The sequence below is a fragment of the Anomaloglossus baeobatrachus genome, chromosome 4 (genome assembly GCF_048569485.1).
Source record: "Anomaloglossus baeobatrachus isolate aAnoBae1 chromosome 4, aAnoBae1.hap1, whole genome shotgun sequence".
NCBI classification, from domain to species: Eukaryota; Metazoa; Chordata; class Amphibia; order Anura; family Aromobatidae; genus Anomaloglossus; species Anomaloglossus baeobatrachus.
The window spans coordinates 663,691,413-663,835,591 of NC_134356.1; the positions used below are offsets into that span (position 1 = coordinate 663,691,413).

The 144,179-nt window shown below is 47.6% G+C and overlaps 3 protein-coding genes across 6 annotated transcripts; 2 read left to right on the plus strand and 1 right to left on the minus strand.

Annotated features, from left to right (window-relative positions):
• Positions 1-432: 432 nt before the first annotated feature.
• On the plus strand, positions 433-17,619 carry RTBDN (retbindin). 2 transcript variants are annotated; one of them, XM_075346595.1, is made up of 6 exons: positions 433-537; positions 4,244-4,392; positions 5,825-5,906; positions 5,981-6,109; positions 14,832-14,919; positions 16,992-17,619. In XM_075346595.1, the coding sequence occupies exons 2-6, from the start codon at positions 4,245-4,247 to the stop codon at positions 17,277-17,279; spliced, it is 735 nt and encodes a 244-aa protein (XP_075202710.1). In that variant the 5' UTR covers positions 433-537; position 4,244; the 3' UTR covers positions 17,280-17,619. The 2 variants fall into 2 exon arrangements, with proteins under 2 accessions (XP_075202710.1, XP_075202709.1); XM_075346594.1 differs by having other exon boundaries at positions 434-537; positions 4,239-4,392.
• A 4,813-nt stretch (positions 17,620-22,432) lies between these two features.
• On the minus strand, positions 22,433-104,114 carry RNASEH2A (ribonuclease H2 subunit A). 2 transcript variants are annotated; one of them, XM_075346597.1, is made up of 8 exons: positions 104,063-104,114; positions 64,530-64,601; positions 64,080-64,206; positions 51,157-51,244; positions 50,511-50,648; positions 49,795-49,882; positions 28,797-28,920; positions 22,433-22,934 (listed from the first exon to the last, which is right to left on the minus strand). In XM_075346597.1, the coding sequence occupies exons 2-8, from the start codon at positions 64,594-64,596 to the stop codon at positions 22,796-22,798; spliced, it is 771 nt and encodes a 256-aa protein (XP_075202712.1). In that variant the 5' UTR covers positions 64,597-64,601; positions 104,063-104,114; the 3' UTR covers positions 22,433-22,795. The 2 variants fall into 2 exon arrangements, with proteins under 2 accessions (XP_075202712.1, XP_075202711.1); XM_075346596.1 differs by lacking the exon at positions 104,063-104,114 and adding an exon at positions 86,668-86,842.
• Positions 95,565-105,160, plus strand: PRDX2 (peroxiredoxin 2). Of its 2 annotated transcripts, none has more exons than XM_075346599.1 (6): positions 95,565-95,684; positions 96,004-96,111; positions 99,419-99,572; positions 103,473-103,595; positions 103,812-103,942; positions 104,930-105,160. In XM_075346599.1, the coding sequence occupies exons 2-6, from the start codon at positions 96,009-96,011 to the stop codon at positions 105,013-105,015; spliced, it is 597 nt and encodes a 198-aa protein (XP_075202714.1). In that variant the 5' UTR covers positions 95,565-95,684; positions 96,004-96,008; the 3' UTR covers positions 105,016-105,160. The 2 variants fall into 2 exon arrangements, with proteins under 2 accessions (XP_075202714.1, XP_075202713.1); XM_075346598.1 differs by lacking the exon at positions 95,565-95,684 and adding an exon at positions 95,694-95,795.
• The last annotated feature ends 39,019 nt before the right edge of the window (positions 105,161-144,179 follow it).

Genomic DNA, 144,179 nt, shown 5'->3' on the forward strand with positions numbered 1-144,179 from the left:
TAACTACACACAACATCTATATATATATATATATAGATATATATAACAAAAATCATACATTAACTACACAATACGTAAATTCTAGAATACCCGATGCGTAGAATCGGGCCACCTTCTAGTATATATATATATATATATATATATATATATTATATATATATCAGAAAAAAAATTTGATTTTAATTATTTCTTCATCAAAATCCAGTATGATTAAAGTGTTCCCTTAGTTTTTTTTGAGCAATGTGTGTATATGTAAATATATATCTGTATATACACACACATTACTGTACATATAGAGAAAACGGAATATTTGGGCAATCCAGAGATGAGACATGGATACACCAGTCCCTGTAGAGCAGGTGACATCAAGTGGCCGGTCCAGTAGAGGAGGAGGAGGGAGGAGATAAGGGGATATGATGTAGGGAGGAGGGGGGGAGGTTGCAGGAAATCTTTAGATACAGGAGGCAGAATCACTGCATAGAAGAGACACAGAACAGTGACTGCGCCAGGTACCAGCCTGCAGCGACACAGAGCAAGGTGAGAGCCCGATACTGAACACTGGGGGGGGGATGGGGGGCTGGCAGAAAACGCAGGGTAAGGATCCCAGGAAGTAGTCAGTGGGAAAGATATGGGAATACCCTAAATATACAGACACGTCAGATGGAGGGGATCAGAGCAACAGGTGACTACCCAGCATAGAGCTATATACCATGATACCCAAAATCACCCCTTCACCGCCACAATGGGTGCAACTGAAGGACAGGTACTGAGCAGCGTGTATAAATAAATCCCAGGGTTAATCTGTAGGACAAAGTGTTTACAGCCTGAGGGGATGATATCGGCGGAGCGCGGCATTAGTGATGTCATATGTAACTCGCGGAATTACGCACAGTGACACTGTGTATGACCTCCCGGAGCAGGGTCACCATTATAGGAGGTTACAGGGGTAATAAGGGGCTGGGCTGTGGGTAACGATAGGGTAACAGGAGGTAGGGTACTGTAACCGAAATCACAGGTAACAGGAGGTAGGGTACTGTAACCGAAATCACAGGTAACAGGAGGTGGGGTACTGTAACCGAAATCACAGGTAACAGGAGGTGGGGTACTGTAACCGAAATCACAGGTAACAGGAGGTGGGGTACTGTAACCGAAATCACAGGTAACAGGAGGTGGGGTACTGTAACTGAAATCATAGGGTAACAGGAGGTGGGGTACTGTAACCTAAATCACAGGTAACAGGAGGTGGGGTACTGTAACCGAAATCACAGGTAACAGGAGGTGGGGTACTGTAACCGAAATCACAGGTAACAGGAGGTGGGGTACTGTAACTGAAATCATAGGGTAACAGGAGGTGGGGTACTGTAACCTAAATCACAGGTAACAGGAGGTGGGGTACTGTAACCGAAATCACAGGTAACAGGAGGTGGGGTACTGTAACCGAAATCACAGGTAACAGGAGGTGGGGTACTGTAACCGAAATCATAGCTAACAGGAGGTGGGGTACTGTAACCGAAATCACAGGTAACAGGAGGTGGGGTACTGTAACTTAAATCACAGCTAACAGGAGGTGGGGTACTGTAACTGAAATCACAGCTAACAGGAGGTGGGGTACTGTAACCGAAATCACAGCTAACAGGAGGTGGGGTACTGTAACCGAAATCATAGCTAACAGGAGGTGGGGTACAGTAACCGAAATCATAGCTAACAGGAGGTGGGGCACTGTAACTGAAATCATAGCTAACAGGAGGTGGGGTACTGTAACTGAAATCATAGCTAACAGGAGGTGGGGTACTGTAAAACAAACATGTTAGAAGTGCAATTATAGAATAAGGAGCTGAACTACTGTAAAATAAGGTTAAAAGGAGGTGGAAAATTGTAATAAGAGGATACATGAGAAGCTCAGATGCTAGGGCACTGTTATAAGACGTTAAAGGGGTACTAAGCAAGTCTTTGGGAATAACAGGCAGGATAATGCAGGGAACAAGATGATAAGAGGTTACAGGGGTAATAAGAGGATCAGGAGCCGGGTTACTGTAATAAGAGGTTACAGGGGTAATAAGAGGATCAGGAGCCAGGTTACTGTAATAAGAGGTTACAGGGGTAATAAGAGGATCAGGAGCCGGGTTACTGTAATAAGAGGATACAGGGGTAATAAGAGGATCAGGAGCCGGGTTACTGTAATAAGAGGTTACAGGGGTAATAAGAGGATCAGGAGCCGGGTTACTGTAATAAGAGGTTACAGGGGTAATAAGAGGATCAGGAGCCGGGTTACTGTAATAAGAGGTTACAGGGGTAATAAGAGGGTCAGGAGCCGGGTTACTGTAATAAGAGGTTACAGGGGTAATAAGAGGATCAGGAGCCGGGTTACTGTAATAAGAGGTTACAGGGGTAATAAGAGGATCAGGAGCCGGGTTACTGTAATAAGAGGTTACAGAGGTAATAAGAGGATCAGGAGCCGGGTTACTGTAATAAGAGGTTACAGAGGTAATAAGAGGATCAGGAGCCGGGTTACTGTAATAAGAGGTTACAGGGGTAATAAGAGGGTCAGGAGCCGGGTTACTGTAATAAGAGGTTACAGGGGTAATAAGAGGATCAGGAGCCGGGTTACTGTAATAACAGGTTACAAGGGTAATAAGAGGATCAGGAGCCAAGTTACTGTAATAAGATACATGGGTAATAAGAGGATCAGGAGCCGGGTTACTGTAATAAGAGGTTACAGGGGTCAGGAGCCGGGTTACTGTAATAAGAGGTTACAGGGTTAATAAGAGGATCAGGAGCCGGGTTACTGTAATAAGAGGTTACAGGGGTAATAAGAGAATCAGGAGCCGGGTTACTGTAATAAGAGGTTACAGGGGTAATAAGAGGATCAGGAGCCGGGTTACTGTAATAAGAGGATACAGGGGTAATAGGAGGATCAGGAGCCGGGTTACTGTAATAAGAGGATACAGGGCTAATAGGAGGATCAGGAGCCATTTGACTGTAATAAGAGGTTACAGGGGTAAAAAGAGGTTCAGGAGCCGGGTTACTGTAATAAGCGGTTACAGGGGTAATAAGAGGATCAGGAGCTGGGTTACTGTAATAAGAGGTTACAGGGTTAATAAGAGGATCAGGAGCCGAGTTACTGTAATAAGAGGATACAGGGGTAATAAGAGGATCAGGAGCCAGGTTACTGTAATAAGAGGATACATGGGTAATAAGAGCATCAGGAGCCGGGTTACTGTAATAGAGGTTACAGGGGTAATAAGAGGATCAGAAGCAGGGTTACTGTAATAAGAGGTTACAGGGGTAATAAGAGGATCAGGAGCCGGGTTACTGTAATAAGAGGTTACAGGGGTAATAAGAGGATCAGGAGCCATGTGACTAATAAGAGGTTACAGGGGTAAAAAGAGGTTCAGGAGCCGGGTTACTGTAATAAGCGGTTACAGGGGTAATAAGAGGATCAGGAGCTGGGTTACTGTAATAAGAGGTTACAGGGGTAATAAGAGGATCAGGAGCCAGGTTACTGTAATAAGAGGTTACAGGGGTAATAAGAGGATCAGGAGCCGGGTTACTGTAATAAGAGGATACAGGGGTAATAACAGGATCAGGAGCCGGGTTACTGTAATAAGAGGTTACAGGGGTAATAAGAGGATCAGGAGTCGGGTTACTGTAATAAGAGGTTACAGGGGTAATAAGAGGATCAGGAGCGGGTTACTGTAATAAGAGGTTACAGGGGTAATAAGAGGATCAGTAGCCGGGTTACTGTAATAAGAGGTTACAGGGGTAATAAGAGGATCAGGAGCGGGTTACTGTAATAAGAGGTTACAGGGGTAATAACAGGATCAGGAGCCGGGTTACTGTAATAAGAGGATACAGGGGTAATAAAAGGATCAGGAGCCGGGTGACTGTAATAAGAGGTTACAGGGGTAATAAGAGGATCAGGGGTCGGGTAATGTTAATATACAACAGTTGTAAGAGGGTTTTTTTTTTTATAGGATTTCTCAGGTTACTCACAGATGCTCAAGACCTAGATTATCCAAAAATATTTGTGAAGAACTGGTTTAGGAGTTAGAGATATTGGATGTTAGAGTGTAATATGGGGGTTCAGGAGTTTTTAGGGCAATAAGATAATAAAGACGTTCTAGAAGGGGCCAGTAACGGGCAGACTAGTTGGCTGTGATACATTACTGATTACATATTGTTACTCAGTATATTGTTTTAATGTCTCAGTTTGTGTTATTCGCTTTATCTTTCCTCAGGACAGAATGTCTCCTTTGTTCCTCGGCCTCGTCTCCTCCTTTCTTATATTCTCGCAGTCTACAGGATCTCCAGACACTTGCCTAGTAAATAAGAAGCAGAAGGTGACGGCGAGTCCTGAACCGGGACTGACCAAGTGCCAGCAGTATTCAAGCCGTGAGTATAACCGGGAACAGGATGGAAATTAACCACTTGGTTTCACCAAATTGGACAAGTCGTAATCTTAATCCACAAATTAACTGAATATGCTGCATTCAGTGGTAGATTACTTGGTGACCCCCTACAATGTTGTCTTATAATCTCCTAAATCTACACCGAAATGTCCACTGTATATAGCCCTCGAGCTGCTTTGAGCCGGGCTTAAGTGTCCCAAGGCCATTGAGTGATCTATCGATGACCGCCTTTGGATTACTGACAACATTGCTTCCCGTCATAAAGAGCATGGTGTGGAGCCATTAATCAATTGGTCAAGAAAGATAAAGTCCCATTACCGGTGACCCTGACTGCTCATCAACATCCCAAACAAATAGGTCCAGTGCTCAATATTTAGAGGGGATCTCCACTCAAGCATGGCCACCTCCCGACTAAAATCAATGGGTCTGCAGAAGCCTACAAGTCTCATCCAGAATGTTTTGGCCTTTAGGCTCCTCCATACGTCCCATCAGTCTTTCACCATTTAGGTCTTTTGGGAATTTATTTCTTGCTCATTGAGTAAGGTCATCCGTGTGCAAAATAATGGTCTTGACCAGCAGAAAGAAATTGTAACGCTCGCGGCCGGTATAGGGGCAGCAAGCGGGATTAGTGGACCCATTGGACCACAGGGGAGACCTGGGCTTACCCTTTAGTGGGAAGAGCTTAACTAAGCACCTACTAAAAGGCGGAATCCAGGTACCACTCTCAGGGCAGTGACTGGGACTGTAGCAGGACAGGAGGCGGACTTTGGTATGGGCACAGGTGTAGGCAGGTATAGGTGGGATAACCAGGGCAGGCAGGTACCAAGAGGTATGGTAAGGCAGACTCGGGTGCAGGTAACGGACACAGGGTAACCTGACCTGACAATTAGCTAGTAAACTGAGACATTGACTAACTAGGAGCGTTGCGCAGGCACCTCCCCAAATGGGAGGGTGCCTTAAATACATACTGCCTCTCAAAGGCTGAGGCATTTCCGGGAAATGGCGCGCACGTCCTTTAAGAGGAGGGCAGTTGTGCATGTACACGCCCTAAGCGCATTCCCAGGGAGCCTGTGCGGCGTGCACAGACCCCGGGGGGAGAGGGAGGCGGACGAGCACGTTGGCGGCCAGGAGAGTGCGGGGGGAGGACACGACCTGACCAGAACGGTAAGTCAGCGTCTCTCCAGGGACGTCGACACTACAGACGTTTTGCGCTCTTCTAACGTCTTAGAAGTTGTTTTGGAAATGCAGAAGAACCATCTTCCCGATATCTGTAGGATTTAGCTGGGGCTCTTGCATAGCTCCTTAGTTGCCCAAACTGGGTGACAACTGTAGATCTCCATTATCTTGTCATGTGCAGATGTCAGAGCTTTCCTCTGAAAAATGTTATAGTCTCCATTATCTATTCTTCCTCTTAGATTCATGCTGTTCTCAGGATCTAATAGATGCGGATTCCTCAATCCCCTTCCCATGGACAGGGTGTGGACCCCTCAGCCCCAGGTAATCACATATTCCTTCCATTTCTAATGACTCTTCACATCACTGTAAGTGACCTCACTGTTTATGTCTCACAGGTGTGAGGAATACGTCAGGCGAGTGCAATGTATGTATCTCTGCTCCCCGCACGTCTCAAAGTGGAGTCTCCCCGGCTCTATTGCTGGAATCCAAGTGCTGCCCCTCTGTGAGAAGTTCTGTGATGAATGGTAAGATTACACGGTCTATAGATATCTGATAAAAAAAAATAAATCTTGTAAAAAGATCCTGTCAATTACTTGTACATAGGGGGCGGTATTATAATAGTTATATTCTTGTACATAGGGGGCAGTATTATAATAGTTATATTCTTGTACATAGGGGGCAGTATTATAATAGTTATATTCTTGTACATAGGGGGCTGTTGTGAATGTAGTCTATGAGGGTGCTGTTTAGGAGCTCCTTCTGGTGGCCAGGAATGGTAGTGGAGCAGAGTCTGAGCCTGTGACTCAGACAGGTGTCGGCATTAATTGGGAATTAAGGAAGTTCTATTGCAGACAAGCCTGGTGTATATAGGAGAGCACTTTTTGCCGTGCTGGTGATAACTGAAGTTTCCTCAGTCTTTGGACCTGGCTTGGAGTTCTGTCATGCCCTGTTTCCCTGTGCAACACTTCTGCAGATACGTTTGCTAGTTTTTCCCTTGCTTCCTGGTTTACACCTTAGGGCGTTTTGTTTTTCTGTGTTTTGTTCTCCCATTATTTACAGGAGTACCTGATATAGTGGAGCTGAGGTCGTTCGACCTCCAAGGCCATTTTTACTATTAGGAGATTGGTATTTTTCTACAGGGATTTTGTACTGACCACAGTTTCCTTTCCTTTGTATCTAGTTAGTGGGGCCTCCACTTTGCTAAATCTATTTTTTCTGTGTATCGTTTTTCCTATATCACCGTAATCTTTATATGTCGGGGGTTGTCTACTCCTTTGGGGACCTCTCTGAGGCAAGGTAGATTTCCTCATTTCTATCTGTGAGGCGTAGCTAGTTTCTCAGGCTATGACAAGGTGTCTAGGTGTTTAGGAACTCTCCACGGCTACTTCTAGTGTGGTCTGAGAGTTAGGGGATTGCAGTCAGCACAGGTTCCAACTACTCTTGTTTTCTTGGTGTTTTTCCACCAATGGGAGTTTTTTGTAATCTTCCATGGTTACCGGATCATAACGGGGCAGTATTATAGTAGTTATATTCTTGTACATAGGGGCAGTATTATAGTAGTTATATTCTTGTACATAGGGGCAGTATTATAGTAGTTATATTCTTGTACATAGGGGCAGTATTATAGTAGTTATATTCTTGTACATAGGACAGTATTATAGTAGTTATATTCTTGTACATAGGGGCAGTATTATAGTAGATATATTCTTGTACCTAGGGGCAGTATTATAGTAGTTATATTCTTGTACATAGGGGGCAGTATTATAGTAGTTATATTCTTGTACATAGGGGGCAGTATTATAGTAGTTATATTCTTGTACATAGGGGCAGTATTATAGTAGTTATATTCTTGTACATAGTAGTATTAAAGTAGTTATATCCCTGTATATAATAATCTTCATTTCTATAGCGCCAACATATTCCGCAGCACTTTACAATTCAGAGGTTCATATACAAGCAATAGTTATAGAAAATACAATACTTAGAGCAAAAAAAGACAAGCCTGCTCGTGAGAGCTTACAATCTGCAATGAGGTGTGGGGGGGATGACAGGGTACAATTGCTTATTTACAATGACAGTACAGCCATCTCAAAGAAAGAAATGGGGGATAGATAAAGGCCACCTGAACCAGTCAGACAATCTTTGGAGTTGCTTTTGGGTGCAGTGGAGCTTGACAAAGTTATGTTGTGAGAAGTCATGGAGAGGGGCTATTTTGACTTAATTTGATTTCTCAGCGTGATAGGCCACCCAAAGAAGATGTGTTTTTAGGGAGTGTCTGAAGCTACGTAACTTGTGGTTGTCCTGGTTTCTTGGGGTAGAGCATTCCAGAGGATTGGTGCAGCTCGGGAGAAATCTCGGATGCGGGAGTGGGAGGTTCGAATTAGTGTGGCACTGTGGAGAGCTTTGTGGGTGAGAACAAGCAGTTTGAATTGGATCCGGTGATATATGGGCAGCAAATGACTGGCACAGAGCAGAAGCGTCTGAGTAATGATTAGCCAGATAGGTGACCCTGGCTGCTGCATTAAGGATGGACTGTAGAGGAGAGAGTCTAGTTTGGGGGAGACAGATTGAGAAATGCAGTAGTCAAGGTGAGAGTGGATCAGGGCCACGGTGAGGGTTTTTGTAGTTTCCATTGTGAGAGAGGGGCGGATTCTAGAGATGTTCTTGAGATGTAGGCAAGACATTGTATATAGGAGGTGAAGGAGAGATCAGTGTCAAGTATAACACCCAGACAGCGGGCCTGTGGCCTAGGAATTACCGTGGTACCGCATACAGAGAGGGAGATATCAGGATTAAGGAGGTTAGAAGATGGAGGAAATAGAAGAAGTTCAGTTTTAGAAAGCTTAAGTTTCAGATAGAGAGCAGACATGATGTTGGAAACTGCGGACAGACAGTCACTTGTGTTCTGTAGTACAGCGGGGGTGAGCTCAGGGGATGAGGTGTATAGCTGTGTGTCATCAGCATAAAGATGGTGCTTGAATTTGCTGATGGTCATTCCAATTGGGGCAGTGTATAGGGAGAAAAGAAGAGGGACAAAGACTGACCCCAATAGTGAGAGGAAGAGGAGAAGATGTGGAGCCAGCAAATGATACGCTGAATGAGCGGCCAGAAAGATAGGAACAGACCCAAGAGAGCGCAGTGTCCTTTAGGCCGATAGAATGGAGCATAGAGAGAAGGAGACTGTGGTCAACAGTGTCGAAGGCTGCAGAGAGGTCAAGAAGGATAAGAAGATAGTGGTCACAGTTACATTTTGCTGTCAGAAGGTCATTGGTCACTTTGACGAGGGCAGTTTTTGTTGAGTGAAGATGGCAGAAGCCAGACTGTAAGGGACCTAGAAGAGAGTGAGAGGAGAGGTAGCGGGTGGGGCGGGAATAGACCAGGCGCTCCAAGAGTTTGGAAAGGAAGGGGAAATTAGAGACTAGTCTGTGGTTGCTTGTGCAGGATGGGTCGAGAGAGGGTTTTTTTTATTAATGGAGTAATGATAGCGTGTTTAAGGGAGGAGGGGAAGATACCAGAGGGGAGAGAGAGAGAGATTAAAGATTTTAGTTAGGTGAGTAGTGTCGACCGGAGAGAGGGACTGAGTAGGTGTGAGGGGAACGGATCAGTAGTCCAAGTGGTAGGACGAGAAGAGGAGAGGAGCCTTGAAGACTTCTTCCACTGTGACTGGGTCAAATGTGGAGAGTGAGCTGGATGGGATGTGGGGAGGGATGGGATTCACAACGCTTGGTGGCTGGGAGCTGATCTCTCAGAGGATGTTTTCTATTTTCTCTGTGAAATACGAGGCCAGCTCATCAGCATGAAGGTCTGTGACAGGGGTCTGGATTTTGGGGTTGAGGAGGGAGTGAAAAGGAGTCAGAGCTTTTTTTGATTGTTGGAAAGGGAGATCAGGGTGGTGCAGTAGGTCTGTTTGGCAAGATGAAGGGCAGAGTTGTAGGTTCTTAACATGAACTTGTAGTGGATGAAGTTTTCTGGTGTGCGGGTTGTCCTCCAGAGGTGTTCAGCACTCCTAGAGCATCGCTGGAGAAATCGAGTTTGCAATGTGAGCCAGGGCTGTTTCACTCTGTGTTTGGAGGTTCTGAAGGTGAGAGGTGCTACTTTGTCTAGGGTACTTCTGAGTGTGGCATTGTAGTGGTTTACAGCCAGATCAGGACAGGAAAGTGAGGAGATAGGGGACAGTGATGAGTGGAGGGAGTCTGTAATTGTATGAGAATCAATGGCCTGTAGGTTTCTGAATGTTTGATAGGTGAGAGTGTGCTGGGGTGGGCGAGGGTTTGAGAGTGTGAAGGAGAGGATGTTGTGGTCAGAGAGGGGAAGAGGTGAGTTGTCAAAGTGAGAGATTGAGCAAAGGCGGAAGAGACTAGGTCAAGGGTGTTACCATCTTCATGTGTCTCAGAGGATGAGAGCTGTGAGAGGCCAAGGGAGGTGGTGAGAGATAGAAGCTTGGATGCAGATGGGGAGGAGGGGCTGGTCATGGGGATGTTGAAGTCTCCTAGGATGAGGGTTGGCAATTCAGAGGACATGAAGTGTGGCAGCCAGGCTGAGAAGTGGTTAAGGAATTGGGTGGGTGAGCCTGGTGGACGGTATATGACCACTACTCTGAGGGGAAAGGGATGGAAGAGCCTAATGGTGTGGACTTCAAAGGATGGGAATGATAGTGATGGAGCTGGGAGGGGTGGGTGGGGGAGACCTGGAAAGTGAATTGTGGGGACAGGAGTATGCCGACTCCACCATTTCTGTTCTCAAGCCTTGGTAAGTGGGAAAAGTGTAGGCCGCCGTGAGAAATTGCAGCAGGGGAAGCAGTGTCAGAGTCCTGAATCCAGGTTTCGGAGAGGGCCAGTAGATTAAGGGTACCTTCACACTTAGCGATGCAGCAGCGATCCGACCAGCGATCTGACCTGGTCAGGATCGCTGCTGCATCGCTACATGGTCGCTGGTGAGCTGTCAAACAGGCAGATCTCACCAGCGACCACTGAACAGGCCCCAGCCAGCAGCGACGTGCAAGCGCCGCTGCGCTTGCACGGAGCCGCCGACTGGAAGCTGCGGAGACTGGTAACTAAGGTAAACATCGGGTATGGTTACCCGATGTTTACATTAGTTACCAGCGCTGTGTGCAGAGAGCAGGGAGCCGCGCACACTGAGCGCTGGCTCCTTGCTCTCCTAGCTGCTGTACACATCGGGTTAATTAACCCGATGTGTAATGCAGCTACATGTGCAGAGAGCAAGGAGCCGCGCACACTGCTTAGCGCTGGCTCCTTGCTCTCCTAGCTGCTATACACATCGGGTTAATTAACCCGATGTGTACAGCAGCTACATGTGCAGAGAGCCGGAGCCGGCAGCACAGGCAGCGTGAGAGCTGCGGAGGCTGGTAACTAAGGTAAATATCGGGTAACCACCTTGGTTACCCGATGTTTATCTTGGATACAGCTTACCTCAGCTGTCAGACGCCGGCTCCTGCTCCCTGCTCGCTTCATTTGTCGCTCTCTTGCTGTCACACACAGCGATCTGTGTGTCACAGCAGGAGAGCGGCTTTGAAGAAAACGAACCAGGGCTGTGTGTAACGAGCAGCGATCTCGCAGCAGGGGCCAGATCGCTGCTCAGTGTCACACACAGCGAGATCGCTAATGAGGTCACTGCTGCGTCACAAAAAGCGTGACTCAGCAGCGATCTCGGCAGCGAGCTCGCTGTGTGTGAAGCACCCCTAAGAGAGTTATTGAGAAAGTAGTTGTGGATGTAAGGAAGCTTGTTACATACAGACCGTGGATTCCAGAGAGCACAATTAAAAGAGGGAGATGAAGATATATAGCAGGGTTTCTATGAGAGGTGATGGAGTAGGTAAAGTTGGCATGGGGTGGACCAAGAGATCGCCTGAGAGACATAGCAGTAAAAGGAGAAAGAGCAGATAGTTTTTGGAGTTGTAACATGGCTTATTCTGCAAGATCCTGGAGCATGATGGAGTGAGGTTATTAAGGAAGGTGAAAAGAACGTGGGAGCTGTACATAGGAGAGGGGAGGAAAGAGGGGCTGATGTGGATGAGTGAGGATAGAGAGGGGGGGCCGGTCGGTGAAAGTGGATGACAAAAACACTTAGGAAGATGGATATAGAAATAAAGGCCATGGTTGATAAAGAGGGTGACAAAGTAAGTTACCTGACTCCTGCCCTGACTAACTGCCACTGACAGAACTGCCCGACTTAGCAACGAGGGCACTTTGCAGAAGAGGGCACCCTCATGCAGGACCCCACACAAGTGCACCCCTTAAAGGGAACCTGTCATCAGAAATTTTGCTTTAAACCTAAATGTTTCCCCCTCTGCAGCTCCTGGGCTGCATTCTAGCAAGGTTCCTGTTGGTTTTTTGCTCCCTTTTAGACCAAATATAATACTTTATAAAGGTGTACCTTTTGGGATGCTAATTTTCTAAATCGTCCATGGGGGCGGGCTCTCTGGTGTCCGTTATGTCCATCTTGCCGATTTACACTGTCCCTCAACGCAGCATTTCATACTTCCAGGATGCCGCCCAGTGAGCCCGTGGTCCGGCGCATGCGCAGTGCCACTGTAGCGGGACTGTGCACTGCGTGCACAGTGTGACCGCTGATAACGTTTGCGCAGGCACGAGAATGGGCGGCGCTGTATTGTCATCGCAAGTGCCCGCACTTTCCCCTCTGCCTCCAGCGTTCTGCCAAGCGCTGGCCAGATGACCGCACGTCCCCTCTTTCCCATCTTTCCCTGTAGCAGGAAATAGATGGGAGGATCTGAGCAGGACACCACCGGTTACGGCCAGCGCTTGCGCAGAACGCTGGAGGCAGAAAGGAAAGCGTGTGCACTAGATTATGGGTGGGCACTTGCAATGATAATCACAGCGCCGCCCATAATCTCGTTGGGGGACGTCGTAAATCGGCAGGATGGACATAACGGACACCAGAGAGCCCGCCCCCATGGACGATTTAGAAAATTTGCATCCCAAAAGGTACACTTTTATAAAGTATTATATTTGATCTAAAAGGGAACAAAAAACCAACAGGAACCTTGCTAGAATGCAGCCCAGGAGCTGCAGAGGGGGAAACATTTAGGTTTAAAGCAAAATTTCTGATGACAGGTTCCCTTTAAGCTACATCCAAATATATAAAGCTGGCTAGAGGAGCAGGTAAGGGAGATTGTGGGAACTCAGCTTGTTAAGGAACTTAAGTGATGGACACACCAGGAGATGAGATAATCAAAGGCATTACAACAGATATAAAACCAGGTCTGACTCAAGTCTACACAAATCACACTTTCTACCATCAGATAAGGCGAGTACATAGGGGCAGTATTATAGTAGTTATATTCTTGTATATAGGGGCAGTATTATAGTAGTTATATTCTTGTATATAGGGGCAGTATTATAGTAGTTATATTCTTGTATATAGGGGCAGTATTATAGTAGTTATATTCTTGTATATAGGGGCAGTATTATAGTAGTTATATTCTTGTATATAGGGGCAGTATTATAGTAGTTATATTCTTGTATATAGGGGCAGTATTATTAGTAGTTATATTCTTGTATATAGGGGCAGTATTATTAGTAGTTATATTCTTGTATATAGGGGCAGTATTATTAGTAGTTATATTCTTGTACATAGGGGCAGTATTATAGTAGTTATATTCTTGTACATAGGGGCAGTATTATAGTAGTTACATTCTTGTACATAGGAGCAGTATTATAGTAGTTATATTCTTGTACATAGGGGGCAGTGTTATAGTAGTTATATTCTTGTACATAGGGGGCAGTGTTATAGTAGTTATATTCTTGTACATAGGGGGCAGTATTATAGTAGTTATATTCTTGTACATAGGAGCAGAATTATAGCAGTTATATTCTTGTACATAGGAGCAGTATTATAACAGTTATATTCTTGTACATAGGGGCAGTATTATAGTAGCTATATTCTTGTACATAGGGGCAGTATTATAGTAGTTATATTCTTGTACATAGGGGCAGTATTATAGTAGTTATATTCTTGTACATAGGAGCAGTATTATAGTAGTTATATTCCTGTACATAGGGGCAGTATTATAGTAGTTATATTCTTGTACATAGGGGCAGTATTATAGTAGTTATATTCTTGTACATAGGGGGCAGTATTATAGTAGTTATATTCCTGTACATAGGGGCAGCAGTATTATAGTAGTTATATTCCTGTACATAGGGGCAGTATTATAGTAGTTATATTCTTGTACATAGGGGGCAGTATTATAGTAGTTACATTCTTGTACATAGGAGCAGTATTATAGCAGTTATATTCTTGTACATAGGGGGCAGTATTATAGTAGTTATATTCTTGTACATAGGGGCAGTATTATAGTAGTTACATTCTTGTACATAGGAGCAGTATTATAATAATTATATTCCTGTACATAGGGGGCAGTATTATAGTAGTTATATTCTTGTACATAGGGGCAGTATTATAGTAGTTATATTCTTGTACATAGGGGCAGTATAGTAGTAATATTCCTGTACATAGGAGCAGTATTATAGCAGTTACATTCTTGTACATAGGGGCAGTATTATAGTAGTTATATTCTTTTACATAGGGGCAGTATTATAGCAGTTATATTCTTGTACATAGGAGCAGTATCATAGTAATTATATTCCTGTACATAGGGGGCAGTATTATAGTAGTTATATTCTTTTACATAGGGGCAGTATTATAGTAGTTATATTCCTTTACATAGGGGGAAGTATATAGTAGTTACATTCTTGTACATAGCGGCAGTATTATAGCAGTTATATTCTTGTATATAGGGGCAGTATTATAGTAGTTATATTCTTGTACATAGAGGGCAGTATTATAGTAGTTATATTCTTGTACATAGGGGCAGTATTATAGTAGTTATATTCTTGTACATAGGGACAGTATTATAGAAGTTATATTCTTGTACATAGGGGGCAGTATTATAGAAGTTATATTCTTGTACATAGGGGGCAGTATTATAGTAGTTATATTCCTGTACATCGGGGCAGTATTATATTAGTTGTATTCTTGTACATAGGGACCAGTATTATAGCAGTTGTATTCTTGTACATAGGGGCAGTATTATACAATAGTAGGTATATTCTTGCACATAGCAGTATTGTACAGTAGTTAACAGTGTGAAGTTTCTGAAGACTTAGACGTGGTTTGGAATAATGAGATTAATGTAAGCATATATTAGTGACGTGTAACCTTCCCATGTCGTCATCTTAAGTAGGATAACCTCTATCCTCATTTCAGGTTTGCCGCGTGCAGACAAGATGTAATTTGCTCGCACACTTCATATCTTAAAAGAAACTGCAGCAAAGGCTGTATAACGTACAAGCAGGTGAGTGTACGTACACCATATCGAGAGGCTATCCCATTCCACACACCCCTTAGTATTTTGTGGTGACGGCTCAGCTGCGGGTCGCTTGCTCATCACTTCCGTAGGAATTTTCACAATAATCCTGACCCCATTGAATCACAGGATTGAATTATCCCATTATCCTGGCTCAATCCTGTGAGTGCCACTTATCCCGGTGTGGGGGAAGGGCATGGTCTGGACCACTGATCCTCTTAATATGTTGGAATATTCTGCCCTTCCTATCCTATCACTGTGAGAGGTCACCACACACCTCTCCTCCTGGACTGATCCTATAGATTCCCTTATTTTAATATTAGTGAGCTATTCATGGGACCGGTAACTGATATCAGATCTATGTAGGTCCGAGCCCGATACCCCAACAGATCCACTAATTTCTGGAAACAACCCACCCTATCTAATGTGTATAATGGTGCCAAAAAGTAATCATATTGTCCGGTCCGGGTTACGGCTGCAATAACCAGCAGCATCATCAGGAGACCTACAAGCGAGTCAGGAATTGCAGCCGTAAGGCTGTGTGCGCACGTGTGCATTTTTCCTGCGTTTCATACTGCAGCGTCTCAATGTCAAAATGCATGCGTTGCGCTTCCCCAGCAAAGTCTATGTGAAGTCTGCAAATTCCATGCGCATATTGCTTTTTTAGGCAGCGTTTTAGATGCCAAATATTTGACAAAATCGATGCGTTTAAAAAAGCAGCGTCACTTATTTTGTGCATTTTGGTTGTGTTTTCCACCCACTCACTCTTTCGGTCTATCTCATACTCACCGATCACCGGCGGGGCGCTGCACGGCTGTCACACTGCGGCGGCTTCTCCTGCTTCTGAAAATGTCGGCCGCTCATTAGGCCATGATATTCCGCTTCCCCTGCCCACCGGCACCTATGATTAGTCGCAGTCAGACGAGCCCCCACGCTGAGTGACAGCTGTCTCACTGCAACCAATCACAGCCGCCGGTGGGCAGGTCTATTTCGTGCAGTAACACGTACGGTCCCGCCCAATTTTGATACCAGCCAAGGTAAAGCCACACGGCTGAGGGCTGGTATTCTCAGGATGGGTAGCCCCACATTATGGGAAGCACCCCCCCCCACACCCTAAAAATATCAGCCAGCAGCTGGACGGAATTGCTGCATCCATTAGATGCAACAGTTCCGGGACTCTACCAGGCTCATCCCAATTGCCCTGGTGTGGTGGCAATCGGGGTAATAAGGAGTTAATGGCAGCAACTAAATCCAAGGTTAATCATGGCAGGAGTCTATGAGACACCCCCCATTACTAATCTGTACGTTAAAGAAAATAAACACATACACACACATCCTTTATTTGGAAAAGACAAAAAAAAAAAACACCCTCTTTCACCACTATTAACCCCCAAACAACCCAGTTCCGACGTAATCCGCACAAGGTCCCACAACGTTTTCAGCTCTGCTACATCGTAAGCGGACAGTGAGTGGGCACAGAGCATGACCACTAGCTGTCAGATCCACGGAGCGACTGAAGTGAGCGCTATCAGTGATGACATCACTCAGGTTACCCGCGGTCATAGCTGGAGTCCACCTGTGACAGCAAGTCGCCCGAGTGACTGAAGTGAGCCGCGCGATCAGTGGTGCCCTAACTCAGTTGATTTGCGGTCTCGGGTTATGGACTTTAGCTGGCAGTGGGTAACCTGAGTGACAGCACCGCTGATCGCGCGGGTCACTCAGGGGATTTGCAGTCATCAATGAGTCCTTCACTGGTGACCGCAAATCAGGACGCAGCGCACATACAGAGAGCTGCGCGATAACAATGAAGTCAGGTGAAGTTCATCCGAGTTCATTCTCATCGAGCAGCTCTGTCTCGCAGCCAGCCATGCTCTATGGGGATGTAGCAGAGCCGAGTGGGATTGCACTGCCAAAAATGCATGCGTTTTCGGTGCATTTTTTTTGTTTACAGTTGTTAAAACGCTGCATTTTGTCAAGCTAGAACGCAGTGTGTGCACATAGCCTAATACAGACCAGAAAATCATGTGAATATGAACTAACAAGTTACAATTCTCTTCTAGAAATTTGGATCAGGAGAAAAGATGTGCGACACAATCTGGAAACATTCATTTGTAACAATGGCCGAGCAGTGCTTCTGCTTCACCCCACCAGAAGAGGGCGCTGATGCTGTACAGCAAGGCTCCGCCCATGCAGAGATAGACCACGCCCATGAGGAGTCATCAGGCTATCCAGAGGGGTGTTTCCAGGACCGCCAAGGTATTGAGAAGAGAATACGGATGAGAAGATCTTTGCGCAAGAGAAGTATCCAACTTGATGTTGATGGAAGTGGCAGTGGCAATGGCGTCTAATGGGAACCAAACTCTCTGATAGTCTCACCTACCTCCCCATGTCCCACCCTATATCGGCCCCTCTAAACTTGCTTCTCGTTACCCAAAAGTGTTACCAAAGTTGAAGACTAGATGGACTTGACCAGACCGCAGAACCGAGAGACATCTCTGCAAGCACAATCTGAGCCAAAGAGCTTTACCTCATCCGCATCGCTACACGCTGTGACCCCCGCCTACCCGAAAATCCGCATAGATCCTACATTGCACCAGCAAGCAGGGACGGCCTGTAAAAAGTTGTTTGGTGGGAAGTTAATACCTCCAACATGGCAGATAAGATTAATAAAGTATAAAACTGAAATTATTCATCTGTATCTCTTATCATTTATGTAAAGAAAAAACAGACACACTGATCCCACTAATTCTATAATGGGGGAGTTAAATGAGATAATTTGGGCCCCCGGAAGATGCCACTAGGGGGAGCTCTATGTATAAGCTGGATTCAGTAAGCTCTGAGGCTCCCCCTAGTGAAGGCTACTAGCAATGGGAATTTTATCATTTAGAGGGGCGACCAGTTAATAAACAAAAAGGCTGATAGGCAGCAGTACAGCTTAAAGAGAAAAAAAAATATATATATATATAAAATATAAAAAGGCCATCATGTCACTACTGCTTTTCTAGCATTGAGCCCCTGATTTTCCCCCTTTGGTTTCCAGTCTAAATTGGCTGCGAATGTTGTAGCCCATATACCCCACATGACCACTAAAGTCAATCAATGGCCACTACTGGGGTTTCTACCTGCAGCAATCACATTAGTTATACCAGTGCATCTCAATAAATTAGAATATCATCAACAAGTTAATTTCAGTAATTCAATACAAAAAGGGAAACGCATATATTATATACAGTCATTACACAGAGGGATCTATTCCTATATATTCTATAGAGTCATTACACACAGAGGGATCTATTCCTATATATTATATAGAATTATTACACACAGAGGGATCTATTTCACGTGTTTATTTCTGTTAATGTTGATGATTATGGCTTACAGCCAATGAAAACCCAAAAGTCTCTCAGAAAATTAGATTATATAAGACCAACTGAAACAATGATTTTACACTCAAATGTTGGCGCCTCCTGAAACGTCTGTACAGTAAATGCCTCAATACTTGGTCGGGTCCTATTGCATCAATGCGGCAATGTGGCTGGAGGCGATCAGCCTGTGGCACTGCTGAGGGGTTATGGAAGCCCAGGTTGCTTTGATAAACGCCTTCAGCTCGTCTGCATTGTTGGCTCTGGTGTCTCTCATATATTCTCTATGGGGTTTAGGTCAGGCGAGTTTGCTGCCAATCAAGCACAGTGATACTGTGGTTAGTAAACCAGGTATTGGTACTTTTGGCAGTGTGGACAGGGGCCAAGTCCTGCTGGACAATGACATTTCCATCTCCATAAAGCTTGTCAGCAGAGGGAAGCATGAAGTGCTGTAATATTCCCTGGTAGACGGCTGCGCTGACTTTGGTGTTGATAACACACAGTGGAGCTACACCAGCAGATGACATGGCTCCCCAAACCATCACTGATTGTGGAGACTTCACACTAGACCTCAGCAGCTTGGATTGTGGCCTCCACTCTTCCTCCAGACTCTGGGACCGCCATTTCCAAATGTACTTTACTTTCATCTGAAAACAACACCTTGGACACTGAGAACAGTCCAGTTCTTTTTCTCCTTGGCCCAGGTAAGACGCTTCTGGCGTTGTCTATTGGTCATGAGTGGCCTGACACCAGGAATGCTACAGTTGTAGCCCATGTCCCGGACACGTCTGTGTGTGGTGGCTCTTGAAGCACTGACCCCAGCAGCGTCCACTCCTTGTGAATCTCACCCAAAATTTTGAACGGCCTTTTCTTAACAATCCTATTAAGGCTGCGGTTATCCCGGTTGCTTGTGCACCTTTTTCTACCACACTTTTTCCTTCCACTCAACTCTCCACTAATATGCTTGGGCACCTCACTCTGTGAACAGCCAGCTTCTTTAGCAATGACCTTGTGTGGCTTACCCACCTTGTGGAGTGTGTCAATGACTGCCATCTGGACATTGTCTATATAATATATAGAAATAGATCCCTCTGTGTGTAATGACTATATAATATATAGGAATAGATCCCTCTGTGTGTAATGACTATAAAATATATAGGAATAGATCCCTCTGTGTGTAATGACTATAAAATATATAGGAATAGATCCCTCTGTGTGTAATGACTATAAAATATATAGGAATAGATCCCTCTGTGTGTAATGATTCTATATAATATATAGGAATAGATCCCTCTGTGTGTAATGACTCTATATAATATATAGGAATAGATCCCTCTGTGTGTAATGACTATAAAATATATAGGAATAGATCCCTCTGTGTGTAATGACTATAAAATATATAGGAATAGATCCCTCTGTGTGTAATGACTATAAAATATATAGGAATAGATCCCTCTGTGTGTAATGATTCTATATAATATATAGGAATAGATCCCTCTGTGTGTAATGACTCTATATAATATATAGGAATAGATCACTCTGTGTGTAATGACTGTATATAATATATAGGAATAGATCCCTCTGTGTGTAATGATTCTATATAATATATAGGAATAGCTCCCTCTGTGTGTAATGACACTATATAATATATAGGAATAGATCCCTCTGTGTGTAATGACTGTATATAAATATATAGGAATAGATCCCTCTGTGTGTAATGACTCTATAATATATGCGTTTCCATTTTTGTATTGAATTACTGAAAAAAATTAACTCTGAGGATATCCTAATTTATTGAGATGCTTGTGTAAGGCCGGGGATGTAGTATTTGCAGCACAAGTAAAGCAAGGCCAAAAAAGGATAATGGGGCACACAGATTGAACAGCAGCGGTGACACGAGTGAAATTTTTTATACATTTTTTTTTCCTAATTAAAGCTCATTAATTCTATATCTGTGCAGGGAAAATAGATAATAGCACTATATAAATAAATAAAATTAATTCCGCAGCACTTTACATACATCAGGAACACTGCCCCCATTGGGGCTCACAATCTAGAATCCCTATCAGTATGTCTTTGGAGTGTGGGAGGAAACCCATGCAAACACGGGGAGAACATACAAACTCCTTGCAGATGGTGTCCTTGGTGGGATTTGATATTTAATATTAATCCTTTGTACCTGAGTGTTTGGCATTTTCTTAACCAGAACAATTTTGACATTTTCTGGAAAGTTGTGTAGTAAAGGCATTTTTTTTTTTTTTTTCTTCTAACCCAATTTTTTTTTTTACATATATGTTTGCTAATATTTAGCCTCAAAATAAAATCCTCTAATTCTCTTTCTGGGAAGCAGAGAGAACCGGATCATTAGCGCTTCTGAGTGAACAGAACCAGTTCATTGGCACTTTTGGGAAGAAGACAGAACCGGTTCATTACCGCTTCTGTCTTCTATTTAAAAGGCTATGTAGCACTTAATGACTGCCGATGCGTCTGTAGGACCTGGCACTTTCATGGCCGCCAAGCACAGTACAGGCTGCTGAGCCCTGGTAAACCCAAATCAGCCCTGCCAGAGACAGTTTATATAGGTAACAAACCAAAAATATCTTCTCACTTTAGGCATCTATAGAAACAAGAATCTGGGAAAACTCATGTACCAGGTAATTTGATGTGAAATGTAATCAGTAACAAAAAAAAAACAAACCACGCAACGTTACCCCCCACCCCAAAAAGAGAAGTTTAAAACTAAAATGATACAAATGATATAGTAATTACTACATATTCCAAAAAGCGCTAAAATAAAATTAAATGAAATAATTTGTCCCGCATAAAACAAAGCCTCCTACGGCCTCATCAGTGAAAAAAAAATTAAGCCTGAGAAAGTTTTGGCCGCTGAAATTGGGTTGGGGGCAAAAAATAAAAAGTTTGCTGTCGTTAAAGCCTTCTTAAGCCTAGTCTTTTAAAGGGTTAATCTAAGAGGAAGCCTCTGTACAAATGTGAGTATTTTTGGCGACTTTCACGTTTCCACTTTCCTTTTTAGGGAACACTTAGAATTCATGTCAAAAACTGATCTAATTCAAAGCGCGGCGGGGCCCCACTGATCGCTATGGGGGCCCCACTGATCACTATGGGGGCCCCACTGATCGCTATGGGGGCCCCACTGATCGCTATGGGGGCCCCACTGATCGCTATGGGCGGTCTCACTGATCGCTATGGGCGGTCTCACTGATCGCTATGGGGGTCCCACTGATTGCTATGGGCGGTCTCACTGATCGCTATGGGGGTCTCACTGATCGCTATGGGGGTCTCACTGATTGCTATGGGGTCTGTTTGGCGTCAATTTTTATGTGGAGTCCTTTTCTGTCATTTTTGTCTGTTCCTTTAAAAAGGAATATAAATGTGAATGAGGCCTCGAGTAATTTACATTGTGTGTCCTCTCAAAGCAGCGAAAACACCTGAAAAATGTGCAACGTGTCCAAGTCACACTGAGCGTCTTACGCCGGCGCATGCAGATTTGGAGAAGAGTTCTCCCTTTACCCATTTATTAGGCTACTTTCACACTGAGTTTTACCTTGCGTTTAGTAGTCCCGTCGGGGCATCCGTCCAAACCGCCCCTCCCCTCACTACGCAAAACGTGTTTCGGACGCATGCGCCGACAGGGAAATTGACTGTAACGGAGCAGACTACGTCAGCGTGTGCTCTGTTTTGCACTATTTTCGGGCACATACGTTTACTGTAGGCAGACACCCGAACGTAGCATGCCTGCAGAAAACGAATGTGCCCAAAAATTATACAAAACAAAGCACGCGCTGACGTAGTCTGCTCCATTACAGTCAGTGGCCCTGTTGGCGCATGCGTCCGAAACGGGATGCCCTGAAGGGACCGGTGAACGCAAGTCAAAACACAATGTGAAAGGGGCATTAGGGGTTCCCCCCCCCATATTTTGTATTATTTTAACCCTTGATCTGTCTGACCCTCCCTGCACAGGGATACCCTGTGACATCATTAACTAAATGATGGTGTTTCAAAACGACGGCGTGAATTCAGGAGCCAATGAGGGGGACGGATTATTTCAGGATCCTGCTGATGGCACAGCACAGATTTGGGAACCATTTAGATATAAAATCTACGTTACGCATCCAGACTACAAGTGTACAGTTTATTCAGATCTATATGTAACTGGTGGTCACTCCATAAACTCATGCAACGGGTATGAAAAGCCCAGGCACATACGGCAACCTCCGAGGCGCTGTCTCCGACATGGATTATGCCGATGTTTCGCCTTCACCGTCGCTAACAGCCACTGACTATGTGGCTTCGAGGCTGAAACGTCTGCACCGCAGTGAGTGGCGCTGACGTTACGACCTCACACATCTGCAGGACGCGTGCAGGATACCTGCCGTCTCCCGGTTGGTATGTGGGGTCGTAACGTCCCAATGCGGAGGCGGATCACCTCTTTACAGTGGCTTCTCTCCTCTCACATTTGGACTAATAGAGGTAAATCTTTCCTACAAATCGACCAGAGGCTCCAGCTGTCTCTCCGAGAAGAAGCGGTGACTTTGGGGCTTTGAGGAGTCTTTTGTGGCAGAAAAGAAGGACAGGAGAGAGTGCGAGGAAGATTTACCTGAATCCTCTTCATCGTCGCCCCTACACAAAAGACAGGAAAGTATACATGTTAGAATATATACAGACATTGCCTGACAGCTGAACCTTTTATGGAGCAGCCGATCAATTAGACGTGTGGATAGCACGGGGGAGGGGGGGGGATCAAGATGTCCACCTAAATCCTCTTTACTAGCACACAAGGTCTGTCTGACCTCGTCTCCAGTCACCGCCTGGCATAATCTGACATTGCTAATCAGCATAAACGTTACCAGCAACAAGGCCATCGCCGGCTGAGCCGGAAACTCATGCCCCACTCTTACAGCACATGTGCGCATTTAAAGGGACAATCACCGTGTCCTCTGCTGCCCTCTGCTGGTTCTACAACCAAAGGACTAACAAGGTGGCCACTGCAGACATAACGCAGGGAGAGAGCCACTAACGATGGATAGTCAGGCTGCTTTATAAAACATCAAAGGGTCAGAGTGGAGAATTTACTAAAGTCCACAGTGTACTCACATCCATTACACCAGCACCTTCCTCCCCTCCTGCTCGCTCACACCCATTACACCAGCACCTTCCTCCCCTCCTGCTCGCTCACACCCATTACACCAGCACCTTCCTCCCCTCCTGCTCGCTCACACCCATTACACCAGCACCTTCCTCCCCTCCTGCTCGCTCACACCCATTACACCAGCACCTTACTCCCCTCCTGCTCGCTCACACCCATTACACCAGCACCTTCCTCCCCTCCTGCTCGCTCACACCCATTACACCAGCACCTTACTCCCCTCCTGCTCGCTCACACCCATTACACCAGCACCTAACTCTCCTCCTGCTCGCTCACACCCATTACACCAGCACCTTACTCCCCTCCTGCTCGCTCACACCCATTACACCAGCACCTTACTCCCCTCCTGCTCGCTCACACCCATTACACCAGCATCTTACTCTCCTCCTGCTCGCTCACACCCATTACACCAGCACCTAACTCTCCTCCTGCTCGCTCACACCCATTACACCAGCACCTTCCTCCCCTCCTGCTCGCTCACACCCATTACACCAGCACCTTCCTCCCCTCCTGCTCGCTCACACCCATTACACCAGCACCTTCCTCCCCTCCTGCTCGCTCACACCCATTACACCAGCACCTTACTCCCCTCCTGCTCGCTCACACCCATTACACCAGCACCTTACTCCCCTCCTGCTCGCTCACACCCATTACACCAGCACCTTACTCCCCTCCTGCTCGCTCACACCCATTACACCAGCACCTTACTCCCCTCCTGCTCGCTCACACCCATTACACCAGCACCTTACTCCCCTCCTGCTCGCTCACACCCATTACACCAGCACCTAACTCTCCTCCTGCTCGCTCACACCCATTACACCAGCACCTTACTCCCCTCCTGCTCGCTCACACCCATTACACCAGCACCTTACTCCCCTCCTGCTCGCTCACACCCATTACACCAGCATCTTACTCTCCTCCTGCTCGCTCACACCCATTACACCAGCACCTTACTCCCCTCCTGCTCGCTCACACCCATTACACCAGCACCTTCCTCCCCTCCTGCTCGCTCACACCCATTACACCAGCACCTTCCTCCCCTCCTGCTCGCTCACACCCATTACACCAGCATCTTACCCCCCTCCTGCTCGCTCACACCCATTACACCAGCATCTTACTCTCCTCCTGCTCGCTCACACCCATTACACCAGCACCTTACTCCCCTCCTGCTCGCTCACACCCATTACACCAGCACCTTACTCCCCTCCTGCTCGCTCACACCCATTACACCAGCACCTTACTCCCCTCCTGCTCGCTCACACCCATTACACCAGCACCTTACTCCCCTCCTGCTCGCTCACACCCATTACACCAGCACCTTACTCCCCTCCTGCTCGCTCACACCCATTACACCAGCACCTTACTCCCCTCCTGCTCGCTCACACCCATTACACCAGCACCTTACTCCCCTCCTGCTCGCTCACACCCATTACACCAGCACCTTACTCCCCTCCTGCTCGCTCACATCCATTACACCAGCAGCTTACTCCCCTCCTGCTCGCTTATGCCCAATACACCAGCACCTTACTCTCCTCCTGCTCGCTCACACCCAATTACACCAGCACCTTACTCCCCTCCTGCTCGCTCACACCCAATTACACCAGCACCTTACTCCCCTCCTGCTCGCTCACATCCATTACACCAGCACCTTACTCTCCTCCTGCTCGCTCACACCCATTACCCCAGCACCTTACTCCCCTCCTGCTCGCTCACATCCATTACACCAGCACCTTACTCCCCTCCTGCTCGCTCACACCCATTACCCCAGCACCTTACTCCCCTCCTGCTCGCTCACACCCATTACCCCAGCACCTTACTCCCCTCCTGCTCGCTCATACCCATTACATCAGCACCTTACTCTCTTCCTGCTCACTCACGCCCATTATACCAGCACCTTACTCCCCTCCTGCTCGCTCACGCCCATTATACCAGCACCTTACTCTCTTCCTGCTCACTCACACCCATTACACCAGCACCTTACTCCCCTCCTGCTCGCTCACACCCATTACACCAGCACCTTACTCTCTTCCTGCTCACTCACACCCATTACACCAGCACCTTACTCCCCTCCTGCTCGCTCACACCCATTACACCAGCACCTTACTCTCTTCCTGCTCGCTCACACCCATTACACCAGCACCTTACTATCTTCCTGCTCGCTCACACCCATTACACCAGCACCTATCTTCCTGCTCGCTCACACCCATTATACCAGCACCTTACTCTCTTCCTGCTCACTCACACCCATTACACCAGCACCTTACTCCCCTCCTGCTCGCTCACACCCATTACACCAGCACCTTACTCCCCTCCTGCTCGCTTATGCCCAATACACCAGCACCTTACTCTCCTCCTGCTCGCTCACACCCAATTACACCAGCACCTTACTCCCCTCCTGCTCGCTCACACCCAATTACACCAGCACCTTACTCCCCTCCTGCTCGCTCACACCCATTACCCCAGCACCTTACTCCCCTCCTGCTAGCTCACACCCATTACACCAGCACCTTACTCCCCTCCTGCTAGCTCACACCCATTACACCAGCACCTTACTCCCCTCCTGCTAGCTCACACCCATTACACCAGCACCTTACTCCCCTCCTGCTAGCTCACACCCATTACACCAGCACCTTACTCCCCTCCTGCTAGCTCACACCCATTACACCAGCACCTTACTCCCCTCCTGCTCGCTCACACCCATTACACCAGCACCTTACTCTCCTCCTGCTCGCTCACACCCATTACACCAGCACCTTACTCCCCTCCTGCTCGCTCACACCCATTACACCAGCACCTTACTCCCCTCCTGCTCGCTCACACCCATTACACCAGCACCTTACTCCCCTCCTGCTCGCTCACACCCATTACACCAGCACCTTACTCTCCTCCTGCTCGCTCACACCCATTACACCAGCACCTTACTCCCCCTCCTGCTCGCTCACACCCATTACACCAGCACCTTACTCCCCTCCTGCTCGCTCACACCCATTACACCAGTACCTTAATCCCCTCCTGCTCGCTCACACCCATTACACCAGCACCTTACTCCCCTCCTGCTCGCTCACACCCATTACACCAGCACCTTACTCCCCTCCTGCTCGCTCACACCCATTACACCAGCACCTTACTCCCCTCCTGCTCGCTCACATCCATTACACCAGCAGCTTACTCCCCTCCTGCTCGCTTATGCCCAATACACCAGCACCTTACTCCCCTCCTGCTCGCTCACATCCATTACACCAGCAGCTTACTCCCCTCCTGCTCGCTTATGCCCAATACACCAGCACCTTACTCTCCTCCTGCTCGCTCACACCCAATTACACCAGCACCTTACTCCCCTCCTGCTCGCTCACACCCATTACCCCAGCACCTTACTCCCCTCCTGCTAGCTCACACCCATTACACCAGCACCTTACTCCCCTCCTGCTAGCTCACACCCATTACACCAGCACCTTACTCCCCTCCTGCTAGCTCACACCCATTACACCAGCACCTTACTCCCCTCCTGCTAGCTCACACCCATTACACCAGCACCTTACTCCCCTCCTGCTAGCTCACACCCATTACACCAGCACCTTACTCCCCTCCTGCTCGCTCACACCCATTACACCAGCACCTTACTCTCCTCCTGCTCGCTCACACCCATTACACCAGCACCTTACTCCCCTCCTGCTCGCTCACACCCATTACACCAGCACCTTACTCCCCTCCTGCTCGCTCACACCCATTACACCAGCACCTTACTCCCCTCCTGCTCGCTCACACCCATTACACCAGCACCTTACTCCCCTCCTGCTCGCTCACACCCATTACACCAGCACCTTACTCTCCTCCTGCTCGCTCACACCCATTACACCAGCACCTTACTCCCCCTCCTGCTCGCTCACACCCATTACACCAGCACCTTACTCTCCTCCTGCTCGCTCACACCCATTACACCAGCACCTTACTCCCCTCCTGCTCGCTCACACCCAATTACATCAGCACATTACTCCCCTCCTGCTCGCTCACACCCATTACCCCAGCACCTTACTCCCCTCCTGCTCGCTCACATCCATTACACCAGCAGCTTACTCCCCTCCTGCTCGCTTATGCCCAATACACCAGCACCTTACTCTCCTCCTGCTCGCTCACACCCAATTACACCAGCACCTTACTCCCCTCCTGCTCGCTCACACCCAATTACACCAGCACCTTACTCCCCTCCTGCTCGCTCACACCCATTACCCCAGCACCTTACTCCCCTCCTGCTCGCTCACATCCATTACACCAGCACCTTACTCTCCTCCTGCTAGCTCACACCCATTACACCAGAACCTTACTCCCCTCCTGCTCGCTCACATCCATTACACCAGCACCTTACTCCCCTCCTGCTAGCTCACACCCATTACCCCAGCACCTTACTCCCCTCCTGCTCGCTCACATCCATTACACCAGCACCTTACTCCCCTCCTGCTCGCTCACACCCATTACCCCAGCACCTTACTCCCCTCCTGCTCGCTCACACCCATTACCCCAGCACCTTACTCCCCTCCTGCTCGCTCATACCCATTACATCAGCACCTTACTCTCTTCCTGCTCACTCACGCCCATTATACCAGCACCTTACTCCCCTCCTGCTCGCTCACGCCCATTATACCAGCACCTTACTCTCTTCCTGCTCACTCACACCCATTACACCAGCACCTTACTCCCCTCCTGCTCGCTCACACCCATTACACCAGCACCTTACTCTCTTCCTGCTCGCTCACACCCATTACACCAGCACCTTACTATCTTCCTGCTCGCTCACACCCATTACACCAGCACCTATCTTCCTGCTCGCTCACACCCATTATACCAGCACCTTACTATCTTCCTGCTCACTCACACCCATTATACCAGCACCTTACTCCCCTCCTGCTCGCTCACACCCATTACACCAGCACCTTACTCCCATCCTGCTCGCTCACACCCATTACACCAGCACCTTACTCCCCTCCTCCTCGCTCACACCCATTACACCAGCACCTTACGCCCCTCCTGCTCGCTCACACCCATTACACCAGCACCTTACTATCTTCCTGCTCGCTCACACCCATAACACCAGCACCTATCTTCCTGCTCGCTCACACCCATTATACCAGCACCTTACCATCTTCCTGCTCGCTCACACCCATTATACCAGCACCCTGACCTCCCCTATAGAATGTTTTTTTTTTCCCCCGTTTCGATTTTATCATACCCACTATACCTTTGTTTCGCTCGCTATTATTTATCATACCCCAGCCCCTTCCACTATATCTGTACCCTCATCCTGCCACATGTTTACTACATTACCTCCCTCCGTCACTCACCATAGCACCGGGGCGGCTTTGCTTTCTAGAATAGACTGTGCTGTGCTCCAGCTGAACCGAACAAATTGAGGATATCCAAACACAGGGTCCAGGTGTTTGGCCAGCCACTCCTTAGTCTTCGGGTCTGAAGGAATAGGAAATAATCTAGTAACGGTAATGCTTAAAGCTGTGATATTTAGATCAGAATTCCTGCGATCGCCTTCTGTACGAGGAAACAGAGGTAACCATAATGCGGTGATTTGCTGCCACGAAGCTGTAACCTTAAAGGGGTTAAAGGCATATCCTAAAGCTACATTATAAATATTGGGTGGGGGTCTTAAAAGTGGGACCCGCATCAATTTCGAAAACAGGACCCAGGCGCGAAAAGAGATGGAACCAAATCTAAAAATATTAGAAAGGAATTACAAAAAAAAACACAGTATTAAAAACGGAAGAGCTAAAGTGCAAGGTAGGCAGTGAATCCATCATGGCTCAATCCCATCTCATAAAATGAACACAATATCACAATGGTTGCAATCCCAGTTTTAATTTCTCCCAGTTTGAATGATATCAAGAGTACAACTATGTTTATCTATAGCCCATATAGTGAATACCGAGCAAAAAATATTTTTTTTACAATTGTAATTCCAATTTTATTTTAATCCGAGTTTAATCGTATACCCATTGGGCTAAGGACGGATCAGGAAATAGGATCTACAGTGTAAAATGCTCACTAGGAGCTTAAAAAAAAAAAGTCTCCATGTTTATCCTGCTTTAACAGTAGTAGAACAATAGCATAATAAGTATACTATATATACTCTGTTAGAGTCCATGGTTTTTGTAAAGAATCACAATATATAACCCAAGTAAAATATATCTTTGTACCGTGTTAGCCAGTAGAGATAAAAAAATTGTTTAAAAGAACAGAGAGTCCTCAGTGGTTGATACCTTTTAATGGCTAACTGAAAAGATGGTAATAATTGCAAGCTTTCGAGACTACTCAGGTCTCTTCATCAGTTATGGTATAACACAAAATCTGAAGAGTCACAGTCACAGTCCTTTGTCACAGGACTTCTTACAAACCCAATTCTACATACCTACAATACCCATTATGCACAAAACCTTTGTCACAGGACTTCTGTGTATAAATATGTGACTCTTCAGATTTTGTGTTATACCATGCCTGATGAAGAGACCTGAGTAGTCTCGAAAGCTTGCAATTATTACCATCTTTTCAGTTAGCCATTAAAAGGTATCAACCACTGAGGACTCTGTTCTTTTAAACAATTTTTTTAATATATAACCCTGAACTCTGGGGGTTGGCTACACCACATAGTAAATGTATCAGTGAGAACACACACAAAGAATTACAGCTATGGTTTTGTTTTAATCAGGGCTGTGGAGTCGGTAAGCCAAACCTTCGACTCCGACTCCGACTCCGACTCCTCAAATTCTCTTGCACCGACTCCGACTCCGACTCCTCAAATTCTCTTGCACCGACTCCGACTCCGACTCCTCAAATTCTCTTGCACCGACTCCGACTCCGACTCCTCAAATTCTCTTGCACCGACTCCGACTCCGACTCCTCAAATTCTCTTGCACCGACTCCGACTCCGACTCCTCAAATTCTCTTGCACCGACTCCGACTCCGACTCCTCAAATTCTCTTGCACCGACTCCGACTCCGACTCCTCAAATTCTCTTGCACCGACTCCGACTCCGACTCCGACTCCGACTCCGACTCCGACTCCGACTCCGACTCCGACTCCGACTCCGACTCCGACTCCGACTCCGACTCCGACTCCGACTCCGACTCCGACTCCGACTCCGACTCCGACTCCGACTCCGACTCCGACTCCGACTCCGACTCCGACTCCGACTCCGACTCCGACTCCGACTCCGACTCCGACTCCGACTCCGACTCCGACTCCGACTCCGACTCCGACTCCGACTCCGACTCCGACTCCGACTCCGACTCCGACTCCGACTCCGACTCCGACTCCGACTCCGACTCCGACTCCGACTCCGACTCCGACTCCGACTCCGACTCCGACTCCGACTCCGACTCCGACTCCGACTCCGACTCCGACTCCGACTCCGACTCCGACTCCGACTCCGACTCCTACATATATTGCTTATAGTTAGGTGAAAAATTTATTGTAGTACATGAATATGTGTATGTGAACATCAGACATTTAATAATTTTTATGATACAATAATCAAGATATTTGGATAGAACATAAAATATATTTATTGGAATACAACTTTAGAACACAAAAAACTGTAATAAATTGTAAATATGTAATACACTATGTAATATACAGTAGATTACATATATATCTTGTGTGTGTGTATATACACTGTATATATATATATATATATATATATATATTATATATATTACATATTTACAATTTATTAGTTTTTTTGTGTTCTAAAGTTGTATTCCAATAAATATTTTATGTTCTATCCAAATATCTTGATTATTGTATCATAAAAACAATTAAATGTCTGATGTTCACATTGTACTACAATAAATTTTTCACTTAAATATAAGCATTATACTAAATGTTGTTATTTAGTAAAATATTCAGCACATTCTGCATTGCACTCCTGTCCCCAATTTATTATATATTTTAGGAGTCGGAGTCGGTGCATTTTATACCGACTCCGACTCCACCAAAATGAGCTCCGACTCCGACTCCGACTCCGACTCCACAGCCCTGGTTTTAATCCCAGTTTTTCTTAGAGAATATATTACTATAGACCTAGATGGGGCACATAATTTAATTGTTGGGCTAAATGAGAAATCAGGGAAATGGGTCTCAAATGTGAAATGCTCAAAATGAACTTAAAAGATGATCCCTCATATTTATCTTGATTTACCAATTGTGAAAAAAATAGCACAATATGTATACTTAATAAATAGTTGGAATCCAAGGGGTTCTTTTTGCAAAAGAGCAAAATCAATAACCCTGTATCTGGGTTAGCGACACTGTATAGTAAACATGCCCAAGTCACGTGGCCATTAGTCAACTTAAGGGAAACTTTATGAGTGTGGATCAGTAACACAGGTGTCAAGTTAATACAGTACACAGGTAAACTTACCCATGATTCTCCTGGTTACAGAGAGGGAAGCAATGATGGCAAACCTCGACACACGCGTTTCGTGTAGGGCTTCCTCGGGGGGCGCTATATGTGGTTGTGCGCCCCACCACCTTAAATACCATCACCACGGGTGTTTGAAATGAACGCTTTAATCAGCGCATGCGCTCTCGTATGATGCAGTCCCTTGGAGTCTCTCTCCGGCAATCATGGCAACGTGTCGGGTAAGGGGAAATCCCCGATGTCATTAAACCTGCCCAGGCTGAGGTTGCAGCGAAAAGAGATGGAACCAAATCTTGTTCCATTCCCTTCTATGGGAGATGCAAAAAATGCAAAATAAGTGTAAGAAGGAACTAAAGATGGTCAAGATTTGCAGGACGCTGTCAAGCCCATGGCCTCTAGCCTCCCCCTGCTGGCAGCATAATTGTGACGCCCCTGGACTATCGGTCATCACAGGGTACTGCACAAACTGCCCTTCCGTGCAGTATCCACCTCCCTCTTGGTTCTGGGTCCCTATCTTAATGGTGTTGCCTCCAACAGCAAATCAAATCCTAGATACACCCTGCACCACACCCACCAGGCACACCAGTGGACGGCTTGAGTGGAATAAAGTCGCCCACCTGGGGTGGTCAGGAGGGGAGGTGAGGAGTGTAGAGAATCGGAGTGTGTAGTCAGAGTGAGAGGAAGTCGGGAGCGGTGGCTCCTGGTTATCTAGTTATCTAGGTTGCAGACCGTGGTCTGGGTCTAGAGGAGTCGGACCCCCGGTCGCAGGGGATTGTGGCAAGGTGTCTGGACCTGTCGAGGAGGAAAGCCGGTAGCCGAGCACTGTCACCGGTCTGGGACCGAAGGCACGACGGGGTAAACGAACCCTAGGTCGGGGAGTAGCTTCAGGCAACACCTGAGGAGAACAGAGCCTTTATGATGTGTTCCCACCCACTCCAGAATCGGGGCATTAGCGCAACGAGGGGAATAGGACTTTCCAATCCAAAACGGTCCAGAAAATCCCAAGCGTGAACAGTGAGAGCAAGTTCCCACACTTAGCCATAGCGGGGAGCGGGGCCTGACAAGTTCCATACTACCGGGCCACCAGATTGAAGTTAAACTTAATGCCAGGAGGCAGGTCACGAATCACCAGGCAACACTATAGGGGACGGGACCCGGATGAGCTCCCCACGGCGCCAGCGGCACCCAGAGAGTTGGTTTACCCAGTTGTCAGCGTCTGCTTATGAACCGAGTGAGTACGAGAGTGACCCCTGCATCCCACGGCACCCCCTCACCGAGTCCCCCTACCCATGGAAGGCTACGACACCTTGATGCCCCACTTCATCACTCCGGGTACTCCCAACGGCAGCGGCTGTACTCCCAAATTACCGTACACCACGGGTGGAGTCACGAACTATACATAAACTCCCATGTAAATACCCCCCTTCATTTGAGTTGCCGCACGACCCCGGGTCCGGAGACCCTCGAGCCACAGCGAACCCGGATCTGAGCAGCTCGTCTGCTTCCACGGGGGGGCGGTACATAAGCACCTCCTCTGATATACAAGAATGGCGTCATCAATGCGGCACAACGCACACCTGACAGTGGCCATGGACTTCCGAGATAACTGCTGCACCGGGGTCCTGTATATCCTTCTCTAGTGGGAACTCGTGAACATGCATAAATGTCAGCGATGGGATACCACTTTAATAAGCATCATGCTCCTGTATACCAAAAGTGTCCTATGTATAGACGCAAAGAAAATAAGACAAAAAATAGCAGGCGATTGGGATGTTACCAAATGTGCAGATAAGGAGAGCCCCGGGAACACAGACTAATGCAACAAATTATGCCGGGGTCAGTGATTTCCATACTACAGAGCAGCGGGTTTATCCTGTTCTGGAAGAATGTGCTGACCATGTAACCGTCCGAAAAGAGAACACCTCACCAATCCAGGAACCTGCGGCTGAGAGTTACCCTCCATTCCTGCGGTAATAAGCACAAGATTCCCTATTACAGCCGTAAGAGCGGCTATGGATCCCCCCAATACACCGAAATCACACAAACTGGACCTTAGGAGCTAGCCTTTATGAACAATCCCTTCAAATATAAAAGTCAGATTTATAGCAAAGAATTCGTTAATGCAAGATATGACCCGTAGAGCCTTAACCCCTTCCTGACATCTGCGGAACAAAAAAAATAAAATAATTCTCACAAGAAAAAAAAAAAAAAAAAAAAAAAAAAGAGCCATTGCCAACATCAGGTGAGATAACCAATGCAGTAGCAGAATGCAGGAGACCCCATGATAAAGACGGGGGCCGCACAGCTGCAACATACTGATGCAACCAACCACTCAACTTCTTTATTTGTTCCCCTTTGATTTCTGCATATTGATATCATAATATGTTTCTCCTTACCCTGTGGTTGTGCGCGTCCTCCGGCGCGCTGACTACGGTCAGCGGAGGGGTTCGAGCCCGTTTGTGCGCGTGCACCATGGTGACGCGTATTCTGTCTCTTCCTGGTAGCAATGAATCTAACCGCTCTAATTATCAGTTCCTTAGATAACTGTATGGTTTACTCACTCTACGGCTTCCACAGATAGTGTTAACTCAGCCCAAACGATGACTTGTAGGAAGACAAGGAGACACGCTGTAGTTTTCTTCTAGAATCTTGTATTAAGTACAAAGAAAAGGCAGGTGAAAAGGAATAATCTGTACAGGGTTATAGACATGTCTCTTCAGCAATGGCTCCTCTAGACTAAACTGAAGGAGAAGGGAGGAGCATTCTATACAGAAGCCAACTAAGGGAGGTACATAGGGACAAACTTCATACAGTCTAATCTACCTAGCAACAATAAAGGAATTTCTTGATAGGAGGAAAAATATGCAATGCAAGAATTATATACAACAGGTTGTTCCCATTCATGGGACACAACACTCCCCGTCTGAAATCATATGATTTCACAAGTCCTTCTACGACGTAAGGAGTTGATCCTGTCCCTCGATGTCACGAAACCTGTAACGAGATAAGAGACAAACACAAAAAATGCAACGTAGTGCACTGAATTCAAGTCCATGCTTTGTTGATGACGCATTGTCCTTGCGTAAAAAATGAAAAAGTAGAAAAATGTTAAACATGAATTCAAGTTCAACAAACCCATCTTCAGATTGGGGAAGCCGCAAACATGCCAACTCTTCCTCCAACCCAATAATCCAACGGAAAAGTTTTAATCCAAAGGAAAAGTTCAAGGTTCATTGGACACGGACAGTTGTGTCTCCGTACAGCAGGGGTAAGGAAAGGTATGCTCCCCGCCGTGGCAGTGCCCAACGACAAAGTTAGTTCATGTAACGTCTTCCTTTAGTAAAAGTAGCACGAGTTCGGTGACTGGACGAATCACACACATGTGCCAGCCGTGGCACGTTGAAGACTTGTAGTTGGTGAAACAGTGAGCAATGTGAATAAGACAAGCTACGGCTCGTACCTCAGATGACCAACTTGAGAAGCACTCGAAGCGATGAGGTCTCAACTTCTGTTTTGATGTCACTGAAGTGTAGCGAGCGGAGACGACCGGTCTAATTTCCTTGTCGGATTCTGGTTCCACCAGCTCGTACATGTTGCCGACGTAGTTATCGCAGGTCTCCTCGTATAAGATACTTGGAGGTGTCAGCCACATGTTGTCGCCGAGTTTGGATGCAGCAGTGAGTCTCGTTCCTCGGTCAGCTGGATTTTGTTCGGTGGGAATGTGGTGCCACTGTTCAGCATGATCTCTGTCGAGGATGTTTTGCGTAATCTCGACAAAGCATTTCTCCATCTCTGGTTGCCTTTCCAAAGTGCGTTTTAGAGAGGAGGACCTTGCGGTTGCTTGCTGGGAGTTGTTTGGCAACCTTGGCCTTGGAGACCGAAAGGGTAATGGCTCTACCCAACTGTTAGAGTCATTTTGAGAGAACTCTTTATCCATAATCTTTATGAATTCTTTGTCTTCTCTCATCGAAGCCAATTTGTTGTCTTCATTTGTAGACTCGAACGCTGTTGACCCGAAGTCGTCATCCCAGAGATATGCGTCCGCGCAGTCGGGAGGCTGCTGTCGCCACCTGGTGTCGCTCAGCCTCTCTTTCACCCCGTAGTGATGCGGACATGGTTGAAAGTGAGTGCCGCGACCGTTTGGGAGGATGTGCGTCTTGTAGGAGGAGATCGCGTCGGGACTCTTCACTTTGCCTACGCAGACGTTTCCTATGATCACCCAGCCTAAGTCGTAGCGCTGAGCGAATGGCGCATCGTGTGGCCCGTTGATGTGTTGGCGTACTTTGTGTAGCCGGAGGATGTCCCTTCCAATCAGAATCAGGATTTTTGCACTATGATCAAGAGGTGGGATCTTGCTGGCAATAGTTCTCAGGTGAGGGTGGTGAAGAGCTGCCTCTGGTGTTGGAATCTCTTCCCGGTTAGCCGGTATCTGGTTGCACTCGACGAGTGTCGGTAGAGGTATCTCTAGGGTATTTTCAAGAGATGTTACCACGAGACCACTGGCTCTTCTTCCGCATGCTTCTGAGATGCCGCTGCAAGTACCTAGTGTATAAGGGTAGGCATTTCCTTTTAAGCCGAACAAGTCGAAGAGTTCAGACCTGGCAAGTGACCTGTTACTCTGGTCGTCCAGGATGCTGTACACCTTCACGGCCCTTTCTGGGTGACCTTTGGGATATACCCTTACTAAGCATATTTTCGCACAAGACTTGTCCCAGAGATCTTCTCCGCAGACTGAGGTGCACGAGGAGGATACTGTGAGGTGGTTTACAGCTTGGCCTGTACTCTCCCCGCCATGACTTGTGGTAGGAAAAGTTGTAGGTGCAGGATCAGGCTGAGATGGGTGCAGCGCTTGTACGTGATCCGTGCTGTCGCACTCCATGCACTTAATTGTAACCTTACAGTCCTTGGCAAGGTGTTCTGTAGAGGCACAACACCTGAAACATACCCCAAACCTTTTCAAGAGTTCCTTTCGTTCTTGAAGGGGTTTCTTCCTGAAGCCAATGCACTTCTTCAGGGGGTGTGGCAGTTTGTGAATAGGACATTGGCGGTTTGGATTTTCCGCCTTCCCGCCTTCAGTGCCATTGTCTGGTGCTGATGGTGTAGGTGGTAGAACGTCGGTCTTCTTGACTGATACTGGGCCCCTACGTTTTCTGTCATTTTGATGAGTGCTCTCATACCTGGGAGCTGGTGAAGTGGAGTCGGTGAGTTCTCCACAGGTGAAGCTGGGGTCTGCCTTACGTTCCGCGATGCCATTGATGAACTCACAGAAGTAGGAGAATGGAGGGAAGGAGACTTGGTGCTCTTTTTTATATAGTTTGTTCCTACCGTAGTCCACCTTTCCTGCACGTTGTAAGGTAACTTGGCGACTATGGGTTTCACCCCACGAGCGGTGTCCAGGTAGCTGAGGCCAGGTAGGTGTGTGTCTGTTTTGGCCAGCTGGAGCTCGGACAGCAGGTCGCTGAGTTCCTGGTACTTTGAAGCATCCTTGCTAGATATTTTGGGAAGGTCGTATAGTTGTTTCAGCAATGCATCTTCAATTGCTTCAGGACTGCCGAAGCCTTTCTCTAGTCTGTCCCATGCGGTTGCGAGACCAGTTGTTGGGTCGCTGATTTAGACGGATCTGAGTCTCTTGATTCTCTCAGTAGACCGTGGCCCTAGCCACCTGATTAGCAAGTCCAGCTCTTCAGCAGCCGTAATGCCAAGGTCACGCGTTGCGGTTTTGAAGGCACACTTCCACCCTCTGTAGTTTTCAGGCTGATCGTCATACTTTGTGAGACCGGTGTTGGTGAGTTCTCGGCGGATCATGTACCTCGCAAAGTCGGACATGTCTGATCTTTCCGATAGTTGGGGCACATTTGCTGACTGCGTGATGCTGGTTGCGTTGTTCGTAGCTTCTTGGTTCGGGAACATGGGAAAGTACGGAGTGGCGTAGGCGTTTAGACCAGTGACCGCCGGTTTGGTGTGTACAGTCTCTGTTGTATGCGGGTCTGGAACTACACGGTTGTTGGGAGTGTAGCGCCTTGCCGGCATGTTAGGTTGCATGTAGACATGGGCATACGGAGGTTGCTGATGCGCAGGGTGTGGCTGTGCATTGGAATATGAAGCTGGTTCAGGCTTGAAAGTCTGAGGTGCATTGGACTGACCTGGAAGGCTGGAAGCTGTAGGTGGATCAGTGTCTTGAGGCTCTGGAGAAGTGTTAGCACTGACGGGAATGTTGATGGTAGTTGGCAGTTCGTCGGCTTGGCTCAGCACGTAATCTCTTGTACGCTTAAGTGAGTCTTCTGTGTCGAGATCACGCAAACTGGCGCTGCCTTCCTGGCTCCCACCCAGAGCTTGCTCGAAGACTTTTAGCCTTGCCATGGCCGCCACATGTTCACATTCCTTCTGAAGGGCTTCAATTTCTGCTTCCTTGCGTGCAGATTCTGCTTTCATCTCTGCGTGCAGATTCTGCTTCCTTGCGTGCAGATTCTGCTTTAATCTCTGCTTCTCTGCATGCAGATTCTGCTTTCATCTCTGCTTCTCTCTGGGCGAAGATGGCGTGTACTTTTGTTGTTTCTGCTTCAGCGCGCGCCTTTATGAGCTGCTCGCTGAGGGTTGAGTACCTTGATGAGCCTGATTTGAGTGAGTGCCTTGAGCTCTTAATGGACCTGGATTTGTAAGATGCCGCTCCTGACATTTGCGCAATTTTTGCTTCAGTCTTGCTCACAATGTCGCGCACGGTGCGGTCTCGTTCAGCATTAAGCTGTTGGAAGTCCTGTAGTTCTTTTTCAGACTCAGACGTATTTGCTCTCAGCAGGGTAGAGGAATATTTTTTACAAATCTCTTTGTAGGATCGGTATGCTTAGTACAGTTGTTCCAGGGCTCCCTCTGATGGTAGCTCATGAGCACCGGGCGCAGATAAAACAGTCACTTGTTTTTGCACTCTTTGCCACAATAATGCTGTGTGGGTAAACAGTTCACTTCTGGCTGTTTCTAGGTTCTCTTTAACCTTCCATGTTGGTTTGGTCAACCGCTTAGATCTTTCACTGCAATGTAAGTGTGAGTCCATGTCTTCCTCTTGTTGCTTTAAAGCAGGTAGTGAGAGGGTTCTCTTTACATCCATCAGGAATGGTGAATGCTGCCTGCACTGGTTGTCATGGAGATCATACAATGTTGCAATCTCTCTGCAGTCTGTTTTGCAGGATGTATTTACTGAGTCTCTGGCTGCAATTTACAATTAGCTTAGGGGGGATTCTTGGTTTATAGCTGCACACAGTTCTGATAACAGGTAAATACTTTACAGGGCACTTTGTCTGAAGCTGCTATAAAGTTTTATGCTGTGGCTTGTTATCAGCCCCTTGGGGTAATCCTTTCTCTGGATTGTATGCAGTATAGCACTCCTGGAAACAGGTTATTTACTGATATATGTATACTAATCCCGGTCACAGCTAATCCTTTTCACTATTCTGTCTCTTCCTGGTAGCAATGAATCTAAGGGGTGCTTCACACACAGCGAGCTCGCTGCCGAGATCGCTGCTGAGTCACGCTTTTTGTGACGCAGCAGTGACCTCATTAGCGATCTCGCTGTGTGTGACACTGAGCAGCGATCTGGCCCCTGCTGCGAGATCGCTGCTCGTTACACACAGCCCTGGTTCGTTTTCTTCAAAGCCGCTCTCCCGCTGTGACACACAGATCGCTGTGTGTGACAGCGAGAGAGCGACAAATGAAGCGAGCAGGAGCCGGCATCTGACAGCTGAGGTAAGCTGTATCCAAGATAAACATCGGGTAACCAAGGTGGTTACCCGATATTTACCTTAGTTACGAGCCTCTGCAGCTCTCACGCTGCCTGTGCTGCCGGCTCCGGCTCTCTGCACATGTAGCTGCTGTACACATCGGGTTAATTAACCCGATGTGTACAGCAGCTAGGAGAGCAAGGAGCCAGCGCTAAGCAGTACTGTAGCTATGGTAGGAGAGCAAGGAGCCAGCGCTCAGTGTGCGCGGCTCCCTGCACACACAGCTGTGCGCTGGTAACTAATGTAAACATCGGGTAACCATACCCGATGTTTACCTTAGTTACCAGTCTCCGCAGCTTCCAGACGGTGGCTCCGTGCAAGCGCAGCGTCGCTTGCACGTCGCTGCTGGCTGGGGGCTGTTCACTGGTCGCTGGTGAGATCTGCCTGTTTGACAGCTCACCAGCGACCATGTAGCGATGCAGCAGCGATCCTGACCAGGTCAGATCGCTGGTCGGATCGCTGCTGCATCGCTAAGTGTGAAGGTACCCTAACCGCTCTAATTATCAGTTCCTTAGATAACTGTATGGTTTACTCACTCTACGGCTTCCACAGATAGTGTTAACTCAGCACAACGATGACTTGTAGGAAGACAAGGAGAAACGCTGTAGTTTTCTTCTAGAATCTTGTATTAAGTACAAAGTAAATGCAGGTGAAAAGGAATAATCTGTACAGGGTTATAGACATGTCTCTTCAGCAATGGCTCCTCTAGACTAAACTGAAGGAGAAGGGAGGAGCATTCTATACAGAAGCCAACTAAGGGAGGTACATAGGGACAAACTTCATACAGTCTAATCTACCTAGCAACAATAAAGGAATTTCCTGATAGGAGGAAAAATATGCAATGCAAGAATTATATACAACAGGTTGTTCCCATTCATGGGACACAACAACGCGTCCCGTGGTCCCGCGCCGTACAAGGCGTGGCTTATGTTCCCTTCCGCTTCCCGCACTCTGGCGCATGCGCAGTTAACAACCGCAATTATGCATAAGCATAATCACTTGGTTCAGTCCCAATAAAGTTATGCATACCCGACACATCCACACCTCCTTTGATAACGCCAACGCTGCGAAACAGCTGTCAGGAGCCTGTTCCTTGCCCTCCAAACCAGCCACCAGGTATCATCATCCTGCCTTGTCCTTATTATATGTGGTTTCCCTATGACCGTACGGTGCTCCAGGCCTTTTATGCTGAAATGACTTTCCGGTCTCAGCCCCTGTTGTAGCCCCGGCAGCATTACACAAACCCTCTTTTGTGGCTGGAAAATCCTAATGGGGAATTATATATATATGCTCACCTCGGTTGGTGTACAATCCCTGCACATGTACCCCTATAGCTCCTCTTTGCATTACCTCCTACCGCAGCTATATGATTGGAACTTTCCTCTTATATTTTTGGATAGTCTGAGCTGTGTGGTGCATTGGGTTTGGACTACCAAAACCACACCATTTTTGGGAAACCTTTTCCCTTGCCCTTTGCGCTACACAGCCCATTAGTCCAAATTTACACTGCAGTTTTTTCTGAGGTCCTGCTGGGAGTTCACACATGCATGGGTGCCCACCCGTTGTGTGTCCATAATATTTTCTATCCATACAGGACACGTAATCACACGGTCCTTTCCCATTTGGGTTTTACCCCGCCACTTTTTTCAAAATAAATCCCCTCCATGGGTTAACCCCATTGTAACTGGTGGCATGCAGTCTCTCACACCTTCCTACTGTGGCTGGTTCTGAATGGCAAGGGATGCCCCCACACACCTTTTACCTCCCCCTATTTATTCCCGCTATATTGTCTGACCTTTCCTATTTGACATATATTGTAATTATTTATATATGTGATTGTTATGAATAAATATGGAACTTTTCACACATGGTTGTTGCCTCATCTCCCTCGTTTCTCCAGTCATTTATGGTTCTTGGAGTAGGCAAATCCTTATGGGGCACCACTGAGTGGTCCCATAAGTTGGTATTTTATTATGGCCAATTTCTTGCTACCAACCACTCAACTTGCATAGGGCTCCGATCACACAGGTACGTGTAGTGCACGGTGTACTGATGATGCCCATACTATTCCATCAGGTGGGCTACACAGCACTATGTAAGTGAACCCCACAAAAACCACAAAGAAGGGAATTTTGTTTACTTACCGTAAATTCCTTTTCTTCTAGCTCCAATTGGGAGACCCAGACAATTGGGTGTATAGCTATTGCCTCCGGAGGCCACACAAAGTATTACACTTAAAAGTGTAAGGCCCCTCCCCTTCTGGCTATACACCCCCAGTGGGATCACTGGCTCACCAGTTTTAGTGCCAAAGCAAGAAGGAGGAAAGCCAACAACTGGTTTAAAGACCAATTCAATCCGAGGAAACATCGGAGAACTGAACCATACCACATGAACAACATGTGTACCCGAAAAAACCGAAAAACCCCGAGAAAACAGGGCGGGTGCTGGGTCTCCCAATTGGAGCTAGAAGAAAAGGAATTTACGGTAAGTAAACAAAATTCCCTTCTTCTTTTTCGCTCCTAATTGGGAGACCCAGACAATTGGGACGTCCAAAAGCAGTCCCTGGGTGGGTAAAAGAATACCTCGTGATAGGGCCGTCAAACAGCCCTTTCCTACAGGTGGGCAATCGCCGCCTGAAGGACTTATCTACCTAGGCTGGCGTCTGCCGAAGCGTAGGTATGCACCTGAAAATGCTTGGTAAAAGTATGCAGACTCAATCAGGTAGGTGCCTGACACACCTGCTGAGCCGTAGCCTGGTGCTGTAATGCCCAGGATGCACCCACGGCTCTGGTAGAATGGGCCTTCAGCCTTGAGAGAACCAGAAGCCCAGTAGAACTGTAGGTTTCAAGAATTGGTTCCTCGATCCCCCGAGCCAGGGTGGATTCAGAAGCTTGCGACTGTTTACGCCGACCAGCGACAAGGACAAAGAGTGCATCCGGGTGGCGCAGGAGCGCCATGCGGGAAGTAGAACCTGAGTGCTCTCACCAGAACCAACAGATGCAAATCCTTCTGAAATTGAAATTGAGCATCCCCAGTCTCCTGGAACTCGCTGCCTCAACACGTCAGACTATCCCCTACCCTTGCAAACTTCAAACGGAACCTGAAAACTCATCTGTTCAGAAATGCCTACAATCTACAATGAACTCGCTGCCGCCCGACCACCGTGCGGAGCTGCCGCCCGACCACCGTGCGGAGCTGCCGCCCGACCACCGTGCGGAGCCGCCGCCTGACCTACACCCCACCTATTGTCTCCTCCCCATAATCCTATAGAATGTAAGCCCGCAAGGGTAGGGCCCTCTTCCCTCTGTACTAGTCTGTCTACTGTAACTTGTATACGTATTTTGTATGTAACCCCCTTCTCATGTACAGCACCATGGAATTAATGGTGCTCTATAAATAAATAATAATAATAATAATAATAAATTGATGGACTGGACGAGGACACAAAGAAGGTGAGGTGATATCCTGATTGATATGAAAGTGGGATACCACCTTAGGGAGAAATTCCGGAATCGGACGCAGAACTACCCTGTCCTGGTGAAGGACCAGGAAGGGAGATTTGTATGAGAGCGTTGCTAGCTCGGAAACTCTCCTAAGAGACGAGACCGTTACTAGAAGGCCACTTCCCGAGAAAAGCGGGAAGGGAGACCTCTTTCAAAGGCTCGAAAGGCGGCATCTGGAGAGCAATTAGAACCTTGTTCAGATCCCAGGGCTCTAACGGCCGCTTGTACGGAGTGCTGAGACGACAAACTCCCCGTAGGAACGTGCGTACCTGAGGAAGTCGTTTCTGAAAAAATACAGATAGCGCTGAGACTTGTCCCTAAAGGGAACTGAGCGACAACCCTTTTTCCAACCTAGATTGCAGGAAGGAAGGAAACATAGACGATGCAACCGGCCAGGGAGAAACACCCTGCGCCGAGCACCGAGATAAGAATATCTTCCACGTCCTGTGGTCAATCTTGGCGGACGTTGGTATGCTAGCCTGTCTCATGGTGGCAACCACGTCCTGAGGTAATCCTGACGACACTAGGTTCCAGGACTCAATGCCACACCATCAGGTTAAGGGCCGTAGAATTCAAATGGAAGAATGGCCCTTGAGACAGCCAGTCTGATTGGTCTGGTAGTGCCCCCGGTTAGCCTACCGTGAGGCACCACAGAACCGGGAACCACAACATCCTCGGCCAATCTGTAGCGACGAGGATGGCGCGGCCGCAGTCGGTCCTGATCTAGCGCAGCACTCTGGGCAACAATGCCAGAGGTGGCACATAAGGTAGCTGGAACTGCGACCAATGCTGAACTAAGGCGTCTGCCGCCAGAGCTCGATGATTGTGAAACCGTGCCATGAAGCTGGCACATTGTTGTTGTGCCGTGACGCCATTAGATCGACGTCCGGCCTCTGTCAGCGGCGCCAGATCTCCTGAAACCCGTCCGGGTGAAGAGACCATACCCTTTCGGCCACACCCCGGCGACTTAGGAAGTCAGCTTCCTAGTTTTCCACGCCTGGGATGTGAACTGTGGATATGGTGGATGCCGTGTCTTCCACCCACATCAGAACCTGCCGGACTTCCTGGAAGGCTTGCCGGTTGCGCGTTCTTCCTTGGTGGTTGATGTATGCCACCGCTGTGGAGTTGTCCGACTGAAGTCGGATTTGCTTGCTGTCCAGCTGCTGTTGGAAGGTTTGTAGGGCAAGATACACTGTTCTGTGTTCAAGAACATTGATCTGAAGGGTGGACTCTTGCTGAGTCCACGTACCCTGAGCGCTGTGGTGGAGAAAAACTGCTCCCCACCCTGATAGACTCGCGTCTGTCGTAACTATCGCCCAGGATGGGGATAGGAAGGACCCTCTTTTTGACCATGAGGTGAGAAGAAGCCACCACCGTAGAGATTCCTTGGCCGCCTGAGAAAGAAAGACGACTCTGTTGAGGGAGGTCGACTCCCCATCCCATTGGCGGAGAATGTCACATTGTAGTGGACGCAGATGAAACTGCGCGAAAAGAACTGCCTCCATTGCTACCATCTTACGTAGGAAGTGCATGAGGCGTCTCAATGTGTGCGACTGGTTCTTAAAGAAGAGATTGCAGCCCGTAGTGAATGCTGTTTGTCTAGCGGAAGCTTCACTATCGCTGAGAGAGTATGAAACTCCATGCCTAGATATGTTAGCGATAGGGTCGGGGTCGGATCTGACTTCAAAAAGTTGATGATCCACCCAAAACTCTAGAGAGTCTCCAGCGCAACGTTCGGGCAGTGTCGGCATGTTTCCTAAGAGAGTGCCTTGACAAGTAGATCGTCTAAATATGGGATCACAGAGTGACCCTGAGAGTGCAGGACTGTGACTACTGCTGCCCTGACTTTGGCGAAGACCAGTGGGACTGTCGCTAGCCGGAAGGTAGAGCTACGAACAGAAGGTGTTCGTCTCCTATAACGAAGCGTAGAAACGCTAGTGCTCTGGATCAATCGGCACGTGTGGATAAGCATCCTTGATGCCTAATGATGCTAGGAAATCTCCTTGGGACATTGAGGCGATGACATGGCGGAGGGATTCCATCCGGAACCGCCTGGTGTCCACGAGCTTGCTGAGCAGTTTTAGATCCAGAACGGGACGGAACGGCCCGTTCTTATAGGCACCGCAAATAATTTGGGGTAAAAACCGTGACCTTGTTCCTGAAGAGGAACGGGGGTCATCACTCTTTCTGCCTATAGAGTGCACCCTGTTTGCAGAAGAGCAGCGGCTCGGCCGGGAGGTGGAGAAGTTCTGAAGAATCGAGTTGGAGGACGAGAAGTGAGCTCTATCCTGTACCCGTGAGACAGAATGTCTCACACCCAACGGTCATTGACCTATGGCAGCTAAATATCGCCAAGGCGGGTGAGCCTGCTACCGACCGAGGATGCGGAGAGAGGAGGCCGCAAGTCATGAGGAAGCCGCCTTGGAAGCGGGTTTTCAGACTGTCTCTTTTTTGGGCGTGACTGAGCCCGCCAAGAATCTGAGCTCCTCTGATCCTTTTGAGTCCACATTGGACGAGGAAAAATGGGACCTGCCCGAGCCTCGAAAAGACCGAAACCACGACTGCCTCCTGCTCTGTTGGGGTTTGTTGTGTCCGGGCTGAGGAAAGGATGAATCCTTACCCCTGGACTGTTTAATGGTTACATCCAAACGCTCACCAAACAGTCGGTCAGCAGAAAAAGGCAACTGGTTAAGCACCCTTTTTTGGAAGCAGAATCTGCCTTCCATTCACTTAACGAGCAGACCAGGCTCTGCTTAAAAACACGGAGCAGCGGAGGCTACTGCCGTACGGTTCGCAGAGTCTAGGGCAACCTGAATCGCGTAAGAAACAAATGCAGACATTTGAGAGGTTAAGGATGCCACCTGCGGCACAGATGTACGTGTAACCGTGTCAATCTGTGTAAGACAAGCTGAAATAGCTTGGAGTGCCCCAAGGGTGAGAATGCTGGAGCCAACGGTGCGCCGACAGTCTCATAGATGGATTTAGACCAGAGATCCATCTGTCTGTCAGTGGCATCTTTAAGTGCAGCTCCATCTCCCACTGCAACTATGGATCTAGCTACAAGCCTGGAGATTGGAGGATGCCGCTTGGGACACTGGGTCCAGTCCTTGACCACGTCAGGGGGCAGGGATAACGTGTATCCTAAGCCGTTTGGAGAAGCGCATATCTGGATAAGTGTGGTGTTCCTGGACTGCCTCTCTGAAGGCAGAGTGGTCCAGAAAAATACGTGAAGCTGACTCCTCCACTGGAGGAGCTGGGTGAGAAATAACCAACATTCTATTGGTGGACGCTATAAGATTATTCACTATGGCGTCACCATTAGGTGTATCCAGATTGAGAGCGGTCTCAGGATCAGAATCCTGAGCCGCTACTTCCGCCTCATTACACAGAGAGCCTTCTGCTAGGACCCTGATGAAACCGAGGGCCGCTCATAGTGAGCCCGCTTAGGCTGTCTGAGACTGACGTCTGTGCAGAGCCGTGACTCTGGGATGCGTGTGACATTCCCGGAGCTGTTAGTTGTTCACACTGAGGGGGGCCATGGATCAATGATTCAACAGTGCCCATGTTGTGAGAGACATGTCCGGACTGCTAGGCTTCTAGTATCATAGCCATAGTCTCAGAAAATCTGTCAGTAAATACTGCAGACACCGTCCTCATCCTCTGGCCATTAGCAGAGACTCCGGCTGAGTTGGATATAATGGGGGTCTATGTAACCTGCCGGCCGTATAGCCGTACATGCTGTACCGGCTGCATAGAAAAACATGTGGTTCTGCACCTTTGTTTTACACAGAGAATATGCTGATAACTCCTCCGCACAATTCAGGAGGGTATATACAACGTGCGACCAAACAGTGCAATGTATATAGTACAAGCATATCTATAAGTGCACTTCTGCACTAGTGGGGTTAGCACCACAGGTGCTGCTTAACGCCTGTTGCAGCGATTGTGTGACTATCAGAATGCCAGGGTCTTCCACACTTGTCTCTGTATCGTACAGAAACTGACACTAATGGCTACCGGCGTCCTGTGTAGAGAAGGAAGCCGTGGGCGTGCCTGAGAAAGTGCGGGAATCCGGTTTCACAGTGCACACAGTGAGAGGGGTGGAGTATGCAAAACATACTCCAGCTCTCAGCGCTGCTGTGCTATGCAGCGTCACGCCCCTACCCTGACTGTCAGGCCTGTGGGCGGTAACGAAGGGAGACTAGGCCCAGAAGCCGGGGACTCGAGTTAATAAGCGCGGCCGGCATATCAGTGCTGGCCGGCGCGGAAGTCCCCGGCGCACCACAAATCCCAGCGGCGCCTTAAATAAAAATGGCAGCGGCGGTTAGCGCAGTAGTCACCCAATACACTAACACACCCAGCAACGCTGTGGTGTGCGATGGCACTAGTGCGGACAGCGCCGCTGTCCCTGGCGCACTAACACACCCAGCAGTGCTGCCGTGTGTCTGCGCGGTCCCCACAGGGACACAGAGTACCTCCATGTCCAGCAGATACCAGGGGCTGTGGATGGAGCACGGTCTCAGTGCCTGGAGACCGATAGAATCCCACTTCACCCAGAGCCCTGTAAAAAGGGATGGGGAAGGAAGCAGCATGTGGGCTCCAGCCTCCGTACCCGCAATGGGTACCTCAACCTTAACAAACACCTCCGACATGAAGTGGGGTGAGAAGGGAGCATGCTGGGAGCCCTGTATGGGCCCTCTTTTCTTCCATCCGACATAGTCAGCAGCTGCTGCTGACTAAACAGTGGAGCTATGCGTGGATGTGTTGCCTCCTTCGCACAAAGCACAAAACTGGTGAGCCAGTGATCCCACTGGGGGTGTATAGCCAGAAGGGGAGGGGCCTTACACTTTTAAGTGTAATACTTTGTGTGGCCTCCGGAGGCAATAGCTATACACCCAATTGTCTGGGTCTCCCAATTAGGAGCGAAAAAGAAGACAGCACTAAAGGGCCTGGCTGCATTTGACTTCCCCACTCCAGGGCCAGGGGTACTCTGAACCGGGCTGGACTAGTCCAGGGGTGTCAGCGGTGGCGGGGTCCGGCTCAGTGACCCTGGCGGTGTCATTTAATGATTATAAGGCATGATACTAAGAGTTGTTTTTAAAATAAAATAAAGTTTGTGATGCCACCTGTGGTTTTGCGGCTCTGTTTGCCGCCGATGCGTTGTGGTTACCCCGGGGCAGGTGGTGATGGCGCAGCGGAGCTGTTCTTGCTCCGCACAGGCGGAGCGGGACCCCGGGGCGACCGCTGGGATTGGAATAGTCTGTCAGGGCAGGTTGTGACGCAGGAGGAATGGAGACGACACCGGGGGCTGTGCAACAACAGTCTTATTCGCAGAACCAGTTACTCAGGATGACTGCCAATTTATTCCACCACGGTGTGCTGGGATCCCCGGTGATTGGCAACCACCGATCCCGAGTAAGTCCGAGGCCAGTACCGGTTCTTTATTTTGTTTGCCTTTCCTGGCCGTCTCTCTGCGTCCTGCGCCTCCACACACCGTGCCTTGAGCCAGGGGCCACAGATGTCTAGTGGGAGCGATGCCTGCCTGGCTCCCTCCGGGGACCTTCCAAGCACCACCCCTCTGATTGAGGTGCAGTACCTCTGTGGCGACGGAAGCCTCAGGGGCGCCACACATCCAGGATAACAATGTGCAATACAAAGATGAAGAAATGATGAAGTGCATTTATAACACTAGACAGCCACTCCCTGAATTAGTAGGTTAAGTGGTCGTTTCCATCAGTATTTTGTACCTGTGCTGCCCCCACCTCGATTATGGCGGCTGCTGCCTCATGCATTCGTTATTGGACCTCCTGTGAGGTTTTTGTTATGTGCTGTCATTTCAGAGCCGTTCTTGAATTACATTTACAGCACAAGTCGTGTGCAGATGTATGGAGCGGGCTCAATAGCAGAGTCCAACCCATAGCTGGCCGATAATGGATACATGGCACAGCAATGACCTCCGTGCCGGCTACAACAGAGCGCCATTGAAACTTAGCCACGATCAAAGGGAATAATGAAGACTTAAAAAATTATATTGTAGTAAAAAAAAAAAAAAAAAAAAAATTAATAACATATATAATATTATATTTTCATTTTTCCAGGGAAGAAACCAAAAAAGGTCAATGCTGGGAAAGGGGGTAAAAGGAATCTATCAGCAGATTCCCTCTGATTGGATCACAGGCAGCATGATCGAGATCTTGAAATGTTGCTTTGTTAATGAGCGGAGAGGGCCCAAGGTGACGAGTCGGAGAGGAGGTCCCTGCTCCCTATAGAATGGGGACAAGTAGTCCGGGACTTGCCTCTTGGACTAGTCACCTCGTCCTTGGCGGTGCTCTCAATGCATGGATATGCGGCATGAATCAGCTGCCTGGTTACCTTTAATCACATCCAGGGGCTTGATTGTTAGTCAAAAAAACAACTAAAAAGTAAAAGCATTCATGAGACTTTGCACTATCTCCCTCTACTGCGTCCCCCCACTCCCTGTGGTGTCGGGGGGATGGGGCTGTACCCTCTTATAGGATAAAACTGCTGACCGCTTGCATTCAGCTGCCGATAGGTAAGGGTAATTTTATTCCCTAAAAGAAAGATAAAGTCTCTAGCCTTGAACAGTAAAGAAGATTTACAACTTTAGGGAACTGACCGTTCGGATATCCAGAGCCGTAATCGACATCAATTTCCCCCAAATCCTCCAGGAACTTCCAGCCCTTCACCACCCTGTCCCGGGCAACCTGGAATACAGACAACATGAAAGGAAAACTTAAGTTACTTTACCTCTAAATTATAATCTTGTTAGTAGCAGAGAGCGACGGTGGGTCACAGAGGAGACCCCAATCTGTACGGGCACAGGGTCAGACATGTAATCCTATACGTCCCCAGCAGAAGAACTGCGCCTCCACTGACAACAGCTGATCAACAGGGATAGCGGACGTCAAACAACCCCTTTAAGGTTTATACACTGGGAGGAGAGGGGGGACATCATAGTCAGAAAAATGATCTGGAATTTTGTAGCTAGGTGGGTTTTCTGGACCCAAAAAAGCAGCAGTCAGCCGGCGTCCCCCCGGTACAGAGTTACTATGACTATAAAGACTGCTGGCTAATCCCATGTGTGCAAGTAACAGAGGCGATGTCTCCCCCTACCGTACAATACAGTAACAAACTCATACAGCAATGTTATTTAGTTTGTGAACACTGCCCTATGTATTTGGTAACTGGATACAAATTGTTGATCAATCTACAAATAACAACCTTACAAGCCTTGATCACAATTTTATCTAATTTCTCCCAAAAGGAGAACTGTAAAAAAACATCTAATGACACCCGTGATCACAGTTCCCCATAACGTGTCCCATCACTGACCTTTGCACAGATACTCGCTGCACTGACCACCGGGAACAGAGAATCAGCTTTAGGTTTCACAGTCACCTCTATTCCAGGGAACAGTTTTTTCAGCTTTTCTTGGTATTTTTCAGCAGGTCCCACAGTATCAACAAATACCTGTAGGGGGCAGCACACCAAAGCATAAAAGAAAGGAGTATAACTAGTATAATACTGCTCCTATAGACAAGAATATAGCTGCTATAATACTGCCCCATATGTCCAAGAATATAACTACTATAATACTGCCCCTATGTACAAGAATATAACTACTATAATACTGCCCCTATGTACAAGAATATAACTACTATAATACTGCCCCTATGTACAAGAATATAACTGCTATAATACTGCCCCCTATGTACAAGAATATAACTGCTATAATACTGCCCCTATGTCCAAGAATATAACTACTATAATACTGCCCCTATGTACAAGACTATAACTACTATAATACTGCCCCTATATACAAGAATATAACTACTATAATACTGCCCCTATGTACAAGAATATAACTACTATAATACTGCTCCCTATGTACAGGAATATAACTACTATAATACTGCCCCCTATGTACAAGAATGGAGTTGCCTGTACCGCTTTGAGACCAGAACCCTTTTGCACACACCTCTGTGACTTGCACGCCATTGTCCAGCGCGTGCTGGATGAGGCCTATTGCAGTGTCGTGGGATAAGGCATTGAGATTATATTTTGCCCTGGAAAAAAAATAAAAAATACTATAAAAATTTATGAAAATGTCAGTAATTAATAAAAACCTGGACTGCAAGCATAATAACCCATTAGCCGGGCAGGACAGCGTCTAGTCATCAGCACAACAAATCAGCACAAGTGCACGTCTTTTAGAAACCTTCGGAGGCGCTCAGTTCTCCCAGGTGAAGCCAAGTCAGCAGAAGACCGGCGGTCATTTTTTTGTTTTGTACTGTGAAGTATATAGAGATGGTGATTTACAAGTGGACGCCACATGGAGGATGGGCAGGGGATTGCAAATCCTGAAGTGGTTAAAAGAGGGGACATAGGTCGAGGGTGCACACAGCGATGTCATTTTTTACATTCCTGTGCATTATGTTCATTTTATGAGGCGTTTTTAGACCTCATGCACACGCTGCGTTTTTGGGAGCAGTTTAAGAGGACATTTTTTCCTTGCGGAGACTGACAAACCAGTTCTGGCTGCCAGTGAGGAGTCTAAGGCTATGTGCGCACTAGGCGTTTTTTTCACGCTGCGTTTTTATGTGCGTTTTTGTCTAAAAAACGCACCTGCGGCTAAAAAAACGCGGCAAAAACGCATGCGTTTTTGCCGCGATTTGGTGCGTTTTTTGCTGCGTTTTTGCTCACTGCGTTTTTAATCAGTGCACAATGCCATTAAAGATTGTTGATGAAAAAAAAAAAAAAAAAAAAGGTCTGATGTCATTTCCTTCTTCAAAATGTTCATTGTATGCAGGAGAGCAGACAGCTGCAGAACTAGTGTATGCAGGAGAGCAGACAGCAGCTGCAGAACTACAAGTCTCAGCATCCTCCATTCACTAGTGTATGCAGGAGAGCAGACAGCAGCTGCAGAACTACAAGTCTCAGCATCCTCCATTCACTAGTGTATGGAGGAGAGCAGACAGCAGCTGCAGAACTACAAGTCTCAGCATCCTCCATTCACTAGTGTATGCAGGAGAGCAGACAGCAGCTGCAGAACTACAAGTCTCAGCATCCTCCATTCACTAGTGTATGCAGGAGAGCAGGCAGCAGCTGCAGAACTACAAGTCTCAGCATCCTCCATTCACTAGTGTATGCAGGAGAGCAGACAGCAGCTGCAGAACTACAAGTCTCAGCATCCTCCATTCACTAGTGTATGCAGGAGAGCAGACAGCAGCTGCAGAACTACAAGTCTCAGCATCCTCCATTCACTAGTGTATGCAGGAGAGCAGGCAGCAGCTGCAGAACTACAAGTCTCAGCATCCTCCATTCACTAGTGTATGCAGGAGAGCAGACAGCAGCTGCAGAACTACAAGTCTCAGCATCCTCCATTCACTAGTGTATGCAGGAGAGCAGGCAGCAGCTGCAGAACTACAAGTCTCAGCATCCTCCATTCACTAGTGTATGCAGGAGAGCAGACAGCAGCTGCAGAACTAAAAGTCTCAGCATCCTCCATTCACTAGTGTATGCAGGAGAGCAGGCAGCAGCTGCAGAACTACAAGTCTCAGCATCCTCCATTCACTAGTGTATGCAGGAGAGCAGGCAGCAGCTGCAGAACTACAAGTCTCAGCATCCTCCATTCACTAGTGTATGCAGGAGAGCAGACAGCAGCTGCAGAACTACAAGTCTCAGCATCCTCCATTCACTAGTGTATGCAGGAGAGCAGACAGCAGCTGCAGAACTACAAGTCTCAGCATCCTCCATTAACTAGTGTATGCAGGAGAGCAGACAGCAGCTGCAGAACTACAAGTCTCAGCATCCTCCATCCAGGACTGTATGCAGTTTTTTGCCCAAAAAGAAAAAAAAAATGACGTAGGCTTCGCCATATTTTTGTATGCTAGCCGGGTACAGCAGGCAGGTACGGGCTGCCCCCAACCCCCAGCTGCCTATTTGTACCCGGCTGGGAACCAAAAATATAGAGAAGCCCTTTTTTTTTAATTATTTCATGAAATAATTTTAAAAAAAAATGACGTGGGCTTCGCCTAATTTTTGAGTCCAGCCGGGTACAACTAGGCAGCTGGGGATTGGAATCCACAGTGCAGGGTGCCCATGCTTTCTGGGCACCCCCGCTGTGAATTGCAGTCCCGCAGCCACCCCAGAAAATGGCGCTTTCATAGAAGCGCCATCTTCTGGCGCTGTATCCAACTCTTCTAGCTGCCCTGAAGCCGGGTGGCGAGCTAGGTAATAATGGAGTTAGGGCTAGCTGTATATTATCAGCTAGCCCTAAGCCCGAAATTCATGGTGTCACGCCAATATTAGACATGGCCACCATGAATTTCTAGTAATGATAAAAAAAAAACACAACACACAGAAAAATATTTTTATTAGAAATAAAACACAACACAATTAGTGACTCCATCTTTATTGAAATAAACCCCCCTCCGCAGTAATCCTGGGTTAGGGTCCCGCGCCGTCCAATCAGGATCCAATATCATCTGATCGGTTTGCTGGAAGGCAAAGCGATCAGATGATGTGTCAGGATCAAGTGCCTGAATCCCATCACACATCAGCTGATTGTATAAAAGCCGATTATACAATCAGCTGATGCATCAGTAGAAAAAAAAAAAAAAAAAAATACTCACTTATGTGCTGTGGTGATTACCGGCAGCTCCTGGAGCGATCGATTGGACAGGAGTCTGATCCTATACGATCGCTGCCGGAGCTGCCGGTAATCAGCTGATGAAGTCCCCTGACGGCAGGATCAGCTGATAGCCGGCCGGACACGAAAAAGCCGGCGACACCGCGATCAGCTGATGCGTCAGGTGACTGCATCAGGTGATCAGCGCCAGGTCCTGCAAGCAAGGTCCTGCCGGCCGGGGAGACTGCACACAGCCAGAGCGGCGGTACCGGGAGGAGCTGGGAGCGGGCATGGCACCGGGACCCTGCGGACAGGTGAGTATATATATGACATTTTTTTATTTTTCTAGTGTTCACTTTGGTTTTCGCCGCTGCCTCCACCTCCCGCCCAGACATGGCGCCGCACGGAGCTGACATGCACAGGACGGGAGGTGGACGCGGCGGTGACGGTACCGGGAGGATTCACGCTTCTGTGTTTACCAACAGAAGGAATCCTCTTCCTGTACACGTCACTGTAGTGCCCACCCCTTGCGTTTATAGCTGCGTTTTTAGTCATAGAAACGCGGCTATATGCGTTATTCATTGCGTTTTTAACATCTCATTGAATTCAATGAGTGAAAAACGCAGTGGAAAACGCAGAAATAATTGACATGCTGCGTTTTTGTGGTCACCACAAAAACGCAGCTAAAAAAAAACGCTGTGTGAGGACAGCACTTCTGAAAACCCATTGACATTGCTGGGGAAGCAATGTCACTGCGTTTTCAGCACAAAAACGCGGTAAAAAACGCCGCTAAAAACGCGGCAAAAACGCCTAGTGCGCACATAGCCTTATAGCTGCAGTGCTCCTCTGGGAAATTTCCCAGTGGAGGATTGCAGCTATAAGTTTCCTCACTGGCAGCCAGAACTGGTTTGTCAGTCTCCGCAAGGAAAAAAGATTTCCCCTTAGACCCCACTATAGCTTCTCATACAGCCAGATCAGACCTCATACTTTGCACTGATGAGGGACAACCATCCCGAAACACAGTGTCTTCAAATTGGGGTTCTGATCTGGCATAAATCCTAAGTTGTATGAAAAGGCTTGTTAAAGGCCACTTTTGACTTTTAGGCTTGCTGCTTCCAATAGGTGGCGCTAGTGTTCGTCTCCTTCCTCCCTGGAGAGACAATTTGGGTTGAGTCTGTGGCACAAAACTGCATGCATTTCCTTCCCCAGCAAAGTCAGTGAGATTGCAGTTTTACTGTGAACGTTGCTTTTTTTTGGGCTGTGATTTTGTGGTGACCAGAAAACTTCAACATGTCAATTCTTTTTGCATTTTTCACCCATTGGTAAAGGAAAACCCATGCGTTTTTTTGGACCACAGGGTGCAGTCTTGTGGTGAACACAGCAAAATCTCACGGAAAGACATGGTGTGCACATAGCATTAGGATATGTTTAGACAGGTTGGTTTTTTTTGGGGGGGGGGGGGGTTGAGTGAATTTTCTTTAAAACTTCTCAGCAAATCAAGCTTTAAAAATACTCTTAAAGTATGTGCACACGATCAGGACCCGTTGCGTCCTAGATGTGGCCGGTCCTGACCTGCGGGGCTTGTGTGTCTCCTCCGCAGGAGACTGCAGCTGCTCGTGCCCACGATCCGGGGTCGGGAAGTTGCGGTCTCTCCCTGTGGAGAGCGCTTGTGTCTCCGCAGCAAAGAACTGACATACTGAGGCACGGGAAGCCACACCGCAGGTCATTTTCTCTGCGGGAAAAACATGCACAGTGGGCACAGGATTTCTATAAATCCCATCCACTGTGCTTGTACTATACAGCGCAGCGTTATGGATGCAGCTGAAACTTGCTACGTCCAAAACACTGAACCACACAGCCTTAGAAAACTGCCCCGGAGACGTGGTACAGTCAGACACGGCCATTGCACAGGAACACATTAAGATTAAAGCAGAGCAACTTTTTTTTTTTGTAACACATCCAATTGCAGAAATTATTATTATTCCAAGATCTATAGATATAAATGAACTTTAAAATTAACTTTGTTCATGGTAAATCCCCTTTAAGAACTTAAACGTACCTGTACGTCCAAGGCCATGTCTGTCCCTTTAATGCGGGCTTGTACGACGAGCCGGCCTTTTTTCCCTGCTCATGTTGGCTGATCTGTTGACATGTACAGCTAACAGGCACAGGTGGATCTCTGATCCACCCATGCCTGTTAACTAATTAAATTCAACTTTTCATCTCTACAAGGAAGAATTAACGCGCTCTGATGGAAGGCTTGCCATTCCCGGGCGCCACCAGAGGAGCGTCACATGATCACAGGACAATTATGGGTAGTCATGATAGCCAGGGGTCAGCTGATGACATCCTCTCACTGTCATGACGAAAATTCCTGTTAATGTCGGCATTCACAGGAAATCAGCATTTCCGACGTAGAGTGGTGCTGAAGTATCACAGAGTTCAAAAATGCCCGATCAAAATATAAAATAAATCAGTAAAGGGCGTAGCGAGAACAAAAATGAAAACAGAATTACGTTTTTTTTGGTTGCCAAAACATTGCAATAAAAGGCGATCAAATCATCACATCTAGCCAAAAATTAATTAAAGAAAAGAAACTCAAGATGCAAAAAAATAAGCCGTCACTGAGCCCCAGATCCTGAAAAATAACGTCAAAAGCGCAATTGTAATTTTTTTTTTTTTTTAAATTATTTACCAATTTTTTTTTCACCACTTAAAAGTAAAATCATACATGTTTGGTATATACAAACTCGTACCGACCTGAGGAATCATAACGCCAGATCAGTTTTACCATATAATGAACATGGTAAATACCCTGTTTCCCTGAAAATAAGACACCATCCTATATTTTTTTTTTGCCCTGAAAGAAGGGAATTTTGTTTACTTACCGTAAATTCCTTTTCTTCTAGCTCCAATTGGGAGACCCAGACAATTGGGTGTATAGCTATGCCTCCGGAGGCCACACAAAGTATTACACTAAAAGTGTAAAGCCCCTCCCCTTCTGCCTATACACCCCCCGTGCTCACGGGCTCCTCAGTTTTGGTGCAAAAGCAAGAAGGAGGAAAAAATTATAATTGGTTTAAAGTAACTTCAATCCGAAGGAATATCGGAGAACTGAAACCATTCAACATGAACAACATGTGTACACAAAAAACAGGGGCGGGTGCTGGGTCTCCCAATTGGAGCTAGAAGAAAAGGAATTTACGGTAAGTAAACAAAATTCACTTCTTCTTTGTCACTCCATTGGGAGACCCAGACAATTGGGACGTCCAAAAGCAGTCCCTGGGTGGGTAAAATAATACCTCGTAATAGAGCCGTAAAACGGCCCCTTTCTACAGGTGGGCAACTGCCGCCTGAAGGACTCGCCTACCTAGGCTAGCATCTGCCGAAGCATAGGTATGCACCTGATAGTGTTTCGTGAAAGTGTGCAGGCTCGACCAGGTAGCCGCCTGACACACCTGCTGAGCCGTAGCCTGGTGCCGCAAAGCCCAGGACGCACCCACGGCCCTGGTAGAATGGGCCTTCAGCCCTGAGGGAACCGGAAGCCCGGAGGAACGATAAGCCTCGAGAATTGGTTCCTTGATCCACCGAGCCAGGGTTGACTTGGAAGCTTGTGTCCCTTTACGCTGGCCAGCGACAAGGACAAAGAGTGCATCCGAGCGGCGCAGGGGCGCCGTACGAGAAATGTAGAATCTGAGTGCTCTCACCAGATCTAACAAGTGCAAATCCTTTTCACATTGGTGAACTGGATGAGGACAAAAAGAGGGTAAGGAGATATCCTGATTGAGATGAAAAGGGGGATACCACCTTAGGGAGAAATTCCGGAACCGGACGCAGCACCACCTTGTCCTGGTGAAACACCAGGAAGGGGGCTTTGCATGACAGCGCTGCTAGCTCAGACACTCTCCGAAGCGAAGTGACTGCTACTAGGAAAACCACTTTCTGCGAAAGGCGTGAGAGAGAGATATCCCTCATTGGCTCGAACGGTGGTTTCTGAAGAACCATCAGCACCCTGTTCAGATCCCAGGGTTCTAACGGACGCTTGTAAGGAGGTACGATGTGACAAACCCCCTGCAGGAACGTGCGAACCTGTGGAAGTCTGGCTAGGCGCTTCTGAAAATAAGACAGAGAGCGCAGAGACTTGTCCCTTAAGGGAGCCTAGTGACAAACCCTTTTCTAATCCGGATTGAAGGAAGGACAGAAAAGTGGGCAAGGTAAACGGCCAGGGAGAAACACCCTGAGCAGAGCACCACGACAGGAATATTTTCCACGTCCTGTGGTAGATCTTGGCGGACGTTGGTTTCCTAGCCTGTCTCATAGTGGCAATGACCTCTTGAGATAATCCTGAAGACGCTAGGATCCAGGACTCAATGGCCACACAGTCAGGTTCAGGGCCGCAGAATTCAGATGGAAAAACGGCCCTTGAGACAGCAAGTCTGGTCGGTCTGGTAGTACCCACGGTTGGCCGACCGTGAGATGCCACAGATCCGGGTACCACGACCTCCTCGGCCAGTCTGGAGCGACGAGGATGGCGCGGCGGCAGTCGGACCTGATCTTGCGTAACACTCTGGGCAACAGTGCCAGAGGAGGAAACACATAAGGGAGTTGAAACTGCGACCAATCCTGAACTAAGGCGTCTGCCGCCAGAGCTCTGTGATCTTGAGACCGTGCCATGAACGTCGGGACCTTGTTGTTGTGCCGGGACGCCATTAGGTCGACATCCGGCATGCCCCAGCGGCAACAGATCTCCTGAAACACGTCCGGGTGAAGGGACCATTCCCTTGCATCCATGCCCTGGCGACTGAGAAAGTCTGCTTCCCAGTTTTCTACGCCCGGGATGTGAACTGCGGATATGGTCGAGGCTGTGGCTTCCACCCACAGCAGAATCCGCCGAACTTCCTGGAAGGCTTGCCGACTGCGTGTCCCGCCTTGGTGGTTGATGTATGCCACCGCTGTGGAGTTGTCCGACTGAATTCGGATCTGTTTGCCTTCCAGCCACGGCTGGAACGCTTTTAGGGCAAGATACACTGCCCTTATCTCCAGAACATTGATCTGAAGGGAGGACTCTGTCTGAGTCCAAGTCCCCTGAGCCCTGTGGTGGAGAAAGACCGCTCCCCACCCTGACAGGCTCGCGTCCGTCGTGACCACAGCCCAGGATGGGGGCAGGAAGGATTTCCCCTCCGACAGAGAAGTGGGAAGAAGCCACCACTGAAGGGAAGCTTTGGCTGCCCGAGAAAGGGAGACGTTCCTGCCGAGGGACGTCGACTTCCTGTCCCATTTGCGGAGAATGTCCCATTGAAGTGGGCGCAGATGAAACTGCGCAAAAGGAACTGCCTCCATTGCTGCCACCATCTTCCCTAGGAAGTGCATGAGGCGTCTCAGGGGGTGTGACTGACCATGAAGGAGAGATTGCACCCCTGTCTGTAGTGAACGCTGTTTGTTCAGCGGAAGCTTCACTATCGCTGAGAGAGTATGAAACTCCATGCCAAGATATGTCAGTGATTGGGCCGGTGTCAGATTTGACTTTGGAAAATTGATGATCCACCCGAAACTTTGGAGAGTTTCCAGAGCAATGTTCAGGCTGTGTTGGCATGCCCCTTGAGAGGGTGCCTTGACAAGTAGATCGTCTAAGTAAGGGATCACCGAGTGTCCCTGAGAGTGTAGGATTGCCACCACTGTTGCCATGACCTTGGTGAAGACCCGTGGGGCTGTTGCCAGGCCAAAAGGTAGTGCCACGAACTGAAGGTGTTCGTCCCCTATGGCGAAGCGCAGGAAGCGCTGATGCGCTGATGCTCTGGTGCAATCGGTACGTGGAGATAAGCATCTTTGATGTCTATTGATGCCAGGAAATCTCCTTGGGACATTGAGGCGATGACGGAGCGGAGCGATTCCATCCGGAACCGCCTGGTTTTCACATGCTTGTTGAGCAGCTTTAGGTCCAGAATGGGACGGAAGGATCCGTCCTTTTTTGGCACCACGAACAAGTTGGAATAAAAACCGTGACCCCGTTGCTGAAGAGGAACCGGGACCACCACTCCTTCCTCCTTCAGGGTGCCCACCGCCTGCATAAGAGCCTCGGCTCTGTCGGGGGGTGGAGATGTCCTGAAGAAACGAGTCGGAGGACGAGAGTTGAACTCTATCCTGTAACCGTGAGATAGAATGTCTCTCACCCATCGGTCTTTTACTTGTGGCAGCCAGGTGTCGCAAAAGCGGGAGAGCCTGCCACCGACCGAGGATGCGGTTTGAGGAGGCCGAAAGTCATGAGGAGGCCGCTTTGGGAGCGGTTCCTCCGGCGGTCTTCTTAGGACGTGACTTAGACCGCCATGCATCGGAGTTCCTCTGATCTTTCTGAGGCCTTTTGGACGAGGAAAATTGAGATCTGCCCGCGGTCCGAAAGGACCGAAACCTCGATTGTACCTTCCGTGGTTGAGGTCTGTTTGGTTTGGACTGGGGTAAGGATGAATCCTTTCCCTTGGATTGTTTAATGATTTCATCCAATCGCTCACCAAACAAGCGGTTGCCAGCCAATGGCAAACCGGTTAAGAACTTTTTGGAAGCAGAGTCTGCCTTCCATTCACGTAGCCACATGGCCCTGCGGACTGCCACCGAATTGGCGGATGCCACCGCCGTACGGCTCGCAGAGTCCAGGATAGCATTAATGGCGTAGGACGCAAACGCCGACGCCTGATTGGTTAAGGACACCACTTGCGGGGCAGATGTACGTGTTACTGCATTAATCTGCGCCTGACAAGCTGAGATAGCTTGGAGTGCCCATACGGCAGCGAATGCTGGGGCAAAAGACGCGCCTATAGCTTCATAGATGGATTTCAACCATAGTTCCATCTGTGTCAGTGGCATCTTTGAGTGAAGCCCCATCTTCCACTGCAACTATGGATCTAGCCGCCAGTCTGGAGATTGGAGGATCCACCTTAGGACACTGAGTCCAGCCCTTGACAACCTCGGGGGGAAAGGGATAACGTGTGTCCTTAAGACGCTTGGAAAAACGCTTGTCTGGACAGTCTCGGTTTTTCTGGATTGCCTCTCTGAAGTCAGAGTGATCCAGAAACATATTTAATGTACGCTTTGGAAACCTGAAACGGAATTTCTCCTGAGAAGCAGACTCCTCAATTGTAGGAGCTGGGGGAGAAATATCCAACACCTGATTGATGGTCGCTATAAGGTCATTCACTACTGCGTCACCTTCAGGCGTATCTAGGTTGAGAGCGGCTTCAGGATCAGAATCCTGATCTGTTACCTCCGCTTCATCATCCAGAGAGTCCCTCCAGTATTTTAGCAGACCATGTATCCATAGTCTCAGACAGTTTGTCAGCAAAGGCTGCAAACTCCGTCCCTGTCACCTGGACAGTGGTAGCAGGTGGATCCACCTGGGCCACCAGTCGCAGAGGCTCCGGCTGAGTAAGTGCCTTGCAGATGACATGTTGTCTCCTTTGAGAACAACCAGGAGGGTATATAGCCAAAAATCAACAGAGCGACCGTACAGTGCAATGTATAGCCTATAAGCGCATATATATATATATATTATATATATATATATATATATATATATATATATATATATATATATATATCAATATATATATCAATATATATATATCAATATATATATATATATATATATATATATATATATATATATATATATATATATATATATATATATATATATATATATATATATATATATATACACACACACACACACACACACACTTCGGTACTCAGTGGGGCCAGCACCATAGGTGCTGTTTACCGACCGCTCAAAGCAGTTGTGTGGTCACCGGATTCCCTGCCTGGGTCTCCCTGTGTTGTCTCTCCTCTCCAGCGTCTGAATCGCTGACAGGAATGGCTGCCGGCGTTCTGTGGGGGGGAGGAGATCGTGGGCGTGCCCAAGAAAAGTGCGGGAATCCAGTGCCCCACTGTACTGAGTGAGGAGGGAGGAGGATACTAATGTATGCTCCAGCCCTCCGCTGACGATCCGTGCAGCGTCCCGCCCCTTCCCTGACTGGCAGGCCTGTGGGCGGGAATAAACGACACTAGGCCGCAGAAGCCGGGGACTAAAGTTATAAGCGCGGCCGCGCGGAAGTCCCCCGGCGCACAAACACACCCAGCAGTGCTGGAAAGTGTCTGGCACAAGCGCTCCATGTCCGGCGCACTAACACACCCAGCCGTGCTGGAAAGTGTCTGGCACAAGCGCTCCATGTCCGGCGCACTAACACACCCAGCAGTGCTGGAAAGTGTCTGGCACAGGCGCTGCATGTCCGGCGCACTAACACACCCAGCCGTGCTGGAAAGTGTCTGGCACAAGCGCTCCATGTCCGGCGCACTAACACACCCAGCAGTGCTGTAATGTGTCTGGCACCAGCGCTCCATGCGCGGTCCCCACGGGGACACAGAGTACCTCATAGTAGCAGGGCCTTGTCCCTGACGATACTCAGCTCCTATCCTGCAGATTCCCAGGGGCTGCGGAGGGAGCACGGTCCCAGTGCCTAGAGACCGATCCTGGATCCCACTTCACCCAGAGCCCTAAGGGATGGGGAAGGAAAACAGCATGTGGCTCCTGCCTGTGTACCCGCAATGGGTACCTCAACCTTAACAACACCGCCGACAAAGTGGGGTGAGAAGGGAGCATGCTGGGGGCCCTGTTATGGGCCCTCTTTTCTTCCATCCGACCTGGTCAGCAGCTGCTGCCGACCAAGCTGTGGAGCTATGCGTGGATGTCTGCCTCCTTCGCACAAAGCATAAAAACTGAGGAGCCCGTGAGCACGGGGGGTGTATAGGCAGAAGGGGAGGGGCTTTACACTTTTAGTGTAATACTTTGTGTGGCCTCCGGAGGCATAGCTATACACCCAATTGTCTGGGTCTCCCAATGGAGCGACAAAGAAAAAGCACTAGGTCTTATTTTTAGGGGGTGTCATTCTCGAGGAGACATGGTTGTGGGTAAGTTAAACCCCCCACAAAAGCAGACCCCCCCCCCCTTTCCAGGATCTTCATACATACCAGCCCCGGGCGTCTGTGTGGCTCCCAGATCTACCTGTGATCTACCAGCAGGTGTGCTGTATGCCTCCCCTGCATCGGGCTGACACTCGCATACATCACACACACACACACACCAGATTCCACATCATTTCTCCCTGTGATCTCCCAGCAGCTATGCTCCCCTGCGTCTGGCCGACACTTACACGTCAGAACACAGTGTCACACATCAGACAGCATACGCTCACGAAATCGCACATACCGGTACAATCGCATGCACACACTCAACATCCGGAGATACCATGTGCTTGAGGCCATGTGATCCTCCGGCCAGTCCTGGAAGCTCACTACACAGAGTCGCAGGTCCTTACGCTGCCAAGAAGCAAGCGATATCGCTGGATGTGGTAAGTGTGTGGATGCGATCTGTAGTATGTGTCTGTGATCTGATGTGTGTGTTCCACCGCAGGACCTTGATGCGCTCACCAGCTCCTGGTCGGTGTCTGGTCAGTGTATGACTGCGGGGTCTTCTATCTTCTGTCCTTTGGGGGTGTCTGCTGTCTATAATGAAGTGTCCTGCAGTCTAACTTTTTTACCGCTGCACGGACACTTCATTATTGATTGCGGCTAGGTCTTATTTTCGGGAGATGTTTTATAATTAAGCCTCCCTGAAAACTACTGCTAGGTCTTATTTTCGGGGATACACTGTACACTCACCCAAAAAAACAAATCATGGAAATGCACTTTTTTGCAATTTCACAGCACAATACGAGGCAGAATGAATTATGTCATTCAAAAGCACAGCTCTGTCTGCAAAAAAAACAAACAAGCCCTTACATGGCTATAGTGACAAAAAGAAAAAAAAATTGTGGGTCTTGAAAGAAAAGGAAAAAAAAAATGATGAAAATAACCTGGTGATGAAGGGTTTAGGGACACAAAATTAAAAAATAAAACGTGAGGGAGAAGAAAAAAAAAAAAAAAAGAAAAAAAAAGTTAACGAGTTTTCTGATTGATCGCCTTAAAAAAAACAGCAGCTGTGGGAACACAGCCTTAACACTAGAAGTCCCAGAAATTTCTGGGTCTCTGGGTTCCAAAGGTAGAAATGTTAAATGACCCCTCTCTGGGACTTCGTGTTAAAAAGGACCAAGTTTCACTACCAGGTATGGATGCATTCAGCACACAGATCTGAGACCCGTCACTCACAGGGACAGCTCAGGCAAAAAACACTTCAGTGTAATAACAGGAGCCGCTATATGTCATTTCTAATCAGTCCAGGTCACCTTTGCTGCATGCTGGTAGAGATGACATTAGGTGACAGTATATGAAGAGCCCAGCCAATGAAGTCCGGCGTCCCGTCCAACTTGTCAAACAGCCGCTCCCGCTCAGCTTCACTCAAAGTCTTGGAGTCTGTATGAGAATATTAAAGAAATGTGAACGAGTCAGGAGACGTGAGTGTCACTATTAAAATCAGCGCTGTCCATGAGAAGGGCAAACAAACAAATGGGGCTGCAATACCAAACACACCCACAGACCAGGGTGGCGCTGTCTCTGGAGGATACAATAGCAAACCTTTTTACTATCTTAGACAACTGAATTAAATTAATGCCATAATAATGCATGGTATGTCATTATCACGATGTGTGGGGCGGTAGTCAGATCCCCACAGATCATGGTGTAGATGTGAAAAAGGTAAGAGGAGGAGGAGGAGGAGGGGGGGGGGTTGAAGTCACCTGCAACTTTCAGGTCCTCCAAGTCTTTCTTTCGGGAAACAGGACAATAACAAATCCCGTACACCATGGGACCTGCGGAGAGAAAACACAACGACACAGTGAGTGGAGACCAGAGACTATGGGAATATTACCATGGCCATTCCGGCATCGGTCCGTACACCTCATCCTTTTGCCACCAGAACATATTATTACACTTTTTACAAAGATTTGTTTTTTGTTTTGTTTTTTTAAATAATTCAGATTTTATTATAACCATGTATCCTGCCGCATTGTGTAAGGCCAATCACTACCTGACATTGTGGGTGACTTCATCACATTTTGCATAAAATCATAAAACACTTTTTAAAAAAATGTCTGTATGAAAAAATTAAATTAGGCTAAGTTCACACTTCAGTTGTTTTAGATCCGTCAGGTCCGTCAGCAACGGATCAGTTGTTTTTTAGATGGCAACTGATGCAACGGATGTGTTTTTCACAGGATTCCTTTCACAGGAATCCTGTGAAAAAACTGATCCGTTGCGTCCGTTGCATCCGCTGTGCGTCCGTTTTTTGACGGATCAGTCATGATCCGTTTGTGTTTGGGACAGCCCAGGGGGTGTGCCAAACATGCTGGGCATGCTCAGTAGAGCATGATGGAATCCTGCGCTGGATTCCGTTGTAAGACAGATTACGACGGAATCCAGCACCATAGACATACATTACAAGCTTGACGGATGGCGACGGATTCCTGTGCGGCGCGTTAATTTTGACGGCCTGAAAAACGTTACATTCTGCGTTGCTCCCCGCTCGGCGGTCAGTCAAAAACGACGGACCGCGACGCAGCGGATGCAACGCAGGGTCATCAGTCGCAATCCGTCACTAATAGAAGTCTATGGGGAAATACTGGATTCCTGCAAAATATTTTGCAGGATTCCGTAATTCCTCAAGGCTACGGATTGTGACTGATGCAAAACAACTGAAGTGTGAACTTAGCCTTAGGAGAGAAAAGGCGCAATAGGGTATTACCCGATTTACTGGGTAAAAGGTATAAGGAAATGGTGCACTCACCTGATCGGGTTGTGCCAGTCACAACCCCTTTAGTGGCATGAGCGAGTGCCTAAGTGGTCCAGCAGCAGCCCTGTTGTACAAGCGAGACATCAAATTCGGAACTGGAGGAAAACAGGTTTAACACCGCGCTTGAAGACCACGGACATCAGTGTTGAACACACAATTCTTTTATTTCATTCCTACGCGTTTCGGAGACCACAACTGCCTCCTTCTTCAGGGAAAAGAATTTTACAGAAACCAAGGAGGAGCCCTTAAAAAGGATGTACAGAAAAAAAAAGGGAAAAAAAAGGGAGAGAGAGAAAGGAAGAGGGATCCCTGGCTATGACGTCAGTTCACCGTGTGCTGCAGAGCAATGACTCATTGCCACGTGGAGTAAAGCCGCATTACATGGCCCTTACAAGAATTGAATAAAATACATATTGATACATTTAGCCTAAACAGAACATTCATAATCAAAAATCATAGCAATAAGAGATTCAGAAAAAATGAATTTTAAGTGAAAAAGAAAAAGAAAATAAAAAGAAAGGGGGTAAAAATATATACAACTGATAATGATATTTGACACGAACCCGGAGTAGAGAGGCCGTGAGATTGACCGGCCATCTCACTAACATTGTACTAACAGAGGGGTTTAATGGTGCCTCATGATTAGCTACAAGAACCATTAAAAGCCAAGTGCAAATGACATGCACTAGGTCAAAAATCAGCAAATAGAACGGGGCATATATTATATTTGCAAGTAGGACCAATAGTAACATTTTTATTATTATTAAAAATCAAATCTCAAACTTTTTAATTAATTATATATGAGTGAAGTGCACTTGAATTGGAGCGACTAATAAGAAGGATCCGTTGTGATAAAACAGGAGAAACAACAGAGGAATAGTGTTGTGCGCATGTATAAGAATAGAGACAAATTCTCTTAATGAGAAGAGGTGAAAGGAGTTCAAATCGTGGGAAAAATTGCAAAGCGCAGGCGCGCTTCACATGGAAAGTAGCAAGCTCCTCACATCTCAAGGTTAAGGCTAAGTTCACATTTCCGTTGATTTGTATCAGTCACATGCGTCGCTTGACACATGTGACTGATGCGCTGTTCAACGCTGTACAACGGATGACAAAGAACAGAATTCTTTGTCGGATTCCGTTGTGTGCGGGGGGCGGAGTTCTGGGGCAGAGCCGAGCGGGGGGCGGGGCCAGGCGCTTAGGATGTCAGTGGAAGTGCTGCGGTCTGCATGGCTGGGGACAGGTGAGTGTATCTGTGAGTGAGTGTGTGTATGTGCATGTATGTATGTATGTATGTATATATGTATGTGTGTGCACATGCAAAGTGCGGGAGGGGGCGGAGCCGAGCGGGGGGCGGGGCCAGGCGCTGAGGATGTCAGTAGAAGTGCTGCGGTCTGCATGGCTGGGGACAGGTGAGTGTATGTGTGAGTGAGTGTGTGTATGTGCATGTATGTATGTATGTATGTATGTGTGTGTGTGCACATGCAAAGTGCGGGAGGGGGCGGAGCCGAGCAGGGGGCGGGGCCAGACGAGGGTGTCAGTGGCAGTGCTTGTCTGCATGGCTGGGGACAGGTGTGTGTGTGTACATACATGTGCGGAGTGCGGGAGGGGGCGGGGCCGAGCGGGGAAGTGTCGGCCTCCCTGCACACGTAACCAGCCTAAATATCGGGTAACAGCAAAGCACCCGATGTTTACCTTGGTTACCCGATATTTACCTTGGTTACAGGCCTACACCGCTTAGCACTGGCTCCTTGCACCGTAACCAGGGTAAATATCGGGTAACCAACCAAAGCTGGTGACGTGTGCAGGGAGCCAGAGAGCATGCGCAGCGAAATCCGACGGATCTCGCTGCTCAAAAAACGTTACATGCTGCGTTCCTCCCGCCCGGCGGTCAGTCGTTCCACGACTGATCAGTCGGGCGGAGGGTGCAACGCAGCATCATCAGTCACAATCCGCTGCTCATACAAGTCTATGGGAGCAGCGGAATCCGCTAAACGGATTCCGCTGTTTACAAGAGCAGCGGATTGTGACTGATAGATTTTAGCGGAAATGTGAACTTAGCTTAAGAAAGTTCAGAAGCGTGGGAACTAGCTATAGTGCGCGTGCGTGCAACCAGTGACAGTAAAGGATTTTAACACAAAAATCCATGTAATCATGCCGTGGAGAAGGAAAGACAAAATGTCACGGATGAATTACTCAGGGAAGTGTGAAGCGGGATCAAGCCCGACAGTGCTATGAAGAACAAAGGGTAGTTCATTTTGATCTGACAAGGCATCCAAATCTCTCTCATAATTGGTGTGCCGAAAAAAACTAATCTTAACACTGGAAAGCAAGGAAAGGGAGAAGGATAGTTTAAAAACAATAATACATTATTTGAAACACGTAGTAATATAAGCAAGAAAATGAATTAATAAAAAATGGACAAAAATAAGAACATATGTGAGATATGCACGGGGATTGATGACAAAACATATGTTATCAGTATGTCTTTAGTAACATGAAAAAGGGAGGGGGGGTAATAAAATATCTGAACTGGCAATTATAGCAACATTTATGACATGAATATATTAAATATTTATATGAATATAAAAATATAAAAACAGTCCATCAGAGCAAAAAAGAAGGATTTTTGTGTACTCACCGTAAGAAGGGAATTTTGTTTACTTACCGTAAATTCCTTTTCTTCTAGCTCTAATTGGGAGACCCAGACAATTGGGTGTATAGCTACTGCCTCCGGAGGCCACACAAAGTATTACACTTAAAAGTGTAAGGCCCCTCCCCTTCTGGCTATACACCCCCCGTGGGATCACGGGCTCCTCAGTTTTAGTGCAAAAGCAAGAAGGAGGAAAGCCAATAAACTGGTTTAAGCAAATTCAATCCGAAGGAATATCGGAGAACTGAAACCATTCAACATGAACAACATGTGTAGACACAAAAACAGGGGCGGGTGCTGGGTCTCCCAATTAGAGCTAGAAGAAAAGGAATTTACGGTAAGTAAACAAAATTCCCTTCTTCTTTGTCGCTCTATTGGGAGACCCAGACAATTGGGATGTCCAAAAGCAATCCCTGGGTGGGTAAAATAATACCTCGTAATAGAGCCGTAAAACGGCCCCCTTTCTACAAGTGGGCAACCGCCGCCTGAAGGACTCGTCTGCCTATGCTGGCATCCGCCGAAGCATAGGTATGCACCTGACAGAGTTTCGTGAAAGTGTGGAGGCTGGACCAGGTAGCCGCCTGACACACCAGCAGAGCCGTAGCCTCGTGCCTCAAGCCCAGGACGCATCCACCGCTCTGGTAGAATGGACCTTCAGCCCTGAGGGAACCGTAAGCCCAGCAGAACGATAAGCTAGAGAATTGGTTCCTTGAACCACCGAGCCAGTCTTGATTTGGAAGCCTGCAACCCTTTACGCTGGCTAGCGACAAGGACAAGAGTGCTTCTGAGCGGCGCAGGGACGCCGTACGATCGATGAAGAGTCTGAGTGCTCTCACCAGATCTAATCAAGTGCAAATCCTTTTCACATTGGTGAACTGGATGAAGACAAACAGAGGGTACGGATACCCTGATTGAGATGAAAGGGGGGATTCCACCTTAGGGAGAAATTCCGGAACCGGACGCAAAACCCCTTGACCTGGTGAGACACCGGGAAGGGGACTTTGCACGACAATGCTGCCCCGACAGACACTCTCCGAAGTGAAGTGACTGCCCCTAGGAAAACCACTTTCTGCGAAAGGCGTGAGAGAGAGAGAAATCCCTCATAGGCTCGAATGGTGGTTTCTGCAGAACCATCAGCACCCTGTTCAGATCCCAGGGTTCTAACAGTCGTTTGTAAGGAAGGACTAAGCGGCAAACCCCCTGCAGGAACGTGCGTACCTGAGGTAGTCTTGCTAGGCGCTTCTGAAAAAAATACAGAGAGCGCTGAGATTTGTCTCTTAAGGGAACCGAGCGACAAACCTTTTTCCAACCGAATTGCAGGAAGGAAAGAAAGTAGGCAAGGCAATTGGCCAGGGAGAAACTCCCTGAGCAGAGGACCAAGATAAGAATATCTTCCACGTTCTGTGGTAGATCTTGGCAGATGTGCGTTTTCTGGCCTGTCTCATAGTGGTAACGACCCCTTGAGATAACCCTGCAGATGCTAGGATCCAGGACTCAATGGCCACTCCATCAGGTTGAGGGTCGCAGAATTCAGAAGGAAAAAACGACCCTTTAGACAGCAAGTCTGGTCGGTCTGATAGTTCCCCCGGTTGTCTACCGTGAGATGCCACAGATCCGGGTACCACGACCTCGTTGGCCATTTTGGAGCGACGAGGACGGCGCGGCGGCAGTCGGACCTGATCTTGCGAAACACTCTGGGCAACAGTGCCAGAGGTGGGAGCGCATAAGGGAGTTGAAACTGCGACCAATCCTGAACGAAGGCGTCTGCCGCCAGAGCTCTGTGATCGTGAGACCGCGCCATGAATGCCGGGACCTTGTTGTTGTACTGATACGCCATTAGGTCGACGTCCGGCATCCCCCAGCGGCAACAAATCTCCTGAAACACGTCCGGGTGAAGGGACCATTCCCCTGCATCCATGCCCTGGCGACTGAGAAAGTCTGCTTCCCAGTTTTCTACGCTCGGGATGTGAACTGCGGATATGGTGGGTGCTGTGGCTTCCACCCACAGCAGAATCCGCCGGACTTCCTGGAAGGCTTGCCGACTGCGTGTCACACCTTGGTGGTTGATGTAAGCCACCGCTGTGGAGTTGTCCGACTGAATTCGGATCTGCCTGCCTTCCAGCCACTGTTGGAACGCTTTTAGGGCAAGATACACTGCCCTGATCTCCAGAACATTGATCTGAAGTGAGGACTCTTGCTGAGTCCACGTACCCTGAGCCCTGTGGTGGAGAAAAATCGCTCCCCACTTTGACAGACTCGCGTCCGTCGTGACCACCGCCCAGGATGGGGTTAGGTAAGATTTCCCTTTCGATAATGAGGTGGGAAGAAGCCACCACCGAAGGGAAGCTTTGGTTGCTTGAGAGAGGGAGACGTTCCTGTCTAGTGACGTCGGCATCCTGTCCCACTTGCGTAGGATGTCCCATTGAAGAGGGCGCAGATGAAACTGCGCGAAAGGGACTGCTTCCATTGCTGCCACCATCTTCCCCAGGAAGTGCATGAGGCGCCTCAAGGGTTGTGACCGACCTTGAAGGAGTGATTGTACCCCTGTCTGTAGTGAACACTGTTTGTCCAGCGGAAGCTTCACTATTGCTGGAAGAGAATGAAACTCCATGCCAAGATATGTCAGCGATTGGACCGGTGTCAGATTTGACTTTGGAAAATTGATGATCCACCCGAAACTCTGGAGAATCTCCAGAGTAACGTTGAGGCTGTGTTGGCATGCCTCTTGAGAGGGTGCCTTGACCAGCAGATCGTCTAAGTAAGGTATCACTGAGTGACCCTGATAGTGGAGGACCGCAACTACTGTAGCCATGACCTTGGTGAAAACTCTTGGGGCTGTCGCCAGGCCGAACGGCAGTGCCGCGAACTGAAGGTGTTCGTCTTTTATGGCGAAGCGCAAGAAGCGCTGATGCTCTGGAGCAATTGGTACGTGGCGATAAGCATCCTTGATATCTATCGATGCTAGGAAATCTCCTTGGGACATTGAGGCGATGACGGAGCGGAGGGAGTCCATCCGGAACCGCCTGGTCCTTACGTGTTTGTTGAGCAGTTTTAGGTCCAAAACAGGACGGAAGGACCCGTCCTTCTTTGGAACCACAAACAGGTTGGAGTAGAAGCCGTGACCCTGTTGCTGAAGAGGAACCGGGACCACCACTCCTTCTGCTTTCAGAATGCCCACCGCCTGCAGAAGAGCCTCGGCTCGCTCGGGAGGCGGAGATGTTCTGAAGAATCGAGTCGGAGGACGAGAGCTGAACTCTATCCTGTAACCGTGAGACAAAATGTCTCTCACCCAACGGTCTTTTACTTGTGGCAGCCAGGTGTCGCAAAAGCGGGAGAGCCTGCCACCAACCGAGGATGCGGTGTGAGGAGGCCGTAAGTCATGAGGAAGCCGCCTTGGTAGCGGCACCTCCGGCGGTCTTTTTAGGGCGTGATTTAGACCGCCATGCGTCGGAGTTCCTCTGATCCTTCTGAGGCCTTTTGGACGAGGAGAATTGGGATCTGCCCGTACCCCGAAAGGACCGAAACCTCGACTGACTCCTCCTCTGTTGGGGTGCTTTTGGTTTGGCCTGGGGTAAGGATGTTTCCTTTCCCTTGGATTGTTTGATGATTTCATCCAATCTCTCACCAAACAAGCGGTCGCCAGAAAATGGCAAACCAGTTAAGCACTTTTTGGAAGCCGAATCTGCCTTCCATTCCCGTAGCCACAAGGCCCTGCGTATTGCCACCGAATTGTCGGCTGCAACCGCCGTACGGCTCGCAGAGTCTAGGACAGCATTAATAGCGTAGGACGCAAATGCCGATGTTTGAGAGGTTATGGACGCCACCTGCGGCGCCGACGTACGTGTGAGTGCGTCAATTTGCGCCTGACCCGCTGAGATAGCTCGGAGTGCCCATACGGCTGCGAATGCCGGCGCAAAGGACGCGCCGATAGCGTCATAGATGGATCTCATTAGGAGTTCTATCTGTCTGTCCGTGGCATTTTTGAGCGTGGACCCGTCAGCCACTGTTATAAGACGTTTAGAGCCACGTCCGGACAGAGTCGTGGGTTGCGACCTCCGCCCCATCCTCTAGAGGGTCTTCAACCCCTTGAAGAAGTCGGGGAAGATTCCAAGCAAGGCTGCTTAGCCGGACTGGGACTGCGGTTTGTGCCGGAGTACCCCACGTCATAACTAGAGGCCACCCCAGGAACACGCTTCGTCGCAGACCGACAGAGGCCTGGGGCGATCTCGCAGTGCCCGGGGCCTGTTTAAGGGACCGGTCTGGACTGCAAACTCCTAGTCTCTTAGCCGACCACTTGTCCATAGCCTGAGACATGGATAGGGAAAATGACCCAGAGAGTTTCTTAGCAAGCTGTAACTCTGACCCTGCCGCTTGGACCGGGAATGCCGGCGAAGCTGTTATCTGTGCAGTGCCTGTAATATAGGCGCACAAGACGTTTTGGCACCCTTACTCTTTAAGAGCAGACAACAGCCTGTCGTCCGCAGAGTAATCAGTGAGGGTATACAGCCAAAAACAATAATGCTGTCGAAACAGTGAAATCATATAGATAGACACAGATATATATATATATATCTATCTACACTGCGGCACCCAGGGGGTGACAACATCCTAGGAAGACCACCTTTGAAAAACTGCCCAGTGCTCAGTGAGGGGGAAGGAGGATAGCAACGTATGCTCCAGCCCTCCCTACGTTATGATGCAGGTGTCTGCAGGAATCCGGTGGTCTATAGGGATCAGTGCGGGGGGGGCGGAGGACAGCGAGGTGTGCTCCAGCCCTCACTGTCGGCAACCCACCGCCCCTCCCGCCCCTCTCCCTGACTGGGAGGCTCAGGGGCGGGAGTGTTAACCCACTAGGCCGCAAAAGCCGGGGATTCAAGTAAAAACGCGGCCGGCAAACATGCATGGTCGGCGCGGTAGTCCCGGACAAAGAATGCCCACCGCAATCGCAGCTGCGTCTGAGGCTAAGGTGCTTCAGGCACCGTGCCAACGGGGACACAGAGTACCTGTAGCTGCAGGGTGTCCCTGACGATACTCCGTCTCCGGTAGGGGCTGCGGATGTGGCTTGTAGCCCTCAGATTCTCTGACCCGGATCTCCCTCAGCTGCAGCCAGAAGGTGTTGAAAAAACATGGCTGACGGCGTTCTCTGAGGAGGAGGGAGGCATGGGCGTGTTCACACAAAAGTGCGGGAATCTGGTGCCTCAGCGTGGGTAGTGAGGGGGGCGGAGGACAGCTCAATGTACTACAGCCCTCACTGTCGGCGTCACACCGCCTGTCCCGCCCTTTTCCCTGACTGGCAGGTCTGGGGGCGGGAGAATCCCATACTAGGCCGCAAAAGCCGGGGATTAAAGTTGAAATCGCGGCCGACCGGCAGTGCACGGTCGGCGCGGTAGTCCCGGACCCACACGCACGCCTCAGTCGCTGCAGCGTCTGTGCCCAAGGTGCTTTATGCGCCGTCCCAACGGGGACACAGAGCACCTGGAATATGCGTTACTAGGCAGAAGCCGGAGACTAGAGTGTAAGCGCAGCCGGCCACAAGCGCGGTCCCGGCGCACTAACACGCCCAGCAGTGCTGCAGCGTGTACGACACAAGCGCGCCATGCGCCGTCCCCAAGGGGATACAGAGTACCTCGCAGTAGCAGGGCCATGTCCCTGACGATACTCAGCTCCTGTCCAGCAGATTCCCAGGGGCTGCGGAGGGAGCACGGTCCCAGTGTCTAGAGACCGATTATGGATCCCACTTCACCCAGAGCCCTGCAGGGATGGGGAAGGAAAACAGCATGTGGGCTCCAGCCTCCGTACCCGCAACCTTAACAACACCCGACCAGAGTGGGGTGAGAAGGGAGCATGCTGGGGGCCCTATATGGGCCCACTTTTCTTCCATCCGAAATAGTCAGCAGCTGCTGCTGACTAAGTTGTGGAGCTATGCTTGCATGTGTGCCTCCTTCGCACAAAGCATAAAAACTGAGGAGCCCGTGATCCCACGGGGGGTGTATAGCCAGAAGGGGAGGGGCCTTACACTTTTAAGTGTAATACTTTGTGTGGCCTCCGGAGGCAGTAGCTATACACCCAATTGTCTGGGTCTCCCAATAGAGCGACAAAGAAAATCTCTTTCTCGGAGTCTTCATTGGGGGACACAGGACCATGGGTTATGCTGCTGTCACTAGGAGGCTGACACTAAGTAAACAGAAAAAGTTAGCTCCTCCCCAGCAGTATAACCCCTGAGCCGGAGGCGGGCTCAATCAGTTTAGTGCACAAGCAGTAGGAGGAGAACCAAACAATCCTGGATAAAACAAGGTAAAAAACTATGACCAATAGTCGTGTGACCAGTGGCCTGGGGAAATGGCCACTGGGGTAACAGACAGGTAATATATAACAAATAACACAAGCAGGGTGGGTGCTGTGTCCCCCAATGAAGACTCAGAGAAAGAGATTTTACGGTGAGTACACAAAAATCCTTCTTTCTCTATCGTTTCATTGGGGGACACAGGACCATGGGACGTCCAAAAGCAGTCCCTGGGTGGGAAGAAAAACCATCACCGGAGATAGGAAGGCAACCGCTTCCCCCTGTCGGGCTTGCACCAGACCTAGAAGCACCTACGTTGTTACAGGTGTGCCACTGCCACCCGCAAACCTTACTCCAAGACTGGCCGCTGCCGAAGCTTGGGCGTGACCCTGGTAGAAACTAGTAAAGGTATGCCGACTAGATTGGGTGGCGGCCCAGGGGACCTGGTCGGTCGACGTCTGGAGTCCAATCGTCCAAAGGGTACCCCTTGCTCGGTAGACCGCGGCGGAAGTCCGCCCTTCATGCGATAGTCTTCACATATGGAGGAATGGATCCATGTGAAAATTCTGGCCCCTGGCGCCGGCATGCGCCCCTTGGGAACGGGTGGAGGGATGGACTGACTGTCGGTGTAACCGAAAAGGGTGTCCTGCAGACATGTAAGACTGAGGGCTCGTACCAGTTCTGGAACGAACTAGGCCCCTTTCCGGCTGAGAGAGGAGACTAGAACCGAAAACTAAACACCTCTTCTGGAAGGAAACAGCGAGCTGCCTTGGACAGAAACGAAGAGTTCTGGCCGGAGCCTCTCCTTGTCCTGCTGGAGGAGCCGGAAAAAGGGGGGGGGGGGAAAAAACGACAAGAGGGCTGTCCGCCCTGACGCCGTCTGTAACAACGAGATGGCCACGAGGAGCCCACCTATCAAAACAGGTGGAAGCCGGGAAAAAAGGGGTACCTTGAACGAACCCATCACTGGAATAAGGACCCACGTTTTTAGTGAACGATGATACAGCCGAGCCAGATGGACGCTTCTCTGAGAGAAGGCTCTGATTGGAGGACGGGAAGTGAAAGGACTCCGAAAAACCGAAGCGAAACGGGCCGACACCTGGCCGATACAGGGACGCGCGAGAGGGCCGCATTCGGATCTGACTGGAAGAATGCCAGCAAGAAGGAGGGAAGATGTGGTCCTCACCCACCGGGGGAGCTCTTTCCGAGTGGAAATAAATCCTGGAGGAAACTGGATTCCCGGCCCTCAACATTGTCTGTAATCCTCTTGTCAACAGACCTGACCGAGGCAGCACCCGGGATCCACTGGTGAGGCCGTCGAACTTGGGACTTCTGAGTCCTGGTAGAAGAGAGGGGCCCCGACACGGAGAACTTGGCGGTCGGGAAGGAGCCCCGGGGCCTCCGTGAGGAGTTGAGTAGGCTATGCGAACTATGCTCGCCTGGGCCACTCCAGAGGCATCGTTGCCTTGGTCCATCCTGAGAACCCTCGAGACCATGGGAAGCCGCGGGAAGATGCAGGAGAGCCTGAACAGGCTACACGACCGGTCGAGGGCGTCGTCACCTAGTCCAGAGCAGGTGGCACACTCGAAGCACCATTGACTTGAAAGTTGGAACGGAAGAACAATAGGTCCACGACTGGAGGTCTTCCTTCGCCAGGGATCTGACTGGTGACTTCCCTGTTGAGGAGCCCTTTTCCTAAGGGAGGTCTTTCCTACCAAGAAAATCGGCCGTCCAAACGTCCATGCTAGGGATGTACTGCCGAGATTAGCGAGTTAAGGGACCCGTCCCAGAGCAAGATCTTCTTGGCCTCTTCCCTTGCCATGACACTCTCTGCATCTTCCTGGTGGATGATGCACGTCACCGCTGTGGCATGGTCCGACTGGAACCTGACTGGGCAACCCCGACCCAGAGAAGAAATTGTAACCGGGCTAACCGGATGGCTCTGGTTTCCGGAATGTTGAAAGGGAGACAACGCTCTAGGGCTGTCCCTCGGGACCGTGCCGAGGAATGGTGGGGTAGCATACCCTAGCACGGGAGACTGGTGACGGTTGATAATATCCTCCAGAGGAGGGAAGGGAAGCTTCCCAAGGGACGGTTTCAAAGACTGGTCCGCTATGAGGAGATTGGCGGATCACCCGGGAAGACGGAACCCTTTTTGTCTCCGATCTTCAGTGTGGTCCGCTGGAGAGTCAGGGATGAAATCTGGTAAGTGCACCGTCGCTATCACCGCCACAGACTGCCGAGGACTCGCATAGCCAAAACGGGAGCGGGTGGCAAGGGTACACGGGACTCTGTGCCAGGAAGGAAACTATTCCTGCGTGAGGAGTAGCTACCCCTGAACGGGCTCGAAAAACCGTGCCTAAGGGATGATGGACCGAGCCGGGGTCTGGGAGGACTCCTTCCGGTATCTCAGCTACCCTAGTAGCGAAACAGTTAATATGATGGTCTAAACCTCAAGCGAGGATCCTTGAAGGGAGAACTCTGGGGCTCCCGGCCGAACCTGGGCGTAGAGAACCTAGCAGCTCTGTAGAGTAGGATGCGCAGGGACAGTGATCCCTGCAAGCGCTCTTAGAAAAACTGGAACGGTCCACTGCCACGCAAGGCGGAGGGGCTGTTGGAGGGATAGAGGCTTCCTGACGGGTGCGGCGTGAACAGGCTGGGACCTAGTGTGAGGGGACGATCCTGATGCATCTGGGTCGATGCAGGGAAAGGGATGTACCCTTCCCTTACGTAGTCTAGGGGAGAGAGGTACTCTACCCTGACGTAGTCAAGGGGGGCCACTGGACTCGCCTATCTCCAGAGGGGCGTTCCCTAAAGTCGGAAGGGAAGTCAGTGACTTACTAGATGTCGAATCTGCGTTCCTGATCCCGAGTCAGAGGTCTCGACGGGTGGACACACTGATGGTAGAGGCTCAGGCCGAGCAGCAGGCAGACCCCAGGCTTGTGAAGAGAGGGTACTCACTGAAGATGATAACCAGTCCTGGGACGGCATAGGTGGAACGTGGTCCGCTGCGTATGGTGTCCGCTGATTCTCTGAGGGACGCCACGTTCGGGACGAGAAGCCCGGATGAACACAGGCGGGTCGACTACAGGGTGGGGTGCCCCTTCCTTTCGGAGCCCCTTTCTAGAAGGGGTAATGACAATAAAAGGACTTACCACTGGCAAAAATCGAGTCCGGGGATTATCCGTGATAACACAGTCACACGGCGAACTGGATTCCACTGAAAACCGCAGGGGCCTGCCATCTTAGTCTCTGCAAGGTGGACTGCCCCCTCTCTCTAGAGCCCTTTGGGGGAATGATAATGACAAAAAACACGACTTACCGCTGGTAAACGCCGTGTCTGGTAGATGTCTGTGATCAATCAAAGACTCCAGTGTAGCATGGCCATTCTCTTCGAAACGCCTTTGGAGAAGGGAATAATGACAATGACATGGCTTACCGCTGGTAAACGTCGTGTCTGGTAGTTGTCTGTGATCACGCGGTAACTCGGCGAACTCTGGATGTCCCCTGAGCACATCAAGGGTCCGCTCCAAACGTCATAAAGGAGACCTGGGTGCACGGAGAGAAGAGGGGCTGTCCGTAGCCTTACGGCTTGACTCACCGTTTCTAGCATGCTATTCGTCCTGCGCCAAAACATCCAGGTCCTGCTCGGAGTCCAGCGGAGATGGAAAGCCTGGGCCATCACCCGAGAGGTCGTAAGACTACCGTAGGAAGGGCAGTCTGGACCTGGGGAATAAGGTGGAAAACTGGGGGGCCACGAAGACGAGACCTGGCGGGTCCGCTTCTAGCCTAGGAAAAGGTCCCTGGTACGGGACTCGTCTCCCCGAGGGAATTGCGCCGTTCTGTGGATGGTATGACCGAGCGTCGGCGGGGGACGCAGCGCATGTGCACGAACCTGAGGGACGTCAGCGAGGGAATATATGGCCTGAGACAGGGCGTTAACCAGCCGGCAGGGGCGAGATACAGGGGCGTGCGGTGCCAGGGGCTGCGGTAGCTGTCAATACTAATCTGACATTATGTGGGGGAAATTACCATTAAGGGAACCGCAAACTTGAGCTACCGGTCCCAAATAACTACAAACTCAGCTCTGAGAGCTCTAAATACTAACCCTATTGGGATGTGTCCTGATGCAAAGCCCGAAAAAAGCACCTGAAGGGGTTAATATATAATGTACAAAACACAAGCCCTGATAAAAAACCCACTGTATTTAATAAACATGGAAGACTTGGGTCTATTCTTCCCTGACATACGGGCTGCTGCAGCGTCAGCAAACCGCATACCGGGAGTCTGCCATAATCCCTTTTTTTTTTTTTTTTTTTTAAATGAACGCTGAGGAGGCTGGAGGCGGGCCCAGGAGAGCGGGAAAAAACATCCACCGCCCCCACTGTGATGCCTGGGGCTGAGCGGAGGGCGGAGACGGAGCGGCCGGCGGCCAATAGCGATGCGGCGGGGGGGCGGGCCTGGGACGCCGGAGACAGGGCCGAAGCCGGGGCCTAAATTTGAAGCAGCCGGCGCAGGGGAAGGTAGAGACCGGCGGTTCTACCTGCGGGAGCGGCGGCGCGGCAGCGATGTCCGGGTACCGGCCGAGCCCTGCATGTGTGGACTCCAGCGCCGGATGGGGACGTGGCCGGGGCGCCCGGTGAGTAGGCCCGGACCGGGGCCTATATTTTTGCAACCGCCCGGGAGAAGGTAGGGGGGGGTGTCCTACCTGGTCGGCGGCGTCGCATCTGCCAGTGTGCAGGCGTGGAGCTCTGCAGCTGTGTCCGTGTGCTCCGCACACCGGAGGACTGGCTGCGGGCAGCAGGAGAAGAATGAGGCAGGCAGGCAGGGAGGTGGACGCTGGTGGGGGGAGGGAGCCCCTCTGTAGTGAAGCAGCGCTGCGGGCCCCATCATACAATCCAGACGCGCTGCGAGGTCCAGTCCCTGATGTATGCCCCTTGCACCCTTTGGGGTGATACCGCAGGGTGAATAGGAGGTGCCCAGGAAGGATTAGCCCAGCGTGCCAACCCGGGAGTGGTACCGTGGAATTGGACGGGGGAGAGGGCCCGACGACTCAAGCCTCTGCGACCCAGGGGAGTGGTACCCACACGGGCTGCGAGATCTGAGGTAGAGAAATGATACCTGCAGAAAAAGAAAATTACCACAGATGAGAGCAACGAGCGTCGCCGAGAAAAAAATGAAAAAAATATACGCAAAAAAACAAGTGGCTGAAGGGGGCCCAGTCGGCCCACATCAGCCTCCTACGACACTAAGCAAAAAACTGATTGAGCCCGCCTCCGGCTCAGGGGTTATACTGCTGGGGAGGAGCTAACTTTTTCTGTTTACTTAGTGTCAGCCTCCTAGTGACAGCAGCATAACCCATGGTCCTGTGTCCCCCAATGAAGACTCAGAGAAAGAGATTTTACGGTGAGTACACAAAAATCCTTCTTTTTTGCTCTGATGGACTGTTTTTATATTTTTATATTCATATAAATATTTAATATATTCATGTCATAAATGTTGCTATAATTGCCAGTTCAGATATTTTATTACCCCCCCTTCCTTTTTCATGTTACTAAAGACATACTGATAACATATGTTTTGTCATCAATCCCCGTGCATATCTCACATATGTTCTTATTTTTATCCATTTTTTATTAATTCATTTTCTTGCTTATATTACTACGTGTTTCAAATAACATATTATTGTTTTTAAACTATCCTTCTCCCTTTCCTTGCTTTCCAGTGTTAAGATTAGTTTTTTTCGGCACACCAATTATGAGAGAGATTTGGATGCCTTGTCAGATCAAAATGAACTACCCTTTGTTCTTCCTAGCACTGTCGGGCTTGATCCCGCTTCACACTTCCCAGAGTAATTCATCCGTGACATGTTGTCTTTCCTTCTCCACGGTGTGAGGAAAGAGTTAACCTTTTTCACTGCCTTAGAAAAATAATGGAAATTCATTCTCCCTGGCAATATCAAACCAGACTTACTTACGTAATAAACTGTGAGACCAAACTCAAGGACACAGAATGTTTTGACTTAGAAACGACTGACAAACATCTTGTTATGGGAGTATAAGTCATTATGTTAATTTCTTTTGCTGGGAATATGTAATTCACGCCTTTAATGAATATGTATGCTGCATAGTTACGCCCTAATCAACTTTGTATAACTTTGTAATGTAAACAATACCAATACACTTTCTATTCGGAGCCGCACATCTCCAGTCTTAGTCTGGGGCCACACGGGCACTACTGCGATCCCCTTGCATGACACTCGGCTCGTGCAGGCAGTACAGCAGAGCCGAGTGTCATGCCTGTGTCCTTGCAACGGAGGTCCGTTCGTGCGAGCAGACCTCAGCTGCGGGGGGCGGGCCGGCACTCAGGAGGGGAGGGAGGGATTTCTCTCCCTCTCTCCTCTGTAGCCGGCTATTGCCATTCTCGCACTGCACTAGCAGTACACCGGTGTACCGCGAGTGCAGTGCGATTTTTCTCTCGCCCCATTCACTTGAATGGGTGCGAGAGAAAGAGACTCAGCTTACAATCGCAGCATGCTGCGATTGTTTTCTCAGTCCGATTAGGGCTGAGAAAATAATCGCCCATGTGTGCTGTCACACAGGCTAGAATTGGTCCGAGGGGAATGCGATGTTTTATCGCACTCCACTCGCACTGTTTTTCTCGCCGTGTGGCTTAGCCCTTATGTGTATAACGGCGTCCGCTTGTTTTCATTGAGACGGAGTAGCAGAGGGGGGGGTCACCGGTACCCTCTCTGCATTCGGACATCGCTGGCAACAGCTGTGACCGTTAGGTCAACCTAACAACGGCATGATTACATGGATTTTTGTGTTAAAATCCTTTACTGTCACTGGTTGCACGCACGCGCACTATAGCTAGTTCCCACGCTTCTGAACTTTCTTAACCTTGAGATGTGAGGAGCTTGCTACTTTCCATGTGAAGCGCGCCTGCGCTTTGCAATTTTTCCCACGATTTGAACTCCTTTCACCTCTTCTCATTAAGAGAATTTGTCTCTATTCTTATACATGCGCACAACACTATTCCTCTGTTGTTTCTCCTGTTTTATCACAACGGATCCCTTCTTATTAGTCGCTCCAATTCAAGTGCACTTCACTCATATATAATTAATTAAAAAGTTTGTGATTTGATTTTTAATAATAATAAAAATAATGTTACTATTGGTCCTACTTGCAAATATAATATATGCCCCGTTCTATTTGCTGATTTTTGACCTAGTGCATGTCATTTGCACTTGGCTTTTAATGGTTCTTGTAGCTAATCATGAGGCACCATTAAACCCCTCTGTTAGTACAATGTAAAGCGGGCTTTACACGCTACGACATCGCTAATGCGGAGTCGTTGGGGTCACGGAATTCGTGACGCACATCCGGCCGCATTAGCGATGCCGTTGCGTGTGACATCGATTAGCGATTTTGCATCGTTGCAAAACAGTGAAAAATCGCTAATCGGCGACACGGGGGTCCATTCCCAATTATCGTTACTTCAGCAGTAACGAGGTTGTTCCTCGTTCCTGCGGCAGCACACATCGCTGCGTGTGACGCCGCAGGAGCGAGGAAGCTCTCCCTACCTGCCTCCCGGCCGCTATGCGGAAGGAAGGAGGTGGGCGGGATGTTACGTCCCGCTCATCTCCGCCCCTCCGCTGCGATTGGGCGGCGGTTCAGTGACGTTTCAGTGACGTCGCTGTGACGCCGCATGGACCGCCCCCTTAGAAAGGAGGCGGTTCGCCCGTCACAGCGACGTCGCCGGACAGGTAAGTATGTGTGACGGCTCTGGGCGATGTTGTGCGGCACGGGCAGCGATATGCCCGTGTCGCGCAACAGATGGGGGCGGGTACCCACACTAGCGATATCGGGACCGATATCACAGTGTGTAAAGTAGCCTTTAGTGAGATGGCCGGTCAATCTCACGGCCTCTCTACTCCGGGTTCGTGTCAAATATCACTATCAGTTGTATATATTTTTACCCCCTTTCTTTTTATTTTCTTTTTCTTTTTCACTTAAAATTCATTTTTTCTGAATCTCTTATTGCTATGATTTTTGATTATGAATGTTCTGTTTAGGCTAAATGTATCAATATGTATTTTATTCAATTCTTGTAAGGGCCATGTAATTCGGCTTTACTCCACGTGGCAATGAGTCATTGCTCTGCAGCACATGGTGAACTGACGTCATAGCCAGGGATCCCTCTTCCTTTCTCTCTCTCTTTTTTTTCCCTTTTTTTTTTCTGTACATCCTTTTTAAGGGCTCCTCCTTGGTTTCTGTAAAATTCTTTTCCCTGAAGAAGGAGGCAGTTGTGGTCTCCGAAACGCGTAGGAATTAAATGAAATAAAAGAATTGTGTGTTCAACACTGATGTCTGTGGTCTTCAAGCGCGGTGTTAAACCTGTTTTCCTCCAGTTCCGAATTTGATGTATGAAAAAATGACAGATACAGAAAAGCTCAGGATTTAGCAGCCGTATCAAAGGTGACAAAAGTCCTAATGAAATACAGGAGGTAATTAAATATGACAGTCACAGAACAACTGAGGAAGGGGGATAAAGAAAAGATCCTGCGTCTGCCACGAGGGTCAGGGCGCATCATCTGACAATTAACAGAAACCGTGCCAGATAGCGGACCAGTGTAAACGAGGCCTTACTGGAGGCTGCAAATTACCCTGGACAAGGGGGTCACCAGCACAGAGGAGAGGGGACAGTGACCGGCGCTCCCTAATATCACTAGATCACTTCACATCATTAAACCAGAGCTGAACCCCAGATATCACACATGGAAAATTCAGTCTGTGGGCGTTGAATGAAAAGATTCACAGCCCTAATTCCAAAATCTAAGGCCCCAACTAATTAGACTAATAAAAGGTAAGCAGATACAAAGGGAGTTATGCAGGCTCATAGTATAAATTATATTATAATATATATTTTTTTTTTATTATTTTCTTTTAAACCTTGGATTACGAGCATAATTGGTTCCAGGCCTGTACTCTTATACCAAGTTACTCTTATATCAAAGCGAATTTTCCCATAGGAAATAATTGAAACAGACAAGTCGCTCCACAACCCAAAAATATTTGCTGTATTTATACAAACTTATTACAGTAATACAAAATAATGTTCTGTATTCATATAACATTATTACCGTACACTAATACAAATACTGTACAGTAAAAAAAAAAATTAAAATGCAGATTAGCTTACAATAGAATTGTTGGTGTGTGGGAGGTACAGTATAAGCAATGTGCTGCACTGGTCATCAATAAGAAAGTACAATACTATATCCACAAATGCAAATTGATTGACATGCTATATAGCATATACTGTACTGTGCAATGGTATACTGTACACAGTACATATGTACAGAAAGTTACCTCCAGAGCGGGTCAGAGCGCCTTGAAATGGACAGAACCATAATATGTATATACACACATATACAATAAAATATATATATATATATATATATATATATATATATATATATATATATATATATATATATATATATATATATATATATATACACATATATATATACATACATATACATATACACACACACAGATATACATACATATACGGTACGTACACACATACATTCTTCCCTGATAAATTGCTGTTTTTTTTGCCATGTAACAAAACGCTACCAAGAATGATTGCAGACCTTTTTTTTTCACCTTAAGGCGGGCTTTGCACACTACGACATCGCAGGCCGATGCTGCGATGCCGAGTGCGATAGTGCCCGCCCCCGTCGCAGCAGCGATATGTGGTGATAGCTGGCGTAGCGAAAGTTATCGCTACGCCAGCTTCACACACACACTCACCTGCCGTGCGACGTCCCTGTGGCCGGCGACCCGCCTCCTTGTTAAGGGGGCGGGTCGTGCGGCGTCACTGCGACGTCACACGGCAGGCGGCCAATCAGAGCGGAGGGGCGGAGATGAGCAGGATGTAAACATCCTGCCCACCTCCTTCCTTCCGCATATCCTACGGAAGCCGCAGTGAGGCCGGTAGGAGACGTTCCTCGCTCCTGCGACTTCACACACAGCGATGTGTGCTGCCGCAGGAGCGAGGAACAACATCGGACCATTGCGTCAGCGTAATTATGAATTACGCCGACGCTATACCGATGATACGATTACGACGCTTTTGCGCTCGTTAATCGTATCATCCAGCCTTTACACACTGCGATGTCGCATGCGATGCCGGAAGTGCGTCATTTTCAATTTGACCCCACCGACATCGCACCTGCGATGTCGCAGTGTGCAAAGTGCCCCTTAATGCCACCCATCATCAATTCACATTAAATAAACTGACAAAGGAAAATAAATATAATATATATAATTGCATAAGTGTAAGCACCCTCTTAGGCCCCGTGCACACACCAAGTATTTGGTAAGGCTTTTTTTATCAGTATTTGTAGCCTAAACCTGGAGTGGAACAATCAGTGGGAAAGTAGAATAGAAACACGGGCACCACAGCTGGATTTATTTCCAGCTCCTGATTTTGGCTACAAATAGTGAGATACAAAAAAAATAAATAAATAATGTGTGTATGTGGCCTAAGAGGTGCCAATAACATTTACCCTCATGTTACATTACACTCACGGCTGCCGTCATTTACAGCGATTCTGATTGACCAGCATAGAAAGTTTTGCTGTTCTACAGGATTTTCCAGATATTTTTTTATAAAATATAAATCCAGCGCAATCACATGGAATATTAAAAAGTTGTCTTCTTTATTGATAGTTTTTCATAAATCCAAAAGGTACATGCAGCATAAAAATAAAGGATGCCCAGGTCAGAGCGACGCGTTTCAACAAACTGTCAATCATGGTTAATCAGACCATGATTAAGACAGTTTGTTGAAATGCGTCGCTCTGACCTGGGCATCCTTTATTTTTATGCTGCATGTACCTTTTAGATTTTATGAAAAACTATCAATAAAGAAGACAACTTTTTAATATTCCATGTGATTGCGCTGGATTTATATTTTATATATATTTGGAGACTTCTGACCATCCGTGCGCTGATCATCCACCACAGGACGATTATGGGACTGCAGCAGGCTTGGTGAGCTGATATTACCTATTTTTAGATATTTTTTTAGTTACATTTTACAGCCAAAGTCATGGTTTGTAAAGAGCTAACAACACAGCGAGGGGATCTTATCAAGAAACTTTGTCACGCACATTTGATTACATGTTATGGTCTGAACATTTTGGCCATAAATCCAAATGGTAAGTTTGGTGCAAAACCAAACACTGCGTCATCATGACCAGATCACCATTCCCACAGTGAGGCATAGTGGAGGTAGCACTATGTTTTGAGGCTATTTTTGCATCTGAAACTTGGGCTTTATTTAAAGGTGGAGGAAATTATGAATAGTTCCCAATATCCGTCAATTTTATATCAAAATCTTCAGGTCTCTGCTGAAAGTGAATTGTACCTTTCAGCCCAACAATGACCTCTAAATCAAGAAAAGGATGGCTTCTCCAGATCACAGCTTTGGAACGGCCCAGACCGGAATCCTAAAGAAAATCTGTGACCTGAAGAGGTCGCTGTACACAGGAGATGGCCCCGCAATCTGATGGATGTGGAGCTACTGCAGGGAAGAGAGGGCAAAGAGCGCCGATTCTAAATGTGCCAGGTGATAGACCCTGACCCCAAAAGACTGAATGCTGTCAGATATTCAAAGGGGGCATTAAAGTATTAGCGTAAGGGTGTGTATATTTATTCAATTTCACCCAGGGGTGTGATGCAATTCCATCAACTTACTATAAAGGGTGTGTATATTTATGCAACTCCATCAAATTATTACTGTAAGGGGTGTGTATATTTATGCAAATCCATCAGATTACTAGAAAGTGTGTGTGTATTTATGCAATTCCATCACATTATTACTGTAAGGGGTGTGTATATTTATGCAATTCCACCACAGTATTACTTTTCCCATCCACCGATTATCCCTCACCCTCCTGCCCCGGCTCTGTGCCCCGCCGGTCTCCTCACTATTATCACCGCAGACAGATGTCACATATAATGTGAACCCGACACGTCTTCCTGGATGCCGCAGACATGTGTATATAGTGTATACAGGGTCATAATCACATGCTCGGCCAATGCGCCGGCACCTAGCGACTGTTGCTATGCTCACCCAGGACGGGCCCCCTGCCGGCCTCATCTATGCCCAGGCAGCACGGCTCCTCCCTGCACTGCTCCGGTACCGGAGACGCCAGGACACAGCTCCGGGAATTGTCCCGCTCGAACTTCTCCAGATCCATGCTGCACGAGCCCCTTCCGGCAACAGCGCTGCTTGGCGCCAAAACGACGTCTGCCGTCAGCCAATCAGAACGTAGCGTCTTTCGACCAAACTTTATTAACACGAGCAGCGCAGTAACAACAACACAGCCTAGATTTACCAGTGTGAGGAAGAGCGGAGTATATGGAGGAACCAAGGGGAGAGAAGTCCACATGTCACCTGTAATAGAGCCCATAGAACAGTGCCAGGTGTAGTAGTGCCCTATGTGATGGTGGCACCTATAATAGTACCCATATAATAGTGCCAGGTGTAACAGTGTCCTATGTGATGGTGGCACCTATAATAGAGCCCATAGAATAGTGCCAGGTGTAGTAGTGCCCTATGTGATGGTGGCACCTATAATAGTACCCATATAATAGTGCCAGGTGTAGTAGTGCCCTATGTGATGGTGGCACCTATAATAGAGCCCATAGAACAGTGCCAGGTGTAGTAGTGCCCTATGTGATGGTGGCACCTATAATAGTACCCATATAATAGTGCCAGGTGTAACAGTGTCCTATGTGATGGTGGCACCTATAATAGAGCCCATAGAATAGTGCCAGGTGTAGTAGTGTCCTATGTGATGGTGACACTTATAATAGTGCCCATATAATAGTGCCAGGTGTAACAGTGTCCTATGTGATGGTGGCACCTATAATAGAGCCCATAGAATAGTGCCAGGTGTAGTAGTGTCCTATGTGATGGGGACACCTATAATAGAGCCCATAGAATAGTGCCAGGTGTAGAGGTGTAGTAGTGTCCTATGTGATGGGGACACCTATATTAGAGCCCATAGAATACTGCCAGGTGTAGTAGTGTCCTATGTGATGGGGACACATATATTAGAGCCCATAGAATGGTGCCAGGTGTAGTAGTGTCCTATGTGATGGGGACACCTATAATAGTGCCCATATAATAGTGCCAGGTGTAACAGTGTCCTATGTGATGGTGGCACCTATAATAGAGCCCATAGCATAGTGCCAAGTGTAGTAGTGTCCTATGTGATGGGGACACCTATATTAGTACCCATATAATAGTCCCAGATGTAACAGTGTCCTATGTGATGGTGACCCCCTATAATAAGAGCCCATAGAATAGTGCCAGGTGTAGTAGTGTCCAATGTGTGGTAGCACCTATAATAGTGCCCCATAGAATAGTGCCAGGTGTAGTAGTGTCCTATGTGATGGTGGCATTTATAAAATAGTGCTCATATAATAATGGCAGGTGTAATAGTGCCCTATGTGATGGTGACACCTGTAATAGTGCCCCATAGAATAGTGCCAGGTGTAATAGTGTCCTATGTGAGATAACACTACATCTGGCCCCTGTCCAGCTAGGACCCCCTGGTGTGGACAGGTAATTACATCATAGAAACGGTTGGGAAAAAATACAGCAAGAATGAGATTCGTTTACACAGAGTTGGACAATTACACGTCCCAGACCATAGCCTCCTCTGATTAAAGCAGGATCATCGGTTTTTCAGGGCCAGTATACAGTTATGAATATTTGGGTTTAGGTTAATCCACTAATTATGGTAGATACATTTTCTGCATCGTGATTATGAAGGGAAGAACATGATTTTTTTTTATAATTGTGAGGCCTGCCTATGAGCTCCAAATTAATATTGCTCAGATGGATGGTGTTATCACTACCATGTTTCATCTCTATAGAATAATAAAATCGGAATAGGAAACATGAAAATGGTATCTCCTGTCTGGTACCTCAAAGGGCAAAGATGTCCTGTAAGTCGGGGATCTCCTAAGGCTATGTTCGCACGTTGCGTTTTTTCCCGCGTTTCTGCAGCATTTTTAGCTGCAGCGTTTTTGTGCCAAAACGCATGCGTTTTTGTTTTCCAGCAAAGTCTATGGGAAAAGCTGAAATCCTGTCTGCACTTTGCTTTTTTTCTGCAGCGTTTAATTTGCATATTTGTGGTCAAAAACCATGCTGAAAAAGAAGTAGCATGTCAGTTGTTTTTGCCATTTCTGCAGCGTTTCCTTAACATTGGAGTCAATGAGAAATGGCAAAAAGCAACCAAAATCACAATTCCTGCGTTTTTCATGCTTTTTACCTGCTTTTCCACTGCGTTTTTGCCTCCAAAAACGCATGCTTTTCTGGCCAAAAATTAATGGGTTCTAATGTTCCTTTACACACACACAATAACCGAAAATTTAAATGCTAAAAAATAATAAACTTGACCTATTTTTCTGTTATAATGTGCATAACCGTTATTATTTCATTATAATTGATATTTTCCATATAGTTTTATTAAAAGTTAATTTTATCCTTTTTTGTCTCTTTTTTCATTCTTTTTGACTAATCCAACTTTATTTCTCAGTGTCTTGATCTACAAAACGCATCTGCAGAAACGCAGGTGAAAACGCAGGTAAAGAAGGGAATTTTGTTTACTTACCGTAAATTCCTTTTCTTCTAGCTCCTATTGGGAGACCCAGACAATTGGGTGTATAGCTTCTGCCTCCGGAGGCCACACAAAGTATTACACTTTAAAAAGTGTAACCCCTCCCCTCTGCCTATACACCCTCCCGTGGACCACGGGCTCCTCAGTTTTGGTGCAAAAGCAGGAAGGAGAAAACTTATAAATTGGTCTAGGGTAAATTCAATCCGAAGGATGTTCGGAGAACTGCAAACCATGAACCAAAAGAACAATTCAACATGAACAACATGTGTACACAAAAGAACAACCAGCCCGAAGGGTACAGGGGCGGGTGCTGGGTCTCCCAATAGGAGCTAGAAGAAAAGGAATTTACGGTAAGTAAACAAAATTCCCTTTTTCTTTGTCGCTCCATTGGGAGACCCAGACAATTGGGACGTCCAAAAGCAGTCCCTGGGTGGGTAAAAGAATACCTCAATAAAAAGAGCCGAAAACGGCCCCCTCTTACAGGTGGGCAACCGCCGCCTGAAGGACTCGCCTACCTAGACTGGCGTCTGCCGAAGCATAGGTATGCACTTGATAGTGTTTTGTGAAGGTGTGCAGACTAGACCACGTAGCTGCCTGACACACCTGCTGAGCCGTAGCCCGGTGCCGCAATGCCCAGGACGAACCCACGGCTCTGGTAGAATGGGCTTTCAGCCCTGAAGGGAGCGGAAGCCCAGAACAACGGTAGGCTTCGAGAATCGGTTCCTTGATCCACCAAGCCAAGGTTGACTTGGAAGCCTGCGACCCTTACGCTGGCCAGCGACAAGGACAAAGAGCGCATCTGAACGATGCAGGGGCGCCGTGCGAGACACGTAGAGCCGGAGTGCTCTCACAAGATCCAAAGAGTGCAAATCCTTTTCACACTGGTGAATTGGATTAGGACAAAATGAAGGCAAGGAGATATCCTGATTGAGATGAAAAGGAGATACCACCTTAGGGAGAAATTCCGGGACCGGACGCAGAACCACCTTATCCTGGTGAAACACCAGGAAGGGGGCTTTGCATGACAGCGCTGCTAGCTCAGACACTCTCCGAAGTGATGTGACTGCCACTAGGAAGGCCACCTTCTGCGATAGACGTGATAGAGAGACATCCCGCAGTGGCTCGAAAGGTGGTTTCTGAAGAGCCGTTAGCACCCTGTTAAGATCCCAGGGTTCCAGCGGACGCTTGTAAGGTGGGACTATGTGGCAAACTCCCTGCAGGAACGTGCGGACCTGCGGAAGCCTGGCTAGGCGCTTTTGAAAAAACACGGAGAGTGTCGATACTTGGCTCTTGAGAGAGCCAAGTGACAAACCCTTGTCCATTCCGGATTGAAGGAATGAAAGAAAAGTGGGTAAGGCAAACAGCCATGGAGTAAAACCGTTATTAGCGCACCAGGATAAGAAGATTTGCCAAGACCTATAATAGATCTTGGCGGACGTTGGTTTCCTGGCCTGTCTCATGGTGGCAATGACATCCTGAGATAACCCTGAAGACGCTAGGAGCCAGGACTCAATGGCCACACAGTCAGGTTGAGGGCCACAGAATTCAGATGGAAAAACGGCCCTTGTGACAGCAAGTCTGGGCGGTCTGGAAGCGCCCACGGTTGACCCACCGTGAGATGCCACAGATCCGGGTACCACGACCGCCTCGGCCAGTCTGGAGCGACGAGAATGGCGCGACGCAGTCGGACCTGATCTTGCGTAACACTCTGGGCAGCATCGCCAGAGGAGGAAACACATAAGGCAGTCGAAACTGCGACCAATCCTGAACTAACGCGTCCACCGCCAGATCTCTGTGATCCTGAGACCGTGCCATGAATGCCGGGACTTTGTTGTTGTGCCGTGACGCAATGAGATCGACGTCCGGCGTTCCCCAGCGGCGACAGATCTCTCGAAACACGTCTGGGTGCAGAGACCATTCCCCCGCGTCCATGCCCTGACGACTGAGAAAATCTGCTTCCCAGTTTTCTACGCCCGGGATGTGAACTGCGGAGATGGTGGAAGCTGTGGCTTCCACCCACTGCAGAATCCGTCTACAAAGCATAAAACTGAGGAGCCCGTGATCCACGGGAGGGTGTATAGGCAGAGGGGAGGGGTTACACTTTTTAAAGTGTAATACTTTGTGTGGCCTCCGGAGGCAGAAGCTATACACCCAATTGTCTGGGTCTCCCAATGGAGCGACAAAGAAAAGCGCTAAAAACGCACTAAAAACGCGGTAAAAACGCATGCGTTTTTAGCGCTAAAAAATTGCCAAAAACCATTTGGTCAAAAACCAAGGGAAGGAAAACGTGCAGAATAAACTGCAGGTACTCCGACGCAACGTGCGGACATAGCCTAAAAGTCTGAAGGGCCGAGCACATCCCACAAACGGCTCTCACATGAGTTCATTAAGGGGATATATGTGAACATAACTTTGATCTGATTGAAAGCAGAAATTGGGTTTGGTGCTTTGTCAATTCTTGCTGTGGGCTCTGTCTGTTTTCCTAAAGAGCACCTCAAGCTTTGAGCCATTTCAGTGACATCAGGTTTAGTAATTTTCTTATGATTATCTCTTTTATTTCATGTAGTTGTATATACTGTATTTTTTGTCCCCTTTATAACAGCTTTTGTATATTTTTATAATCACTGCCTATTTTTGGATTAAACAAATAAATTTAATAGCTTTGTTCCTCTTGCTCTACAATCTGCACCCTCAAAGCCATACGATGTCTGTAACGGGTGACCAATCGCCCTGTAAAACAATTGCAGGTGACAGCTTAGTAGTTTTTCTTCGGTTATTGTAGAGTTTTGGCAGTGAAGGTACTGAGGTGTATATATATATATATATATATATATATATATATATATATATACATATATTTCATGCATTGCAATAGGTGTTGTATATATACTATACCCTCTCCGTGAGCTCCCCGATAATCGGCCTAGTAGTAGAAACAGCTACAGCTTCATCCATTAATTGTCAGTCACTTGGGAAATTGTCCTGACGATTGAGTACAGCGGAGAGCTGTTTGTGATAATTTGGCTCTGTGTGACCCCATATATTGTATATACAGTATATAGGAGGACTTTGTGTGACCTCATATATTGTATATACAGTGTGCAGGAGGGCTGTGTGTGACCCCCATATATTGTATATACAGTGTACAGGACTGTATGACCCCATATATTGTATATACAGTGTACAGAAGGGCTGTGTGTGACCCCCATATATTGTATATACAGTGTACAGGACTGTATGACCTCATATATTGTATATACAGTGTGCAGGAGGGCTGTGTGTGACCCCCATATATTGTATATACAGTATACAGGACTGTATGACCCCATATATTGTATATACAGTGTACAGGAGGGCTGTGTGTGACCCCATATATTGTATATACAGTGTGCAGGAGGGCTGTGTGTGACCCCATATATTGTATATACAGTGTACAGGAGGGCTGTGTGTGACCCCATATATTGTATATACAGTGTGCAGGAGGGCTGTGTGTGACCCCATATATTGTATATACAGTGTACAGGAGGGCTGTGTGTGACCCCATATATTGTATATACAGTGTGCAGGAGGGCTGTGTGTGACCCCATATATTGTATATACAGTGTACAGGAGGGCTGTGTGTGACCCCCATATATTGTATATACAGTATACAGGACTGTATGACCCCATATATTGTATATACAGTGTACAGGAGGGCTGTGTGTGACCCCATATATTGTATATACAGTGTGCAGGAGGGCTGTGTGTGACCCCATATATTGTATATACAGTGTGCAGGAGGGCTGTGTGTAAACCCATATATTGTATATACAGTGTACAGGAGGGCTATGTGTGACCCCATATATTGTATATACAGTGTGCAGGAGGGCTATGTGTGACCCCATATATTGTATATACAGTATACAGGAGGGCTGTGTGTGACCCCATATATTGTATATACAGTGTGCAGGAGGGCTGTGTGTGACCCCATATATTGTATATACAGTGTGCAGGAGGGCTGTGTGACCCCATATATTGTATATACAGTGTGCAGGAGGGCTGTGTGTGACCCCATATATTGTATATACAGTGTACAGGAGGGCTATGTGTGACCCCATATATTGTATATACAGTATACAGGAGGGCTGTGTGTGACCCCATATATTGTATATACAGTGTACAGGAGGGCTGTGTGTGACCCCATATATTGTATATACAGTGTGCAGGAGGGCTGTGTGTGACCCCATATATTGTATATACAGTGTACAGGAGGGCTATGTGTGACCCCATATATTGTATATACAGTATACAGGAGGGCTGTGTGTGACCCCATATATTGTATATACAGTGTGCAGGAGGGCTGTGTGTGACCCCATATATTGTATATACAGTGTACAGGAGGGCTGTGTGTGACCCCATATATTGTATATACAGTGTACAGGAGGGCTATGTGTGACCCCATATATTGTATATACAGTGTACAGGAGGGCTGTGTGTGACCCCATATATTGTATATACAGTGTGCAGGAGGTCTGTGTGTGACCCCATATATTGTATATACAGTGTACAGGAGGGCTATGTGTGACCCCATATATTGTATATATAGTATACAGGAGGGCTGTGTGTGACCCCATATATTGTATATACAGTGTACAGGAGGGCTGTGTGTGACCCCATATATTGTATATACAGTGTGCAGGAGGGCTGTGTGTGACCCCATATATTGTATATACAGTGTACAGGAGGGCTGTGTGTGACCCCATATATTGTATATACAGTGTACAGGAGGGCTATGTGTGACCCCATATATTGTATATACAGTGTGCAGGAGGGCTATGTGTGACCCCATATATTGTATATACAGTATACAGGAGGGCTGTGTGTGACCCCATATATTGTATATACAGTGTGCAGGAGGGCTGTGTGTGACCCCATATATTGTATATACAGTGTACAGGAGGGCTATGTGTGACCCCATATATTGTATATACAGTATACAGGAGGGCTGTGTGTGACCCCATATATTGTATATACAGTGTACAGGAGGGCTGTGTGTGACCCCATATATTGTATATACAGTGTGCAGGAGGGCTGTGTGTGACCCCATATATTGTATATACAGTGTACAGGAGGGCTGTGTGTGACCCCATATATTGTATATACAGTATACAGGAGGGCTGTGTGTGACCCCATATATTGTATATACAGTGTGCAGGAGGGCTGTGTGTGACCCCATATATTGTATATACAGTGTACAGGAGGGCTGTGTGTGACCCCATATATTGTATATACAGTGTACAGGAGGGCTATGTGTGACCCCATATATTGTATATACAGTATACAGGAGGGCTGTGTGTGACCCCATATATTGTATATACAGTGTACAGGAGGGCTATGTGTGACCCCATATATTGTATATACAGTATACAGGAGGGCTGTGTGTGACCCCATATATTGTATATACACTGTGCAGGAGGGCTGTGTGTGACCCCATATATTGTATATACAGTGTACAGGAGGGCTGTGTGTGACCCCATATATTGTATATACAGTGTACAGGAGGGCTGTGTGTGACCCCATATATTGTATATACAGTGTGCAGGAGGGCTGTGTGTGACCCCATATATTGTATATACAGTGTGCAGGAGGGCTGTGTGTGACCCCATATATTGTATATACAGTGTACAGGAGGGCTGTGTGTGACTCCATATATTGTATATACAGTGTACAGGAGGGCTGTATGTGACCCCATATATTGTATATACAGTGTACAGGAGGGCTGTGTGTGACCCCATATATTGTATATACAGTGTGCAGGAGGGCTGTGTGTGACCCCCATATATTGTATATACAGTATACAGGACTGTATGACCCCATATATTGTATATACAGTGTACAGGAGGGCTGTGTGTGACCCCATATATTGTATATACAGTATACAGGAGGGCTGTGTGTGACCCCATATATTGTATATACAGTATACAGGAGGGCTGTGTGACCCCATATATTGTATATACAGTGTACAGGAGGGCTGTGTGACCCCATATATTGTATATACAGTATACAGGAGGGCTGTGTGACCCCATATATTGTATATACAGTATACAGGAGGGCTGTGTGACCCCATATATTGTATATACAGTATACAGGAGGGCTGTGTGTGACCCCATATATTGTATATACAGTGTACAGGAGGGCTGTGTGTGACCCCATATATTGTATATACAGGAGGGCTGTGTGACCCCATATATTGTATATACAGCGTACAGGGCCGCAGCACGTGACCTCGCCCCTCACAGAGGATGCTGTGAGAAGAAGGCGGCAGGTGTGGACGAGACTATTCAGCAGCGTATAACGGGGGAGAGTTTTTTGAGTCTCTCCGCTCAGTTACATCTTGCCGCCCTTCTGACGTCACCGTCTTATTCCGTTATCACGATCGCGGTGTGATGAGCTGAATGTACATTCGTTTAATATAACGGTGAGCCGCAAACGATCGCTCCCCCCTTTTCCCTCAGTGGTACGGTCCGGGGATGTATAAGGGTCAGTCTGTGAGGGGCCCGCGCAGTGTGGTGAGACACGGAAGAGGGAGGTGAGTGGTGCCGGCTGCGGGTCAGTGATGGCTGCTATAGCCCTATTGATGGGTATAGTGATGGAGCTAGTGCTCCTCATTTGACACTGCGGCTTCTCCTATACTGTCCTGTCTATATATTGTGTATGGGTATATAGCTAATAATTGCAGTATTTACTGTGGATAATTCTCCATACTATTGTGTTCAATATTTATCTCCCTTCCCCAGACATCATGGCAGCCGGTAACGCTCACATTGGAAAGCCCGCTCCTGATTTCCAGGCCACTGCAGTGGTGAAAGGCGAGTTCAAGGAGATTAAGCTGGCTGACTACAGGGGTGAGTGCTGTGCCCCCCTCCATCCTGTGCTGCTTCTCCTCCTCCCTGGCCTGTGCCTTGCCCCCCCCCTCTGTCTCCCCTTCTTCACTGGCCTATGCCTCATCCTCTGCACCCCACCCTTTCCTCCCTGTCATCTGTGCCTCATCCTATGCCCCCCCGCCCACCCCTTCCTCCCTGTCATCTGTGCCTCATCCTATGCCTCCCTGTCATCTGTGCCTCATCCTATTCCCCCCCCCACCCTTCCTCCCTGTCAGGTGTGCCTCATCCTATTCCACCCCCCCCCCCCTCCGCCCACCCTTCCTCCCTGTCAGGTGCGCCTCATCCTATCCCCCCCTTCCTCCCTGTCAGGTGCGCCTCATCCTATCATCTCCCCCACCTTCCTCCCTGTCAGGTGTGCCTCATCCTATCATCCCCCCCCACCTTCCTCCCTGTCAGGTGCGCCTCATTCTATCCCCCCCCTTCCTCCCTGTCAGGTGCGCCTCATCCTATCCCCCCCGCCCCCCCCCCTTCTCCCTGTCATCTGCGCCTCATCCTATCCCCCCCCGCCCCCCCCTTCTCCCTGTCATCTGCGCTTTGAGCATTTCTGAAATAAATTTCTCTTTCTGGAAACTACAAAATGCGCAAATGGCCCTTTTGACACCAGCACCCGGCCTTCTGGTGATCTAATCCTTAAAATGTCACTTTTTGCAGAATATTTGTCGCGTTAGTCTGCTCAGTGTACCCTGGGTGTAGTCAAGAGACTCTACACTGCTTTACACTGTTTTTGCATTTGCTGCCACCACACAGGTTGCTTCAGCTTTATTCTGAAGATTGCTCCCCCATCAACAAGACTGTGCTGTCACTCCCCAGTGAAAGAGGTGGGCACATGCACATATAATGGGCAGAGCTGCAAATGGAGCCACTCGGCCTCACCCAGGGTGCACTTAGCAGACTTATTAGCATATTTGATAAATCGTTAGTTTTTACAGAACAGTGACTAAATCAGTTATCACTGGTTAGAGATTAGATCCCCCTGCAAGGCCGGGTGCTTGTTGCTAGACTCCCATTGATGGATCTAATCAATGACGGCTAGGTCAATGGTGGTCTGACCTGAGACCCCCTCCTCCTTCCGGCTGCTTCACTAAGATCAATATTGCTGCATGGCATTGGAGAGGTGCATCCAATGTGATGCTTCATCTGATGCTTCCAGTATTGGGGACTTTTCTGTAATTGCCTTAGGCTGTGTGCGCACTATAAAAGTGATATTTCTCAAGAGAATTTCTTGAGAAACTTCTGGGAGTTAAAGATTACCGCACCTGCGCTAAAAACCCGCACCAAATCCGCGGGAAAAACGCATGTGGTTTTGCTGCGGCTTTTCCGAGTTTTTTTTCCGCAGGTTGGTCCCTGTTTTTTTTTTATGCTGAACAGAAATAAATATAGATAATAGATAATCGATACAGATAATGGATAGAGGGAAAGATGGATAGATGAATGGATAGATAGATGAGAAAGACCTATATAATGTCCCACCCCCCTGCATATTCTAAGCTGGCACCCTTTAGTGACTTTCATGTGGCACTAAAGGGTGCCTAGCCTTGTATTTAGCCAAAAAATAAATAATTTAAAAAAAAAAAATTACGTGGGGGCCCCCTATTTTTGTAGCCAGCTAGGGTAAAGCAGACGGCTGCAGCCTGCAAACCACAGCTGGCAGCTTCACCTTGGCTGGTAATCTCAAACAGAGGGCACCCCATGCTGTTATTTTACATTAAATAAATAATTTAAAACAAAAAACGTGGGGTCCTCCCCAAATTGGATCACCAGCCAAGGTAAAGCGGACAGCTGGGGTTTGATATTCTCAGACTAGGGAGGTCCACTGTTATTGGACACTCCACAGCCTAAAAATAGCAGGCTGCAGCTGCCCCAGAAGTGGTGCATCCATTAGTTGTGCCAATCCTGGCGCTTCGCCCCAACTCATCCCGTTGCCCTGGTGCGGTGGCAAACTGGGTAATATATGGGGTTGATGCCAGATGTGTAATGTCACCTGGCATCAAGCCCTGGGGTTCGTGATGTCCGGTATCTATCAGATACCCAACATTACCAACCCAGTCAGTAAGAAATATAAAATAAACAACAAAAAAAGTTTTATTTGGAAAAAAACACTCCCCACATTCCCTCTTTAACCAATTTATTGACAAGAACAATCAAATCCTGGTCCGGTGTAATCCAAACAGGGGGGGTCCCACGGCGATCCATACCATAGTCACTGTCCCAGTCCATGAACAGAATGTTCCCCATTGGCGAGAGAGTAATGCAGTGACCTGAGCGAACATCAATGGGTCAGCCCAGGTCACTGCAGGGCATGACAAGTGCTGCTGTCAGGAGGTTAGATGAGACCATTACCTGCTGTGGTGATCTCCTGCAGTCCTGCCATCAGCGCTGTCACTGCCTTTTATGCCCGCCGCGTTCTCAGCAGTATCGCGAGAGCCCGTGACGTCACCGCTAGTGACAGTCTCGGGCCACTCGCGAGACTGGCATAGACGGCAGTGACAGCGGTGACGTCAGGAGGCAGGAGATCGTCACAGCAGGTAATGATCTCATCTCACCACCTGACAGCAGCGCCCGTCATCCCTGCGGCTGCACGCACTTGTGTCAGTGTCTGCCTGCGCCGCAGCGTGACAAGCTGCTGATACTGCGGGCAGACACTGACACACAGCAGGGCAGGTAGCAGTGGGGCCGGAGCGGGACACAGACTGCACGGGCACCTGGAGGTCACACGGAAGTGCTTCTGTACGGCGTCCAGGGAGTGTGATGTGTGTTTACTCTGCTCCTCTTCTGGCATAATGACATCACTTCCTGTAAAACCGCAGGCAGCGATGAGCATTACCGCAGGTAAATCGCAGCTATACCGGGGGTATACCGCACATCATTTGCTAGCTGCGGTATACCCCTGGTTTTTCGCGATTACATTAGTGAATGGAGTGAAATTCCAGGGGTATACCGGAGCTACCTGCGGAAAATAATGGACACGCTCATTTTCTCAAGAAATGTTGAGAAAAATCCGCAGTGTGCGCACAGCTATATTTTTGTTCCCATAGGTTTTGCTGGGAAATGTCTGCAGAAAGATTTCAAACCTTTCTCAAGAAATTTCTGCGGGTAAAACTGCCTAGTGCGCACATGGCCTAATAGAGGATTCACGATATAAGGAAGGGGGTACTGCGGAGGAATCCAGATGGGGTGATTAAAGTGACAGTCACATCAGAGGACTGAGTGCTGGGGGCTCCTGTATATATTGTGGTGACATCACTGTTCTGTTTTCTTTCCTTGACAGGTAAATACGTCGTCCTGTTCTTCTATCCTCTGGATTTCACCTTCGTCTGCCCCACCGAGATCATCGCCTTCAGTGACCACGCGGAGGAGTTTCGGAAGATCGGCTGTGAAGTCATCGGAGCTTCTGTAGATTCGCACTTCTCGCACCTGGCATGGTGAGATCGGACTTTCTGGGAATTGTAGTTCACATGGTGCTACTCTATGAATTAATGCTGCCATCAGATGTAACACAGAAATACTTAACCCTAGAACGCGCAACCATAGAAATCTACCATAGACATGCCTGCGAGGCCCCAGGTATGCGTTCTAGGGTTAAATCAAACCTGTGACCACCACCGGTGTGCTCTTATATACAGCATTCTAGAATACCATAAACAAGTGCCCAGGCAGCTCTGTATACTGTAGAAAGACTTATTACACTCACCAGGGGGCGGTCCGGTCCAATGGGAGTCGCTGGTCTCGGGTCCCACGGTTCCTCTATGCTGTGCAGTGGCAGCTCTCCTTACCATGTGGATGATGCATTCTACATCATCCACACAGAGGCCTCCATTGTGTGCGTGTGAGGGCAGAGCAAAGCATTGTAGTGCGCATGTGCGGGCGAGCTTTGACCTTTCCTTGTGCCTACGCATAACAGTACTTTGCTCACATCAAAGTGCGCCTGTGCAGGAGCGCAATGGTGGACTGTGGATGACTTGGGGTTCATCATCCAGAGCTATTAAGGACAGGGAAGGAAGGAAGAGAGAAGGTGCCGGATCGAGGTCAATGATGCCTATTGGACCGGACCGCCCCTCAGGTCAGTACAATAAAAGGGTTTTATTTTTTTAATATACAAGGCGGCCTGGGCTCTTATATACAGTATTCTAGAATGCCATATATAAAGGCTCATTGATGGTGGCTGCAGCTTATAGGGGACAAATCTGGTGCCTGGTTCCCCTTAAAGGGCTTCTCCTGCCAGATTCCCTGAATGGCAGGTGAGTTACATAGTTACTTAGGTTGAAAAAAAGCCCTCGGTCCATCTAGTTCCCTCTTCCTCCACCAGTTCTACATTTAGTCACTAAGTCATTTATAACCAACAATGTTGTGTACTGAGGAAATCCTCCGCCCTGATATAAAGCTGTTATAGTATCGGCCATTACTACCTCTTGTGGTCGCATTCCACAGTCTGACTGCTCTAACTGTAAAGAACCCTTTCCTATTTAGCTGTCGGAATCGCTTTTCTTCCACCCGCAGTGAGTGCCCCCTGGTCCTTAGTACTGTCTTTGGAAGGAATAAGTCATGTGCCAGTCCTTTATATTGACCACACGTGTATTTATACATATAAATGAGATCTCCTCTGAGACGTGTTTTTTTTCTAAGCTAAACATATCTAACTTTTTCAACCTGTCATCATACAGGCGGCTCCATTCCTTGTAATCTAGTTTCCCGCCTTTGAACTGACTCTAACTTCTGAATGTCCTTTTTAAAATGTGGAGCCCAAAACTGGATCCCGTATTCCAGATGTGGCCTTACAAGTGATTTATAGAGGGGTAACAATACGTTGGGATCACGGGATCTAATCTCTCTTTTTATACACCCTAGAATCTTGTTTGCTTTAGCAGCTGCTGCCTGACATTGAGTGCTGCTGCTCAGCTTATTTGTAATGAGAATACCCAAGTCCTTCTCCTGTTCTGTAGTCCCGAGTTTACTTCCATTTAATGTATACACAGATATAGGATTACTCCGTCCTAGGTGCATTACTTTACATTTATCAACATTAAATCTCATTTGCCAAGTATCTGCCCATTCTGACATCTTATCCAGATCTTTTTGTATGTTGTGTTGATGACGTCCTGTTGAGGTGTCTTACAGGACATGTGCACAACCGGCAGGTATCTTGTGGTCCGGCCTTTGTCATTAGTCCCCCCCAGTCCTGCATGCGTGCTTAGTCGTTGGCGTGCAGTTACTGCTGTGCTGTGTGAGCTGCCCTGTAACAAACACTTTTTAAATGCTCTATTCTCTGCAAAACCTGATCTGTGCAGATGCATAATGAAGTGCAGTAGCTGCAGACTAATTATTTAGGCAAACCTTAAACGTAGCAAGGTGCCCATTGTCAGCCTCTGGAGCGCTATAGTTTTGCAATGGATGGAAACTGCTGCCATGTACTCAGAAAACGTCCCTTTGTGGAGCACTAAATGCAATGTCTGGCTTATGTAAGTGGTGAATGAGTTAATAGAAGATCCTGAAAACTCAGCAGAATAGTGCAGGGCGTGGAGGTGGTAATCGTGGGCAGTGTCTGCCCTTATCTACACCACCCTCCACAATGCACATAACGAATCTGCAGAGATGTATTATCTGCTGACTGCAGCCGCTGTGTTGCTGCTCATCGGTGTAGGTGGTGTGGGCCTTTATGCTGCTTTATGGCTGCTGCCGGTATCTGGTCTCTGAGATAAGCGTCTTGCTCTTAAGGATTGTCAGCCATCTCTACAGTTAGGCTGGGGCCACACGGGGACTACTGCGATCCCCTTGCATGACACTCTGCTCGTGCTGGCAGTACAGCAGAGCCGAGTGTCATGCGTGTGTCCTTGTTACTGGGGTCCGTTCATGCGAGCAGACCTCAGCTGCGGGGGGCGGGCCAGCACTTGGCACTCTCCCTCTCTCCTGCATAGCCGGCTATTGCCATTCTCTCACTGCACTAGCGGTACACCGGTGTACCGCGAGTGCAGTGCGTGTTTTTTTTTTTTTTTTTTTTTTTTTTTTTTCCTCTGGCCCCATTCACTTGAATGGGTGCGAGAGAGAGACTCAGCTTACAATCACACCATGCTGCGATTGTTTTCTCGGTCCGATTAGGGCTGAGAAAATTGCTCATGTGTGCTGACACACAGGCTAGAATTGGTCAGAGGGGAATGCGATGTTTTCTCACTCCACTCGCACTGTTTTTCTCGCCGTGTGGCTTAGGCCTTATATCGACCATCCTAGCAGCCTGATCCGGGCTCTGTGCCCCGGGCGTCCTTGTTGTGGCCCTTCACGTCTTATTACCTCTGTAATTGATACGGCAGCTCTGGCGTGCGCCCTCTGCAGATATGGTGGAGAATGCCATTACCCAGATCTCCTCCTGTCGCCGGCGTACATTTACATTCCTCAGCATGACAATAGGGTCAGACTTAAAATAGACGCTTGTGTATGAAATATAGTGTAACTTACACTGGATGTAGAACTCCAGCTACTGGGATCACAGGTAACGCTGACTCTGGATTAACACTTTCTGTGCTGTATATTGAGGACAGTGGCATCCAAACAGAGTACCTCATTGCACTGACTATAGGGGTCGTCCAGGCTGTTAATGGTGGTTCTTGATCAGATTAATGCGGCACGGTGGCTTCGTGGTTAGCACTGCAGTCTTGTGGTGGCTCCGTGGTTAGCACTGCAGTCTTGCAACATTGGGGTTCTGGGTTCAATTCCACAAAGGACAACATCTGCCAGGAGTTTTGTATGTTCTCCCCGTGTCTCTGTGGGTTTCCTCTGGGTTCTCCGGTTTCCTCACATACTCTAAAAACATACTGATAGGGACTTTAGATTGGCAACACAGTCCCCATCGGGGCTCACAATGTATGAAGCGCTGTGGAATTAATAGCGCTATATAAATAAAGGGGAGTCTGTCTTCGGGGGGAGGTCTGTCTTCGGGGGGGGGAGGGGGAGGTCTGTCTTCGGGGGGGAGGGGGAGGTCTGTCTTCGGGGGGGAGGGGGAGGTCTGTCTTCGGGGGGGGGGGGGGGGGGGGAGTCTGTTTTCCCACACTCATTAGCAGTGGCTGGATGTACAGTGTAGAGCCAGGATGCCTTGGCGCTGTGCAGTGTAGTGGCCACTCTTGGAACTGCAGCTTTGTGCTCATTCACTTGCATAGGATCGACCCCTTAAGTGTAGGGCACTATGGTGTCTGGATTCATGCTTGTATATCCAGTAACTTCAGGAGCTGGGAAACTGCTAATCTTGGTATGTCAGCTGGTGGACAACCCCTTTAATTTTCTGTGTAAAGCTGCAGGACTAGAAGATGTAATCTGTAATGGATCTCTCTTCTCAGGACTAATGTTCCCCGCAAGGATGGGGGTCTGGGCCCCATGAACATCCCTCTGCTGTCAGACCTGAAGCACACAATCTCCAAGGACTACGGTGTCCTGAAGGAGGAGGATGGCGTTGCATACAGGTAAGGGGTTTGTATAAATAGAATACACTGGCATAAAAAGGCCTCTGTGGAAAAACAATATATGGGCCTTTTGCAGCCCAAAAGCTTCTCATACTGCCCAATTGCACCTGCTCTGGAGATAGAAATGGGCCCCTCTGTGCTGCTGCACTAATGATATGCCTGCCCCTGTTATAAATGAATCCTCCTCCGCTGAGGCTGACCTTGTTCTCTTATTAGGGGTCTGTTTATCATCGATGCTAAGGGCATCCTCCGCCAGATTACCATCAACGATCTGCCGGTTGGTCGCTGTGTAGATGAGGTGCTGCGGCTGGTGCAGGCGTTCCAGTTCACCGACAAACACGGAGAAGGTGAGAGACGGCCCCTCCATAAGCTTAATGTTGGGTTTTGTGGTAGGAAATGTCTGCATTGTGGTACCGGTTATGACTGATGTATATGGACTTTGGACCAAAATTATATTCATTACTTACCTCTGGCTCTTCACTTACTGTATTTTTCGTTTTTATAAGACACCGCAAATCTGGAGGAAAATAGGAAAAAAATAATTTTGATTATTAGAGAACCTTATTTTAACAAAGTGTGTGTCTTGTAATAACTCCCCGGGGGGAGCAGCGGTGGTGCAGCACCTCAGGAGGGTTGGCGATACTGTGGGCTCGGGGGGGGGGGGGTGTCGCGGCAGTGGGTGCCATTGATCTGCCGGCAGCCTTTGGGGGTGACTCGGGAAGGTCACAGGATGGGGTGTCTCGGTGGCTGGTGCCATTGATATGACTGGCCTCCGTTGACTCACCCACAGTTAATGAGATTTACTTCAAGGAAATGACCACAAGGGCGGCGCATGCACAGATGGGACTCGGTGTCCATTTTCTTGAAGTCAACCGCAGGTGATTCAATGGAGCCTGTAGTCAGCTCAATTCACCCGCCGCAGAGAAACCCCATCCTGTGACCCTCCGGAGTCGCTCCACTGCAGTGTTACCCCCGCAAATCAATGGTGCCTGCTGCCACAACACCCCCTGTAGCCCACCTGCAGATCAATGGCGCCCACCGCAACACCCCCAAGCCCATCCTGTGACCTTGCCTCCTATGACCCTGCTGCACCACATCCACCCTTGTAAGTAAGACATGTCTGTTTTGTATGATGCACCCCCAATTTATCCCCCCCCCTGTTTTAAGGGGAACAAAACTGCATCTTACAATCCAGAAAATACTTTTTTTTTTTTTTTTTTAATGCTCCTATGTTGCTGTGTTATTGGCTCGGGGCAGGGCTGGAGCTTCTGGATGCAGAAGGGAGATGTTACAAACTAATGAATTTATTTATTTCCCCCCCCCCCTCCTTGTAGTATGTCCGGCAGGATGGAAACCCGGCAGTCGCACAATCAAACCCAATGTGAAGGACAGTAAGGAATACTTCTCCAAGGAGAACTGATCCACCCGGACTCCTGAAGTGTCCCCTGCGGTGTGAGGGCTCCTCATGTGCACTGACCCCCGCTGCTGCCACCTCCATCCTCTGCCCGGGGAGATGCCAGCACTTAGTATTGTTTAAATAAAAAAAGTTACTAATTCCTGTAGCATCGTGCGTCATCCTTATATTATTGACAACTGAGATCTAATAACACTGAAAACCCAAGAGGTCACTCTCTGGGACGTCTCCTCTCTGAAGCCCAGCTATTGGCAGTGGGATTTGTTTCCTCCCTATCATAGAATAGTATATAGTGATCTGCAGACAGATCTGTCTGGATGCATCGGTCACTCCCTTATAGGAAATTGGTTCTCAGAAATTCCCTATTTAAATCGGCGTTCTGTATTAAACCCAAAATTTGACATACTTCATGTGACTGGGTCCTTCTCCCATATCACACACCAGCACGAGAGATGGATGAACAATCCAAAGAGCATTTATTCCAAGCAAAACAGAAGGTCCATAAAATCCACCACAGAAGGTAAAATCATCCAGTAATGGCATAAATGTCCCGGGGATCAGTCACAATACTCAAACGCTCCTTTTCCAGGCAAATGTTTTGGGTTTTTTCAGTCTCTCTGGAATGCTGGCCACAGCCTCAGCTTTTCCCTCCCAGAGGATCAATCCTTGTCCTCTCAAATCCTCCCCCAGGTAAGCAGAGGTTTGGTGGATCCAAGGCCCCCATCCCCCAGACTTGGGGACAGAAGCACTTCAAGAAGCTATAACCTTGCACTACAGGGGGTGATTATTTACAGACAATACAATGTACACACAAGCAATACAAATAATGGACAGTGAACCACGCCTAAACATTAACCCACACAAAATGGTAAATGACCCACAATATCCCCCATCACTCTTCACATGTTACCAGTTCTGGAAATCCACCTGTAAATGAGGCAGTCTGACTCAATCTTGTGTATTGGTTGTTCATTGGGAGGGAGAAGGAGTAGGTGAGCTGTGATATTGCCTATTGTGATTGGTTGGTTCTGTCCTAAAAGCTCTTTAGGAATACATAGGCAGGTAATTACTGTCTCTGCTGAAAACTTTCTAAAAGGATATGGTATGATTCTGTAAATCTCAGTGGTCAGTGATTTTTTTTTTTTTTTTAAGTTTAAATAGAAATGGATAAAGGGCAACATTAAAACTTAAAGGAACAAAAAATACAGTACATGTAACCACTCAAACTGAATTTAAACAGTGGGCATCATGGGAGACTCATGGACCCCAGTCTAGAGTGCATTTTGACTCCGCTTAAATATTAAATAAATTATTTATTTTTATGTAATGCTAACATTCCGCAGCGCTTTACATACATCAGGAAGACTGTCCCCATTGGGGTTCACAATCTAAATTCCCTATCAGTATGTCTTTGGAGTGTGGTAGGAAACCAGAGAACCCGGAGGAAACCCACACAAACACGGGGAGAACATACAAACTCCTTGCAGATAGTGTCCTTGGTGGGATTTGAACCCAGGACCCCAGCGCTGCAAGACTGCAGTGCTAACCACTGAGCCACCACAAGACCGCAGTGCTAACCACTGAGCCACCGTGCTTAACATCCGGCCGTAGCTTAGAGCATGGTGACAGGTGGCTGCTTATCCCTGATCTGACAATGATGACCTATACTTAAAATAAGTCAATGTGAAATGCTCAGAAAATGCCATAGAGGGGTTGGTCCCTACTTAACATTGACGGCCCATCCTTAGGATAGGTCATCAATGTCAGTCTGATTGGCCGGGGTCTGCCCTCGCTAATCAGCGGTTTTCGGCAGGCAGCTGGAAATGCTCGGTTCCGGTGCTGCTTGCGGCCGGTTACTGCACATCCACCTCCTAATCAAATCAATAGATGTACGCAGGTGGTGACCATTGCCCTTTTCTTTCTTGCCACAATCATGACTACTCAATGTGGGGTTGTTTTTTTGTTTTTTTTTTTTTCTTTTTTCTATGCTTATCGTCTGGCTTGCTGAGAATGGTGCACTTTTAAAAGAAGAAAAAAAAAAAATCCTGACACTTTTTTTGGACCGGTGTGCTGGTTAATGTGGCAGCATCAAAACCTCACAAGGGGAATGAAGATTGGTCCTGATTTTGGTCGGCTTCAAAGCATCTGCTCCTTGATTAGGAAACTGAACACCTCCTGAGGTAGTCGGTATCCAAGGCAGTAAGCTGTAAACTATGCAACCTCTGGCAACAATTCTGGACTTTGGGATTCGAGGAGATACATTATCTGTAATTTTGTAGTTTAACATAATCATAATGTATTGTATAATGATTATTGATTATGTTTTTGTTATTAATAACTAGGTTAAAAAAAAAATTATGGAGTTGCCTTGCTCCTGAGGATGTTTATTCAGCTGCTTAAAAAAAAGCAGATCAGACGGCTCAAAACTAAAATAATTAAAATGGTAACTTTCTGGCTTTAAGAAACTAAAAAAAAAATGTGCTAGCCAGTAACTTTTCAAGACCAAACAGGGGAAAATTATGGAACGACCCTGTAAATTTTCATTCCCAAAACCAATGCCTGCATCAGATAAGATTTGTTCGTTAGTTAAGGCCACGTCACACTAAGCAACATCGCTGCTAAGGAAAAACTTTTGTGACGTAGCAGCGATGTTGCTAGTGATGTTGCTGTGTGTGACATCCAGCAACAACCCGGCCCCTGCTGTGAGGTCGTTGGTCGTTGCTGAATGTCCTGGACCATTTTTTTAGTTGTTGCTGTCCCGCTGTGAAGCTCACATCGCTGTGTGTGACAGCAACAGAGCAACAACTAAATGTGCAAGCAGCAGGAGCCGGCTTCTGTGGAGGCTGGTAACTATGGTAAACATCGGGTAACCAAGCAGCCCTTACCTTGGTTAGCTGATATTTACCTTCGTTACCAGCGTCCGCCGCTCTCACGCTGTCAGTGCCGGCTCCCTGCACACGTAGCCACAGTACACATCGGGTAATTAACCTGATGTGTACTGTGGCTAGGAGTGCAGGGAGCCTGGCATTGGCAGTGTGAGAGCGGCAGCCGCTGGTAAGGTAAGGGCTTCTTGGTTACCCGATGTTTACCGTAGTTACCAGCGTCCGCAGAAGCCGGCTCCTGCTCCCTGCACGCGCAGCCACAGTACACATCGGGTAATTATCCTGATGTGTACTGTGGCTAGGAGTGCAGGGAGCCAGCGCTAAGCGATGTGCACTGGTAACCAAGGTAAATATCGGGTTGGTTACCCGATATTTACCTTTTTTTTAGTTACCAAGCGCAGCATCGCTTCCACGCGGCGCTGGGGGCTGGTCACTGGTTGCTGGTGAGATCTGCCTGGGTGACCGCTCACCAGCAACCCGTGTAGCGATGCTCCAGCGATCCCTGCCAGGTCAGGTTGCTGGGGGGATCGCTAGAGCATCGCTTAGTGTGACATCTCACCAGCGACCTCCTAGTGATCGCTTGTAAGTTGCTATCAGGTTGTATCGTTGTTGGGATCGCTGGTAAGTTGTTTAGTGTGACTGGGCCTTTAGTCTGCATCTAGAAAGGAGTGATCACACCTTGAAGAGCTGTTTCACCAAGTGGACTGACATGAATCATGGCTCAAACACGAGAGCTGTCAATTGAAACAAAGGAGAGGATTATCAAACTCTTACGAGTAAATCACACAATGTTGCAAAAGATGTTGGTTGTTCAGTCAGCTATCTAAAATCTGGACCAAATACAAACAACATGGGAAGGTTGTTAAAGGCAAACATACTGGTAGACCAAGGAAGATATCAAAGCATCAAGATAGGAAACTTAAAGCAATATGCCTCCAAAACAGGAAATGCACAAAACGAATGGGAGGAAACTGGAGTCAATGTCTGACCGAACTGTAAGAAACTGCCTAAAGGAAACGGGCTTTACATACAGAAAAGCTAAACAATAAAAAGATGACTGCCTGAAGAGAACATGTAAATTTCCAGAGTCATTGATAATATGGGGCTGTATTGTCAGGTAAAGGCACTGTGGAGATGGCTGTCCTTTCATCTTCAATAAATGCCCAAGTGTACATTGAAATTTTGGACACTTTTCTTATCCCATCAATTGAAAGGATGTTTGGGGATGATGAAATCATTTATCAAAATAATGCATCCTGCCATAGAGCAAAAACTGAGAAAACATTCCTTGAAAGAAGACACAAGGTCAATGTCATGGCCTGCAAATAGTCCAGATCTCAAAATTGAAAATCTTTGGTGGAAGTTGAAGAAAATGGTCCATGACAAGGCTCCAACCTGCAAAGCTGATCTGGCAACAGCAATCAGAGAAAGTTGGAGCCAGATTGATGATACTGTTTGTCACTCATTAAGTCCATGCCTCAGAGACTGCAAGCTGTTATAAAAGCCAGAGGTGGAGCAACAAAATACTAGTGATGTATTATAGGAGGGTTCTTTTGTTTGTTTTTCATGATTCTATAATTTTTTCTTCATAATTGAGCGATTCCATAATTTTTTCCTCTTGTTTGGTCTTGAAAAGTAACTATTACTGGCTGTACATTATGTTTTCATGATTTTTTTTTTTTTGTTTCTTAAAGCCTGAAAGTTGCCATTTGAAATTACTTTAGTTTTGTGCCGTCTGTGATCTTCTTTACTTGTTTTAAAAAAAACAAAAAAACAACTGAATGAACATCCTCAGAGCCAGGGGAGGCCAGAAATTTTTGCCCGGGGTTGTAGAATGTTCTTGAATAGTTTTAATGTGGTAAAAATTACCTATATACAATGAGAAACCTATGAATGAGTGACCTTAATGTAACGTGCCACTAGGGGGCGATGGTTGTTTAGGGAACTGATGCTGATAAATTGTTTTTTTTAACCAACCTTTTTTCTATTGGGAACTGCACAAAGTTCCATTACTACAAAGTTGTGATCCATGGAGTAGACATGCTTCACTTAGCTCTCCATAGGGCCATATTTGCGCATGCAATAAAAAAAAATAAAACTTAATTGACTTTCCAAAGGAGTCTGCATTTGCACAATTTTCGCCTTTGCAGGTTTAGCGTGATGCTTCTAGTGCAGAAATTCTAATTTCATAATATAGGGGTACACTGTATGATCGAGTTACTGACATGAGTAAACACCAATATAGGTCTATGGTGATTGTTCAGATAGCTACACCATCTATATACCGATATTAGAGAAAATCCCAGTACTCATTACTGTTCATTAATCATTTTATTAAGGCTGAGCAGCGGTACACAGGATCTATTTGGTTTGCATCCCAGTAGCTGCCATATTAATTATAACAGATGATATCAATAAACCGAAGTCCGGTGCCCATAAAGATTACATAAGACGCCATCACCCAGACAATGAAATTAAACATTAACAAACAGGATCCTGTGCAGCTTGTAGTTTAATAGTAATCTCTCATAACCTGGTGTGTACTAAAAATAGGTCAAGTTATATAATTAACTTAAAAAGTGAATTAAAAGGTGTTTGCATATTGAGGGGTTACATATGAGCCCATTGCGGTCCCTCACAAACTGTAAAAAAAAAGTCTTGCAATTGACTGAACTTGTTACATAGTATTTATTTTTGTACACTGTTGAATGCACTTTTTTTTTTTTTATGGTTGCAGAGTTGAAAGATGAATTAAAAGGTGTTTGCATATGTAGGGGTTATATTTGAGCCCATTACGGTACCTCACAAACTGAAAGAAAACATTGTGTGGAAATAGACTGAAATTATCATAGTATATTTTTGTTTTTTGGACACTGTTGAATGCACTTTTTTATGGCTACAGAATTGAAAGGGGAAATAAAAGGTGTTTGGATATGGAGGGGTTACATCTGAGCCCATTGCGGTCCCTCACAACCTGCAAGAAAATATTTTCTTGCAGTAGACTGAAATTATCAGTGTCTATTTTTTTTTTTGTGTACACTGTTGGATGCACATTTCTTTTCTACTGGCTGCAGAGTTGAAAGGTGCAACCACTCACATTTGTACTTTGTTGCCCCATGTTGATGGTATTGACAAAGACAGCGTGGCGCAGAGCACAGGCTCGGCACTATTTGTGCCATAGGATCAAAGTAGGTGAGACCGACTGCTCTATTCAACTTTTGCTGGCGCTGGTCTTACAGCCAAGACAAGAACAGGGGGGCAGAAGTCACCAGAATTGGTGATCAGTGGGGTCCTAGTAGTAGGATGAACACAGATCTAACAATTGCGTATCCTGTGGTGAGGTGATGGTTCATTTACATTCAAATACTCCCTTAATGCTTTTTCAAGCACTATTGTTGGCAATATAAAAGTAGAATTCATTAAAATCTGACATCCATAAAAAAAATGCATTATCCTTGTCGTCGTCTGGATCTCCTCATACCTCTATAGTCTCTCATTCACATAGTACCTCGTTATCTCGCCCTCTCTTTCTCTATCCTTAAAGGCTCTGTGTCCTGGGACCTTTTACTCTTCTCCATCTATACCATTGGCCTGACAACTCATAAAGTCCCATGGCTTTCAGTACCACACATGCGCTGATGACACTCCGATCTACCTCTCTGGCCCAGACGTCACCTCTGCTGTCCAGAATCCTGGAGTGTCTATCAGCCATAACCTTCTAATCTCGCTTCTTAAAGCTGAATGTAGACAAAATTGAACTCCTCTTTCCACCATCTCGCCTCACTCCCCTAATAAATGACATTTTCCCCCTTTACAGAAGTCTGCTGCCTCAGAGTCACCCTCGCCTCTTCCTTGTACTGCTTATCCAAACTCTTCCCGGATCCAACTTTAAAAATATTTCCAGAATCTGCCCTTTCCTCAACCCTTAATCTACTAAAATGTTAGTGCTGCCCTCATCATATCCCGCCTTGACTACTGCAACATCCTCCTCTGTGGCCTTTGCTCACACTCTCACATTTCTACAGTCTGTCCTTTAAAGGGAGGGTGTCATTAAAAAAAATCTATAACTGAAAAAATGTAAAGTATTAATGTTTTAATATTTTGTTTAAACATTATAATTTGTTTTTAATTGCGCAAAATATATATATATACATTTTTTAAAAAGTTTGATGTTTTCCACTCTTAAACACTAGGGGGAGCAAATGCTGAAATCCTGCTACAGATCTACTGAAGAACTAGCTCACATTACAACTGCAGTAAAAGTGGGTGGAGTCTGCTCTCCGGTGTGTGATGTCACCTCCCCCTCCCATTCGGGATATTTCCAAAAGGATAAGGGAAGATGAAGTTTAGGATCACAGTGTGGAGTCATTTTGTTGGTGACTGCAAAGTGATCCTAATATGTTTAAAGTGGCACTAAGGACAGCTGGCATAGTGCCCCACTGTATCCTGCGACCCCTGTATACCATGTCCCACTGTATCCTGCGCCCCCATATACTGTGCGGACGCCCAGGATCGAAGGTCCAAGGTGACATGCGCTGAGGAGGGGTGATCAGCATGAGCGGCACTGCATTACAGAGGTCACACCGCGATCACCGCTCCAAGCCGCATGCACTCACCTCAGACCTCCGTCCTGGCAGCCTGTCCTGTCAGCCTGGTGTCTTGGCTGTTCCTCCTGTCAGCAGTCAGAGCACAGAGCAGTGAGGAGAAGCTGTCGGGAGCAGAGGCCCGAGGTGAGCACACGCGGGGGAGGGCGGGGTGGGGAGCAGCATGCCAGGATCAGCTACGGCGCAATCACCGCTGCCCGGCACCGGTACTCACCTCAGCCAGAGCAGGTGACAGGGTAAAAGTGGAGCACACAGCATATGCTGTGGGCTCCACAAAGATGGCGGCGATATCCTCCCTCTGCTGTGATCTGGACAGCCCAGGGGGCGTTTGCAGCTCACAGCAGGGAGCTCTTAGTGTTAGGCTGGTTTCAGACGTCCGTATTTAATCAGGTACAAGCCACATGTATGGTTATGGTCATATGTGTGTCCAGTGTGACACGTACCGGAGAAAACACATGTCTTTGAAATAAAAAGATTTTCTATATCCACCTATATCCAGCGCTGCTGTCTCAGGCTCTGCTGTCTCCTGCTTCTGACCACGCTAATTATGCTCATTGAATATTCACTGCACCTCAGACCTGGAAGCAGGAGCATCGCCTGGTAACAGGTGAGTATCCAGCAAATTGTGTGTGCACTGACGTCCAGGACGTCATGGGAGTTCCTAATGAACTCTGACACCCGTGCTACAGCGGATGTCACGACAGTGACTTCACGGGTTAATCAGAGTTCATTGGGAACTCGGATGACCTCCCGGACGTCACTGCACACACACTGCTTGTGGGATACTCACCAGTCACTGGCGATGCTATCCCCGGCAATGCTGTCCCCGGCGCTGAGATCTGCCATGAATGAGGTGAGTAACTGTCATTACCCCAAGATGGCCGCCCCCAGTGCTTCAGTAAAAATAGAATTAAATAAAAACTAAACAAACAGTGTAATTAATTTTGTATTAAAAATAATTGATTCCATAATCAGTAAGTATTAATACAAAAATAAAAAAAAAAGCGACACCTTCCCATTAACCTCCATATATATAATAAATAAATATAAATATATATATATATAAATATATATATAATAAATAAATATATATATATTTATATATATATATATATATATATATATATATCTATCTCTCCCAATTTATTCTAACACCTCCTTCCCTCCTCTGCACTTGTATGTTCCTCACGTAATCTCCTCCCGAGTATCCCTCATCCTCTGGAATTCCCCGATATTGATTATCCATCACATTCAGAACCTTCAGACGGAACGTGAAAACCCATCTCTTCAAGAAAGCTCCAGCCTGCACAACCCCGCCGCCTCCTCGTCTCCACCACTGCCTCATTCATTAGAGCAGAAGACCCTACTTTGGCCATATGACGCCTCCAAATTCATTTCTAGACTGATCTAACAAGGTGCAGTATACATTATCACCACTAGAGGGCAGTGTGTGCATTCAGGATGCAGTAACACTGCCGGGCATGACTGCTATACTACTGCCTGGTATAATTGTAATGTGGCTGTGCCGGCTGCTGGATATATTCAGGATGGCTTAGGCTAAGTTCACACTTCAGTTGTTTTGCATCAGTCACAATCCGTCGCCTTGAGGAATTACGGTATCCTGCAAAATATTTTGCAGGAATCCTGTTTTTCCCCATAGGCTTCTATTAGTGACGGATTGTGACTGATGATGCTGCGTTGCATCCGCTGCGTCGCGGTCAGTTGTTTTTTAACTGACCGCCAGGTGGGAGCAACGCAGCATGTAACGTTTTTTGAGCAGCGCGATCCGTAGGATTTCGCTGCGCATGCGCTCTCTGGCTCCCCGCCCCCGTAACCAGGATAAACATCGGGTAACCAAGCAATGCGCTTTGGTTAGTTACCCGATATTTACAGTGGTTACGGGTGTAGGGAGCCCGCGCTAAGCTGGTATCCAAGATAAATATCGGGTAACCAAGCAAAAAGTGCTTTGCTTATACCCGATATTTACCCTGGATACAGTGTGCAAGGAGGCCGACACTTCACCACTCGGCTCCGCCCCCTCCCGCACTCCGCATCTGTACACTCAGACACACACTCACACGTCCCCAGCCCTGCAGTCCCCGCGGCACTGACGTCCCCAGCTCCACGGCTCCGCCCCCTCACTCTCCGCCCCCTCCCGCACTCTCCGCATGTACACATGCATGTAGACACACACACACGCGCACACACACACACACACACTCGCACACACACACACACACACACATACACACACACCTGTCCCCAGCCATGCAGACCGCGGCACTGACGTCCTCAGCTCTGCCCCCCGAACTCCGCCCCCAGCACACAATGGAGTCCGACAAAGAAATTCTTTTCTTTGTCACCGTTGTCATCCGTTGTACAACGCATCAGTCACATGCGTCAAGCAACGCATGTGACTGATGCAAAACAACTGAAGTGTGAACTTAGCCTTAATGTGGACTTGGCATTAACAGACATTCTAGACTAAATTGCGCCCCCTGTGCGGGGAGATAGAAGAAAGGGGTCACGAGTCCTATTGTGGTCTACAGGCATGCAGGGATTTATGAGCCGGGCACCAATGGGCTGTGACAAAAGAGGCTAATGCAGCTATTCACAGCAGCGCGGGCGGAAAGAAGAGCGATGAGCTCATTGCTGGGAACCGGACAGTGTGAGGGCCATTGTTGTATCTCTGGAAGTTAGGCTGGTTTCACACTACGTCTTTTTAACATCCGTCCTTAACGTTATTTTAGCGGACAAGCGGATCCAGTGCAAATGCGTTTTCATTTCAATGCATTTGCAATGGACTCGCGTTAACATCCGTTCACCTGCGTTTGCGTGCGTTATAGTGAGGATCCAGTGACTTGCAGTTTTTTAACATGTTTCAAAAACGCTACTTGTAGCGTTTTTGAGCTCCGTCCAAATACTGCAAATTGCTGGATCCTGACTATAACGCACGCAAACGCATGTGAACGCTGGCGTGCTGATAGACAGGATCCTGCTTTTGTACTGAGCATGCCCAGAACCAGTCTCGCGTGATCTGTCTATCTCTCTACTCCCTCCCTCACCCTCTCTCTCTCTATCTCTGTCTTTCCCCCTTCCTCCCCTCCCTCTCTCTCCCACCTGACAGCTGCGGACACTCGTAACCAAGGTAAATATCGCGTAACCACTTCTCTTAGTTACCCGATGTTTACGTTGGTTACGTGTGCAGACAGCCCTGCTCCTAGCAGCTGCAGACACTCGTAACCAAGATAAATATCGGGTATCCAAGGCCGATGTTTACCTTGGTTACCAGCGTCTGCAGCTGTCAGAAGCCTCCTCCCAGTCTAGTTCCCCTCACTCCCGATCACATGACTCCAATGCCCGCCCCTAAACATCCAGTGCAGGATCCTGCAAAATAACAGATGCGTTTGCATACGTTATTTGCTGTAAAAGCAGGATCCGTACTTCCGCTAAAATAACGTTTTCAACGGATGTTAAAAAGACGTAGTGTGAAACTGTATCTGTGCACTGTACAGTGAAGATCTGGAAAATGCTGGAGTTCCCTATACACTTCCATTATATTGAGCTAACGGGTCGAGCTTCAAAAATGCTCATTACGAGTACTGAGCACCCGAGCATGGTAGTGCCCGCTCATCACTAGTTACCAGTACTGAGCACCCAAGCATGGTAGTGCCCGCTCATCACTAGTTACGAGTACAGAGCACCCGAGCATGGTAGTGCCCGCTCATCACTAGTTACGAGTACAGAGCACCCGAGCATGGTAGTGCCCGCTCATCACTAGTTACGAGTACAGAGCACCCGAGCATGGTAGTGCCCGCTCATCACTAGTTACGAGTACTGAGCACCCGAGCATGGTAGTGCCCGCTCATCACTAGTTACGAGTACAGAGCACCCGAGCATGGTAGTGCCCGCTCATCACTAGTTACGAGTACAGAGCACATGAGCATGGTAGTGCCCGCTCATCACTAGTTACGAGTACAGAGCACCCGAGCATGGTAGTGCCCGCTCATCACTAGTTACGAGTACAGAGCACCCGAGCATGGTAGTGCCCGCTCATCACTAGTTACGAGTACTGAGCACCCGAGCATGGTAGTGCCCACTCATCACTAGTTACGAGTACAGAGCACCCGAGCATGGTAGTGCCCGCTCATCACTAGTTACGAGTACAGAGCACATGAGCATGGTAGTGCCCGCTCATCACTAGTTACGAGTACAGAGCACCCGGGCATGGTAGTGCCCGCTCATCACTAGTTACGAGTACAGAGCACCCGAGCATGGTAGTGCCCGCTCATCACTAGTTACGAGTACAGAGCACCCGAGCATGGTAGTGCCCGCTCATCACTAGTTACGAGTACTGAGCACCTGAGCATGGTAGTGCCCGCTCATCACTAGTTACGAGTACAGAGCACCCGAGCATGGTAGTGCCCACTCATCACTAGTTACGAGTACAGAGCACCCGAGCATGGTAGTGCCCGCTCATCACTAGTTACGAGTACAGAGCACCCGAGCATGGTAGTGCCCACTAATCACTAATTACGAGTACTGAGCATCCGAGCATGGTAGTGCTCGCTCATCACTAGTTACCAGTACCGAGCACCTGAGCATGGTAGTGCCCGCTCATCACTAGTTACGAGTACAGAGCACCCGAGCATGGTAGTGCCCACTCATCACTAGTTACGAGTACAGAGCACCCGAGCATGGTAGTGCCCGCTCATCACTAGTTACGAGTACAGAGCACCCGAGCATGGTAGTGCCCGCTCATCACTAGTTACGAGTACAGAGCACCCGAGCATGGTAGTGCCCACTCATCACTAGTTACGAGTTCAGAGCACCCGAGCATGGTAGTGCCCGCTCATCACTAGTTACGAGTACAGAGCACCTGAGCATGGTAGTGCCCGCTCATCACTAGTTACGAGTACAGAGCACCCGAGCATGGTAGTGCCCACTCATCACTAGCATCCATCTCATAGGGACCGGGTCAGGACCAAGCCTCTATATCAGTGATGGCGAACCTATGGCACGCGTGCCACCAGGGGCACGCTGAGCCCATTCTGTTGGCACGCGTGCTGTCGCCCGATGCTGCAGGTTTGATCTGCTAGTGCAGTCGCGCCGGCAGATCAAACCTGTGTTGGAGCGGAGGAGACATTTCTCCTCCGCTCTGACACTCCTCCTCCCCTAGGCTGCAGTGGGTTGCCTAGGAGACGGAGGAGCGTCAGAGAGCAGCGCCGGCGCCGTCTGCTGGCCGCGTGGGAACTGAGCAGCGCGCAGCGGGGGAGCGTGTGCAGGTAAGTTGTGTGTTGCTTTTTTTTTTTTTTTTTTTTTTTTTTTTTTATAACTCGTGTGCGGCAGCGGCAGCAGCAGCATGGGGTGGGAGAGGGGGAACGCACATGGCAGCAGGGGGGTGGGAGAGGGGGAACGCACATGGCAGCAGGGGGGTGGGAGAGGGGGAACGCACATGGCAGCAGGGGGGTGGGAGAGGGGGAACGCACATGGCAGCAGGGGGGTGGGAGAGGGGGAACGCACATGGCAGCAGGGGGGTGGGAGAGGGGGAACGCACATGGCAGCAGGGGGGTGGGAGAGGGGGAACGCACATGGCAGCGGGGGGGTGGGAGAGGGGGATCGCACATGGCAGCGTAGGGTTGGAGAGGGGGAACGCACATGGCAGCAGGGGGGTGGGAGAGGGGGAACGCACATGGCAGCGTGGGGTGGGAGAGGGGGAACGCACATGTCAGCGTGGGGTGGGAGAGGGGGAACGCACATGCCAGCGTGGGGTGGGAGAGGGGGAACACAAATGGCTGCGTGGGGTGGGGGTGGGGGAACGCACATGGCAGCAGGGGGTGGGAGAGGGGGAACGCACATGGCAGCGTGGGGTGGGAGAGGGGGAACGCACATGGCAGCGTGGGGTGGGAGAGGGGGAACGCACATGGCAGCGTGGGGTGGGAGAGGGGGAACGCACATGGCAGCGTGGGGTGGGGGTGGGGGAACGCACATGGCAGCGTGGGGTGGGAGAGGGGGAACGCACATGGCAGCGTGGGGTGGGAACATACATGGAGAAAACATGCGTGCCAGGATGGGGGAAACATGCGTGCCAGGATGGGGGAAACATGCGTGCCAGGATGGAGGAAACATGCATGCCAGGATGGAGGAAACATGCATGCCAGGATGGGGGAAACATGCATGCCAGGATGGGGGAAACATGCCTGCCAGGATGGAGGAAACATGCATGCCAGGATGGAGGAAACATGCATGCCAGGATGGAGGAAACATGCATGCCAGGATGGAGGAAACATGCATGCCAGGATGGAGGAAACATGCATGCCAGGATGGAGGAAACATGCATGCCAGGATGGGGGAAACATGCATGCCAGGATGGGGGAAACATGCCTGCCAGGATGGAGGAAACATGCATGCCAGGATGGAGGAAACATGCATGCCAGGATGGAGGAAACATGCATGCCAGGATGGGGGAAACATGCATGCCAGGATGGAGGAAACATGCATGCCAGGATGGAGGAAACATGCATGCCAGGATGGAGGAAACATGCATGCCAGGATGGGGGAAACATGCATGCCAGGATGGGGGAAACATGCCTGCCAGGATGGGGAAACATGCATGCCAGGATGGAGGAAACATGCCTGCCAGGATGGAGGAAACATGCATGCCAGGATGGGGGAAACATGCATGCCAGGATGGGGGAAACATGCATGCCAGGATGGAGGAAACATGCATGCCAGGATGGAGGAAACATGCATGCCAGGATGGAGGAAACATGCATGCCAGGATGGAGGAAACATGCATGCCAGGATGGAGGAAACATGCATGCCAGGATGGGGGAAACATGCATGCCAGGATGGGGGAAACATGCCTGCCAGGATGGAGGAAACATGCATGCCAGGATGGAGGAAACATGCATGCCAGGATGGAGGAAACATGCATGCCAGGATGGGGGAAACATGCATGCCAGGATGGAGGAAACATGCATGCCAGGATGGAGGAAACATGCATGCCAGGATGGAGGAAACATGCATGCCAGGATGGGGGAAACATGCATGCCAGGATGGGGGAAACATGCCTGCCAGGATGGAGGAAACATGCATGCCAGGATGGAGGAAACATGCATGCCAGGATGGAGGAAACATGCATGCCAGGATGGAGGAAACATGCATGCCAGGATGGAGGAAACATGCATGCCAGGATGGAGGAAACATGCCTGCCAGGATGGGGAAACATGCATGCCAGGATGGGGGAAACATGCATGCCAGGATGGTGGAAACATGCATGCCAGGATGGAGGAAACATGCATGCCAGGATGGGGGAAACATGCATGCCAGGATGGGGGAAACATGCATGCCAGGATGGGGGAAACATGCATGCCAGGATGGGGGAAACATGCATGCCAGGATGGAGGAAACATGCATGCCAGGATGGAGGAAACATGCATGCCAGGATGGAGGAAACATGCATGCCAGGATGGAGGAAGCATGCATGCCAGGATGGGGGAAACATACATGCCAGGATGGAGGAAACATGCATGCCAGGATGGAGGAAACATGCCTGCCAGGATGGAGGAAGCATGCATGCCAGGATGGGGGAAACATACATGCCAGGATGGAGGAAACATGCATGCCAGGATGGAGGAAACATGCATGCCAGGATGGAGGAAAACATGCATGCCAGGCTGGAGGAAAGCATGCATGCCAGGATGGAGGAAACATGCCACGATAGGGAACATTTACCAGGAAGGGGTACATTTACCTGGATGGGGTAAATTAACCAGGATTGGGAACATTTACCAGGAATGGGGTACATGCCGGGATGGGGGAACATTTACAAGGATGGGCAATATGTCAGGATGGGGTACATTTACCAGCATGGGGGAACATGCAAGAATGGGTAACATTTACCAGGATGGAGGACATTTACCAGGATGGGGCCATGATGGGGACAAATATACCAGAATGTAGGAAATCTATATCAGGATGGGAGACATGTTTATCAGGAAGTGGCCAGGAAGGGGGACAGAACTACACAATGAAAGGGGAGGGGAGCAACTCGTACGTCTTTATGGGATTTCAGGATGTTCAGACTTTGAAATGTAGATGTGGATTACAGGTGACATCTGATTGCATTCCAGGCTAAAATCTCTGTCTAATATGCTGCAATTTATTTCCAGAAAGATCAATCCAACTGCTGTGTCTGGAAAGGGCAGGGGCTCAGCGTCCATGTGTGGTAAGCATGAGCGTGATGCCCCCTGCTGAAGAGAAGATGGCAAAGGTAAGATTACAATCAATTCTTTATATAATAGGATTAGTTGGCACTTCGGAAAATAAATTGGGTTTAGGGCTACAGTTTGGGCACTCGGCCTGTAAAAGGTTCGCCATGACTGCTCTATATACATATAAACATACACCACAATATATCTACATATAATGTACAGTGCGGGATGTGAACAGATCTCATGGCACAATATGAACTCAGTGATCCTCGTTTCCAGACGTTGCTGCTTCCTGCGTACAAGACGGGTGTGATCTCTCCGGACTACAAAGGAAATGTCTCTGTGAGATGGATTTCAACACTACATGATTGCTCAACTGCACCGAGGAGCGAGGTCAATGAGTGCGAGAAAAACACAGGCCCTAACCAGGTGTGAGAACAAAACCTCATCACAGTAACCCGGCTCCTGACCCTCTTATTACCCCTGTAACCTCTTATTACAATAACCCGGCTCCTGACCCTCTTATTACCCCTGTAACCTCTTATTACAGTAACCCGGCTCCTGACCCTCTTATTACCCCTGTAACCTCTTATTACAGTAACCCGGCTCCTGATCCTCTTATTACCCCTGTATCCTCTTATTACAGTAACCCGGCTCCTGATCCTCTTATTACCCCTGTAACCTCTTATTACAGTAACCCGGCCCCTGATCCTCTTATTACCCCTGTAACCTCTTATTACAGTAACCCGGCTCCTGATCCTCTTATTACCCCTGTAACCTCTTATTACAATAACCCGGCTCCTGATCCTCTTATTACCCCTGTAACCTCTTATTACAGTAACCCGGCTCCTGACCCTCTTATTACCCCTGTAACCTCTTATTACAGTAACCCGGCTCCTGACCCTCTTATTACCCCTGTAACCTCATATTACAGTAACCTGGCTCCTGATCCCCTTATTACCCCTGTAACCTCATATTACAGTAACCCGGCTCCTGATCCTCTTATTACCCCTGTAACCTCTTATTACAGTAACCCGGCACCTGATCCTCTTATTACCCCTGTAACCTCTTATTACAGTAACCCGACTCCTGACCCTCTTATTACCCCTGTAACCTCTTATTACAGTAACCCGGCTCCTGATCCTCTTATTACCCCTGTAACCTCTTATTACAGTAACCCGGCTCCTGATTCTGTTATTACCCCTGTAACCTCTTATTACAGTAACCCGGCTCCTGACCCTCTTATTACCCTGTAACCTCATATTACAGTAACCCGGCTCCTGATCCTCTTATTACCCCTGTAACCTCTTATTACAGTAACCTGGCTCCTGATCCCCTTATTACCCCTGTAACCTCATATTACAGTAACCTGGCTCCTGATCCCCTTATTACCCCTGTAACCTCATATTACAGTAACCCGGCTCCTGATCCTCTTATTACCCCTGTAACCTCTTATTACAGTAACCCGGCACCTGATCCTCTTATTACCCCTGTAACCTCTTATTACAGTAACCCGGCTCCTGATCCTCTTATTACCCCTGTAACCTCTTATTACAGTAACCCGGCTCCTGATCCTCTTATTACCCCTGTAACCTCTTATTACAGTAACCCGGCTCCTGATCCTCCTATTCCCCCTGTAACCTCTTATTACTGTAACCCGGCTCCTGATCCTCTTATTACCCCTGTAACCTCTTATTACAGTAACCCGGCTCCTGATCCTCTTATTACCCCTGTAACCTCTTATTACAGTAACCCGGCTCCTGATCCTCTTATTACCCCTGTAACTTCTTATTACAGTAACCTGGCTCCTGATCCTCTTATTACCCTGTAACCTCTTATTACAGTAACCCGGCTCCTGACCCTCTTATTACCCCTGTAACCTCTTATTACAGTAACCCGGCTCCTGATCCTCTTATTACCCCTGTAACCTCTTATTACAGTAACCCGGCTCCTGATCCTCCTATTCCCCCTGTAACCTCTTATTACAGTAACCCGGCTCCTGATCCTCTTATTACCCCTGTAACCTCTTATTACAGTAACCCGGCTCCTGATCCTCTTATTACCCCTGTAACCTCTTATTACAGTAACCCGGCTCCTGATCCTCTTATTACCACTGTAACCTCTTATTACAGTAACCCGGCTCCTGATCCTCTTATTACCCCTGTAACTTCTTATTACAGTAACCTGGCTCCTGATCCTCTTATTACCCTGTAACCTCTTATTACAGTAACCCGGCTCCTGATCCTCTTATTACCCCTGTAACCTCTTATTACAGTAACCCGGCTCTTGACCCTCTTATTACCCCTGTAACCTCTTATTACAGTAACCTGGATTCTGACCCTCTTATTACCCCTGTAACCTCTTATTACAGTAACCCGGCTCCTGACCCTCTAATTACCCCTGTAACCTCTTATTACAGTAACCCGGATTCTGACCCTCTTATTACCCCTGTAACCTCTTATTACAGTAACCCGGCTCCTGACCCTCTTATTACCCCTGTATCCTCTTATTACAGTAACCCGGCTCCTGATCCTCTTATTACCCCTGTAACCTCTTATTACAGTAACCCGGCTCCTGATCCCCTTATTACCCCTGCATCCTCTTATTACAGTAACCCGGCTCCTGATCCTCTTATTACCCCTGTAACCTCTTATTACAGTAACCCGGCTCCTGATCCTCTTATTACCCCTGTAACCTCTTATTACAGTAACCCGGCTCCTGACCCTCTTATTACCCTGTAACCTCATATTACAGTAACCTGGCTCCTGACCCTCTTATTACCCTGTAACCTCATATTACAGTAACCCAGCTCCTGATCCTCTTATTACCCCTGTAACCTCTTATTACAGTAACCCGGCTCCTGATCCCCTTATTACCCCTGTAACCTCATATTACAGTAACCTGGCTCCTGATCCCCTTATTACCCCTGTAACCTCATATTACAGTAACCCGGCTCCTGATCCTATTATTACCCCTGTAACCTCTTATTACAGTAACCCGGAACCTGATCCTCTTATTACCCCTGTAACCTCTTATTACAGTAACCCGACTCCTGACCCTCTTATTACCCCTGTAACCTCTTATTACAGTAACCCGGCTCCTGATCCTCTTATTACCCCTGTAACCTCTTATTACAGTAACCCGGCTCCTGATCCTCTTATTACCCCTGTAACCTCTTATTACAGTAACCCGGCTCCTGATCCTCTTATTACCCCTGTATCCTCTTATTACAGTAACCCGGCTCCTGATCCTCTTATTACCCCTGTAACAGCCTATTACAGTAACCCGGCCCCTGATCCTCTTATTACCCCTGCAACCTCTTATTACAGTAACCCGGCTCCTGATCCTCTTTTTACCCCTGTAACCTCTTATTACAGTAACCCGGCTCCTGATCCTCTTATTACCCCTGTATCCTCTTATTACAGTAACCCGGCCCCTGATCCTCTTATTACCCCTGTAACAGCTTATTACAGTAACCCGGCTCCTGATCCTCTTATTACCCTGTATCCTCTTATTACAGTAACCCGGCTCCTGATCCTCTTATTACCCCTGTAACCTCTTATTACAGTAACCCGGCTCCTGATCCTCTTATTACCCCTGTAACCTCTTATTACAGTATCCCGGCTCCTGATCCTATTATTACCCCTGTAACCTCTTATTACAGTAACCCGGCTCCTGATCCTCTTATTACCCTGTAACCTCTTATTACAGTAACCAGGCTCCTGATCCGCTTACTACCCTGTATCCTCTTATTACAGTACCCTGGCTCCTGATCCTCTTATTACCCCTATAACCTCTTATTACCCCTGTAACCTCTTATTACAGTAACCCGGCTCCTGATCCTCTTATTACCCCTGTAACCTCTTATTACAGTAACCCGGCTCCTGATCCTCTTATTACCCCTGTATCCTCTTATTACAGTACCCTGGCTCCTGATCCTCTTATTACCCCTGTAACCTCTTATTACAGTAACCCGGCTCCTGATCCTCTTACTACCCTGTATCCTCTTATTACAGTAACCCGGCTCCTGACCCTCTTACTACCTTGTATCCTCTTATTACAGTATCTCGGCTCCTGATCCTCTTATTACCCCTGTAACCTCTTATTACAGTAACTCGGCTCCTGATCCTCTTATTACCCCTGTAACCTCTTATTACAATAACTCGGCTCCTGATCCTCTTATTATCCCTGTAACCTCTTATTACAGTAACCCGGCTCCTGATCCTCTTATTACCCCTGTAACCTCTTATTACAGTAACCCGGCCCCTGATCCTCTTATTACCCCTGTAACCTCTTATTACAGTAACCCGGCTACTGATCCTCTTATTACCCCTGTAACCTCTTATTACAGTAACCCGGCTCTTGATCCTCTTATTACCCCTGTAACCTCTTATTACAGTAACCCGGCGCCTGATCCTCTTATTAGCCCTGTAACCTCTTATTACAGTAACCCGGCGCCTGATCCTCTTATTACCCCTGTAACCTCTTATTACAGTAACTCGGCTCCTGATCCTCTTATTACCCCTGTAGCCTCTTATTACAGTAACCCGGCGCCTGATCCTCTTATTACCCCTGTAACCTCTTATTACAATAACCCAGCTCCTGATCCTCTTATTACCCCTGTAACCTCTTATTACAGTAACCCGGCTCCTGATCCTCTTATTATCCCTGTAACCTCTTATTACAGTAACCCGGCTCCTGATCCTCTTATTACCCCTGTAACCTCTTATTACAGTAACCCAGCTCCTGATCCTCTTATTACCCCGTAACTCTTATTACAGTAACCCGGCTTCTGATCCTCTTATTCCCCCTGTAACCTCTTATTACAGTAACCCGGCTCCTGATCCTCCTATTACCCCTGTATCCTCTTATCACAGTAACCCGACCCCTGATCCTCTTATTTCCCCTGTATCCTCTTATTACAGTAACCCGGCTCCTGATCCTCTTATTACCCCTGTAACCTCTTATTACAGTAACCCGGCTCCTGATCCTCTTATTACCCCTGTAACCTCTTATTACAGTAACTCGGCTCCTGATCTTCTTATTCCCCCTGTATCCTCTTATTACAGTAACCCGGCTCCTGATCCTCTTATTCCCCCTGTATCCTCTTATTACAGTAACCCGGCTCCTGATCCTCTTATTACCCTGTAACCTCTTATTACAGTAACCCGGCTCCTGATCCTCTTATTCCCCCTGTATCCTCTTATTACAGTAACCTGGCTCCTGATCCTCTTATTCCCCCTGTAGCCTCTTATTACAGTAACCCGGCTCCTGATCCTCTTATTACCCCTGTAACCTCTTATTACAGTAACCCGGCTCCTGATCCTCTTATTACCCCTGTATCCTCTTATTACAGTAACCCGGCTCCTGATCCTCTTATTCCCCCTGTAACCTCTTATTACAGTAACCCAGCTCCTGATCCTCTTATTACCCTGTAACCTCTTATTACAGTAACCCGGCTCCTGATCCTCTTATTATCCCTGTAACCTCTTATTAGAGTAACCCGGCTCCTGATCCCCTTATTACCCCTGTAACCTCTTATTACAGTAACCCGGCTCCTGATCCTCTTATTACCCCTGTAACCTCTTATTACAGTAACCCGGCTCCTGATCCTCTTATTACCCCTGTAACCTCTTATTAGAGTAACCCGGCTCCTGATCCCCTTATTACCCCTGTAACCTCTTATTACAGTAACCCGGCTCCTGATCCTCTTATTACCCTTGTATCCTCTTATTACAGTAACCCGGCTCCTGATCCTCTTATTACCCCTGTAACCTCTTATTAGAGTAACCCGGCTCCTGATCCTCCTATTACCCCTGTATCCTCTTATTACAGTATCCCGGCTCCTGATCCTCTTATTACCCATGTATCCTCTTATTACAGTAACCCGGCTCCTGATCCTCTTATTACCCCTGTAACCTCTTATTACAGTAACCCGGCTCCTGATCCTCTTATTACCCCTGTAACCTCTTATTACAGTAACCCGGCTCCTGATCCTCTTATTACCCCTGTAACCTCTTATTACAGTAACCCGGCTCCTGATCCTCTTATTACCCCTGTATCCTCTTATTACAGTAACCCGGCTCCTGATCCTCTTATTACCCCTGTAACCTCTTATTACAGTAACCCGGCTCCTGATCCTCTTATTACCCCTGTAACCTCTTATTACAGTAACCCGGCTCCTGATCCTCTTATTTGATCCTCTGTCCTTTCCTATTGCAGTGATTCTGCTCCTGATCTTTCTATACTATTCTATCCTTTTCCAGTCCACCCTCTGATGACGTTTGCTGGTCGGACCGCGTCGTGTTCCTTCCTGCATCGGTCCCTTGTCACGTACGCTGCGCGCTCTCCTCACTGCCGCATCATTAGTTGGTGGGTGAAGTGCTGGCTCGGTGCTATCTTCATGCACACAGTGACGTCTCTTCCTCGTAATCGGCTCCATGGCCGTGGGTGTGCGCTTTGTGGCAGATAGCACCAGAAGATGACGGCTGTGAATGTGTTGTGAGGGAGAAATGAAGCAAACACTAATATTGTCACCAGACAGCGCTTCTATTAATAATGAGCAGCTTCTGCGCCTTCTGTTACCCCCGTAATATTGTAAAAGCAATGAGTCAATAGCCTGGTGTGCGGAGAAATCGCTTACACGGCAATTCTATAGAGCGCTGTAATTATCCGATTTACGGCCCTTACTATGTGGAAAGTGGCACCGTCCCCTTTAATTATTTAAAGGGGATGTCCTTTTTTTGATGGAAGAAGGTTAAGAAAACGTCAGCACTGCAGACAATCATAGATACCGCGAGCAGCGGTGGAGAGTTTTACCTTTGTCTATTTTAAAAGAAATAAACAACTCCAGCCGAGGAACAAGGGTTCTCTAAAACTAGAAATCCCCTTTAAATCTATGACACAAAGGCAATACATACCAGTACAGTGGTATACGTTGTCAGAGAGGTTGTTACCCAGACGATATTTATTAGTGTGAGCAAAATACACTCCTATACCTTTTGAACTCCAAATTATTAAGATTTGTTTTACGAGCGCTTGGGAAATCAATACAGCACACACGCTTAGTATAGTGGAATCAAAAGACTTCTCCTTCTTTAGTATATGTGACCAGTTTATATAGGGTCACAGACAAAAAGGACAAGGCCCTCTGAACTATGCACCAATAGGAACAATAGGGGCGTCCATGAAAATGTGAAACCTCTCCACCTATCAGTGCTGGCTGAACCCTATGGCATCATGGGCATTATAGGAACAAAATGAATTCTGTTCTCTCACACCGGCAGTATTAAATTAACATTAATTCAGTGGTCCTGGAGGAGGAGCCAAACTACACTCCTCCCCTTTGGCTGTAGCAGGGACTCAATCAACAGTGGCTGAATTCAGGACCTGGGAAGAGACTGAGCGAGCTGTGGGTGCTGTATGCTCGATCTTCCTGTCTCATATACTCCTTGTTATGTTACTGATCCCAGAGTTTGCAGGGATCATTTTCTGTCATGGGTGTGTCATATGTGACAGACAGTCTTGTGGTTTCTGGGAATAGTAGGTCACAGTGTTTGGCTACGCAGAATTCTCCCACTGTTAATATTCATTAGTATAAGTAGCTTTCCTGCTGGATTTTCATCTCTTCCCCTTTAGGACCTAGTGGAGCTCGCGTTCCTCCCACTTGCTGATATCATTATTCTCCATGTGCTTAATTACTCCCATCTTCCCTGGACTGGGGCTATTATTTAGTTCATTCTAGCCCTGGTTGCAAGCAGGTTGCTTGCACTCATCTGTAGTATCGTTGCTGAATTTCTCCCTGAGTTATCTGGAGATAAGTAGTTCATGCTTTTCCCACTGTGTGTCCCTTTTGTGTCTTCCATAGTTATTTAGTGGGGTTGATGAAGAGCTCATCCCATCCGTTTCCTATTGAGGGCCCAGCAGTAGGGATACCTAGGGTCAGGTATCCGGCTTGGCACATAGGTGAGGAACCTATCTATCTGAATCATCTAATGATAAGTTGGTCATGCGTTTCCCCCTTGTGTCATTCATAGTTATTTAGTGGGGTTCACGAAGAGCTAATCCCATTAATTTCCTATTGAGGGCCCAGCCTAGGGATACCTAGAGTCAGCTCAGCGCATAGGTGCGGAACCTATCCAGGGTGGTGAGGGACCCCAGGCACCAGCAATAAGTTTGGTCAGGGGTCACCATCTCCCGTTCCCTAGACGCAGGGATCCCTTACCTTACCTTTCGCCGCTCGCTTGGCACTTCCCCGCAGCTAGCGTGACATTGTCTTCCTGATATTTATGACTTGACTTAACCTGCAGTCCACACAAAATACTAGCGAGCGGCTTGTAAACAAAACTCTCACAAAACTTTAATTGGTTAAAGGGTTCAAGTTTCCCCCCTCTCTATAGGTGATGTATCGCTAGAGGGGTGCAACCACTGTACGAGTTCCCAGCAATCCTGAGAATAAGGCTCAGGAACCCCCCGAATTGGATTCTGCCGTCCCGTCTTGGATGGAGCGGAGGCACAGGCTTGGTTTCGCCATCGCTTTGTCAATGGGACAGCTGGAAAGAGGCACAGTCTGTGCTCCTCTGCTCCATCCAAGATGGGGTAGGATTTTTAGAGACATATTATATGTATATATATATATATATATATATATATATATATATATATATATATATATATATATATATATATATATATATATATATATATATATATATATATATAACTGTAGCAGTAGTTTAGGAAGCGACAGGCTCCATGTAACCACATTTCGGTGGGTTCTTTTGCCCCTTTATAACCTTAGGCAATGAGACTTTACACTACAGTAACCCAGGTGTGTGGCCACAGCGCATGCCTACTGCAGATAATAACCCGGGCCTCGTGCCAAAATATAGCCAAGGCCGTACTCTACCTAATCCAAGCACAGAGCGCGGTCCAAGAACTACACAACTGGTATGCAATTAATTCTCCATTTATCTGAAACCTCGAAAATAGGAGTGAAGTTATGTGTGCACTACGAGCCAACACCGCGTGACCCACCGCATCCCCCATCACATCCCACCGCATCCCCCATCACATCCCACCGCATCCCACCTCATCCCACCTCATCCCACCACATCCCACCGCATCACCCATCACATCCCACCGCATCCCCCATCACATCCCACCGCATCCCACCTCATCCCACCACATCCCACCGCATCCCCCATCACATCCCACCGCATCCCACCTCATCCCACCACATCCCACCGCATCACCCATCACATCCCACCGCATCACATCCCACCGCATCCCCATCACATCCCACCGCATCACATCCCACCGCATCCCCATCACATCCCACCGCATCCCACCTCATCCCACCGCATCCCACCTCATCCCCATCACATCCCACCGCATCCCCCATCACATCCCACCGCATCCCACCACATCCCACCGCATCACCCATCACATCCCACCGCATCACATCCCACCTCATCCCACCGCATCCCACCTCATCCCACCGCATCCCCATCACATCCCACCTCATCCCACCGCATCCCACCTCATCCCACCGCATCCCCATCACATCCCACCGCATCCCCCATCACATCCCACCGCATCCCACCTCATCCCACCACATCCCACCGCATCACCCATCACATCCCACCGCATCACATCCCACCGCATCACCCATCACATCGCACCGCATTCCACCTCATCCCACCGCATCCCACCTCATCCCACCACATCCCACCGCATCCCCATCACATCCCACCGCATCCCACCACATCCCACCGCATCACCCATCACATCCCACCGCATCACCCACCACATCCCACCGCATCCCCACCACATCCCACCGCATTCCACCACATCCCACCGCATCACCCATCACATCCCACCGCATCACCCATCACATCCCACCGCATCACCCATCACATCCCACCGCATTCCACCGCATCCCACCGCATTCCACCTCATCCCACCGCATCCCACCTCATCCCACATCACATCCCACCGCATCACATCCCACCGCATCACCCATCACATCCCACCGCATTCCACCACATCCCACCGCATCACCCATCACATCCCACCGCATCACCCATCACATCCCACCGCATCACATCCCACCGCATCACCCATCACATCCCACCGCATCACATCCCACCGCATCACCCATCACATCCTGTTTGGAAAGATGGCACTTGACAACATGGATCCGAGCACATTAAGAAAAGTTATTCTCTAACCCAAGGAAAGAGAATAACTGGTAATTTTGGAAATAACCCTTAAAGAATAATCATTATTTTCATAGATCTATAGTACACATGAAAATAAGTGACTTTGAAATATATATTATCAGAGAATTCTGCTTCTTTCTCCTCCTGGATGGGTCATTTATTCTCAATTTTGGGGAAAAATCTGTTTTCGGATTTCCCCATTGCTGAGATAGGAGATGACAGTTGGTGCTTATAAAGTTCTATGGAGGAGGAGGAGCTAGAGGCCGACAGACATTCTGCTGCAAGTTCTCCTATAGTGAAAGTTCCCTTCTGCATAGAATATTAGGAGATGGCATTTGGGTCTCCTATCTCAGTAATGGGAATATTTGTATTCAGTGAAGACACATTTTCCCATTACTAAGATAGGAGATGGCAGTTGGTGCACATAATATTCTATGGAGGAAGAGGAGCTCCTTAGAACTTTATGAGCAGCAACTGCTATCTCCTATCTCAGTAATGGGAAAATGTGTCTTCACTGAATACAGATTTTACTGTTACTGAGAATAGGAGATGGCAGTTGGTGCTCATAAAGTTCAATAGAGGAGGAGGAGCTAGAGGCCGACACAGACATTCTGCTGCAAGTTCTCCTAAAACAACAGTTACCCTTCTGCATAGAACATTATGAGAACCAAATGCCAACTCCTATCTCAGTAATGGTAACATCTGTATTTAGTGAACACAGCTTTTCCATTACTGAGATAGGAGATAACAGTTGGTACTTATAAAGTTCTATAGAGGAGGAGGAGCTCTTAGAACTTTATGAGCACCAACTGCTATCTCCTATCTCAGTAACAGGAAAATGTGTCTTCACTGAACACAGATTTTTCCTTTACTGAGATAGGAGATAGCAGTTGGTGCTCATAAAGTTCTATGGAGGAGGAGAATATAGAGGCTGACAAACATTCTGCTGCAAGTTCTCCTAAAATGACAGTTTCCTTTCTACATAGGAGATAGCATTTGGTGCTCATAATGTTCTATGTAGAAAGGAAACTGTCATTTTAGGAGAACTTGCAGCAGAATGTTTGTCAGCCTCTATATTCTCCTCCTCCATAGAACTTTACGAGTACCAACTGCCATCTCCTATCTCAGTAAAGGGAAATGTGTCTTCACTGAATACAGATGTTCCTATTACTGAGATAGGAGATAGAACATTATGAGCACCAAATGCTATCTCCTATCTCAGTAATAGGAACATCTGTATTCAGTGAAGACACATTTCCCTTTACTGAGATAGGAGATGGCAGTTGGTACTCGTAAAGTTCTATGGAGGAGGAGGAGCTAGAGGCCGAAACAGACATTCTGCTGCAAGTTCTCCTAAATGACAGTTACAGTTTCTGCTTAGAACTTTATGAGCACCAAATGCCATCCCATATCTCAGTAATGGTAACATCTGTATTCAGTGAAGACAGATTTTTCCCTTATGGAGATAGAAGCTGCCAGTTGGTGCTCATAAAGTTCTACGGAGGAGGAGCTAGGAGCTGACACAAACATTCTGCTGCAATTTCTCCTGAAATGACATTAATGATTCAACCTCCCTATGCTGTACTCGATAAAAATCGCACCATTTAGAAGGTTTTGAGAGAGAGGGGGCAACCTTGTGACTAAATCATGGTAAGCCGATGGCTTTCATGGCACCCGGTAGTCAAAACAATGACCTTCTACTGCACCAGGTACAGTGGCCTCTTAGACCCAGCCATAGGCATGGTCTAACAGGCGATCTGTCAGCGTAATCTGACAGGTCACTTGTATTGCAATACATGTCTATTGTGATGCTGGAGACCAGCGATCAGAAGAATAAAAGTTAAAGTCCTATAGAGGGAATAAGTAAAAAATGTTGAGAAAAATTGCAAAAATTAAACAAAACACAAAATAAAGAACAAAACATATTATACAAATAAATATGTTTATGTAAAAAAAACTAAAATAAACTAATAAAGTACACATATTTGGTAATGATATAATTTATAAAACTGTCACACTATTTAACCCCTACAAAGAACATGGTAAAAAAAGAAAAGAAAACTCTGTAAAAAAAACTTGGCAAAAAACTATGCTTTTTATCATACCTCCAAAATAAAAGTGAATAAAATGCGATCAAAAAGACGACTATAAATAAAAATGGTAAAGCTGAAAATGTCATCCTGCGCCGCAAAAAAACAAGCAACCATACAGCTTCATCAGTGGAAAAATAAAAAGCTATATAGTTCTTAGAATACAGAGATGCAAAAACAATACTTTTTCTATAAAAATTGTCTTTATGAGTGTGCAAAAGCTGCAAAACAGAAAAATATATACAGTATATAAATGTGGTATCGCTGTAACCATACTGACCCAGTGGCTAAAGAGGTCTTATAATTTTTTTACACAAGGTGAACAACATAAAAAAAAAAAAAAAATCTGAATTGATTGTTTTTGTTCATGCTGCAAATAATGGAATAGAAAGCGATCAAAAAATGTTATATACCCTAAAATAGTACCAATAAAAACGTCAAGTGATGCCGCAAAAAACAAGTCCTCACATGACGCTGTCGACCGAAATATAGAAAATGTATAGCTCTCAAAATAAGGTGATGCAAAAAAAAAAAAAGTTATTTGCTGTATGATAGCAGTCAAACATAAAAACCCGATATAAATCTGGTATCACTTTAATTGCACTGAATTGATGAATAAAGCCGCCTAGACATTTATACCACACGACGAAGAGCGTAAAAAAAATAAAAGAAATTCTTCACCTGCTGTTGATTTATTCATTTTTCCTTCCAAAGATTGAAGTACGGCACAAATCACATTTATCCTGCGCTCTACGCTGAGCGCTTACACTGGGGTTTTTGTGTAATTCTCTGAAATATGTGATTCAGATAGAACTCCTGATGGAAGATTTACTATAATGAGGCAGATGGAGTCACTTTGGACTCCCTCTGGCCTATAATCTGGCAATGCTCATCTTTTTAGGCATGCAGAAAAGTGCAGATAACCCCCTTTTTTGTGTACATCTTAAAAGCCGGACACCACTGAACAGAAGCAACACAGAGTCCAAACGAACTCTGCTGCCTCATTAGTGAATTAATCCCTTGGGGGTTTTATGTGAATCATGTATTTTGTAGATTAGATGGAAACCTCAATGTAAGGGCTCAGCATAGAGCACAGGATAAATGTGAACTGATCCAAAATGTTCAGTACCTCAAAATTCCACCAATAAAAGTTTTTACTCAACCCACAAGAAACAAGTCCTGACTCAGGTTCATCATCTGTTAACAGAAATATAGGGGGCTTCTACATTACTGGTAGCAAAAAGGCTCTGGAAAAACGCTATGGCTCCTCGCCTCCACAAAAGAAACCAGATGCACTCCCAAATCCAAATGCCCCCTCCCTTCTGAGTCCCACAGTGTGCCTAAACAGCAGTTAGAGTCACATGTTTGGCATTACTGTAGTGAGGAGAGCTCACTTAATTTACAGGGTGCAGGTTTCCAGAAGCATGAGCTGGGCATAATGTATGGGCACTACAATGTACTGGGCACTACAATGGCAGCTTTCCATTTTTACTCCACATCCATTGCTGCTTGTTTCTGGAAAACACCCATGGAGTAAAAATCATCACTACACCTGTAGATGAATTCCCAGAGGGGTATAATTCCAACATGGGGTCACTTCAGGGGGGATTCTGCTCTTCTGGCACTTAGGGGCTCTGTATATGGAGTCCGCAAACTATTCTAGGAAAATCTGTGCTCCAAAACTCAAATGGCGCTCCTTCCATCCTGAGTCTCGCCGTGTGACCAAACTGTACTGTACAGTCATGTGTGGGGTATTGTCACAAAAAAATTGTGTCAAAATTATGAGGTTATTTTTACCTATTCCCTTTGTGAAAATGTAAAATCTGGGGCTAAAACAACATTTTAGTGGTAAAAATGTAATTTTTTCTTCACCGCCCAGTGGTATAACATGTTTTGACAGACCTGTGATGTCAATATACTCACTGCATCCCTGGATGAATTAATTGAGGGGTGCAATTTGTAAAATAGGGTCACTTGTGGGGGGTCTGCTGTTCTGACACCTCAGGGTCTCCTCCAATGTGATATGGCACCCGCAAACCATTCCAGCCAAATCTACACTTCAGTATGGCTCTCCTTCCCTTCTGAGCATTGCACTGTACTTTCTGATCACATATGATGTAAGCAGGAGAAATTGAGTAAAACATTTTGTGCTACTTTTTCTCCTGTTACCGCTGGAAAAAATAAAAATGCGGGCCTTCAGCATAATTTTTGCTATAAAACACCCCCATAATATTTCATTTTCACAGCCCAATATAATCAAATTCAGTGAAGCACTTGGGGGTTTAAAGTGCTCACTACACTTAAATGGGGGGGAGGAGGATGTAATTTTTAATTTTCATGGTCCAATATTTTAAAATTCTGTGAAGTATCTGCAGGCTCAAAGTGCTCTCCTCCCCCTAGATATATTTCTTGAGGGGTGTGGTTTCCAAAATGGGGTCACATGTGGGGGTTTCCACTGTTTAGGCACCTCAGGGGCTCTGCACACATGACAAGGCATCCACTATCTATTCCAGAAAAGTTTGCATTCAAAAAATCAAATGGCGCTCCTTCTCTTCTGAGCCCTGCCGTGCTCCCAAACAGTAGTTTTCCACCACATATGTGGTATCGGTGTACTCAGGAGAAATAGCATGGTTTGCTTTCTACTGATACTCTTGTGAAAATGAAAAGATGGGGGTTACAGCAACATGTTTCTGGTAAAAATGTATTTTTGCATTTTCACAGCTCAATGTTATAAAACTTTGTGAAGGAACTGGAGGGTTTTAGGTGCTCACCAATCATTTACAAAAAATCCTTGAGAGGTGTAGTTTTCAAAAGGGGGTCACTTGTGGGGATTTTCTACTGGTTAGGCACATCAGGGGCTCTTCAAATGTGACATGGAGTCCGCTATCAATTCCAGCCAATTTTGCGTTCAAAAAGTCAAATGGCGCTCCTTGTCTTCTGAGCCCTGCCGTGCACCCAAACAATAGTTTTCCACCACATACAATGCTGGTCAAAAGTATTGGCACCCCTGAAATTCTGTCAGATAATACTCAGTTTCTTCTTGAAAATAATTGCAGTCACAAATTCTTTGGTATTATGATCTTCATCTATTTTGCTTGCAATGAAAAAACACAAAAGAGAATGAAACAAAAATCAAATCATTGATCATTTCACATAAAACTCCAAAAATGGGCCAGACAGAAGTATTGGCACCCTTAACCTAATACTTGGTTGCACAACCTTTAGCCAAAATAACTGCGCACAACCGCTTCCGGTAACCATCAATGAGTCTCTTACAATGCTCTGCTGGAATTTTAGACCATTCTTCTTTGGCAAACTGCTCCAGGTCCCTGAGATTTGAAGGGTGCCTTCTCCAAACTGCCATTGTGAGATCTCTCCACAGGTGTTCTATGGGATTCAGGTCTGGACTCATTGCTGGCCACTTTAGTAGTCTCCGGTGCTTTCTCTCAGACCATTTTCTAGTGCTTTTTGAAGTGTGTTTTGGGTCATTGTCCTGCTGGAAGACCCATGACCTCTGAGGGAGACCCAGCTTTCTCACACTGGGCCCTACATTATGCTACAAAATTTGTTGGTAGTCTTCAGACTTCATAATGCCATGCACACTGTCAAGCAGTCCAGGGCCAGAGGCAGCAAAGCAACCCCAAAACATCAGGTAACCTCCACCATGTTTGACTGTAGGGACAGTGTTCTTTTCTTTGAATGCCTCTTTTTTTCCTGTAAACTCTATGTTGATGGCTTTTCCCAAAAAGCTCTACTTTTGTCTCATCTGACCAGAGAACATTCTTCCAAAACGTTTTAGGCTTTCTCAGGTAAGTTTTGCAAACTCCAGCCTGGCTTTTTTATGTCTCGGGGTAAGAAGTGGGGTCTTCCTGGGTATCCTACCATAGAGTCCCTTTTCATTCAGACGCTGACGGATAGTACGGGTTGACACTGTTGTACCCTCGGACTGCAGGGCAGCTTGAACTTGTTTGGATGTTAGTCGAGGTTCTTTATCCACCATCCGCACAATCTTGCGTTGAAATCTCTCGTCAATTTTTCTTTTCCTTCCACATCTAGGGAGGTTAGCCACAGTGCCATGGGCTTTACACTTCTCGATGACACTGCGCACCGTAGACACAGGAACTTTCAGGTCTGTGGAGATGGACTTGTAGCCTTGAGATTGCTCATGCTTCCTCACAATTTGGATTCTCAAGTCCTCAGACAGTTCTTTGGTCTTCTTTCTTTTCTCCATGCTCAATGTGGTGCACACAAGGACACAGGACAGAGGTTGAGTCAACTTTAATCCATGTCACCTGCTGCAAGTGTGATTTAGTTATTGCCAACCCCTGTTAGGTGCCACAGGTAAGTTACAGGCGCTGTTATTACACAAATCAGAGAAGCATCACTTGATTTTTCAAACAGTGCCAATACTTTTGTCCACCCCCTTTTTTATGTTTGGTGTGGAATTATATCCAATTTGGCTTTATGACAAATTTTTATTTTTTCTTTCATTGAAGACAAATTAAATGAAGATAATACCAAAGAATTTGTGATTGCAATCATGTTCAGGAAGAAACTGAGTATTATCTGACAGAATTGCAGGGGTGCCAATACTTTTGGCCAGCACTGTATGGAGAATCAATGTATTTCAGAATCACTGGGATTCGTTGAAACGTTCCAGAGCTATTACATCATAAAGTGACACTGGTCAGAATTGTAAAATTCGGCCTAGACAGGAAGGTGAAAACAGGCTGGGTGGTGAAGGGGTTAATCCCAAATGTAAAGGAAGACTCATCTTCTTATTGATAGTATAGAGATCAAATGATCTCCATACACAACACAATCCATAATACCCAGACCAATATCCCAATAGTACCGCATACAAGAGACATATACCAACACACTATGACCAGGCCACATATTAACCACCCCATAGTGACTTAATACCACAAACAAGGGTTAAATACCATTACATCATGACCAGACCATATATTACCATGACATAGGACTGAATATTACCATACTGATCAATAACAAAACACAGTATACGCAGAGCTCTGTACGTACGTAGTGTAAGTGTGCAGGTAATACAGTCATCACTGCTGACATACGAAAGAGCTCTATTCAAGTAATACAATGATCATCAGTGACATACACAGGATCTCTGTACATAGTGTACAGGTAATAAAGTGATCACCGCTAACATACACAGGAGCTCTGTAGATAGTATATAGTATAAGGGTACAGGTAATATAGTGACATACACAGGGGCTCTGTATATAGTGTACAGCTAATACAATGATCATCACTGACATTATACACAGGAACTTTGTATATAGTGTACAGGTAATAGTGATCTCTGGTGACATTATACACAGGAACTCTGTCGACAGTACATTATGTACGTATTCCGGTAAGTTCACTGATTCACCAGCAACATCACCAATTGAAATCATTCATCTTCGCTTTTCTTCATCTTGTGGTGCAGGCTGTTTTGACTTCTTCTAGTTGCGACTTGCCATTGCAGAATGTAACATAGACATCTATAGCAGATCACTTGTAGAGCTACCTCCAGCAGTCCTTTTCCAGGGAAATCGGGGTTTCTCAACAGGTCCTCTGGGGTGTTGCCTGTAGCTGCAGCTTCTCCCCCAGAGGATCAATCTTCCTACTTCTCTCTTGAAGTTCTCAGTCAGACTGAATAATCCCCCGGTAAACAGAGGTGTTGGATGGATTCCAGGCCCCCCTCTCCCAGACTTAGGGACAAAAGCCAAGCATGGGGTTATTAACCTGCAAACAGGATAATGTACACACAATGCAAGCAAATGGTAACTGAACTGAGCTAATTAACCTGCAGACAAGACAATGAATACACAGAATGAATGGAGCAAGGCTCCTAAAATACAAACCTACACAAAATGATACACAACCCACAATATCACACCATCACAGTCCCCATACAGTATTAATGCATGTATCCCCTATTGTGGGTCCCGTATAAAAGTAAAATTCCTCTTTGTATACAGTAATAATGTCCATATTTATGCTCCAATTTTTAAAATCCTTTGAATTAGAATAATGTGACCCATTCTGGCCCCCAATTTAGTAATAACACCCACTTCTATGGCCTTCAGAGAGTAGAATATCCTACTTTATAACCCCTATACAGTATAATGCCACCTTTTCAGTCCCTCATACAGTATAATGTTCACATCTTTGGACCCTATACCTTATAATGTCCCTCTCTCTGGCCTCCATTTAGGATAATGTCTACGTCTTTGTGCCCTATTAAATTTAAAATCCCCTTTTAGGACCCCAGTTAGTTTAATGTCTCCCCTTTTGCTACCACACTGTATAATGTCCACCATATTTTGCCCCATACAGTATGATGTCCCCTTCTTTGACCCCCTATTTAGTATAATAAACATGATTATACTCACCTATCCCCACATGTTGAGTGGCACCATTTTTCTGCTTTATTGCACATCGCAGGTGTGGCGCCCCTGATCTGGTCAGGCACCACTGAGTACTGCACCCACGCTGGGTGAGTGCAAACAGGTAATCCCAAAGGCTGAATAGGGTGTGGACACACAGACACATAGTGGCTAGTTCACACACACACCATAGAGGGGACCCCTGGACAGACCCAGGAGGGGGCGTGGCCCCCACATCTCAGCTAGTGGTGCGGTGGAGAAGCTGGTTGCTAGGTTGCAGTGGCAGGCACAGTGGGGAGGCAGTAGTGAGCCGAGTCTAAAGTGAGGAGGCGCAGTGTGCAGTCGCAGAAGAAGGACGGGCGCAGAGTCCCTGGTCAGACCCTGTACGTGTAGTGGCTGTCGGCGGGGAAGAACGGCTATCAAGTAGTCAGCCTGAAAGATACCTCAGGAAGAAGTGGGTTGATTGAGTACGGGGACTTTTGAAGTAGGCCAGGCCCGCATGGGGAAACAGATCCCTAGAGCAGTACTCCATTTATTTGACCTGCTAAACCTGCTGGTGAGGGCGCTGGATGTGCCTCACCAACCAACACAGAGTCCGCAGCATCAGCAGCAACGAGGGGGCCCATAAGTGAGATAGGGCAAGAATCCATCTTTACTTGGTCCACACTGCCAGTGAACGGGCCAGAAAGGAGAGAAAAGGCAGTTGCGACTTCCCTGGATGAATCCCATATACTTCAAGTCAGGGGTCATCCGAAACAAGAAGTGCTAGGAAGGCGAGTGGACAGTCACCCCTGGATCAGCCTGAAGGATACCTGGTTCTCCTTGCAGTTTGTCTCAGTATCGCCCGGGTTGCCTCACAACTACCAACTGAACGTGAGTAAAAACCCTGAAAGACATTTCTGGACTGTGTGTGAGTTCTTCTGCGACCTGTGGTACTACGCACCAACACCCGAGCCCCTGGGGCCAGCCTTACTCTAGGGAGGCCATAACACCAAACTGCAGACACCATCAGCCCCAGACACTCTCTAAACTGCAGTGGCGATCACCCCCTGACCGTAAAACCGAGAGTGGCGTCACGATTCCTATTAAAGTTAACCTGACCTACCTGTTGCCAGAAGATTTCCAGCACGTGAAGACCCTGTGGCGTCCCTGGAGGTGGAGAGAAGTCCCAGAAGTCCCTGAGGCGACTGCTACAGGTAACGACCACTGGGCTACACACAGGCATCATCTGTTGACGCTGGCCTCTGGTAGGCCTCCATTGTTTGTAGGTATTGTGGGGCAGGGAGCCGGTGGCTCTCTGCTCCACAACACTTTTCACCTGGATGTGTTAAGGGTGCTTTATACGCTGCGACATCGCTAGCGATCTCATTAGCGATGTGACACGCTACACAATCGACCTACGTGCGATCTCGGCAGATCATATCTGCGATCTGGCGTGTCACATCGCTAATGAGATCGCTAGCGATGTCGCAGCGTGTAAAGCACCCTTTAGAGTTTACAGTACAGTTACTGATAGTGACTTACAGCTGTCGTTCTTTCTAATGGAGTCATTCATGTTTCTATCTGGCCCAGACCAGCATGACAACTTCTTCCAACCATGACTAATCTGAAGAGATTATAACAAAGAAAGATCTGACATTTCCTGCACCGTCCTCATGTGCTGCCAACCTGCACAAACTTCTCATCTTGCCGACACCGAAATGCTGAGCCGCTGCTGCCGTATGTGTCCCTATTACAGCACCTGCTGTGTGGTACAAAAACAGGGTTCCTCTTACTGCCCCAAATAGTAATGCCACCACTGTGCCCCTTACAAAGTATAATGCACACTTTGTGCCTTATAGAAGGTAAAACTGATTCATACAAAATATGAAAAAGTGCCCCGAAAACAGTGCCCAGATTTTGCCCTCTAGACAGCAATATGTCCATTGTGTGCCCCTTTGACAATCAAAATATCCTTAGTGCCCCTATAGCAATAAGTTCCATTTTAACAATGTTCCCCGAGTTCCCCCCTGTACAGCTTAACTCTACACAGAATATTGCCCCAACAGCTCCCCTATACACAGTATGATGTCACCACAGCTCCCCTATACACAGTATGATGTCTCCATAGCTCCCCTATACACAGTATGATGTCACCACAGCTCCCTTATACACAGTATGATGTCACCACAGCTCCCTTATACACAGTATGATGTCTCCATAGCTCCCCTATACACAGTATGATGTCACCACAGCTCCCTTATACACAGTATGATGTCACCACAGCTCCCTTATACACAGTATGATGTCACCACAGCTCCCTTATACACAGTATGATGTCACCACAGCTCCCTTATACACAGTATGATGTCACCACAGCTCCCTTATACACAGTATGATGTCACCACAGCTCCCTTATACACAGTATGATGTCTCCATAGCTCCCCTATACACAGTATGATGTCACCACAGCTCCCCTATACACAGTATGATGTCGCCACAGCTCCCCTATACACAGTATGATGTCGCCACAGCTCCCCTATACACAGTATGATGTCTCCATAGCTCCCCTATACACAGTATGATGTCTCCATAGCTCCCCTATACACAGTATGATGTCTCCATAGCTCCCCTATACACAGTATGATGTCTCCATAGCTCCCCTATACACAGTATGATGTCGCCACAGCTCCCCTATACACAGTATGATGTCGCCACAGCTCCCCTATACACAGTATGATGTCGCCACAGCTCCCCTATACACAGTATGATGTCGCCACAGCTCCCCTATACACAGTATGATGTCGCCACAGCTCCCCTATACACAGTATGATGGGCCCACAGCTCCCCTATACACAGTATGATGTCGCCACAGCTCCCCTATACACAGTATGATGTCGCCACAGCTCCCCTATACACGGTATGATTGGCCCACAGCTCCCCTATACACAGTATAAGAACAAGGAGAACAAAAAAGAGTGTATTGCAAAATTAACAATTTATTGAAACAGGACTGGCACAGGAGAGGATAAGCGGCAACATCAAAGGCATGTGTGTGACAAAAATGTATGAATGATGTTACAACATACAATGTAGTATCAATGGGCCACCATGGGATAATAAATATTAAATATTAAATGGACATGAGTAACTGTTGGAATGGCAACATAAGTTATATATATGTGACAAATACACACATACAATTACAGCCAGATGCAATAAAAAACGGAGGAAAAATGTCATAAGCACAGATTACGTGCCCCCCATTTAATCATGCATCGGAAATAATCAAGGCCATCGACATAATACCCATGATAAGTTACCATATAGCATTTGCAGAAGATGAAACACATGTGCTCATGGAAGAATCATGAATAAGTGATGTAATAGTACAGTTGCGTATAAGTAAGGCCAGAGTCATAGGTTATGAATACAATGAAACAACGCAGCGTCAGCATCACATATAATCCATGATAGCACAGGCAAAATGCTATTATGGGCATGAAAATTACATTTGCATAGCAAAACAAGGTGGCAGTCACATTGAGCCTAAATCAGGCATATGATGAAAAACAATGGGCGCAAACCCAGAATGGAAGCATACCCATAAGGCACACACAGCCAGTGAGTGGCAGCAGAGAGGTCCCCCTGGAGACCCCGACGTATACGTTTCACGATCCTATGAGTGTGATCATTTCATCAGGGGGATGACCACGCTGTGAATGAAACATGCTTTTAAGCATGGCGCCATACCTCCCTGGTCACTCCCCCCACAGCGTCAGCACAGACCGCATCACAGGAAGTCCCGGGCCCGGAATCATCGGCAATCAACGCCCATCAGAGTGGTATGCGCATGCGCGGAGATGAGGACGCGTCACTCATAACCAGCGCATGCGCAAAGGCGATTAAAGATGCCGAGGAGACCGGCTGTTACCCGGAAATGCGGCTGTCAGACGCGGAGGGGAGGGACCAGGGAGGGGGCATGAGAAAAAGAGTAACATGGATCACATAGAAGGAGAATGCAATGCAAACGATCTTGTGGTCTTGAATATAAGTCCAGATCCGTGATCCCAGACATAAAGAATATGAGAGAATGCCATGCAGAGATATTCAGCGCTCCTAAGGAAGTGCCAGGAGAAATTTATAGCTAAAATAAAAACAAAAAAGTAAATAATTAAAAACGAGGCACTTAAAACCAGGGAGACAGGAAAAACAGAGACAATGCATTATCACAAAAATGGTGCAAAGCTAAGGTGTTCATTTAACCCCCTAGGGGACATTGTTCCCAAGGTGTAAATCCAGCGGGTTTCACGTTGTGCTAGAATTTTTCGTACATTCCCTCCACGTGCACCCCCATGAATAACATCTATACCCCTAACAAGCAGGGATTTGGGATCACAAGCGTGGAAGGCATGAAAGTGACGTGGAAGGGTCTTAAGGCTGGAGGTATCAACCACCGTCCGGGCCGCAGCAATGTCCCTCACATGCTCCCTCACGCGTTTGCGTAACTCTCTGCTGGTGAGACCAACATATATCATGCGGCACCCACAAGTGGCATAATAAACCACATTGCTGGTGCCGCATGATACATAATGTCGAATATCATAGTTGCGGACCCCATCAGCAGAGGTGAAGGATGAACTGCGAAGGACATTGCTGCAGGCCAGACAGTGGCCGCAGGGAAAACAGCCCTTAAGGGGGCTACCAAGGTCCAAGAAAGTACTGGGCTGGCGTGGGATGTAATGACTCCGGACTAAAATGTCACG

Bases quoted from the DNA above. Each gene is read 5' to 3' on its own strand.
- RTBDN (XM_075346595.1), top strand. From the start codon at position 4,245: ATGTCTCCTTTGTTCCTCGGCCTCGTCTCCTCCTTTCTTATATTCTCG. The intron at 5,907-5,980 runs GTAATCACATAT...TATGTCTCACAG, and splicing joins TGTGGACCCCTCAGCCCCAG to GTGTGAGGAATACGTCAGGC. The intron at 6,110-14,831 runs GTAAGATTACAC...TCCTCATTTCAG, and splicing joins GAGAAGTTCTGTGATGAATG to GTTTGCCGCGTGCAGACAAG.
- PRDX2 (XM_075346599.1), top strand. From the start codon at position 96,009: ATGGCAGCCGGTAACGCTCACATTGGAAAGCCCGCTCCTGATTTCCAG. The intron at 99,573-103,472 runs GTGAGATCGGAC...CTCTCTTCTCAG, and splicing joins CACTTCTCGCACCTGGCATG to GACTAATGTTCCCCGCAAGG. The intron at 103,943-104,929 runs GTGAGAGACGGC...CCCTCCTTGTAG, and splicing joins CACCGACAAACACGGAGAAG to TATGTCCGGCAGGATGGAAA.
- RNASEH2A (XM_075346596.1), bottom strand. From the start codon at position 86,794: ATGGATCTGGAGAAGTTCGAGCGGGACAATTCCCGGAGCTGTGTCCTG. The intron at 64,602-86,667 runs GTGAGCATAGCA...TTCTCTCCGCAG, and splicing joins CGGCAGGGGGCCCGTCCTGG to GTCCCATGGTGTACGGGATT. The intron at 22,935-28,796 runs GTGAGTGACGGA...TCTTTTGTGTAG, and splicing joins AAAGCCGCCCCGGTGCTATG to GGGCGACGATGAAGAGGATT.